The 143,398-nt window shown below is 48.2% G+C and overlaps 2 protein-coding genes and 1 pseudogene across 6 annotated transcripts; 2 read left to right on the top strand and 1 right to left on the bottom strand.

Annotated features, from left to right (window-relative positions):
- The first annotated feature begins 2,116 nt into the window (after nt 1–2,116).
- On the top strand, nt 2,117–3,013 carry LOC122229848 (annotated as a pseudogene).
- A 58,366-nt stretch (nt 3,014–61,379) lies between these two features.
- On the bottom strand, nt 61,380–68,764 carry JMJD4 (jumonji domain containing 4). 2 transcript variants are annotated; one of them, XM_042931830.1, is made up of 7 exons: nt 68,393–68,764; nt 68,126–68,291; nt 65,977–66,102; nt 65,500–65,767; nt 64,964–65,110; nt 64,215–64,542; nt 61,380–61,630 (listed from the first exon to the last, which is right to left on the bottom strand). In XM_042931830.1, the coding sequence occupies exons 1-6, from the start codon at nt 68,655–68,657 to the stop codon at nt 64,234–64,236; spliced, it is 1,281 nt and encodes a 426-aa protein (XP_042787764.1). In that variant the 5' UTR covers nt 68,658–68,764; the 3' UTR covers nt 61,380–61,630; nt 64,215–64,233. The 2 variants fall into 2 exon arrangements, with proteins under 2 accessions (XP_042787764.1, XP_042787758.1); XM_042931824.1 differs by lacking the exon at nt 61,380–61,630 and having other exon boundaries at nt 63,019–64,542.
- A 253-nt stretch (nt 68,765–69,017) lies between these two features.
- On the top strand, nt 69,018–119,975 carry SNAP47 (synaptosome associated protein 47). 4 transcript variants are annotated; one of them, XM_042931787.1, is made up of 5 exons: nt 69,018–69,122; nt 76,841–77,367; nt 97,707–98,197; nt 108,725–108,849; nt 119,805–119,975. In XM_042931787.1, exons 2-5 carry the CDS (start codon nt 76,883–76,885, stop codon nt 119,949–119,951), a joined length of 1,248 nt encoding a protein of 415 aa, XP_042787721.1. In that variant the 5' UTR covers nt 69,018–69,122; nt 76,841–76,882; the 3' UTR covers nt 119,952–119,975. The 4 variants fall into 4 exon arrangements, with proteins under 4 accessions (XP_042787721.1, XP_042787737.1, XP_042787745.1 ...); XM_042931803.1 differs by lacking the exon at nt 119,805–119,975 and adding an exon at nt 112,087–112,400; XM_042931794.1 differs by lacking the exon at nt 69,018–69,122 and adding an exon at nt 69,168–69,211.
- Nucleotides 119,976–143,398: the final 23,423 nt, after the last annotated feature.

The raw sequence follows: 143,398 nt of genomic DNA, 5'->3' as shown, positions 1-143,398 counted from the left end.
TCTACTCAGCAGAAATACACCTTTTCAGTATGTGATAGCCATTTACAGAAAGAAGGCATGACTTAGAGGTGGCCAGCCATACATTCCATAAGCTGGTAAAATATTAAAAGTTATATATACATAATTTTATTAAATATAATTTATTATCTCTTTTTGGGGAATACATGTCTTATATCTTTAAAATTCACATACATTAAGTAATTATACATATATACTAGTGGCCAACAGCCAAATGTTCCTTTACTGACACTGGACTATGATCCCTACAATTTGGATATCATTGTGCCTTTAAGGCAATATAGCCTAATAGATCAGGCCTAGTCTCTAGGGCCTAATATGACAGCATAACCCAATTGTTCTGTGGTATAGATATATATTTGTGGCAACTATTAGTTTTTTGTTTCTGACTTTGAAGATAAATTTGTCACATAATAAACATTTGGAAACAGCCATTTAATCGAATGCACAATTACTGCTTTATAAAATCCCATATATCATGTGATTATAGAAGAATTTTTTTTTACCTCAGCAATGACATTCTGAGTTTCACCCAAGAACACTCACTCTCAAAATATCTTCATTGAGAACAAGGGTGAGTACTCATTTCAATAGAAGAATAAATAGAATAAGTAGTACAGCTAAATATTTTAAGCCCTGTATCACATTATTTGGGTAAAACAATTATGCCTACATACAGGGCAAATACATAATAAATAATTGCAAAATTATTCAGTGACATTTTACAAAGTATTCTGATGCTGGAAATATCAGCATATTTTTTAATTGGGATTTTTTTTACATATGTTCATTTATTTATTTTGAGAGAGAGTGAGTGTGTGACAGTTGGTGAGGGGAGAGAGAGGGAGAGAGAGAATCCCAAGCACGCTCTGAGCTGTCAGTGCAGAGGCTTACACAGGAATCACTCACAACCCTGAGATCATGATCAGAGCTGAAATCAATCAAGAGTCAGACCGTTAACTGACTGAGCCACCCAGGCATTTTTGCCTGGAGGCTTTTTATTGGTGGATAAATAAATCCACCATATTGGAGGATTTTTAATGGTGTGGGAGGATATCCTCATATTAAATGAAATCCTCTGAAAATATCTCCATACAAACATTTTAAAACAACTTTGTGGACATCATAAACTGGATAATCATGTGTTTGTCTTCTTGTCCACTTGAAAATTGAGAAATGGTCTTCAGCAATTCCCTACTGATATAAAAAGAGATTACAAAATGAATAACTGTGATGAAAATAAAGGGGAATGTGGCAGGTTCAACTTGAATAAATTTTTTAATAAGATTTGGAATAAAGTAGTTATTCTTATCCTCTGGTATGTCTATATGCAAATCTCCATATCCCTGATATGAATACATTAGGTTGTATAGCAATGAGAATTAAGATTACTGATAAAAAGATGATTAATAATAATCTGATTTTAAGGTGAGATTATGCTGAATTATCAAGATAGACCAAATGTAATCATGATGATCTGTAAATGTGGAAGGAGGAAGAAGAAAAAGTGTCACAGAATGTGATGGAAGACTCGTCTGGGCATAATTTTTTCCCAATTGTTTGTTTGGTAATTCTTTCCCCATTAGCATAAAATTTATAACAGTTCAACTATATGAACACCTATGCATACTTTATATGGCTATTAGTATTCTTGGTGCTGAATATGAGACAGGGCAATGGAGGAAATGTAAGAACAACTTTCTAAAAAAGAAATGAATGTACTGTAGGAGTATGGGGAATGGGTACATCATCCTGGCATGAATATGGATATGGATATCCATATGAATATGGATAGATGATGCATATATTATAGAATATAGTTAGATGATGGATAGATAGATAGATAGATAGATAGAATGATAGATATAGGAAGATGACAGATAGGTAGGTATGTATATAATATACACATAGTAAAATTGGTGTACAAATAATGTTGAGACTGTATTTCTAAGATTTTATACAACATAGGTTTACTGATTAAATGAGTAAAATAAAAATTGTGGTGATGATTTTGACAAGAAAATGAATCACATTGATGATGTAAAGTGTAATTTTTTTCAGATACACAAACGGATCTATTTTTTTGGCCACTGTGATGATGACATATTCCATTTATATTACTATTAAGATAGGCCAAATTTTACACGTTAGTATTGTAATTTTTGCCAACACCTTCCTGCTTCTCTTCCACATCTTCATGCTCCTTCTGGATTACAGGCCTAAGCCTTCTGAAATAACCATCTATCCCTTGGCTCTTGTCCACATAATAAAACTCTTCCCTGCACTGTTTTTAATGTCTACAGACATATTTGAAGTACTGAACATTATAAGTGATTTCAAATTCAAGGCTTTATTCTGCATGATCAGGGTGACACGGGGTCTATCCTTGAGCACCACCTGCCGCCTCAGCATGTTCAAGGCCATCATCATCAGCCCTAGCACCTCCTGGTTGGCCAGCTTTAAACATACGTGCAAAAAGTACATCTTCCATTCTTCTATCATCTTTGTCTCTCATTAGTAACTGCATCTTGTATACTGCTGCTCCTTCTAAAGTGACCCAGAGCAGTCCACTGCGTGTCAGTAAATACTGCTCACTTTCTCACCTAAACTCCATCATCAGGGAACCGTTTTTCACTTTTTCAATATCCAGGGATGGTTGTTTGTTGGAGGCATGCTGCTCTCAAGTGCATACATTATGATTCTCTTGTGCAGGCATCAGGGGCAGTGCCAGCACCTCTCCTCAAGAGTCTCCCCCTAGAGAAGGGCCACCCAAACCATACTGCTGTTGGCGAGTTTCTTTGTGGTCATGTACTAGGTGGGCGTCATTATCTCCTTCTCCTCCACTCTGTTATGGGCACATGACACAGTCATTCTGGATGTCCAGAAGCTTGTGCCAATGTCTATGCCACTGTCAGTGCATTGGTGCTAACAAGTTTTTATAAAATAATAAAAAAATGTGTTTCAAAAGTGTGGGAAAATTACAATCAAGTTATAGGTACACATTCTGAAAATCGTTATCTATAACTGATTATTTTGATTTTATTCAAATTATGGAGTGTTTATATATAATATTTAAATGTAATTTTAATTTATATGTAATTGAAAGTTTTATTGTATCTAAATATTTTTCAAACCTCTGTTACCAAGTACCCTCGAGTTTCTTAGTATAGTATCAAGGAGGATTTGATATTCCCATGTGTTGACAATTCCTTTATCTTTCGTTTTATTTCTCAAACACCCTTAAGGAAAATTTTTCTGTATACAAGAGAAATACACTCTAAAACATGACTATTGTACTTTACTACAATGCTAGTAATTACCTATTGGTAATGCAACATTTGAAAATTCTATTTACTCTTTTTAGTTCAAGATATTTAGCTGTGCATTTAATTTTAATTAAGCAAGACTTTTCTAACACTATATTCATTTATCTGTGTTCTGGCATCTATTAAGGCTGCCGAGTGTACTCTCACCTCTGTAGGTTTTCTAATTTATTTTTCTCTGCTTTAAAACGCTGTGCTTTTTAATGTTTTTGTTGTAATTTCTTTTGTTTACACACTTTGATTAAGATTTCTGGTGAGTATCTTTATCTGCTTTTGTTGCAATGCATTTCTTATTTATGACATCATGCCTAGTTTTGAAATTAGAAATTTATGATCATAATTTCTTTAATTTTGCTTTATTATTTTGTATAGACTAGTGAAACAATTAAATGATTCTTATTTCTTCCCATTCTGATCTTCATATTTCATTGTGACAACTCTATTCTCCATAAATGTTCTCTATTTATGTCTTTAGCTTCAATATTTTTGTTCAATATCTAGTATATTATTTCTCTCATCAACTCAGACTAATATAATTAACTAATATATTGTGTACTAAATTGAATTATTTAATTTTCTTTTTTTGTATTTTTTAATATGAATTTTATTGTCAAATTGATTTCCATACAACACCCAGTGCTCATCCCAACAGGTGCCCTCCTCAATGCCCATAACTCACTTTCCCCTCCCTCCCACCCCCCATCAACCCTCAGTTTATTCTCAGTTTTAAAAAGTCACTTATGGTTTGGCTCCCTCCCTCTCTAACTTTTTTTTCCTTCCCCTCCCCCATGGTCTTCTGTTAAGTTTCTCAGGATCCACATAAGAGTGAAAACATATGGTATCTGTCTTTCTCTGCTTGGCTTATTTCACTTAGCATGACACTCTCCAGTTCCATCCACGTTGCTACAAAAGGCCATATTTCATTCTTTCTCATTGCCAAGTAGTATTACATTGTGTATATAAACCACAATTTCTTTATCCATTCATCATTTGATGGATATTTAGTCTCTTTCCATAACTTGGCTATTGTTGAAAGTGCTGCTATAAACATTGGGGTACAATGTCCCTATGTATCAGCATGCCTGTATCCCTTGGGTAAATTCCTAGCGGTGCTATTGCTGGGTCATAGGATAGACCCATTTTTAATTTTTTTGAGGAACCTCCACACTGTTTTCCAGAGCGGCTGCACTAGTTTGCATTCCTACCAGCAGTGCAAGAAGGCTCCCGTTTCTCCACATCCTCTCCAGCATCTATAGTCTCCTGATTTGTTCATTTAGCCACTCTGACTGGTGTGAGGGGGTATCTCAGTGTGGTTTTGGTTTGTATTTCCCTGAAGAGGAATGACATTGAGCATCTTTTTATGTGCCTGTTGGCCATCTGGATGTCTTCTTTTTTTTTTTTTTTTTTTTTTTTTTTTTTTTTTATTTATTTTGGGGACAGAGAGAGACACAGCTTGAGCGGGGGAGGGGCAGAGAGAGAGGGAGACACAGAATCGGAAACAGGCTCCAGGCTCCGAGCCATCAGCCCAGAGCCTGACGCGGGGCTCGAACTCACGGACTCACAGACCGCAAGATCGTGACCTGGCTGAAGTCGGACGCTTAACCGACTGCGCCACCCAGGCGCCCCCTGGATGTCTTCTTTAGAGAAGTGTCTATTCATGTTTTCTGCCCATTTCTTCACTGAATTACTTGTTTTTTGAGTGTGGAGTTTGGTAAGTTCTTTATAGATTTTGGATACTAGTCCTTTGTCTGATATGTCATTTGCAAATATCTTTTCCCTTTCTATCAGTTGCCTTTTAGTTTTGTTGATTGTTTCCTTTGCAATGCAGAAGCTTTTTATCTTCATGAGGTCCCAATAGTTCATTTTGCTTTTAATTCCCTTGCCTTTTGGGGATGTGTCAAGTAAGAAATTGCTGTGACTGAGGTCACAGAGGTTTTTTTCCTGCTTTCTCCTCTAGGGTTTTGATGGTTTCCTGTCTCACATTCAGGTCCTGTACCCATTTTGAGTCTATTTTTGTGCACGGTGTAAGAAAGTGGTCCAGGTTCATTCTTCTGCATGTTGCTTTCCAGTTCTCCTAGCACCATTTCTTAAAGACACTGTCTTTGTTGCATTGGATATTCTTTCCTGCTTTGTCAAAGATTAGTTGGCCATCCTTTTGTGGGTCCAATTCTGGAGTCTCTATTCTATTCCATTGGTCTATGTGTCTGTTTTTGTGCCAATACCATGCTGTCTTGATGATGACAGCTTTGTAGTAGAGGCTAAAGTCTGGGATTGTGATGCCTCCTGCTTTGGTCTTCTTCTTCAATATTACTTTGGCTATTCTGGGTCTTTTGTGGTTCATACAAATTTTAGGATTCTTTGTTCTAGCTTCGAGAAGAATGCTGGAGCAATTTTGATTGGGATTGCATTGAATGTGTAGAATGCTTTGGGTAGTATTGACATTTTAACAATATTTATTCTTCCAATCCATGAGCATGGAAGGTTTTTCCATTTCTTTATATCTTCTTCAATTTCCTTCATAAGCTTTCTATAGTTTTCAGCACACAGATCTTTTACATCTTTGGTTAGGGTTTATTCCTAGGCATTTTATGATTCTTGGTGCATTTGTGAATGGGATAAGTTTCTTTATTTGTCTTTCTCTTGATTCATTATTAGTGTATATGAATGAAACTTATTTATGTACATTGATTTTGTATCCTGCAATTTTGCTGAATTCATGTATTAGTTCTAGTAGACTTTGGTGTAGTCTATCGGGTTTTCCATGTATAATACCATGTCATCTGAAAAAGTGAAAGCTTGACTTCATCGTTGCCAATTTTGATGCCTTTGATTTCCTTTTGTTGTCTGATTGCTGATGCTAGAACTTCCAACAGTATGTTAAACAACAATGGTGAGAGTGGACATCCCTGTCATGTTCCGGATCTCAGGGGGAAAGCCCTCAGTTTTCCCCATTGAGGATGATGTTAGCTGTGGGCTTTTCATAAATGGCTTTTATGATGATTAAGTATGTTTCTTTTATCCTGACTTTCTTGAGGGTTTTTATTAAGAAAAGATGCTGATTTTTTTCAAGTGCTTTTTCTGCATCGTTTGACAAGATCATATAGTTCTTTTCTTTTCTTTTATTAATGTGATGTATCACATTGATTGAGTTGCCAATGTTGAACAAGTCTGCAGCCCAGTAATGAATCCACTTGATCATGGTGAATAATCCTTTTTATAAGCTGTTGAATTCGATTTGCTAGTATCTTACTGAGAATTTTTGCATCCATATCCATCAGGGATATTGGCCTGTAGTTCTCTTTTTTGGCTGGGTCTCTGTCTGGTTTAGGATTCAAAGTAATGCTGGCTTCATAGAATGAGTCTGGAAGTTTTCCTTCTCTTTCTATTTTTTGGAACAGCTTGAGAAGGATAGGTATTATCTCCTCTTTAAATGTCTGGTAGAATTCCCCAGGGAAGCCATCTGGTCCTGGACTCTTATTTGTTGGGGGATTTTTAAAAACATTTTTAATATTTATTTATTTTTTAGAGAGAGAGACATAGAGCATGAGCAGAGGAGGGACAGAGAGAGAGAGAGAGACACAGAATCAGAAGCAGGCTCCAGGCTCTGAGCTGTCAGCACAGAGCCTCACGTGGGGCTTCAACTCACAAACTGCAAGATCATGACCTGAGGACAGGTCACTTCCTCAGGTTGGACACTTAACCGACTGACACACCCAGGCGCCACAATTGGGAGATTTTTGATGAACTGATTAAATTTCTTCACTGGTTATGGGTCTGTTCAAGCTTTCTATTTCCTTCTGATTGAGTTTTGGAAGCGTGTGGGTGTTTAGGAATTTGTCCATTTCTTCCAGGTTGTCCAGTTTGTTGGCATATAGTTTTTCATAGTGTTCCCTGATAATTGCTTGTATTTCTGAGAGATTGGTTGTAATAATTCCATTTTCATTCATGATTTTATCTATTTGGGTCATTTCCCTTTTCTTTTTGAGAAGGGTGGTTAGAGGTTTATCAATTTTGTTTATTTTTTCAAAAAAACCAACTCTTGGTTTCATTGATCTGCTCTACAGATTTTTTAGATTCTATATTGTTTATTTATGCTCTGATCTTTATTATTTCTCTTCTTCTGCTGGGTTTAGGGTGTCTTTGCTGTTCTTCTTCTATTTCCTTTAGGTGTGTTGTTAGATTTTGTATTTGGGATTTTTCTTGTTTCTTGCAATGTATTTCCCTCTCAGCACTGACTTCGCTGCATCCCAAAGCATTTGGATTGTTGTATTTTCATTTTCATTTGTTTCCATATATGTTTTTAAATTTCTTCTCTAATTGCCTGGTTGACCCATTCATTCTTTAGTAGGGTGTACTTTAACCTCCATGCTTTTGGAGGTTTTCCAGACTTTTTCCTGTGGCTGATTTCAAGCTTCATAGCATTGAAGTGGTCTGAAAGTGTGCATGGTATGATCTCAATTCTTTCATACTTATGAAGGGCTGTTTTGTGACCCAGTATGTGATCTATCTTGGAGAATGTTCCATGTGCACTCGAGAAGAAAGTATATTCTGTTGCTTTGGGATGCAGAGTTCTAAATATATCTGTCAAGTCCATCTGATCCAATGCATCATTCAGAGCCCTTGTTTCTTTATTGATCCTGTGTCTAGATGACCTATCCATTGTTGTAAGTGGAGCATTAAAGTCCCCTGAAATTACCGCATTCTTATTAATAAGATTGCTTATGTTTGTGATTAATTATTTTATATATTTGGGGGCTCCCATATTTGGCGCATAGACATTTATAATTGTTAGCTCTTCCTGATGGATAGAGCCTGTAATTATTCTATAATGTCCTTCTTCATCTCTTGTTACAGCCTTTAATTTAAAGTCTAGTTTGTCTGATATAAGTATGGCTACTCCATCTTTCTTTTGACTTCCAGTAGCATGATAGATAGTTCTCCATCCCCTCACTTTCAATCTGAAGGTGTCCTCAGGTCTAAAATGAGTCTCTTGTAGACAGAAATATATGGGTCTTATTTTTTATCCATTCTGATACCCTATGTCTTTTTGTTGGAGCATTTAGTCCATTTACATTCAATGTTATTGAAAGATACAGGTTTAGAGTCATTGTGATGTCTGTAGGTTTCATGCTTGTAGTGATGTCTGTGGTACATTGTGGTCCTTGCAACATTTCCCTCACAGAATCCCCCTTAAGATCTTTTGTAGGGCTGGTTTAGTGTTGATGAATTCCTTCAGGTTTTGTTTGTTTGGGAAAACCTTTATCTCTCCTATTCTGAATGACAGACTTGCTGGATGAAGGATTCTCAGCATTCCTTTCAGGCCTGCCAAGTTTCAGTAGATAGGTCTGCCACTACTCTTATGGGTCTACCTTTGTAAGTTAGGACCTGTCTGTTTATCCCTAGCTGCTTTCAGATTTTTCTGTTTATCCTTGTATTTTGCCAGTTTCACTATGATATGTCGTGCAGAAGATCCATTCAGGTTACATCCGAAGGGAGTTCTCTGTGCCTCTTGGATTTCAATGCCTTTTTCCTTCCCAGATCAGGGAAGTTCTCAGCTATGATTTGTTCAAGTACACCTTCAGCCCCTTTCTCTTGCTTCTTCTTCTTCTGTAATTCCTATGATGCGGATATAGTTCCGTTTGATTGCATAACTTAGTTCTCTAATTCTCCCCTCATACTCCTGGATTTTTTTAGTCTGTCTTTTTCTCAGCTTCCTCTTTTTCCATAATTTTATCTTCTAATTCACCTATTCTCCTCTCTGCCTCTTCAATCCGTGCTATGGCTGCCTCCATTTTATTTTGCACCTCACTTATAGCATTTTTTAGCCCTTATGACTATTTCTTAGTCCCTTGATCTGTAACAATAGATTCTCTGCTCTCCTCTATGCTTTTTTCAAGCCCAGCAATCAATTTTATGATGATTATTCTAAATTCTTGTTCCATTGTATTGCTTAAATTGGTTTTGATCAATTCGTTAGTTGTTGCTACTTCCTGGAGTTTCTTTTGAGGAGAATTCTTCCATTTTGTCATTATGGATAATCCCTGCGGTGGCTCCAAACTGCAGGGCACTTCCCATATGCTGTCTGGAGTAACTTGTGTTGGTGGGCGGGGCCACAGTCAGATCCGATGTCTGCCCCCAGCCCACCGTTGGGGCCACAGTCAGACTGTTGTGTACCTTATCTTCCCCTCTCCCAGGGACAGGACTCACTGTGGAGTGGTGTGGCCCCTGTCTGGGCTACTTCCACACCACCAAGCTTGTGGTGCTGCTTCAATGGGATCTGGCTGGGATATTAGCTGGGGTGGATCCACAAGGTGCACAGGGGCGGGAGGGGCAGGCATAGCTCGCTTTGCCTTCCCTGTGGGAGGGGCCCTGCAGCACCAGGAGGGAGGCAGACCTGTTGGAGGGATGGGTCCACAGAGCACCACGTTGGGTGTTTGCATGGTGCAAGCAAGTTCGGTGACAGGAACTGGTTCCCTTTGGGATTTAGGCTGGGGGATGGGAGAGGCAGATGGTGCTGACCAGTGCCTTTGTTCCCCGCCTAGCTGAGCTCTGTTTTCCAGGGCTCAACAACTCTCCCTCCTGGTGTCCTCTCTCCCTCCTGCTCTCTGAGCAGAGTTGTTGACTTATAACATTCCAGTTGTTAAGTCCTGCTGGCTGTCAGAGCTCAGAGTCCAGCCCCTCCGCTTTTGCAAGCCAGACTTCGGGGGCTCTGCCTTGCCTGGCTGGTTGCCCCTCCACTGCCCTGGCTCCCTCCCACCAGTCTGTATAGTGCACACTGCCTCTCTGCCCTTCCTACCCTCTTCCATGGGCCTCTTGTCTATGCTTGGCTCTGGAGAGTCCATTATGCTAGTCTTCTGGCGGTTTTCTGGGTGATTTAGGCAGATGTGGGTGGAATCTAAGCAATCAGCCGGATGTGGTGAGCCCAGTGTCCTCCTATGCCGCCATCTTCCAAGCACCCCCCGCTTAATTTTATTTTATTCCCACAGTGAAGTTTATGCTCATAAAACAATACTAATGAATAATAAAGCCACCCAATCTTACTAGGCCATTTCTCTTGTGGGATACTTGAATGGGCCATATTTTCTAATTTTAAATTTCTCCTTATATGTAAGCAAAAGAAATCATGACAGGGGTGTCTGGGTATCTAAGTTGGTTAAGCATCTGACTTTGGCTCAGGTCATGATCTGGTGGTTTGAGTTTGAGCTCCACATCAAGCTCTGTGCTGACAGCTCAGATCCTGGAGCCTGCTTCAGATTCTGTGTTTCTCTCTCTTTCTGCCCCTTCCGTGCTTATGCTTTGTCTCTCTCTGTATGAAAAATAAACATTAAAACAAATTTTTTAAGAAATCATGGCATGCCTCTTTTGAAATCTCTTTACCACTTATTTCTTTAAATTTATTGAACTAATGAATGAAAAATGGAATATTCCTCCTGCAACATCATCCTGGATCTCACACAAGTCAAACTCGTTTAATATTTGATGAATGTTGAAGGGTAACTAACTCTGTCACCTACACAGTTCATGAAATAAGGTTATTCCAGCACCCCAATTTTCAGAACAGGAAAAAATGCCAAAATTATCTAGTAATAATCCTTCTGATTGTGATTTCCTAAGAGTGCATATTGTTTGCCAGTCACACTCAATTTCCTTCCATAATCATCATTTGTATTTCTATCCTTATTCTCCATTTTGGAAATTAAGATACTGAAATCTAGCACAGGTTCCTTTTTAAATGTCTTATTAAACACCAGGGACCAACTTCTAACTGTTACATAAAATGATCTTAAATAGTTCTTTCAATGCTCATAGCTATATTCAATTTTAAGGGGATACTAGCTTTCTGTGAGAGGTCCACCACCTCTTATTTGTTAATTTTAAAGTAAGAAAATGAAAGAGAGATTTCCTTTCTTTTTCACATTTTTATTTAATTTCTAGTTAGTTAACATAAAATTTAGCATTGGTTTCAGGAGTAAAATCCAGTGATTCATCACTTACATATAAACCCAGTGCACATCCCAACAAGTGCCTTCCTTAATACACATTACCCATCCCCTACCTACCTCCCCTCCAACAACTCTCAGTTTGTTTTCTATATTTAAGAGTCTCTTTCATTTTTGTTGTGTCCTTTGCTGTGCAGAAGTTTTTATCTTGATGAGGTCCCAACAGTTCATTTTTGCTTTTATTTCCCTTGCCTTTGGAGATGTGTCAAGAAGTCGCTGCAGCTGAGGTCAAAGAGGTTGTTGCCTATTTTCTCTTCCAGGATTTTGATGATTTACAGTCTCACATTTAGAACTTTCATTCATTTTGAATTTGAATTATTGAGTTAAAATTGAGTCATTTTGAATTATAAGAAAATGGTCCAAGTTCATTCTTCTGCATGTTGCTCTCCAGTTTGCCCAGCACCATTTGCTAAAGAGACTGTCACACCCCGCTGCCTTTCCACTCTCGTTCACCCTAAGTTTGTTCTCTGTATTTAAAAGTCTCTTATGGCTTGCCTCCATATATAATATATATATATATATATATATATATATATATATATATATATATAATATCCAACCATATCCAACTATATCCAAATAACTATATCTCCAGAATTTGTAGAAACCCCAGAACTAGACCCACAAACGTATGGCCAACTAATCTTTGACAAAGCAGGAAAGAACATCCAATGGAAAAAACACAGTCTTTTTAACAAATGGTGCTGGGAGAACTGGACAGCAACATGCAGAAGGTTGAAACTAGACCACTTTCTCACACCATTCACAAAAATGAGCTCAAAATGGGTAAAGGACCTGAATGTGAGACAGGAAACCATCAAAACCCTAGAGGAGAAAGCAGGAAAACACCTCTCTGACCTCAGCCGTAGCAATCTCTTACTCGATACATCCCCAAAGGCAAGGGAATTAAAAGCAAAAATGAATTACTGGGACCTTATGAAGATAAAAAGCTTGTGCACAGCAAAGGAAACAACCAACAAAACTAAAAGGCAACCAACAGAATGGGAAAAGATATTTACAAATGACATATCGGACAAAGGGCTAGTATCTATAATCTATAAAGAGCTCACCAAACTCCACACCCGAAAAACAAATAACCCAGTGAAGAAATGGGCAGAAAACACGAATAGACACTTCTCTAAAGAAGACATCCGGATGGCCAACAGGCACATGAAAAGATGCTCAACGTCGCTCCTTATCAGGGAAATACAAATCAAAACCACACTCAGATATCACCTCACGCCAGTCAGAGTGGCCAAAATGAACAAATCAGGAGACTATGGATGCTGGAGAGGATGTGGAGAAACGGGAACCCTCTTGCACTGTTGGTGGGAATGCAAATTGGTGCAGCCACTCTGGAAAGCAGTGTGGAGGTTCCTCAGAAAATTAAAAATAGACCTACCCTATGACCCAGCAATAGCACTGCTAGGAATTTACCCAAGGGATACAGGAGTACTGATACATAGGGGCACTTGTACCCCAATGTTTATAGCAGCACTCTCAACAATAGCCAAATTATGGAAAGAGCCTAAATGTCCATCAACTGATGAATGGATCAAGAAATTGTGGTTTATATACACAATGGAGTACTACATGGCAATGAGAAAGAACGAAATATGGCCCTTTGTAGCAACGTGGATGGAACTGGAGAGTGTGATGCTAAGTGAAATAAGCCATACAGAGAAAGACAGAGAAACTTAACAGAAACCTATGGGGGAGGGAAAGGAAAAAAAAAAGAGGTTAGAGTGGGAGAGAGCCAAAACATAAGAGACTCTTAAAAACTGAGAACAAACTGAGGGTTGATGGGGGGTGGGAGGGAGGGGAGGGTGGGTGATAGGTATTGAGGAGGGCACCTTTTGGGATGAGCACTGGGTGTTGTATGGAAACCAATTTCACAATAAATTTCATATATTGAAAAAAAATATCAAATAATTAATCAATGTAATGCACCATATTCAGAGTATAGAAGAAAAAATTATCATTTCAATACATACATGTTCGTTGTTATTTCTCCTCTATCCTTTGTGATTTTGTTAATTTGAATCGTATCTATCTCTATTTCTCTTTTTATGACTCTGGCTAGAGATTTATAAATTGCATTAATCTTCCTAGAAACAATCTTTTGGTTTCATTGATCTTTAGTTTCCATATCATTTAGTTTCCATATCATTGATTTCTGTTCTAATCTTTATTATTTCCTTTCTTCTGCTGGTTTGGGGTTTTGTTTGTTCTTTTTCTAGCTCCTTTACGTGTAAGGTTAGGTTATTTACTTGAGGATTTTCTTGCTTCTTGAATTAGCCTATATTGCCATAAACTTCCCTCTTAGAACTGCTGTTGCTGCATCCCAAAGGGTTTGGACCATTTGTTTTTATTTTCACTTGTTTACATACAATTTTTTATTTCTTTGATTTCTTGGATGACCCATCCATTATTTCATAGAATGTTATTTAACTGCCATGTATATGTGGTCTTTCCAGAATTATTATCGTGGTTGATTGCTAGTTTTACAGTGTTGTGGAAAGGAAATATGTATCATATGACGTTGATCTTTGTGAATTTTTGAGACTTGTTTTGTGACATATTATGCGATCTATTCTGGAGAGTGTTCCATGTGCACTTGAAAAGAATGTGTATTCTGCTGTTTTAAAATGGAATGTTCTGTATATATCTGTTAAATCCATCTGGTCCAATGTGTCCTTCAAAGCCACTGTCTCTATGTTGGTTTTCTATTCAGATTATCTGTTCCTCCAAATAAGTGGGGTATTAAAGTGCCTTACTATAATTTTATTACTATGGATTAGTTACTTTATGTTTCTTATTGACTGTTTTATGTATTATTTGCTCCCATGTGAAGAACATAAATATTTACAGTTGTCGCATCTTCTTGGTGAATTGTCCCCTTTATTATTATATAGCGCCCTCCTTTGTCTCTTGTTACAGTCCTTGATTTAAAGTGTATTTTTTCTGGGGCATCTGGGTGGCTCAGTTGGTTGAGCATCCAACTTCGGCTCAGGTGAGTTTGAGCCCGTGTTGGGTCTGTGCTGACAGCTCAGAGCCTGGAGTCTGCTTTAGATTCTGTGTCTCCCTCCCTCTCTGCCCCTCCCCCACTCATGCTCTGTCTCTCTCTGTCTCTTGAAAATAAATAAACATCAAAAGGAGAAATTTCTACAAAAAATAAAGTGTATTTTTTTTCTTATATTAATATTGCTACTCTGGCTTTCCTTTAGAGATCCATTTGCTTGATAAATGTTTCTCCATCCCATCACTTTCAGTCTGAAGGTGTCTAGGTCTGAAGTGAGTTACTTATGGAGACCATACAGGTTTTTACTTATGTTTTATTCACTCTATCACCTATGTCTTTTGATTGGACTATTTTGTCCACTTACATTCAAAGTAATTATTCATAGATATGTAGTCATTGCTATTTTGTTACTTGTTGTGTGGTTGTTTTATAGTTTTTCTCTAACTCTTGGATTTTGGTCTTTTTGTTTGTTTCTGTGTCTTTCATGGTTTTCTTTTTATTTTTTTTTTCAGTAATATATTTGTATACTTTTTCTTTTTCTTTGCGTATCTGCTATGGGTTTTCATTTGTGGTTAACATTTTGTTTGTTTATAACATATATTATAGCACTGTCTATCAAGTTGATGGCTGCTTACGTTTGAACCAGTTCATACTCCTCTCATTACCATGATTTACATATATGGCGTCATATTTTACATCCTTTATTTTGTGAATGCCAGGCTTCTTTTTACAGAAATACTTATTTTTACTGATTTTGTGTTTCCTATTTTTCAAATTCTTATTCATGGTCTTTTCTTTTCACCCCAAGTCCCCTTCAACAAGTCTTGCAGGACTGGTTAATGGTCATGAACTCCTTTAGTTTTTGTTTATCTGAGAAACTCTTTATCTCTCCTATGCTGAATGATATCCTTGACAAGTAGAACATTCTAAGTGACAGAGTTTTCTGTTTCAGCATTTTGAATATGTCATGCCAGTCCTTCCTTGTCTGCAAAGTTTCTGCTGAAAAATCTTTTGATAGCCCATGGATTTCCCTTGGATATTACTTTAGTCTTTCCTCTTGCTGCTATTTTTTTTCTTTATCACTACTGTTTTCTATTTTGATTACTCTGTGTGTTGGTGTGGACTTCCTTGGGTTAAATATGTTGGGGGTATCTCTGTGTCTCATAGATCTGGATATGTTTCTTTCCCCAAATTATGAATGATTTCCATTATTGTTTCTTCAAATATATTTTCTGCCCCCACTTTATTTCTTTTCTCTTTCTATAAGGTGAATGTTATTAGTCTTGATGGATTTGTTGAATTAAAGTCTATTCTAATTTTGTGAAATTTTCTTCTCTCATCTGCTTCCATTACTCTGTTTTCTAGATCATAAATTCATTTCTCTGCTTCCTCTAGTATGCCACTTATTATACCAATTTCATTTTTATTTATCATGTTCTTTATCTCCAATTGGTTCTCTTTTGTCTCTTCCTTTAGTGTCTCACTGAGGTCATACACTCTTTTCTCAAGTCCTGTCAGTATATTTACGATCATTATTTTAATTTCTCTATCAGGAACATTACTTACATTTGTTGCAGTTAGGTCTCCTGCTGATTAGTCCTGTTCTTTTATTTAGGACATATTCCTCTGTCTCATTTTGTTTAACTCTCTGTGTCTGTTTCTGTCTGTTAAGAAAGTCAGCTACGTCTCTTGCTCTGGAAGGTAATGTTCTCATTGAGAAAAGTTCCTGTAGTCCCTGCAGTACAGTGCCCCCTGTGCATTGTGACCTGGCACTTAAGGATTGTCTCTTGTGTGTGTACTCTGTGCCCTGTTGTGGGTTAATCACTTTTTTCCTTAAGTCCAGTTGTCTGCAGTGGCTCTCCTTGCCTGTGGTGGGGTGTTTTATTCCCAGCCTTAGGTGAAGTGCATTTTAACAATTGACATGCTGGTCTGCTTGTTAAATGAGGTCTGAAACCACTGCTTCTGGCACCTGAAAGACCTAAGTGTTTCTGGGAAGTGGGTATGGGGTATATGCAATTTTGCCAAGATGCACCTCAACTTGCATAGAAGCCACCTCTATGCCAGCACAGTCACAGCCTTCAGAAGTACCGAGCCCTTGCAAATCATGTGGGTAGGGATATGAGTTGGTGACATTTGCTTATTTTTTCTGCAGGAGGTTCACTGTAGGGCAGGAAATGAGGCAAGCGTCTGCTCCCTACCACATAACTGCCTTTCCTACCCTCTTTGCTATCACTTCCTCTCTATCTTTAGTTGTTAAGTTTGTTCTGCCAGTCTTTGGGTCCTTTTCTGGGTTATTTACACTGATGTGAGTATCTAGTTGTATCAATGGAATGAGACAAACTTAGGGTTCTCCTACTTTGCTGTTTTCCTAGCTTTTCTCCATAATTTTTCTTTTTTGTTTCTGTACACTCAAGCTATTGTCTGGAGCCACATACTGAATGCAATATGAGATTACTCACATTCAGCCATTTTTGCACATATTGGAAAATGTATATTTCTCTATTCATAGACTCAATAATTAAACAATATGAATTTTATCCAATTATATACAAAATGATTATATATAAACATAATTATACATTATGTAGAATTTTATAAAATTAAAAATACAATTACCACATGATCAAGTAATTCCAATACTGGATACTTACCCAAAGAATATTACATCAATAATTCAAAAAGATATATGCACCTCTCTCAACACACAAAAAACAAATAATTCAGTAAAGAAATGGGAAGAAGACATGAATAGACACTTTTTTCAATGAAGACATCCAGATGGCTAATAGACACATGAAATTATGTTCAACATCACTCACCATCAGGGTAACATAAGTCAGAACCACAATGAGATACCGCCTCACACCTGTCAGAATGGCTAAAATGAACAATTCAGGAAACAACACATGTTGGCAAGGATGTGGTGAAAGGGGAATCCTTTTGCACTGTTGGTAAGAAGGCAAACTGGTGCAGCCACTCTGGAAAACAGTATGGAGGTTCTTAAAAAATTAAAATAAGTGTTATCTTATGACCCAGCAATTGTACTACTAGCTAGGCATTTATCCAAAGGATAAAAAGTGTCAATTTGAAAAGGTACATGCACCCCATGTTTATAGCAGTGTTGTCAACAATAGCCAAATTATGGAAAGAGCCAAAAGTCCATCGACTGACAAATGATTAAAGAGGATGTGGTGTGTGTGTGTGTGTGTGTGTGTATGAGTGTGTGTGTGTGCATGTGTGTGTGTGTGTGTGTATAATGGAATATTAGTGATAAAAATGAAATCTTGCTATTTGAAATGATGTGGATGGAATTAGAGTGTATTATGCTAAGCGAAATAAGTAAGAGAAAGAGAAATATATTATCGCACTCATATGTGGAATTTAAGAACCAAAATAGATGAACATAGGGGAGGTATGGAAAAGTAAGATAAAAACAGAGAGAGAGAGAGGAAAATCATAAGAGATTCTTAAATACGGAGAAGAAGCAGGGTTGCTGGAGGGGAGTTGGGTGGGGAGGACAGACTAAATTGGTGATGGTCATTAAGGAGGGCAGCTTTTTGGGATGAGTACTGGGTATTTTATGTATGTGATGAATCACTGGTTTCCACTCCTGAAAAAAATAATACTACACTGTATGTTAACTAACTTGAATTAAAATAAATAAATAAATTTTTTAAAAAAGTATACTGTCTGTAATTATCAACTTTTAATATTCATCATATCTTTTCTAAAGTTAATGACTACCTTCATTAATGGGAGTTTGCAATATCCATCATGATTTCAAATACTATATTAAATCAATTAATTTTAATAATTTGTTTTTATATGGAATAAAAAATGTTCATTAGAGTAAATTTGTTTAGTTATGAGATAATAGTAATTTTCAAATTTGAAAGTGATAGTATCCCTTATTATCAAAACTATACTCTTAATTTCCTATCTCCTCATTCTCTGATAGTTTCCATTTGTAACTTTTATACAAAAATGTTTATTTACATATGTGACAAGTATATTTCAATTTAGATGTTGAAATTTAAATTTTACAAATTCTACTGTATGAATTCATTAGGAAGAGCGACTTTTTTTTAAATCATTTTTTATGTAAATTCCCATTAGTTAACATGCAGTGTAATATTAGTTTTAGGTGTAGAATTTACTGAATCAGCACTCACATACAACACCCAGTATTTATCACAAGTGCACTCCTTAATCCCTATCACCTATTTAACTCAACCCCTCCCCCACCTCCCTTTTACTAACAGTTTGTCTCTACAGTAAGAGTCTGTTTTTTTTTTCACTTGCCTCTCATTCTTCCCTCTATGTTCATTTGCTCTGTCTCTTAAATACCACATCTGAGGGAAATCATATCGTGTTTGTCTTTTTCTGACTTGCTTCATTTAGCATAATATTCTCTAGCTCCATGCACGTTGTTGCAAGTGGTAGATTTCATTCTTTTTATGACTGAGCAATATTCCATTGCATGTATATACCACATCTCTTTTATCTGTTCATCAGTCAATGGACACATGGGGTCTTTCCATAACTTGGCTATTGTTGACAATGATGCTATATCAGCATTCATGTTCCCTTTCCAATAAGTGTTTTGTATCCTTTGGGTAAATACCTAGTAGTGCCAGTTTGTAGGTTAGTTCTATTTTTAACTTTTTGAAGAACTTCCATACTGTTTTCCAGAGTGGCTGTACCAGTTTGAACCAAATTAACAATTTAAGTGGTTTCCCCTTTACATCCATTGATTCCTGCATTGTTAACTAGTTCTCAACACAGTGGCAGTGACGTTTAATGTCCAGATTTATTTAAATTAAGAATGTGAGAGAAATGAAATCAAGAGAGAATAAATATACAATGAGAAGAAAGGTTTTTTTCCATTTATGATATGTGAGGACATCAAGCCCTCAAAATTCCTATCATCAGTGAGCCTTTATATTTTGGAACAGTAGTACGTTTTTGCCTTAAAAACTCATATTAAAATTCTACATTCCATCCTTTAGGGAGAAAAATGTTAGGATAAAGCTCAACTGATCCTAGTCAACATACATAAAGAAGAGGGAACATATTCTTCAAAATTTTAATTTCCAAGAATTCTTCCAAATTCAATGTTTACACATTTGGTGTGACTCTCATTTTTTTTACTCTGATGCCTTGAGACAAGATTATAAAAGATCTGTCATACTTGTGGAAGAATATTGATATAATTTCCTGGTATCTTGTTTATGATAGAAAACTCACTACCAACAGGATTTTGGGATTTTCCCAAAACATAAAGAATGGATATATAAGATAAACCCCTCTAGTTTTTCCTGACTACCACATATGTAGTGATATTTTCTTCCAAATGGTATTGCTCAGGAGAATTAAGTGTGTTGAAATTATACATACACTTCAAGAACCATAAAATTCCTCAGTAAACCTGAACAAAGATGTAAAATGTCTGTATGTTGAAAAATATAGAAAACTCATGAAAGAAATTGAAGAAGACATGAAGAAATGGAAAAACATTCCATGCTCATGAATTGGAAGAATAAATATTGTTAAAATGTCAATACTACACAAAGCAGTCTACACATTCAATGCAATCCCAATCAAAATTGCACTGTAATTCTCAAAGCTAGGACAAACAATCCCAAAATTTATATGGAACCACAAAAGATCCTGTATAGCCAAAGTAATGTTGAAAAAGAAAGCCAAAGCGGGAAGCATCACAATCTGCACTGTAGCCTCTATTACCAAAGCTGTAATCATCAAGACAGTATCTTATTGGCACAAAAACAGACACCTAGACCAAAGGAATAGAATAGAGAACCCAGAATTGGACCCAATATCCAATGGAAAAAAGAAGTCCCTTTAGAAAATGGTTCTGGGAGACCTGGATAGCAAGATGCAGAAGAATGAAACTGGACCTCTTTCTTACACCATAATCAAAAATAAACTCAAAATGGATGAAAGACCTAAACATGAGACAGAAAACCATCAAAATCCAAAATGAGAACACAGGCAACAACTCTATTTGTTTTCGGAACTTCTTACTTGACATGTCTTAGGAGGCAAGAGAAACAAAAACAAAAATGAACTATTGGGACCTAATCAAGATAAAAGCTTCTGCACTCCAAAGGAAACAATCATCAAACTAAAAGGCAACCAACTGAATGGGAGAAGCTATTTGCAAATGACATATCAGATAAAGGGTTAGTATCCAAAATCTATAAAGAACTTACCAAACTCAACACCTAAAAAATAAGTAATACAGTGAGGAAATGGGCAGAAGACATAAATAGACACTTTTCCAAAGAAGACTTACCAGAAATCAGAATCCAACCTTACATTAAATGAATAATTCACCACGATCAAGTGGGATTTATTCCTGGGCTTCAAAGGTGGTTCAAATATTCACAAATCAATACATGATACACCAAAATAGTAAAAGAAAGTATAAAACCCATATGATCATTTCAATAGATGCAGAAAAAGGATTTGACAAAGTACATCATCTCTTCATGATTTAAAAAACCTCCACAAAGTAGGGATAGAGGAAACATACCTTAACATACACAGGCCATGTATATAAAACCCATACCTAATAATATTTTCAAAAGGGAAGAACTTGGAAATTTCCTCTATGGTCAGGTACCAGAGAGGGATGTCCTCTCATTCTCATCACTGTTATTTAACATAGTACTGGAAGTCTTAACCACAGCAGACAACACAAAAAATAAAAGGCTTCCAAATCAACAAGGAAGAAGTGAAACTTTCACTATTTTCAGCTGCTATGATCCATAATGTAGAAAACATGAAAGACTCCTCCCCCAAAATTGCTACAACTGGTATATAAATTCAGTAAATTTGTGTGATACAAAATCAATGTACAGATCTATTGTATGTCTGTACATCAATAATGAAGCACCAGAAAGAGAAATCAAGGAATCAATCCCATTGTTAAATATGCAAAACCATAAGATACCTAGGAATAAAACTAACCACATTGGTAAAATATCTGTATTCAGAAAATTATACAATACATATGAGAGAGATTTAAGATGACAAAAACAAATGGAAAAACATACCATGCTCATGGACTGCAAGACAAAATATTGTTAAAATGTCTAAATGTTACAAAGTTAAAATGCACCTCCCCCACTCAACTTCTCTCTCACTCTCTCAAAAATAAACATTTAAAAATTTTTAAATTAGAGAACACAGGAAGTAATCTTTTTTACATCAGCCATAGCAACTTTTACTAGACATGACTCCTGAGGTATGGGAAATAAAAGAAAAATAAACTACTGGGACTTCATCAAAAGAAAAACTTATGCAAAGTGAAGGAAACAAAGAAATTAAAAGGCAACCTATGAAACAGGAGAAATATTTGCAAATAACATATTTAGTAAAGGGTTATTATCCTAAACATATAAAGAACTTATTAAACTCAACACCCCAGAAAACAAATAATCCAGTTAAAAACTGGGCAGAAAAGGGGCGCCTGGGTGGCTCAGTTGATTAAGCGTCCAACTTCGGCTCAGGTTATGGTCCCGTAGTTCATGAGTTCAAGCCCCACGGCTGGCTCGGTGCTGACAGCTCAGAAACTGGAGCCTGCTTCGGATTCTGTGTCCCCCTCTCTCTCCACCCCACCCCTGCTTGTGCTCTGTCTCTCTCTGTCTTTCAAAAATGAATAAACATTTTAAAAAATTTTAATGGGCAGAAGACATGAATAGACATTCCTCTAAAGAAGTCGTCCAAATGGCTAAAAGACATATGAAAACATGCTGAACTCACTCATCATCAGGGAAATACAAATCAAAACTACAATAAGATGGTACCTTACAACAATCACAATAGCTAAAATTAACAACACTGGAAACAACAGGTATTGACAAGGATGTGGAAAAAGTGGAACCCGCTTACAGTGTTGGGAGGAATGCAAATGGGCACAAGCACTCAAGAACAAAGTGTGAAGCTTCCTCAAAAAGTCAAAAAAGGAGTTACCCTTTAATCCAGTGATTGCTATACTAGACATTTATCCAAAGGATACAACAATACTGATTTGATGGGAAACATTTACCAGATGTTTAAAGCACCATTATCAACAATAGCCCAATTGTGGAACGAGCCCAAATATCCTTTAACTGATGAATGGATAAAGAAGATGCTGTTTTATGCACAATGGAATATAACTCAGGCATCAAAAAGAATAAAACTTGTTATCTGCAATGATGTGGATGAAGCTAGAGAGCATATGCTAAGAGAAGTAAGTCAGTCAGAGAAAATAAAATACCATATGATTTCACTCATATGTGTTATTTAAGAAACAAAACAAAGGATCACAGGGAGAAAATAAAGGAGAGACAAACTAAAAAACAGTCTCGTTAACTATAGAGAACAAACTAATACTTACCCCAAGGGAGGTGGGGAAAGAGATTGGCTATATGTAAGTATTGAATCACTATGTTGTACCCTTGAGTATAATTTACCCTGTATGTTAAATAAATGAAACTTAAATAAAAACTTAAAATGTAGTTGGTATAGAAAAGGAACAATATTTAAAATTTATGCCAACACAATGGTACAAGAGCGGCTAGAAGGTGCTAATAATTGTAAAGCCTTAGTTGAAATGATGATTAATAACAAAATAATCACAGACTACTAACTACACATACTGGCTTCCTGCTCTAGGCTTTGGGAGGAACAAGACCAATAACATAAAGGAAACTGGGATGTGGCTAACAGATATTTATAGGAAACCTGTTAATCCCTGGGCACCATGATAGGCTTGAAGAGGTAAGTGGGAGGGACAGAGTGAGAGAAAGACAGTAAAGGAATAAAATATGGCCCCTGCCCCAAGGAGCTGTCATCTTATGAAGGAGGCAGATGCATGTTTATAATCACAACAACAGTCAGCAGACAAAGGTGATAACAAAAATGATAACATTGCCATTAATGGTGTGTTTGCTCAGTGGCATGCCAGGCATGTACCTGAGTATTTTGCAGTGTTAACTCCCTTAATCCTAAGAACAGGTGCTATGAGATATGTACTATTGCAGAGAATTTACGTCAATAAACTCTGCCCAAGGGAGTTGAGGGAAGATTTATGGGCAATGAAGGATATATAGGAGTCTATCACTGTCAAGAGTGAGAAAGGACATCCCAGGCAGCAGGAATAGCATGAACAACGGCAGATGGAGGGTAGGATGTGTGTGAGGACTGAAGGAAGGATCCATGTTGGGGGACACAGCATCACAGACAGTAGGAAACATAGTCCTGGGGGAAGGGTGGTGTGAGTTAGGTTGGGACCTAATTGTGGAGAATTTGTTAATTAAAGATGTTAGGGAAGAGAAATGAGGCCTTGAACAGCTTTGGGATTTATAACACTATTTCTGGACTTTTGTGGACCAGGGAGAATTTGGAAGCAGGAGACATAGGCCAAGGGTCTTAAAAGACACTAGAAACATTGTAGGAGAACACAAGTCATTCGGAATGTCATCTCAGCTTTACACGAGGAATACATGGGAAAGAGACATTAAAGACTATGGAATTACTTACATTGAGTCTTGCTAAGGCATATATATGAATATTCAAATGAGTCCTGTGCACTGTTCATGTAGAATCTACAAACAGGTTAAGAGAAGAGTCTACACAAGCCTCCCTGAGGGTTATGTAGAGAGAGGGGAGGGGTTGAGAGACTTCAGTGGTAGGACTCACAGGACCTGACAAGTGACTGGATATGAAGGTGGCAAGGCCACAGACTCAGGTAAGGATGGGTGAGAAGGAGAGGAGAAAAGACCTTGTATGATGTTGTAAGGATTAAAAGTGAGGCTCCTCTAGGAGGTGGTGGTGCTCCGCCAGGGATGAGGAACAAATTTCATGGGCTCCTGAGAAGGTGCTTGACTCAAGACTAATCTGCAAAGTGTGCATGAGGGCAAAGGGAGCAAAGAAATCTATTCATATTTTATGTGCAATCAAGCTCAAGAAAGAACCCTGTTTCCATCCCTCCCACTCTTTATTCTACCCAGTAACATGTCCATCAGTTTTATAAATCTCTGACCATTGTCTCTGGGAGATCTGGGCAGGTAGGCCTGTGTAGAAAACTCCGACGTTCAGCTGGTCTAAATCCATCCCCCTCCCCTTTCTCCCTTGCCTGCCTCCACCATGGAGGCCTAACATCTAAATCCTTGTATTACCAGAAAAGTCATGTGACTCACATATGAACTTCCAGGGTGTGGTTGGAGCAGAGCTGGAGGTCTCAAGGGCCAGGTTCCCTTTTGAGGGTCAGTTTAAGTGGGTTGACTGGATCTGGATCACCTCGCCAGGTTGTGGGTTCTTCCGAGTGGGCCTTCTTAACTCTGGTTGATGGACCCATGGGGTGATACCTGAAACTTTAAGGGCTGTAGGAGTTGTTAGAATAACAGTATGTGGCCCAGTCCACCGTGGTCTAAGGTTCCCTCTTCCAATCTTTGACCCACACAGAGTCTCCTGGCTGAAAGGGGTTAATGGGGGTCCCTAAGGAAATTGGGGCCCTCTCTATGGTGTATCTCTGTAACTTATTTAGGACTGTCCCCAAGGTCTGGAGCTGTTCTCTTATTCCCTTGTCTCCAATCTAGTGTAGGTCTCCTGGGAGTTTTCCTAAACATGGGGGGCGGGGGTTGCCCATATAATAACTCAAAAAGGGAGAAACCCAGTGCCCCAGGCATGCATTGGGCATGCAGGAGGGCCAACAGTAGTAAATCTGGCCATGGGAGATTAGTCTCTTGGAACTTAGCCAGGGTTTCCTTGAGGGTGCGATTCATCCGTTCTACTTTCCCTGAGCTCTGGGGTCGGTAAGCAGTGTGCAGTTTCCAGGTAATGTTGAGGGACGTTGTCAGGGTTTGTATAACATCTGCCACAAATGCAGTTCCATTATCACTGTGTATGGTTACGGGTAGACCAAACCGAGACACAATCTCCCATAGAAGGGCTTTAGCCACCTCATGACTTCATTCCGTTCTGGTTGGGAATGCTTCACCCCATCCCGAATGTGTGCAGATTATTACAAGAAGGTACCTGAACCCTTTATTTGGTTGTATGTCACTAAAGTCCACCTCTAAGTCTTCAAAAGGGGTGCTCCCCCATCCTTTGCGTGCCAGGCAGGGGCCATGGGGCAGACCAAGCATTGTTTTTGGCACACGTTACACATTGCTCACTGACAGCTTGGCATAATGCCGGCAGCTGGCTGATATAGTAGTCCTTTTTGAGGAGGAGGGCCTCCAGTGCAGTTTTCCCTAGGTGTGTGAGTTGGTGATATTCCTTCACTAGGTGTTTTCCCATAGATGTCGGGACAAAGATGTGCCCATTTGGCATGACCCCCCATTCCTCTTTGCTTACTGTGTCCCCTTCTGTTGAGGCCCAACTTCTTTCTTCATTGGGGCAGGGAGGCTTCCCTCTGGGGTGCAAGAGTCATAGGTAGGAGCTTCACCTGGGTCACCACAGGTGGCCGCTCTGCCTGTTTTGTCAGCCAGGCGATTTCCTTGAGTTATGGGGTTGTCTTCTTTCTGATGTCCCTTAAAGTGTAGGATAGCTACCTTGTCTGGCAACCATATGGCCTCAAGAAGCTTTAGTATTTCTTCCTTGTTTTTGATAGTTTTCCCTGCAGCAGTAAGGAGGCCTCTTTCTTTATAGATGGCCCCGTGTACATGCACAGTAGCGAAGGCATACCAGGAATCAATGTAGATGTTAACTTGTTTACCTTTGTTAAGGATGAGGGCTCGGTTTAAGGCGTACAGTTCAGCCCATAGTGCCAACCATCCTTCTGGCAAGGCCTTGGCTTCCAGAATTTCAGTGGTTACCGCATATCCTGCTCTTTGGCTGCCCTCTTGTAAATAGTTGCTCCCACTGCTGAACAGGGTGATCTCTGGGATTGTTATAGGCTGGTCTTGGAGGCCCAGGTGGCTGGTGTAGACGTCATCCACTACTTTGGAACTGTCATGGTCAGGTTCTCCCTCCTCTTTGGAAAGGAAGGTGGCCAGGTTTAGTGTTCTTACTGTTTCAAGAGTGACCCTTGGGTTTTCATAGAGAAGGCCTTGGTATTGTGTCAGCTGAGAATTGGAGAGGAAATGATATCCTGGGGTGCTTATTAGGGACATGACCGCTTGTGAGACCTTAACATTAAATGTTTGTACCAGTATGAGTTTGCCTCCTTGATGAGCAGGACTGTGGCTGCCAGTGCTCTGTGGCATGGTGGCCATCCTGCAGCCACAGGATCAAGTTTTTTGACAGGTAGGCCACTGTCCATTGCCAAGACCCCATGCTCTGAGTGAGCACTCCAAGGGCTATTTTGTCCTTTTCATGTACAAAGAGGTTAAAGGGCCTTTCTATGTCAGGCAAACCCAGGACTGGGGCTTGTCCCAGAGCTGACTTTATTTCTGTGAAAGCGGTCCTTGCCTCCTCAGTCCACGCAAGGGGCTCCTGGTCTTGCCCTCCCAACAGGTCATAGAGGGGCCTCACTATGGTTGAGAATCCAGGAATCCAAATGCGACAGAACCTTGTGACCCCTAAAAATTCATGAAAGCCTCATTTTGTTTGGGGTTGTGGCAGTGTGGTGATAACTTTCTTCTTTTCCGGTCCTAGTTCTCTTTTTCCTTTTGTGAGGAGGAAGCCTAAATATCGGACCTGCTGCTGACAAACCTGTGCCTTCTTCCAAGAGGTCCAGTACCCCGAATAGGACAGGAGCTGCAGGAGGACCTTGGTACCTTTCATACAGTCTTCTTGGGTGTCGCTGGCAAGGAAGAGGTCATTTACATATTGGAGGAGGACACACCCTGTTGTTTCCCTCGGAAAGTCGGTGAGGTCTGCAGCTAGTGCTTCCCCAAAAAGAGTGGGCAAGTTCTTGAAACCTTGGGGAAATCGTGTCCAGGTCAGCTTCATCTGGCACCCTGTAACGGGCTCAGTCCATTCAAAGGCACACAATGGTTGACTTTGAGGAACCAGGTGGAGGCAGAAGAAAGCATCCTTTAGGTCAAGGCATGTAAACCATCTGGCTGACCCCGGAATTTGCCTGAGGAGAGTATACAGTTTTGGAACCACCGGGTGTAAGGAAATAGTCACTTTGTTAATGTCCCTCAAATCCTGTACTGGTAGGTATTCTCCTCCTGACTTCTTGGCTGTCAAGAGTGGGGTATTCCAAGCCAATTGGCACTCAATTAGAATACCTGCTTCTCAGCTTGGTCAGGTGCTCTTGTATACCCATTGTAGCCTCGAGTGGAAGGGGGTACTGCCTTTGTCTCTGAGGTTGGGCTCCAGGGATCAGGTCAACAATGGTGGGGCCCCAACTCCAAGCTAGTCCAAGTGGGTTATCTTCAGCCCATACAGAGGGGAATGTAAGCCTGAATTCTGAGGGGCTACAGGGTAGGGCTTGGGCACAGAATAGTCTCCATTCTTCTTCCCTTGGCAGGGTAATCGCCAAGACCAGGGTTTATTTCTGCCTTGGGTATAATTGGAGGCTAGTGTGTCCAGTGGGATCAAAAGTTGTCTGGGCCCCAAGTTTAGAGATCAGATCCCAGCCCAGGAGAGGAATTGGGCAGTCAGGTAAGTAGAGGAACTCATGCTGGACCTTGTTCTCTTTTGAGAACATTGTCGAGCTTGACAGAAGGGCTGCTGCATCACCTGTGTCCCAGTAGCCCCAAGTATGGTTTTAGTCTTTTGGCTGAAGGGCGCCACTGGGGAAGTAACAATGGAGTATTCAGCCCCAGTGTCAACTATGAAAGTTATTGTTCGGCCCCCCTACCTTCATTTTGACCATGGGCTTGTGGAGGCCAAGAGAGAAAGAGCCCGGTCCCCCTCAGTCCGATTCTACCCCAGCCAGACCAACGAGGTTCTCGCCTCAAGGTTCCTCCTGAACCCTCCTGGCTGGGTTTTGAGGGCCCCTTCCAATTTGGACATTCATTCTTCCAGTGTCCTTTCTCTTTGCAGTATGCACATTGGTCCCTTGCTAAGGGGGCTCTGGGCTTCCCCCCATTTGATGGTTGGGGTCTTTCCATCTTCGCGGCATCTGTTTCTTTTAGTGCCGCTGTGAGAAGGATGGCTTTCTTTTTTAGTCTTCTCTCTGATTCTCTTTTGGCTGCAAATTCTCAGTTCATGATAACTGTTGGCGACCTCTATCAGCTGAGTGATATTCACCCCAGCAAAGCCCTCCAACTTTTGGAGTTTTCTTCTGATATCTGGGGCAGCCTGTGCCACAAAAGAGGTATTTACCATCTGTTGACTTTCTGGTGCCTCGGGGTCAAACGGGGTATATACACAGTATGCTTCACATAATCATTCATAGTAGTCTCTGAGAGACTCCCCAGGGTGCTGCATGACTGATGATATTTTAGTCATGTTCACAGGCTTTCTGGCTCCAGCTAGGACTCCCCAGAAGAGGGCTTCCTGCTATCATTTGATGTGGGCCTGTCCTTCTTCTGTTTTGAAATCCCATTTTGGGCATTCTACAGGTGTGGCAGCTTGAGCACAGACAGCAGGGTCATTAATCCCCAGAGGTGCGTGATCTTCTAGGTACTGTCGTGTTTCTCTCATTCTTCTTCTTCTTTCTTCTGTATTAAACAGAGTAGGGAGTAACTGTTGACAATCTTCCCAAGTCAGTTGGTGGGTCTGGAAGAGGGACTCCATCAAGTTGACCATTGCTTCTGGCTTTTCAGAGTATGATGAAGTGTTGTGTCTCCAATTGAGGAGGTCGGTTGTAGAGAAAGGTTGATAATGCATCATGGAACGGCTGGGCTGGACTGTTCTGTCCTCATTCTGTCTTTCAGGCTCTCTCATCTCCCTTACAGGCATTTGGAGAGCATTAGGTCTGGGTCTGGGGCACAGCCTGTCTGCTGGCCCTTGTGGGGGAGGGTTCTTCGGTCTGAGAGGGGTGGGAAGATGGGCGGGGGTGGCAGCAGTGGCGGCAGAGAGACAGATGGGGGAGGAGTTCCAAGCTCAGGAGAGTGGGGAGGGAGCTTGGCAAGTCATAAGGAGGGAGAAAGACAATATCTTCCTCCATGTCTCCTTTAAATATTAGAGGAGCAGTGAGTCGCTTCTTTGGCTCCCTGGGTGAGCCTCCGGATAAAGTGGCTAAAACCTTTGCCTGTCTCTGTTTGCTAATGATGAATTGCACCCAAGATGGAGGATTTCAGGCAATTTCAAGCCAAGAGTCGATGTATGGAAATTGGTCAGGGTGGCCTGGGTTCCCAGTGACTATTAGCTAGACCCACTGCACTATTTGAGCATCTAATGTCCCTTCTGGGGGGCATCATACATTGAATATGGGCCATTCTAGTTCACAAAAGTCCTTAACTTCCTGGGTGTCATTTTCACCCCATAATCACCTGAAAATCCCTTTTTAAAATTTTTGAGCATGACCTCTAAAATTGTAGGCTTACTCTGTTTTGATCCCATTATTAATTTCTTTCTCATGTTCGGTGTTGCAAAGAGACAAAGGGAGGGCAGATGAGAAGACTAATGAGATATTCGTCTGCTCGTGTTCCTGAGGGAAACTTTAGGTGAGGTTTGGCCATAGCGGACTCAGTTTTGTGACCTGTGATTGGAATCTGATCCAATGCTGCCCTAGACCTTATACGCTCACCACAACACAGGAAAGCCCATTCAGACTCCGTATACTTTTGGGGGCCTTAAGGGTGCCTGTCTGTTGATCCACAAACACGAACTCGACTGGCAAGCCGGGCTGAGCTGCACATTTTCACACACACACACACACACACACACGTCTATTACATTCCCTCCTGCAAAATTCTCTACCTGTGAGAACTGTTAAGGCCTCTGGGGATTGATCAGGTCCCCCTTCCACCCTTTTGGGTGGGCCTGACTTCTTTGGGGCCCTGGCCTTACTGGTTCCAACATTGGGCCCAGGTCTTCACCTACCAGGTTTCTTTGAGTCCGGTGGGAACAAAAGAGCGGGCCGGCCTGAGGCAACTGAGAAGGTGACTCCCAAAATTCAGGCAGGGCGTGCCTTCTCCCTTGCGATCCCTCGCTCTGTCACCACCTCGCTGTTCTCCCAAACTGGTGGCAACACTGGACCAGTGCGGTTGGGTTTCCCGGTCAGGGAACCAAGTACGTTACGGAACTAGGCTGGAATGCTGGCAGAAAAACCAGGCGGCACTCGGAGATCTTGGTGGATTGGAGATTTATTTAACACAGGTGGGCTCAGAGGAGACTGTTTCTCCAAAGGTCTGAGCCCAGAATGCAAGTGGGGAGGGTAATTTATAGCCAACAGCCTCCATATCTGTGGGGGTTTTCATAGGCACAGCAAACAAAGGAAGAAGAAACCAGAGGAAAGGTCTCTAAGATAGAGACCAGAGTCTGTTTTAGCCCTGTCAGCCATCTTTGGCATACTTTATTTACTTCTCCAAGAATCTCATGATTGGTGAGATTGGCCCTACATGGGCTCTGTGTAGACAGTGCCTATCTCTCAAAATAAATAAACATTTAAAAAAATAAAACATAGACACAAAGACCAATCCAGAAAAGAGAAAAATTGATAACATGGACTTTATAAAATAAAACTTCTACCCTTGATAAACCTTGTTCACAAAACCAAAGACAAGCCACAAGCTAGGAGAAAATATTTGCAAACCACATATCTGAATTCAGAATGTACCCTGATCCTAAACCCTAGCTCTCTCAGGGTCTTCTACCTCTAGGTTGGAACCCACAAATTCCAGTTAATCAGTCTAGTGCTGTCCCTAATGAGTCCTCTGGACAACCGGGTTCTCCTTGCATATTCCACTGCTCCAGCCTAAACACACTAACCATTATCTCCAAAGACTCAAGGCCCACCCTACTCCTATCCTCATTTCCTAAACCCTCATGCCCTAAACCATTACCACCTGATCTCTCTAATCTCTCAACTAATAAGCATTCATTCCCAAAACCTTCTAAACCCACAGCCAATACTGTCACCCCCTTACCACCTAAACAATTACCCTCTCAGACCTTCACTCACTCACCCTTAAACCATCGCTTCCAAATTCTGAACCCACTAGCTCCCCCACATACCACCCACTAAACCTCCTAAACCCTCCCCCCACAAACATCCACCAGCTTACCCCCTCATCCACTCACCCACAAGAAATATTTCATCTCAAACCAGATAACACTCTTCTTCCCACCTCCTCACATAAAACACCTAAATCATAAGGGCGTGTGACCAAAAAGCCATATGCCATCAACCCAAAACCATACACCATTAAATAATAGAATCCTAAAACCATAATCTATAAACCACACACCATGATCCACACATCATGAACCAGAACCGTAATCATAACTAAAGCCAACATAAATATTCATAGCAATACTATTCACAATTGGAAAATGGTACAAAATACGCAAACATGCCACAAAGGGTAAAAGAATATACAACATGGGGTAGATCCATAAACAGAAATGTTCTTCCAATATATCAACAAATGAAATAAATTTGAGCAGCTACTGAGGAAAACTGAGTGGGAGTTCCTCAAAATCTTAAGGGTAATAATCCAATCACAGAAAAGAATATTATAAGATTCTACTTGTTTGGGGTATCCATAATTATCAAATTCACCTACAAAAAGTAACATATGGTTGCCAGGCAGAGGAGAAAGGGGAATGGGGAGTTAATGTTTAATATACACAGATTTTCACTTGGTCAAAATTTAAACATTCTCAAGGTGGAAGGTGGTGATTTGTGCACAATGGTAATATATTTAGTGGCATACAACTGTAGACTTAAAATCTTTTAGGGATGCCTGAGTAGCTCAGTCAGTTAAGGGTCCAACTTCAGCTTGGGTCATGATCTCACAGTTTGTAGATTCGAGCCCTGTGTTGGGCTCTGCGCCGACAGCTCAAAGCCTGGAGCCTGCTTCAGATTCTCTCTCTCTCTCTCTCTCTCTCTCTCTCTCTCTCTCTCCCTCTCAAAAATATATAAACATTTTTTAAAAACTTTTTAAAAATCTTTTAAATGGTCACTATTATATTTTGTAAATTGAACCACAATTAAAATCATGACTAAAGTACTAAAACATATCACAACATGAACAAAGATTGAAAATACTAAATTACAGAAGCCACCCAGAAAAGGCTGCCCAGATTGGAGCCCTCTGTGATCTTTAAATCAATCATGGTTGTGAAGTGAGTGAAAGTCTCAAGAACAGAAAAGTGGGTCACAACAGGAGGAGTCATTGTCACAGAGTTCAGGCAGGTAATTACAGTTGAAGTGGCCTCTGGATTAGATTATCATGAGGAAACCATAATGATTTCCCTGTTTGGGAGTTCTATAACAATTCCTGGGGAAGGTGTCCTGTTTTGAGTAAAAAACAAAGAAGTATGTCATAAGAAGTGGCAACTGTGTAAAATGACAGCTGGTGAAGCTGAGTGCAGAGATAAAGAGTATTTCTACTGCTATTGAAGGCTTTCTATATGTTGGAAATTTATGGAAACTACATGACTTCTCAGAACAACTATATTAGTAACATACCAGAAAAGTGCAGAACACATCAAACCTTATGATGGAGGCCAAACCCTACCTGGACACAGTTCACAAGATGCAACATATTACTAAAGCACACTGTGGTAGAATTATATTAGTGGCCACTCTGCTGTGGATGTTGTGGATGACCTAGGATATGGTAGAAACATGCCATTTTGAGTTCCCATCTTTCACCACATCACTCCACACAAATACAAAAAAAAGTTAAAACAAATAAACAAACTCAGTGAAATTGTAGGATACAAATTCAAGATACAAAAATCATTACATTTGACAAGCTCATAATGAACCATCAAAAGAAGTTACGAAAACAATTAGAAAAAAATTTTACCACAGACATGAAAAACTTGTATCATGGAAATAAGACATTGATGAAGAAATGGAAAGATATTATGTGTTCCTGGATTATAAAAATGAATATTATGGAATTGTCATTTTACCCAAAGTGATGTACAGATGCAATGTAATCCCTCCTGATCAACATTCTAGTACCATTTTGCACAGAACTAGAAAAATCCTAAAACGTGTATGAAACCACAGAGGACCATGAATAGCCAAAGTGTCTGTATAAAGAACAAACCGGGAGGCATCACATTCCCTGATTTGAAACTATATTACAAAGCTACAGTAACCAACAGTATGCTATGGGCCAAGAGATAGAAAGACCAATGGAACAGAATGGAGAGCCCAGAAGCAAATCCACACATACGTGGACAATTAATTCGCAACAAAGGAGCCAATAATACACAATGGTGAAAAGACAGTCTCTTCAATTAATGGTGCTGGGAAAACTGGACAGCCCCAAGCATAACACCAGACCCCTATCTTACACACCACACAACAACTAACTAAAAACCCACAACAGCTAAGAGGAAGGAGGAGCACCAGTACGGAGGGCAGGGATGCCCTGAAGTTAATGAGGCCTGGTATCCTGATGGGATTAATTCCCAGTGGGGACATTGGTGGGACCTGCAGTGGTTCTGATTTCCTCCTAAGCTCTGCTTATTAAGTATCAGCAAAGACAACTCTGGGCTCAGCTGTCTCCTGGTGATGTTTCCAACTCTGAAACAATGGTTTTACAAAGGAACAAGACAATGTGCTTCAGAACTTTCCTCAATGAGGGAAGGAAGAGGGAAACTGAAAGGGATGAACCCTAAGAAGCTTTTCCTGCAAGGGATCCTGTGGGGAGAGGCAAGGACCATACAGTGGGGAAGTGATGGACAACAGCACACCAAATGCCTCCCTCGCACATGAGAAAGGCCCTGTTCTGAGGGCACGAGGACCAAGCACCCACTTCAATGTTGGGGGGCTCCTTCTCTCAGTCCCAACTGAGGATGATGTCCTGAAGAGGGGTGTTCCAAGTTTGCACATGCATCTCATGGTTTAGGGTCAGAATCCTGATTGGGAACCCTTTGCCCAAGTATGTGATCCAGGTGATACTTTGGTCATCAGACACATCAGAGGATACCTACAAGGGGGCCCTCCCATGAAAACTTCTGAGAGGTGGGGCAGAGAGGGATAAAATGCACTGGGAGGGAAGGTGCATGTCTTACCCACGAACACCATCTCTGGGCCCCTCCAAGTATCAGAGTCTTGGGGGATTCCAGCCATTGAATCCAATCTCTTCCCCTACTCATTCTGACCCCCCAACCCCAGCAACTGTCTCTTCAGCCTTCACACTGGGATCAGACAAGTTACTTAACATATCAGGGCTTCAAGTAATTCTTATTGACCACTGATGGGCACGGCTTTTGCCCAGGCACTGGTCCTCCAGATACGTCGTGCCAAGCAGGCATCAAGGGAGATACCAGAGCAGCGTGGGTAGGAGGGAGCAGCGTAGTGGGCTGGACTAGTTCTAATATTCTATTTTTAACATCTTCTAAGTGCCTACCTTGGCACCCCAGCCAGTCACTGGGGTTACAGAGACAGAAAAGCCCCACTCTGTGCAGGAAGGGCATTGCAGGGGGCCCACTGACCCCAAGCCCACCACTGACCACACAGCCCTGAGCATTGCCATGACCTCTGAACACATCTACAGCCGGCCCATCCCCAGAGCACCCAGGCCTGGGGTCTTAACCATGTGACATCTTTCCTCAAAAACATGGGCCTAGAATGCCCCCACCACCCACTATAGCCCTCAAGTTTCCAGAAATCCCACATATTCTGTTGGATATCTGCAGGCTGCACAAGGATAAGCCAAGAAAGTGACATCCCTATGGAGTCAATGCTGAGGAAACTGTCTTACTCAACCCTATGAGTCCTTCCCTCTGGACCCTTGGACCCCTGGACCTCAAGGCTGGTGAGCAGGGCTGGGCTGAGAGGCTCTCTTTGCATTGTTGCTGATCTTTCCTTCCTCATATGTGGCTTGGAACCTTGGAAATAAATGCTGAGATTGACTTTTTCAAGCGTTTTCCTGAAACAGTGGTTGAGGCCAAAGATGTTTTGATGCTGACATGGATAGGTGCACAGTGGGGAGCAGTCAGAGCTGGGGACAACTTGCTGCCCTCCACATCCCTGGGCTGATGTCCCTCACTGACCTGGTAATGGAATTTCTCAATATCTGCTGGTGGCAGGAGGAGGTGGGATCAGGATGTCCAGGGGTTGTTCCAAAACTGTGGACATCTCTTTACGCCAGCCCCGTGTACCTGGTGGCTCTGCTTTGCATACTGGATCCCCTTAGAAATTACATCTGGGATCAGATTCTGTTAGTTCCTGGCTCCAGCCTCCATGTCAGCTGTCCATCCACTTGTGCTGAGGCTGAGTACAATATCATGGACAGGAGGCCAACCCTGGGCCTGATCCCCACTTGGCAGCAGCAGGAAACCTGACACAAGCCATGGGAGGGGAGCTTACAGGAGGGTCTCATTTACAAGACAAATCTTTGAGTTGCTGCTCCATGAGTCAGGGCTCGTTTTCTGGAAAAACCTTCTTGGTCAAATGAGATTTTCAGAAGTAACTCATGGATTTGATGTCAATTAATATATTATGAAAGGACCTTATTTGATCTTCTTAACTTTCATGCAATTGAATTAACAAACATGGACCCTATTTACAAAATTCACCAGGTTGCCAATGAATAGACACCTTGAAGTCAGAAAGTACTGCATCAGGAATCCAGGTCCCCAGTGTCATCCCTTTGCAAACTGTGATGTTTGCAAACTTGTGAAGACATAGGATGTACTTTGTAAGGACCACTGATACCCTTGATCCTCAGAAGGTGAAAAGGATACAAGCTTGAGTTATGGCTGACAACCACATGGTAGACATACCTGTGTGATCCCAGGTCCCACTGGGGCTTTGGCACACATGTCTGCAAGACCAGGCCGTGGCTCATTGAACCATAAAGCAATGATGTTCCCAAGGAAGCAGCCCTGACATGCCTGCCCCATCTACTGGCTTTTTCATTTCTTGGATCTGCTGCTCACAGTTTCCACATCTCTTGCTCATGTCACTGCTGCCAGCATGCCTCTCCTGCAAGAGCAACCACCTCCTATCTTCCATGATCTATGTTCCAGGCATCCTGCAGCTTCACTTTTTAGAACACAGCAGAGAAGAGAGCAAGCAGTCAGGAGGTGGTGCCTGAGGGCTGCACCTGCATGCAAAGTCATGCCATCACGTGGACATCATGTGACTACTTAGGGCCTCCTGGATGTCTGGGTTGTCCACGCACATGTCACATGGTCGCATGCACATATGTGAGCAATTGACTGTGTCTAACTCTTGTTACCCAAAATGTTTGATCTTACAGAGGCTACAGCCCTACAACCCAGGTGATATTTAATCTCCTGAGGTTGATGACCCTGAGGAACAGTTGTTTCTGGGCCAGCCCAGACCTTGTGTCCGACTCACAGAAGGAGAACACAGGGTTTGTTTGCTGGAGCCAGTTGCCTCCATAATTGCACAGTCCCTCGAAGTCAGGCAGGAATTCTCCTTCCACCTCTGGAGCACTGGGAGGAGCTGCAGCTGAAGGAGGTGGTGAAGACACCACTTCATCCCCTCCAGGTGCATTCCTGGGCAACCTACTTCAGAGGTCATGGACCACACAGGCTCATCGACCACATCAGTATGCTGGATATGTTACGGAACCAGGCTGGAACGCTGGCGGAAAAACCAAGCGGCACTTGGAGATCTTGGTGGATTGCAGATTTATTTAACACTGATGGGCTTAGAGGAGACCATTTCTCCAAAGATCTGAGCACTTTATGCAAGAGGGAAGGGTAATTTATAGCCTTCAGCTTCCATATCTGTGGAGGTTTTTGCATGCACAGCAAACAAAGGAAGAAGAACCCAGAGGAGGGGTCTCAGCTAGAGACCAGAGTCTGTTTTAGCCCTGTCGGCCATCTTTGGCGTACTTTATTCACTTCTTCAACAGAATGACAAAGTTCTTTGAATAAATTTGAATGGCACAGTGAGAAGAAGAGGGGATGAGACAGAGGAGCACATTACCTGAATCCAGGGGTGCAAACATTAACATGCCCAGTCTCACTCTGTCACATTAGCCTTTCCTGATTGTGGGGTCCAGAGCTCAAGTCTAAGCAGGAGTCCCACACCTGGAAGGGCCCAGAGCAAATGACACACAGTGGCTCCACCAGACAGGCATGGGGATAAGCATGCCTTATCGCAGCATACCTGCACAGCCCTCAGTGTTCAGATGATCACCTGGCCTACACTGTACCTGAAATATATACCAGTGCAGCAGCTTGACTGCCAACAGAGAGGCTACGAGGAAGGTTGTGGCTTTAAAGACATGACTGCAGGGAACAGAGGACAGGGTCATCTGGGATTTCCAAAGGCAGTGTCTATGGAAGGTGGAGACCCCTTCAGGAGACAGCTGGCAATGAGGCTGGAGATGTAATACCTCTATGATCTGAATGGTCATGTGCCCCCCAAGCTCGTGTTAGAACCCCAGCACCCAAGATGATGGTGTTAGGAGGTGGGGCCTGTGAGAGGTGGTTAGTTCAGGAGGATGGATCCTCCATGGATGGGAGTGGGGCCCTTACAAAAGACCCCACAAAGCTCCCTCACCCCTCCACCAAGTGAGGACATGGCAAACAGGTGCTGTCTGTGAACCAGGAAACATGCTCTCACAAACACCTGATCTGTGGGCATCTTGATCTTGGGCTCACCACTCACTGAGGGCAGAGGGGGTGCACAAATAAATGCCTCCTGTCCCCATGGGGAGAAGATTGAGGGGTTCATGCAGCCCCTTGGGCAAGCTTTTGCATTGCCTGGAATCATGGTGAGGCCCCAGCCTAAGCCAGACCCTGCTCTCTACTGTCCTGGGATGTGTCACCCTGAGCCAGGATGCCCCCTACACCAACATCCCACAGAACATGCCAATGATGAGGCGGGGGAGGGGGGTGTCTCCAGGGCCCAGGCCAAATGGCATGGTGGTGCTGCTCCCCTCCCCAGCCTGGTCTTAGCATAATTCTCAAACTTCCTGGATGTGGACAGCATGCAGGGCTCAAGTATCAAGGGCAGCACAGCATGCGTGGAAGGGCAGGTGCCACTGCCTGAGGACTCTGAGCTTAGCAAGGTGATCCCACAGTGCAGTCCTGAGAGATTCTCCAGAGGCCTGGACACCCTTGAGAAACAGAGGAACAACAGACAGTGTGTGCCCTGTGCAGAAGTGGAAGGGGCTCTCCGTGGTGATGTTTCTTCCCAGTGGGCACAACGCTGAGTGAATGTTCATTCTCCCACTGTGAAGGCACAGGGAGGAGACTGAGGCTTTCAGAACTAGCTTCCCTCTCTCATGCTGCATGCCGTCGTCCCATGCTCTGCAAGAGCCCTGCCCCCTGCACAACAGCAGAGGGGAGGGAGGCCAGGAGGTTTCTCTGGACAGGCCCCACCAGCCCCTTCTGGACACAGTGCCACACTGCCCTGCCTCTGGTCCTGTGCATCCACGAGAGGCTCCTGGCGGTCTCCTCTGGGGGTCTGTAGCTTCACTGTGCACATGGCGTCCAGCACAGGCACACGGCTAGGCGGGGCTCCAGAGAAACAGCATTCTGCTTCAGGGAGGACAGATAATTATCTCACGTTGGCAGAACAGTCAGTGTTCTGGGTCTGAAGTTTACAAACAAAATCCCTGTCTTTGAGAAGGAAGATTAGCAATGGAATACCTTCCACATCACTATCTGTGTAAATGATTTGTCCTGAAGTCAATCTCTCTGTGTGCCAAACAGCATTCTGGGTGAGACTGTGAGGTGCTTCTGGGTGAGATTCACACCAAAACCTGCCCTCGTCAGTGAGGGTGGGCCTTGTCCAGTGCACTGAGGCCTGAATACAGCAGAAAGGGGAGTAACCCCCTCTCTGCCTGGCTGCTGAGCAGGACCTGGTCTTCTCTGCCCCCGGACCAGAATGTGCACCTGCTGTGCTTGTGCTCTCGGGCCTCCCGGCTCGGGCTTTGACCCCAACCACCAGCTCCCAGGTCTGCAACGGGTCTGGGTGTAGGTCAGGGTGTTCCCAGCCTCCATAACTATGTGAGCCAATTCCTTATAGTACACACACAGGTATACACACACACATACATACCACATACACACATGCACACCACACACATGCAGGTACACACACATACAGAATCATACCACACACACACACACACAAACACACACACACACCACGCACACACATACATACATGCACACCACACACATCACCAGCTCCCAGGTTCTCAGCAGGCCAGCCGCAGGTCAGGGGGCTCCCAGCCTCCATAACTTTGTGAGCCAATCCCTTGTAATAATGTTATGCTTCCCTGGAAAACCCACACTAAGACACTCATGTTCATTATAAAAGACAAGAACCAAAATTACATTTGCATCACTTTCCCAATTTTCACAATTTTATGTATATAAATACCTACATACACACACATGACACAGTTTGGGAAAAAACACAGCAAAATATCCTGAGGGTTAAAACTGAGTGGTGGGACTCTGAAGAAATACTGCTTCTTTATCCTTCATTCTAATTTCTATGTGTTGTACAAGCATAATTTACTTTTTTCAGAAAATAATAAACATCCATTTTTTTCTAAACTCATACTATCCACTGTTGAAGGCATTTATTTACAACCATCACAAACATGGAAACCACCCAGTGCCCATCCACTAGTAAATGAATAAACAGGAGTAGGACCGTGCATACACGAAACCACATGGACACGAGCAAATTGCTGGTGCATGTCCCCCCACATTGCAGTGAGGTTTAGATGTCCTGCAGATTCACTGGTTTGGTGGGTTTGGAGGCTTTTCTGCTAAATATTGTTTCTCATTTAATTTTATTCCTTCCAAAAATGATCTGTTATGTACCAATGTTGATAGGTTCTTAAACAATGCAAGGGTTAGGGCACCGACCCCCCATGCAGTCAAAAATCGATAAGTAACTTCTGACTTCCCCAAAACCTAACCACTAATAGCTACTGTTGAGCAGAAGCCTCACCAATCACATCAACAGTTGATTAGTACGCATTTTGCATGTTGTAAGTATCATATGCTGAATTCTTACAATAACGTAAGCCAGAGAAAAGAAAATGTCGTTGAGGAAATCCTAAGAGAAAGTATATTTACAGGACTGTACGGTATGATTTTAACGTTTATTTATTTTTCAGACAGAGAGAGACACAGCATGAACGGGGGAGGGGCAGAGAGAGAGGGAAACACAGAATCGGAAGCAGGCTCCAGGCTCTGAGCCATCAGCCGAGAGCCCGACGCGGGGCTCGAACCCGCAGACCGCGAGATCGTGACCTGAGCCGAAGTCGGACGCTTAACCGACTGAGCCACCCAGGCTTAAAACCACTTACACTCACATCCCCACTCGGCTCCTGCTGCTGGGTCCTGGACAGTGTGTGTGCTGTTGGCTGCTCCAGGTCTATCGTGCTGGGGCTGAACCCCGAGATGCTCCTGGCATTTCCCAAATGTATATGGTGACAGAAGATTTCACAATTCTGGTGGAGAAACATATCAGCCTGGGAGACCCTGCTGACAGGTGCAGCTGAGTCTTAGACACATCTGCACACAGGGTTCTGATCCAGATTAGCTGGAAGTCCCAAGTGCAGGCTGATCCCCATTTTGGGGAGCTCCCAGAGAAGCTGTCCTTGCAGCTGGCCCTGCCTGCATCCACCTGGCCTCATCTTACCCTCTGGAGAGGGTCTGCGAGGCCATTGATGCCTCAGCAGGATTCTGGTGGGGAGAGACTGGGCACGAACTCCTTGGATCACTTTTGTCTCAAAGAAAAAGTGTGGGATTCAGGAAACAAATGATGGGCTACTGTTGGCTTTGTTGCTCACGTTGTTCACCTTCCCCACCTAGCCACACTCTCATGGAAGACATTGCCCTCTTCCTACTCACCGGCTCCTCACTTCTTTACCCACCAGAAGAACCCAATTCTGTGTTTATGTAGCAGGCAGAGAGCCCTTGACTCAGAGAAAATGAGGTTCCCACATCCCTTTGGTCTAAACTAGTCACAGCAATAATGTCCCTTTCCTTTGCCACCGATTATTCCAGGGGGTGACTGGCACCTTGCAAGGCAAAAGAAAAAAAATCAGTGAGGTGCCTGGGTGACTCAGTGAGTTAAGCATCTGACTTCAGCTCAGGTCATGATTTCATGGCTCGTGGGTTCCAGCCCCACATCGGGCTCTGTGTTGACAGCTCAGAGCCTGGAGCCTACTTCACATTCTGTGTCTCCCTCTCTCTCTGCCCCTCCCCTGTTATCTCTCTCTCTCTCTCTCTCTCTCTCTCTCTCTCTTTCTCTCTCTCTCTCTATCTCTCTCCCTCTCTCTCTGATAAATAAACATTAAAAATTTTTTTTCAATCAGCTGGAGACTCCATCAGCTTCCCCCACCCACCCCGCCCTTCCTTCAAGTGTGGGATGTAGGTGTCAAGCCTGGAGCTCTGGTAGCTATTTTGTAACTAAGAGGCAGCCAGCATGAGGGTTATAAGTCCTCATGTTGGGAATGGAAACAGAAGATCAGGACATGCCTGGCTCAAGGGACATCATTCAGCTCTGGCCCCAGCTCTGACTATTTCTTTGGTAACCCCACCAAATGCCATTACTGTAATAGCCCCTCTGAGATGGGTTTTCTCATATTTGCAGCCCAAACTTCTTGTTAAGAAATAGCGTTACCAAATTTCAGCCCAAGTAGGTGTTACTTTACCCAAACATATTCATTTTTTTACAACCAGACTGAATTGCTGTGTTTTTCATCCTTTGTCCTGTAAACAGTGTTGGTCAGCAGACAGGGCAAGTGCAGTGGAGCTGGAGGGTGTCACCTTCAGATGAAAGAGAGGTAGGAAACTGCCTGTGCCCTGCAGATTGTGGAGGCCACCTGTAGGAGGGGTGGGGGGGGGGGAGGAACTGGCCAGGCAGCTGTCTCCTGGAGTGGGTATGGGGCTTTGGGACAGTCAGCCTCTTCCTGGGTCCCCCACAGATCCCCAGGTGGGCTCTGTGGCCCATAGGACTCCTGAGGCTCCCATCAAGCAGGCCATACAGCTGTGCCTGCTTCCCTTGGGACATCTGTGTGGGTAGTGTCCATGCAACAAGCTGGATTCTGAGGGCACCCAGCAGGGAGACCACATGTAGAGAAAGAGACAGAGACAGACTGAGAGAGAGATACACAGACAGGGCCTGACCTGTGTGCAGCAGGTTATTCAGAGGCCATTTTCCAGCCTCTTGCAGCCCACATCTTGGCCGCCGTGCCAAGGGGCCCTAGGCTGGATCGCTGTGGAGTAGGGTGGCTGCCCCTGCTGACTAGGGACATTGTGTTGTATCTCAGGGGGCTGCTGAGGCTGCTACAGAGAATCATTTCAGGCTGTTGGAGGTCCAGGGGCCCTAGTAGAGCAAAGAGAGCAGACCCATCACCGGGCCCTCCACCATCAGCCTGCCCTCCCAGCAACTAGAAGCTTCTCTGGGGAGGGCAGGGCTAGTGAGAGAGCCAGAGGGATGTATGCTGCCAAGGGCAGCTGAGCTCGAACCACCCAGTGGACTTTGCCGGAGTCACCCACCACGGCATGCAAACCACAGAAATGCCCTTATGGAAGCAACAGGCATGTATTGTTTTGCATGACTGTGTGCGTGGCAAGTAGGTCCCCACTGATTTCTTCTGGGCCCCGGCAGGCCTGAGTGGGGTGCCAGGGCCTCCACACATGTCAGGAAGTCCCCAGGCTCTCCCCATAAGGGGTCTCTAATTCCAAGCTTTCCCACACACAGGGGTCCAGGCAGGTTCCCCGGGGCCACCTCCCATCTGAGGAGGCCAGTGTAGAGACCAGCACAAGTGATGCACCTGCTGAGGCAGAATCTGAGGCACATCTGGTCCATATCTGGTCCACGGCAGGCGGATGTCCAGGACGGATGGGATGGGGGTGCACGCTCCCTCCTGTCACCCCAGCTCAACAGACAGAGGCTCACAGGTGGCTTCAGTCCTAGCAGGTGAGGGCCCTGCCCTTTCTGTTGACCCACCTGTATCCATCTACCTGGAGTCCCTGGAGGGTAGGCAATGTCACCATTGGTTTGGGATATTTTAGGTATCAAAGTGAGCACTGGAGACAGATTCTCGTAGGCCTGATGTTTGGACTTTGCACCTGTACCCCCAAAATCTCCACACAGGCTGGTTGTTTTATTTTACTTTAAACATTTTAGTAAGAACGGCATCTATTTAGGGTGTTCAGCACAGTGATGTGAGGCACACATACCAGTGACATGATGGCTGGAGCCAAGTTCTGGACCTGCCTTCTCCCCACTCAGTTACCCTCTATGTGTGATCACAGCACCTGAGGTCATGCACACTCAGTACAGGGCTGTCAGCTGGTCACTGTGCCGGGCACCAGGTCTCCAACTTCCTCCTGCATCACTGCCACCATGTGTCCTGGGATCAACATGCCCCCACCCCACGCCATTCTGTGCTCAGCTTCTGCCTGTTCTTCAGATTCCACATGTAAGTGAGACCACGCAGCCTTTTCTTGTGTGTCTGGTTTATTTCACTCAGCATAACATCCTCCAGATCTGCCCATTCTTTTTTACAGCTGAGCAATATTCCTTTGTATATGCATCACTCATTGGATGGACACTTGACCTGTTTCCATGACTGACCATTGTGAACAATGCTGCCACGAATGTAGATGTGCAGAGATCTCTTCCAGACAGTGATTTCCTTTCCTTTGTGTAAATCCCCAGGAGTGGAATTCCTGGATCATCAGGTGGTTCTATTTTTAACTTTTTGAGAAACCTCCATTCTGTTCTCCACAGTGGTAGCACCAGTTTGCATTCCCACCAGGAGGGTTCCTTTTTCTCCGCATCTTCACCAATACTTGTTATTTTAAAATAATGAAGGTTTAAACAGTGCCTTCATTGCCAGCAAAGAGCCAGGTTGCGCCCAGGGAGCTGGGAAGTCTTTTGGCCTTGGAAGTAATAGCAAGAATGTCCTGAAATTCAATGAGTATGGTGAGCCTCTCCCGGACATCCACTTTCCCTAGGGCTGAACGGCTGGCTTGTAGGAATACTTGGCAGGAAGTTAGGGACAGGGAACAGAAAGGCAGAGGGAAAGAGATGAGAGACACAAGACACAGGGAAGATGCTGGAGAGCAGGTGCTGTGTGGAGCAGGAAGGCCAAGCTGCAAACGGGTCCTTGCTGCCCAGGCTGCTTAGAGCAGGCAGGTCCAAGAGGTGCTGTCACCATCTGTCAAGTAGAAACAGTGACTTCCCAGCCACTGTGAACCTTTATGGGCAGTGGGGCCCCTAGACATGTTGGTGTGTCTTGGGAGCAACTGACATAGTCCCTGAAACTGCAGACACTGTGATTGTTAGTAATGATTCATGACACAACAGCCTTTTAGTGTCCATGGGCATTTCCTCTGACCATACTTACAGTAGCATCAGGTGTGATGGTCCCGAGCATGTCAAGGGATGAGGCCTCTTCCAAGTTTCACTGGCTCTTCCATTTCTCTGCTTGTTTCACGGACACCAGGAGAAGGGAGGATGGAAGCGAAGCAGGGACACCACCCCAGGGCAGCGCCCACCTGGGGCCCCATAGTCGCCCACACACGGGTAGAAGAATCATCTTGTCACACAGGCAGACTTTTCCTCCAGGAAGGACATTGTGGGACCACAAGGCAGAAGTTCCACTCATGGGTTTTCCCCTGAGATAAACCACCAGCAATGTAGGATCTTAATCAAGAAAGATCCCAAGGGAAACTCTCCCCTTCATGCTCCCCTAGAACTTTCCAGTTGCTATGGTGACAGGCAACCTAGTGGTGATACCTCAGATACCTGATAAGATGCTCAAGGTTGGTCCCACTTCAGCAGGTGTCTGTACTTGGTGCCTGGATGGTGGGGGAAGGAAGGATTCACAGCCCTGGTGCCAGCTTGACCTCTGATGGTGGTACCCCAGCAGCAGACTGGGGTTTCCACACACATAGCTGGCCAGCCAGGAACAGCAGCTTTGTTTCAACGAAAAAATCCCACAGCCAATGAGGGGAGGAAATTGGGGAACAGAGGACAGACCTTGCCCAGCGATTCCTAACTGCTGTCCCCACCTCATGTGCTTCTGCCTTTGGAACATTTATGGAATTGCTTACTGCACAGCTCTCTGAGTGAATCTCCCTTCTCCAATGGCTGCTGAAACTCAGCCTCCATGATCTGGCTTCCTTTCATTAAATGATTTCATTGAAATCATGCACTTTGCAACTACATGGAAGGAGCTAGAGAGTAATATTCTGAGTGCAAACTTCATTCTAAACCAAACCCTAAGCCTGGTACCAAACCCCTAGCCTCAGAGCCATAAACCTAACCATGACCCTAACCATAACCTTAGCCCTAAACTTATCTCTCTAGAGAGGTTACTGAACTACAGGATAATGGGCACATACCTTCACACTGGCCCTAACCCAAACCAGAACCAGAGCCTGAACCTGAGCTCAAACCCTAACCCGAACCCATTCCTGATCCTGAACCAGAACCCATATTGTAATCCTAACTCAAAACCTAACACTAACCCAAAACCAAACTCAAATCCAATCCCAAATTCAAACCCAATCCTCAAGGTGAACCTGAACCCTAATTTTAAAGCCACTCCTTAACCCAGATCTGAACCTTAAATTCCAAACCTTAATCCAAACACCAACCTGAACCTGGCCCAATCTGAACCTCAGTCCAAACACTAAAGCTAACCTGAACATGAACCCATACTCCAACCCAACCCCAAAACTGATCCTGAACCTGTGCCCAACCCGAAGCTGATCCCTAACCAGAATCCAAACCTGAACCCTAACCTGATCCTTAACCCGCACCAGAACCCCCAACCTTAACACAAACCCATACGTGAACCCGAACCCTAACCTGAACCCTAACACTAACCCTAAACCTTAACCCATTACCAAACTCAAACCCAAACCCTAACCTTGAACCCAAACACTGACCCTAACCTGAGCTCTAACTCTATACCAGACACTACCTGAACCCGACCCTTAAACCCAAACCTACCTCCAGACCTGAATCTTGAACCCCAAACCAAACCTGAGCCCTTAAACCTGAACCTGGAATCTAACTGGAGCTGAACCTGAACCCTATGCCCTCATCCATAGCCCCACCTACTGGCTATGGGGATGGCTGCTCCATGGGTATGTGACCTGTGTTGGTCAGTAATATTGTAACAGCCCTAGGTCTGTGTTGTCCTGCAGAGCACACCGTGTGGTGGACAGACAGGCTGGGGTGCTTTCTGCCACTATGGCACAAGTTATTAATGTGCTCGGTCGACACGCTGCCTCAACGTCCTGCACACGTGTGTACATGTTTCCACATTTGGTCAATTTCCAAATAATGTGTGCATTCTCCTTTTGGATTGTGATGGTGTCACTTTTCATTTGCGTCCAATTGTTATTTATAGGCAAATATCACCAATAATGAATCAGAGCCCTAGATGGATTATAAATGTCCTGATGTTAGAACATTCCTAAGAGAATATTCATCCAGAGTCAAGTGTGATTCACTGAATGCATAAATATTTCCATGTTGGAATTGAGAGGAGACTCATCGCTATGTCAACCAGAAGAAAATACAGTGGAATGGCAGTGTGGTAAGCTATGTGGCTTGAAGTTAGAAAGGATTAAAATTTTGCAGAGAGGGGCGCCTCAATGGCTCAGTGGGTTAAGCGTCTGACTTTGGCTCTGGTTTTGGCAGTGCGTGGGATGGAGCCCTGCGTCGGGCTCTGCACTGACAGCGCAGAGCCTGCTTGGGATTCTCTTTCTCTCCCTCTCTCTCTCTCTCTGCCCCCTGCCACCTGTGCTCTCACTCTCTCAAAAATAAATACATAAGCTTAAAAAAATAAAAAATAAAATAAAATGTTGCAAAGAAAGTTAACATGAATCAGCAGTGATATTATTTCTTTATTAATGCAGATGTCTAAAATGAAATAATTGACATATCAATGCTATGGTATGAATGTTTGTGCCTCCCCAAAGTTCACATATTCAATCCAAACCCCCAATGTGATGGTGCTAGAATGAAGGACCTCTAGGTGATTAGATCATTGGGGTGGCATTTTGGTGACTGGGATTACAGTGGACCCTTGAACAAGGGTCCTTAAAATGCATGGGTCCACTCATATGTGAATTTTTAAAAATAAATCCAGAACAGCACTGTAAATGTATTTTCTCTTCCTTATGATATTCTTAATAAAGTCTTATCTTTGCTAGGTTACTTTATTGTAAGGCTACTGTATATGAAACACATATAAAAATATATGTTAGTGAACTGTTTACATTATCAGTAATGCTTCTGCTCAACAGTAGGCTGTTAGTAGAGAAGTTTGTGGAACCTAAAGTTATACATGAATGTTTCACTGCATGGGGGGGTTGGTAGTCCTAACCCCCACATTGTTTCCCCTTATAAAAGAGCCCCTAGCGAGAACTGGACAGCAACATGCAGAAGGTTGAAACTAGACCACTTTCTCACACCATTCACAAAAATAAACTCAAAATGGATAAAGGACCTGAATGTGAGACAGGAAACCATCAAAACCTTAGAGGAGAAAGCAGGAAAAGACCTCTCTGACCTCAGCCGTAGCAATCTCTTACTCGGCACATCCCCAAAGGCAAGGGAATTAAAAGCAAAAGTGAATTACTGGGACCTTATGAAGATAAAAAGCTTCTGCACAGCAAAGGAAACAACCAACAAAACTAAAAGGCAACCAACGGAATGGGAAAAGATATTTGCAAATGACACATCGGACAAAGGGCTAGTATCCAAAATCTATAAAGAGCTCATCAAACTCCACACCCGAAAAACAAATAACCCAGTGAAGAAATGGGCAGAAAACATGAATAGACACTTCTCTAAAGAAGACATCCGGATGGCCAACAGGCACATGAAAAGATGTTCAACGTCGCTCCTTATCAGGGAAATACAAATCAAAACCACACTCAGATACCACCTCACGCCAGTCAGAGTGGCCAAAATGAAGAAATCAGGAGACTATAGATGCTGGAGAGGATGTGGAGAAACAGGAACCCTCTTGCACTGTTGGTGGGAATGCAAATTGGTGCAGCCGCTCTGGAAAGCAGTGTGGAGTTTCTTCAGAAAATTAAAAATAGACCTACCCTATGACCCAGCAATAGCACTGCTAGGAATTTATCCAAGGGATACAGGAGTACTGATGCATAGGGGCACCTGTACCCCAATGTTTATAGCGGCACTCTCAACAATAGCCAAATTATGGAAAGAGCCTAAATGTCCATCAACTGATGAATGGATAAAGAAATTGTGGTTTATATACACAATGGAATACTACGTGGCAATGAGAAAAAATGAAATATGGCCTTTTGTAGCAACATGGATGGAACTGGAGAGTGTGATGCTAAGTGAAATAAGCCATACAGAGAAAGACAGATACCATATGGTTTCACTCTTATGTGGATCCTGAGAAACATAACAGAAACCCATGGGGGAGGGGAAGGAAAAAAAAAAAAAAAAAAGAGGTTAGAGTGGGAGAGAGCCAAAGCATAAGAGACTGTTAAAAACTGAGAACAAACTGAGGGTTGATGGGGGGTGGGAGGGAGGGCAGGGTGGGAGGGAGGGCAGGGTGGGTGATGGGTATTGAGGAGGGCACCTTTTGGGATGAGCACTGGGTGTTGTATGGAAACCAATTTGACAGTAAATTTCATATATTAAAAAATAAAAAAAAATAAAATAAAATAAAAAAAAATAAAAGAGCCCCTAGCCCCTTCTCTTCATGTGAGGGCACAACAAGAAGTTTGTCACCAGAGAGTGAGCCCTCGCCCTATCATCCTGCCACCCTGGTCTCGGACTTTCAGCATACAAAAGTATGATAAATAAATGTCTACTGTTCTTTTTAAGTTTATTTGTTTATTTTGAGATAGAGAGAGAGAGAGAGGGAGGGAAGATAGAGGGAGAGAGAGAGAATCCCAAGCAGGCTCCATGCTGTCAGCACAGAGTCTGACTCAGGGGATCAATCCCATGAACCCTGAGATCATGACCTGCACCACAATCCAAAGTCAAATGCTTAACTGACCGAGCCACTCAGGCACCCCCAAATGTCTACTGTTTATAAGCCCCTGTCTGTGGTGTTCTGTTATAAAGGCCCAGATAGACTAAGACAATCAGCAATGATGTATAAAACAAATTGAAATTTGAAATGAAAACAAGCTACAGTACCAGGGCAAAAAGTTAAAGTTCATAATATAAATCTAACCAAGTATATATATAATATGCATTCAGAGAAAACTGAGACATGGATTGGGAGATAAATTGAAATATAAATAATGCAGAAATATTATTTGTTCAGGAGCAATACACTCAAAATTGTTGCCATGGCGATTCCTTCTACCTTGATCTACAGATTCCATGGCCCTCATCAAATTACCATCACAGATACTGACAAATGGTCCACACTGAGACTAGATGATGTAAGACTGAGGAACACAGTTGAAGAACCCACACATGTGGGTCCAAACACTTGTCATAAAGCTACAGCAGTGAGGAGAGTGTGATATTGGTGAAGGAATAAAGAAAACAGCAAAGCACAACATAGAGCCATGTGAATGTAGTCATTGATTTGTCAAAGGGACAAAGGTAAATCAATGCTGAGGAAAGTCTGTCCCACAAACGGTGATAAAACAATTGGGAGATGGGGGAAATATGAATGCACATGTAAGCATTCACTCAAAATAAACATAAGTAAACAAAATAGACATAAATTTTCAAATGCAAAACTATAAAGATTACACAGGCAAAATCTACATGACCTTGGGATGGTTGATTCATTTTTTAAATAAAACACCAAAAGCCAGTCCATTAAAAAAAATTTGCTGGTGTTTACCTTATTAAAATTTAAAATGCCTCTCTGTGAAGGTTTTGTTAAGAGAACAAAAAGATAAGCCAGATTGGGAGAAAATATTTGGAAAACACATCTGAAAGAGGACTTCTATGGAAAATGTACAAAGAAAAAAATACATACAAAGAAACCCCAAAAGAAATCGAGACAAACAATCCAAATAAAATTGGTAAATATGTGCAAACACAGTGAACCAGATGAGATATACCAATGACAAGCATACAAAATAATGGTCAACAGTTTGTCAGTAAGGAAAAGCAAATGAAAACAGCAACATAGCACTGTATGCCTACCACAATAGCTAGGATCTTAAAGGGAAAAAAATAGCAACAGGAAGTTTCATTCACTGTAGGTAAGATGCACAATGGCACAGCCACTTTGGAAGACAGTTGGGCAGCTTTTCCCAAAGGTAAATGATTGCATTCTTGGGTATTTGGACAACCGCTTTGAAATTCATGTCACGCAAAACCCTGTGTGCAATTATGCACATCATCTCTTCGTGATGGCCAAATACTTGTAAAAATCAGGGTATCCTGCAAAAGGTGTATCAACAGCCACGTGAGGTACATGTAAGCATCCATGAATGGAATACTGTTCAACAATATGAAAGAATGGTCTCAAGCCACGCAAAGAAATGGATGGATCTTAATGGATATCACGACACACACACACACAAAAAAAAAAAAAACTGACCCAAGTAGACTACACGCTGTGCGCTCCAGTTTCTATGACGTGAGGGGAAAGGAAACATTACAGAGGGTAAAGAGACAGGGGAGATTAAGAGAATAGGGCGATGGAAGGCACTGAGGGGCCGGGTTGGAGTGGACTCCCATGAAGCCCGTCAGGGAAATGCAAATCAAGACCACAGAGAGGTGCACTTCACATCCATTAGAACGGCTATTACAGAAACAGTGGACATGAACACGAGTTGGTGCAGACATGGAGAAATTGGCATCCTAGCACGTTATGAATGAGGATGTAAAATGTCTCAGCCACTGTGGAAAAGGGTCTGGCAGTTCTTCAAAAAAGCAGAACATACATTTAAGATGTGATCTTGCAATTCCATTCGGAATCTGAACTCTAAACAATAAACCCAAATTCAAACCTGAGCTCAAACCCAATCAGAAACCCCAGCCTTACTCCGACCCAGAAGCTAACTCCCTGATGGCCCGTGTTGTTGGCACTGGACACTCAGACACTCAGACACTCAGACACTCGACCTGCTCCCCTCACTCAGCCCCTCCCATGGGGCATGTTTTGGGAATAAGATCTTCCAGGGACATGAGGGACCCTGTCTACCACTACCCATGTAGGGTCTGTTCCTCTGCACACCCTCCAAGTCCCACCCCCCACAGGGACGTCCAGGTATGGAGCATGGATGGGGACCCAGAGGAGAAGCAGGCACTGGAGGTGGCAAGGGGAAAGAAGACTTGAAGAGGTTGAAGACAGCTCTGCCATGGGCCAGGACTGCCATGCATCCAGTCCCCTAGCAGCATGCCCAGGCCCAGAGAAAGAGGAGGGTACAGGTGCTGGGCTGATGGTTTGTGGGGCCCGCCTGGGTTGGGGCCACCGGTGAAACACCCTGGAGAGGACAGGGCTTGGGGTCCTGTGTCCACCATGGCAGACACCTGGAACTAGGATGAGCAGCCTTCCCTGGTGAGAGGACTACAGGAGAGAAGGCCTCAGTTTCTTCCCTTACAAGTCGGGTGTGTGAAGTGGGTGACCCAAAGGGTTCCACATGATCAGAGAAGCGTGGGTTGGACTTGGTCCTCTAGGGATGGCCCACTGTGTTTGGGAACCCTGGTGGTCCTTTTAGTAGGGTCGCGTGGGGACTCGGGGGCCAGGAGCTGGTGTGGTTCGGCACGTGCCGAGCACTGGATTCTGACTCCAGCAAGATTTAGAGAGGTGACCATCCTCACTAGAGCCTCGGGTCTTGGTTTGGCAGTGGGGATGTCGCCGCCTATTGAGGCGGCCTTGTGAGGGAACAGGGGAGCCTGCCGCCGGCTCCTCCGCCCACTGGACACTGGGGAGACCCCACCTGCTCACATGCACAGGCGGGTTTGGCTCCAGGTGTCCCGCCTGGGCTGCAGTTCCAGCGCCGTCCACCAGGGGGAGGGCCGCTCCCACCGCCAGAGCGGGCCAGACGATAATTCCGGGTCCCAAATGCGAGCTGCTCACGGGTGCGAGGGACTCCGCATCCCCTCACCTCCTCCTTCACCTACTGACTCCAAGCACTCGGCCCCGATGCCACAGTTCTGGGTGGCCCCTGCCCTCCAGGAGCTCACGGTCTGGAGGGTAGAGGGGCAAAAGCAAACGCATGTGCAAGGAGAAAGCCAGTACAGGGCGGAGGGGAGAGGAGGAAAGAAGAGGGAGTGAAAGAGATGAGATGAGGAGAGAGAAGAAGGGGAGGGGAGGATGGGGAGGAGGACCAGAAAGGAGGAGGAGGAGGTGGAGGAGGGGGGAAGGAGAAGAGAAGAGGGAGGAAGAAGAAGGGGGAGGGGGAGGAGGGAAGGGAGGAGGAGAGAGAGGAGAGGAGTGAGGAAGGAGAAGGGGAGGAGGAGGAATGTAGAGGAGGAGGAAGGAGGAAGACAGAGGGAGAAGAGAGGTGGGAGGAAGGTGGAGAGAGGGGAGGTGGTAGGGGGAGGGGGAGGGAGAAGAGAGGAGGGAGGAAGGAGAAGAAGGGGAGGGGGAGGAGAGAGCAGAGAGGAAGGAGGAAGGAGAAGGGGAGGGAAGAGAGTGGAGGAGAAGGAGCAAGGCAGTCATGGGGAGGCAGGCAGAGCCTGGCAGAGGGCATCAGCTACCTATCAATCTATCCATCTATCCATCTATGGCCTTCGGTCACCCTGCCCAAAGCTTCCTGGCTCACAGCCTGCAGTGCCTCACAGGCTTAGCGGGAGCCTTGGCCTCAGGGTCTCCCAGGAGGCTGGGCTGTGCTCTCCACTGAGGCTCAACCGGGGATGCCCCTCTACCAAGCCCCTCACTCCCGAGTCCTTGACAGAGGGTGCCAGGGCCCTCCTTCAGTTCGTTGCCACGTGGGGTTCTCCACAAGGCAGCACATAAAAAGGCAGCTTGTTCTCCCATAGCCAGGAGTCAGGAGGAGTCATTTAGATAGAGGGACAGAGACACAGAGAGGGAGAGAGGCACAGAGAGGGGCAGATGCAGATAGAGAAAAACACAGGAGGGAATACAGGAGACAATGAACAAGACAGAGCCTTGGGCTTCTCGCAGTGGCATCCGGCAGGTGACAGCCTCGCACTTTGCATCCTTCACAGTTAGACAGGAGTGACCAGGCTTCCCTGCTCAGGGCAGGGGCAGGGGGCGCATTACAGAAGGATGTGGGCTCCAGGAAGTGGGGGTTGCCAGGATGCCACCACATGGCCAAGACAAGGCACTCTGGTCTGATCCTAAACACAGCAACAGGCCATTGAACTTGTGATGCCAAAATGGAAAGCTATCTGCCTTTCTGCTATTTCAGGCCCCTCACAGTGCAGACTGGGGCATGAGAGCAGGAGGGGGAGGTCAGGGCACCGGCACCCAGGCCCCAGGCTACATCTCAGTGTCTGAGCTACATGGGACAGACACCACTTCTCTGCCTGGAAGGGGCATCTCACATGTACCTGATCACATCCCTGGGAAGTAAATGCTGGATAATTCCCACTGTGCAGTGGAGATGCCTGACAGGCAGTGATTCATCCAGGGTTACAGAACAGTCAGGTCTGTGTCCTCTGTGTCCTCAGAGCTGGGGTCCTGGCTGCACCCAGGCCATCTTGGGGGCCGTGTTGGTGTAACTGTGTATGGACATGGGTTGGGGCAGTAGGGTGAGCAGTCAGAAGCCCAGAGGGGCCTTTTGGGGGGTGATCCTATCTGAGGAGGGGCCCAGGGAAGGGGACCCTAGGAAGAGACCTCTGTTCCTTGGTGATAGGTCCCCAAGATACCTTGGGCACCCACATTCTAGAGACAGCCCTTCCCAGCTCACTTGGACAGAGATACTGCCCCGAGCAAAGTGTCCTCCTGATGTGTACTGACTTCCTGAGGCTCTGGGCTCAGAAAACCCAAATTACAGCCTTTTCTGTTGCTATAGACATTGGCTCAGCCCTCACCCCAGTGCCTGTGGCCATTTGGCAAGAGGGACCCAAGAATAACACAGGAGAGCCCAAGCCACCACTGTGACATCAGTTACCCTAACCCCCTGGCCACATCACTTCTTGCCTCCATGGTGTCCCATTGTTGGTGACAAGGAGAAAATTAGGGTGGAGCAGAGAAAGCAGGAGGTTGTCAGGATGAGGCCCTGTTTGTCTGGGGAGAGAGAGATGAGGGGTCATATGACCTGACATTAGGAGTGCAGGTCCAAGATGGCCAGCTGATGGCCAGCTGTACCTACTGAGGGCTCACCCAGGTCCCACCCTCATGACTGTTCTCACCACAATCGGGCCCTGGGAGCTGGGATGGCAGATGTTGGGGCCTGGTCCATGCTCTTGCCTAACTTTCCAGTGAGGGGTGTTTGAGAGATTCTCCTCTCAAAGGTCAGCCTTCCTGTTGCCACTGCCAGAAGCTGACAGTGTCCGAGGAGGTCCTCGGGGACCCTAACCCCTAAATGGAACAAGGGGAAAGGAGTAGGCTTCCGGAGAGGGAAGACCCTTCCAGCTGAGCTGATGGCCTTGGCCGAGGGAAGCTCCACTCCCTGGCAGATACTGGGGGTTAGCCCTTATCCAACTGGTAGATAGCAACCCTCTAGGCCCTACCTTGGCTGCTCCCTAAAGGTGAATTTCTAGGCAGAAGAGGGACAGTAGACATCTGTTTCAGTTCCCTGCTTCAGGAGGACTGTCCCCTCCTTGATGGAGGGGCTACACCTCCAAGTGTGGGCCTTTGGGGTTTGAAGTGTATGGGTACTGTTATGGGAGTGTCTTCCTGGGTGTCCTCTGACTCTGCTGTCTGCCTGCCTTCCTCCAGCACCTTCTCTCCAATCCTGGGTGCCTGGCTGGACCAGTCCCCAGAGGATCTCTGTCAGTTTCCATACCTTTCTCCCCAAAATGCTAGTGGACCAGCACAACTTAACGTGCCTGGTCTGGACCTGCTGCTCTGCCCAGATGTTCCTCACCCAGTGGAAGCCCACTGAGGCAGAGCCAGAGGGTCAAAAGAATTAGGGTGGCTGCTGTGATGATGGAAGAGGGGGCTGGGCCACAAACACAGGAGCAGAGAGTGGCCTCAGCCCACTCCTCTGGTGAACTCTAGTCTGGGAACCCTTCCTGGGACATGGCTCTTGGGTTGGCTTGGGTTTCTCTTAAAGGCAGTAGGGTGTTTTCTGTTTTTGGAAAGTCACATGGAAAGGTAATCATGTTGGTTGAACATTCCTCTGCCTGCAGTTCACGTCAGCTCTGAAGCCAGATCCAGAGCTAATGACAGCTGTGTTGCCAGCTTTAGCAACTGCTCTGTGAGCATGAGTCTACCATCTCCAGAGCTGAAGTCAACTCCAGAGATAGCTTGAGCATGAGTTCTGGCACAAGGTCCATTGCCAACTCCACCACAGCTCCAGAGCTAGCCCCAGCATCTGCAAAATTATTACAGTGAGAGCCATTTCTAGCACCAGCTCCAGTGGTAAAGTCAGCTCTGTTGCCAGCTCTGGAAGGAAGGAAGGAAGGAAGGAAGGAAGGAAGGAAGGAAGGAAGGAAGGAAGAGAGGGAGGGAGGGGGAGGGGAGGGGAAGGGAGGGGAGGGAGGGGAGGGGAGGGGAGGGAAGGAGGGAAAGGAAGGGAAGGAAGGAAGGAGGGAGGGAAGGAAGGAAGGAAGGAAGGAAGGAAGGAAGGAAGGAAGGGAGAAAGAAAAAGAAAAAATTCAAAGCCAGGTTCAGAACCAACTCTAGCACCATCTCTGGCACCAGATAGAGAGATGGGGTCAACTACAGCACGAGCTCTTACATCAGCTCCCAAGTTTGAGCCAGCTCTGGCACTGGCTCCAGTGCTAGTTCCAGAGTGAGGGTATTCACCATCCTCTGAGCTACAGTCAGCTCCATCATCACGTCTGGCACCAACCCCAGAGATAGAGACTATGTCACCCACTCCTATGCCAGTTCCAGCAATAGCTCTAGCATGAGCTCTGGATCCAAAACTAATCTCAGAGTTAGAAACAGCACCAAGTTCTGAGCAAGAGCTAGCTCCGCCACCAAGTCTAGAACTAGTTCCAGAGCCAGAGCCCACACCAGTGGCAGATTCTGCACCAGCATAAGGGCGAGAGCCAGCTCTGGCATGAGCTATGGCATCAGAGCTGGTGCCAGGTTTAGAGGAAGAGCAGCTATAGCACCAGATCCACAGCTAGAACCAGTACAGCAACAGCTCTAGCTCCATCAGAGTTAGAAAGAGCTCAAGTACCATCACTACCACCAGCTCCAGAGCTAGAGGCAGCTCAAACACCCACTTCCAGGCCAGCTGAAGTATAGGCTCTAGCTCCATCTCTGAGAGCAGATCCACACCTGCACCAGCTCCAGAGCAAGAGTCAGCTCTCCTCCAGTGCCAACTCCATAACCAGAGCCTGGCTTGCTCTCTTCCTTCCTATTTTTTCTTTTGTCGCTTTTTCTTTTTATACTTTACAATTAAGTGTTTTGTTATAACATTTATATAAAATAAAAATTTTCTTTTAAAGTATTTTAAATTGTACAATTCACCAGTATTAAGTACATTTGCAATGCTCTGAAACCACCACCACTGTCTAGTTTCAAAACATTTCATCACCTCAAACAGAAACCCTATCCCCCCTCATGAAGTGGTCCCTCTTCATTACCCCTGGACCCTGGAAACCAATCATCTCCTTTCTGTCTCTATAGTTTTACCTGTTTTGCACATTTAAGTGGAACCAATCTGTGGTTTTGTGCGTGGCTTCTGTCACCAAGCATAGTATTTTTGAAGTCCCATCCATGCTGTGTCATGTCCCAGTATATGATCCATATTGTGGCCAAATAATATTTCAGTGTACATGTAAAGAAATGACCTTTATTCATCCCATATCCATATCCACAAATTTACTTATCTGTTGCTGATGAACATTTGGGTTGTTTCCACTTTTTGGCTATTGCAAATAGCGTTACTATGAATGTTCGTGTACAGACATGTGTTTGAGTGTCTGTCTTCAACTGTGTGGGAAGAATTGCTGAGTCAAATGGCAAGTCTGTGTCTAACTTCTTCAAGAAACTGCCAGTGTTTTGCACAAAGGCTGCACCATTGTACATCTCCCACCCAGACTCCAGGGATGTATGAGGCCTCCAACCTCACCAACACTTGTTGTTCCTTGTTTTTTAAATTATAGTCACCTTTGCAGGTGTGAAATGGTATCACTGCAATGTCTGTGTTTTATCGATAAAAGACTTATCATATTTATTATTTGCAAGTATTTTCTACCATTATGTGGGTTGTTTCCTTACCTCTTGTGTCCTTTGACACACAAAATTTTTTATTTATTTTTGACAGAGAGAGTGCGAGCGTGAGCTAGGGAAGGGCAAAGAGAGAGGGAGACATAGAATCTGAAGCAGGCTCCAGACTCTGAGCAGTCACCACAGAGCTTGATGCGGGGCTCAAACTCACAAACCATGAGATTGTGACCTGGGCTGAAGTTGGACGCTTAACCGACTGAGCCACCCAGGCACCACTGACACACACGTTTTAAGTTTTGATGCTGTCCGATTTGTTTTATATTTTATTGCCTGTGCTTTTGGTGTCATATTTAAGAAACCAGTGTAAATCAAACGACATGAAGGTTAGCCCCTGTGTTTTTTGTCTAACAGTTTTAGAATTTTAGCTCTTAAATTTAGGTGTTGGATCTATTCTGAGTTAATCTTTATATATGGTGTGAGGTAAGGCTTCAGCTTTACTCTTTTGCATATGGATATTCACTTTCCCCAACACTACTGTTTGAAGTTTGTTTTCCTTCATTGGATGGTCTTGGTACCTTTGTTGAAAAATCCACTGACCACACATGTATGGGTTTAATTCTTGGGTCTCAATTCTATTCCATTTACCTTGTATCTTGCAGCCTGACTGAATTTATTAGTTCTAACAGGTGTGTGTGTGTGTGTTCTTTAGGATTTTCTACATACAAGATCTTGTCATCTGTTAATGGACAGTCTTACCTCCTATTTTCCAATTTGGATGTTTTAGTTTTTTTGCCTAATTGCTCCATCCAGACCTTCGGTGAAATGTTGAGTAGGGGTGGTGGGAGTGGGTGTCTTTGTTCCCGACCTTAGGGAGAAAGCGGTCAGTAAGCTGTGCATGATGGTACTTGTGGATTTTTCATACATGCCCTTATTACGTTGAGGACATTTCCCATTATTTCTCCTTTACTGAGTTCTCCTATTGTGAAAGCATGTTGGATTTTGTCAAATACTCCTTCTGCAGCAGTGGAGATGATTGTGTAAATTTTTTCTCCTCCATTCTAATATAATAGATTTTCATATATGGAACAACCTTTCAATCCCTGGGGTAAATCCATTGGCCATAATGTATAATCTTTTAATTTACTGCTGGATTCTGTTTGCTATGATTTATTGGGGCATTTTTGCACCTGTATCATAGAGGATATTGATCTATAGTTTTCCTGTGGGGTCTTTAGCTTTGTTTGTTATTAGGGTAATTTAGCCTTGTAGAAATCAGAAATGTTCCCTCCTCTTGGATTTGTCAGATGGGAAGAACTGGTATTAATTCTTCTTTAAATGTTTGGTAGGATTCACCAGTAGAATGTTTTGTAGTTCCTGTGCTTCTAGGAATTTTTACATTTCATCAAGATTATCCAATTTGTTGCTGTTCAATTGTTCGCAGTCTCTTTTAATAAACCCTTTTATTTCTGTAGGGTTGGCAGTGTTTTTCAAACTCTGTTTCTAATCCCCGTCTAGATTTCTCTTAGTCAACCTAGGTAAGGCTTGACAATTTTTGCATTTTTTTACCCAGAAAAAAAGTTTTGCTGATTTTCTCTACTGCTCTGTTCTTAATTACATTAATCTCTCCTCTAACATTTATTCTTTCAGTTTAGTTTGCTTTGTTTCTAGTTCATGAAGGGCATCTTCTAACTGACCACCTTCTCTAGGTTGTGGCTGACCCGGGCAGCCAGCACCACTTCCCTCCCAACATGTCAGCCCAGGCCACCACCAGACTCTGGTCTCATCACTGAATCTCTCCCATGGCTGGGCATGATGCCTGACAGTTGATAGGTCGACCTGGCCTTCTGTGGACCACCTGCTGCCTTCAGTACCTTCTGCTTTCCAGGAACCTGAGGACCAGCTGACCCTAAGGAGCACTGCCAATGAGCACAGTACAGGTCACTGCCACCTGTGCCCACAGGCACCATGAAGCACTCACTCGTGGTGAGTGAAGCACCTACTGGGTCTGATGACGGCAGTGATCTCTTCTTATCTACATCTCCCCAGGACCCTGCCAAGAGGCCTGGCTCTGCTTGCCAGTGCTCCAGCCTTTGTCGGATAGATGGACTCTCAGATTCCACCATCAAGGCCGACGGAGAGTGAGAGTCCTGCCAAGCCCCATCTCCACCCCACCCTCCCCCAGGAGGAAAGGCCCCTTCACATACTTTGCTCTTCACCAGGTGAGGAAAGGCAGATGAGTGCCACTGAAGGGCTCTGAGACCACAGGAGATGGGGTCAGTGGGAGGGGACCATTTCAGAGGAGGTGAGAGGGTAACTGAATTTTTGCACAACAGGTAAAAAAAACAACAAAAAAGGGCTTACTGATTTGGACAATACTGAACATAAATGTAGAAGCTACACATGAATACCATATTAAAATCCTCTTTCTACGACAGCTGGGAGTTGTGATTTCATCCTTTCATTTCCTGCGTTTAAATGAAACACTCACTCCTCATTCAATAAGAAGTCTTGCAGGGTTATCAGTTTATTTTAGGTGTGGGATGTGAGAAGGGCCAGCCACAACTCTCCAGCCACTGCGAGACACGCCCAGACACTCTTCCCTCGGAGGACATGGTCACATTAGTATTGTGACCCTGGACAGGAGCAGAGGCAACCCCTCAGAATTCCTGGCATTTAGCGGTCAGAGGTACGTTCTCAGGTATGGGAACAACCACTCAAATTTGGGAGTCTTTATACAGCCCTTGCCAGGACTGTTGCCTCTCCCAGGACAGTAGCTGTATTTCTACAATTTGGAGGAAGAGGGAAACTTCTGCTTCTCTTGCTGAGATTTCTTCTGACAAGGATTGAGAAATTAACAGTTTCCAAGGTCATACTCTGGAACTCCATCAGCCCATAGTGGGAAAAATCGTAAAAACAAAACAAAAGCCAGAAGCAAAGGAGAACACAGAACATGGAAAGGATGAGGCCAGAGAAAGGTTATTAGTAAATGTACTGAGAGCAGGCAGGACTTAGCCTCTGCAAGCCTCCCCAAGGACCTCCCATGGCCCACTCTTTACCTACACTTAACACCTCCTGGGAGGTGGTCTCTGACCTCAGAATTCCTTTTCCTGCTGGCTTCTTGTCCAGGGGAAAGGTTTGTGATGCAGAATTTAGAGCTACAGCTGGGCCTCATCCCATAAGCATCCCCACAATGCCTTGCACAATAGCTTACTCCAGAAATGCCCTAGACAGGGACACTATGGTCACTCTGGTCAAGGCCTGTGCCTTGCTTATGTGACAGGAGTGCCAACATTTCCCATGAGGAGGCTGAAAGATGTAGCCTGACAGGTGAGGGGTGTCACCAGAAATGACCATCCATGGGCACCACAGTCGCTGCCTTACCAATACCAGAATGCCTCCAATCCAGGTGGGAAACACACACTGCCCTGAGCTTACTGGAGTGCCCTCCCATATCCTTCCCCAGGACCAGAGGCTGAAGGGTTACACCACACATGCCAGAGAGCCTCCAAGGCCCTACATAACTTCCTGTGTGTCCCGTCACAGACTTCCAGTAGCATCCCAACAGACAGCCTACAGAAGCAAGAGCTAGGTGAATTAGGGGGCAATTCTGAATTATCCCCTCCTCCCCAGTGGCTGCAAGTGTCACCTACACACACAGCAGGGCTCACGTCTGCCAGGCCCAAGGAGTGTGCAGATTGTCCAACATAAGCCACCCAGGTGGCTCAGTTGGTTAAGCATCTGATTGTTTTTGGCTCAGGTCATAATCCCAAGGTTCATTAGACTGATCCCCATGTTGGGCTCTGTGCTGACAGTGTGGAGGCTGCTTGGGATTCTCTCTCCCTCTTTCACACTCTCAAAATAAATAAACTTTAAAAAAAGAACAACATGGAGCAAGAAGCTGCTCACATGTGGCATCTCTTGGTTTGGATGGTCCAGAATTGTCACATGTGGCACTTCTTGGTTTGGAAGATCCAGAATTACCACGCAAGGGACGATCACACATGCAGTGGTCATGGGTTTGCAGAGCGAGTATCTGATGGCACACCGTGGCTATGGAGGGAGCTGTAAAGAGAATGACGGTAAGTGGTGACCTGGCCTGGGACAGTCCAGGGGTCCCGAATGGGAAGTGTGCAACAAGACAGGGTCTGATAGCACCAAGTGGGTGTGCTAGGATCAAATGTTTGACAGCACAGGAGGAGCAAGTGGTAAGCACTGCAGAAGGATGTGCTGGGGTGAAAGCTGGAGAAAAAACACACAAGCATAGACTGTGGAGTTGTGCACAAGTGTGTAAAAGGCGACCAAAATGGCAAATAATGGCTGTGCAAAGAGCAAAGAAATGGCAGAGTGGGCATTCCCGTGGTGGAAGCTGATGGTATGGAACAAGGGTGCAAGGGGCAACTGTTCAGTAACCCAGTGAATGCACACTGGTTTAGTCAGCGTGCCAAAACGTGGCTGGAAAACACTCAGGGAAGCGTGCAAACATGACTGTCCAACAGCAGAGTCCAGGGGGGCCCGGTGCAAAGGAGTACACAGAGGGTGGCCATACGACTGCCCACAGCAGCTGGGCAAGGTGCTCAATGTCAGGGTGGGTGGTCAGAGGCAAGGGAACACTGGGGAGTGATTGGTGGTCAGGTCCACATCCTCTTGGCCAGGCCACAGCGCCCACCCATTTGGTCCAATGCCAGGCTGGATATCACTGTTAAGGCATCTCTCAGATATGATTAACTTTTAATTCTGCACACCTCAACAAAGCAGATGACACTCCACAGTGTGGGTGGGCCTCACCCAATCAGCTCAAGGCCTTATGAGCAAGGACTGAGGTTTCCCAAAGAAGCAATTCTGCTTCCAGGCTGCCACACACACCCTCCTGAGTTTCCAGGCTTTGGACCAAAGGGCACAGTGTCAACACATCTCACTCACCATCTCTCGCTCTAGGTAGATCCTGTGGGTTCCATTTCTCTGGAGAACCCTACCACCCTGTTAAGTGGCACACAGGTGTGCAAGGTGTGAAAACTGAATGGCACAGGTGAGCATGCAGTTCAAATAGACCACAGGGTGCAACGATGAACTTTTTTTGCCTGGCAGAGGTGCTGTGCAAGGTTTGGAGGCTCAACGGGGCAGACGTGCTCTGAACCACATACTGCTTGTTTGGTGGCTTAGGATGACAAAGACAAACATGAGTGAAGGGTGGAAGAGGGTCACAGGGGCCCCGGAGACCATGGGAAGTACTTATCCATAGTTACCTAAGTAGGAGAGTCCCGAACCTGCAAAATGCTAATACAGAAAATTTCCACTGATTTCACATTAACTTTACCAGTGCCATCTCTGCCTATACACCTCCTGGCTGGTGGGGCATAGACATTTTTGATGGTACACACATACACGTAGAGTTGCTCCAGAATCAAAGTGGGACTCATAATACAAGAAAGGTAGAAAAAAACATCTTTAGGTTCATGGTCTACTGTTTTATGTGCAGAGAGAGTGTGCTTATACTAAGGGGCACTGCTAAGTACCATCAGAGAGCTGCCAAAATGGCCAGTAGAAACATCTAGTTTTGCTGGTCCTCAGCTCCATTCAATTCTTTACACACCTTTCAGCATCTGCTAGGTACAAGATTCTACAAAGTTACTGTGGGGGATACAAGATGGTTAACACAAGCTCCTGACTCTTAGGAGCTTATAATCTGCTAGAGGAGATCAGTAATAAATATAGATACATGCAATGTGGAGTTAATAAAGTGCCAGGGAAATACTGAAGGGACACTTCTGATTGGGAAGGAGAGAGGTTCACTCAGGAGGTGGCATCTCATGGAAGTTACAAAAGAGGTAGAGTCTGAGTAGATGAAAACATGTAGCCCTCGCTGGGCTCCAGGTCTACCCCTGATGGGAAAAGGCAGGGCTGTCTCAAGCAGGAGAGAAATAAAACCCAGCAGACCCACAGACCCTGAGTGGTGCCCGAGTGCTGCACCACAGTGATTCTTGGGGGCATGCGTGAGGCCAAGGACGGGGCACAGGCCCACAGAGGGAAGGCAGGTTCTGTGTAAACAGTGGCTCTAGTGTGGGACAGAGACAGAAGCCCTGGCCTGGGGGCTGCCCTGGGCCCCAGTCCCCACCAACAAGAAGGGGCTTGCTCCAGGGGAAGATGCACATTCACACAGTGGTCCTGCTGCAGAGGGTACCCTGCCAGACACACCAGATGCCTCACGCTGCCGTGGACGGGAGGCCTGTGGGCTTGCAGGCTGGTCTTTGCTAAAAGGCCGGGGGCACCGAGAATCCCAGCCACCTTCTGCCCCCACCTGAGTCCCCAGCACACTCCAGGCTTATTGCTGCAGATCTTACTTACCAACACCTCCCACCCAGCACCTCACTGGATCCAGAATACTCAGCCCTGGCCGAACCTCAGGACCAGGAGCCTGGACCCTCTGCACAGGCATCAGGGCCCCGGGGAGGCCAGCGGACAGCCAGGATGCTATCACGCCCTTAAGAGCAGGAGCCATGCCTGGGACACTGGAGGTGACAAGGCTCAGTGGGAGGTGATGTGTCCCAGGCCACACAGAAGCGTGGAGATTTATTTCCGGAAGGCGCACCAGAGGAGGCCGCCTACCCTCCATGCTGGTGCCCCACAATCCTGTCACGTCATGGGGTACCTGATCCACGCAGCATGCATTAAAGAGTTGTGGTGGTGACCACGACCTCCTCTAGCTGCCTCAGAAGCTCCTCAGGCTGCGGCGAGAACGTGCTAGTGTCCACTTTCTGGAAGTCTGGGTGGGCCACCACGGACGCCAGCACCTCGGCAATCCGGCCGATGTCGAAAGCAGCCTGCTGGGGGCCCAGCATGGTGCCCTCGCCACCCTCACCCTCCACTTCATCAGGGCCCATTCCCTTTGCCAGCAGCAGAAGCCTCCTCTCAGCGATGATCTTGAGGAAGCGGTAAAATTCTTCAAAATTGATCCCAGAGCAAGCCCTCATGATGACCTGGCCAGAGAGGAGCAGCCAGTGAGCCACAGCTTGCTCGCAGCTCCAGGCAAGTATCTGCTGACTGTGGGCAGGGCCCAGACCACAAAGGATCCAGAAACTTGGCCCAGTTCTCGAGGATGGGGACAGAGATGACTGGGGGTCAGCCAGCGATGGGATGGGTCTGAGTCCTGCAAGCTGGAAACCCCAGTGACCTGCCCCAGGCCCAGAGGGCCCTTCACACAGGCAGACCTAGAGGCTACCACGCCCCCAAGACCATAGCTCTAGCCCCCTCTGAGAATGTAGGCTGCCCTGGGGGCTGCCCCACACCCTCCCCACACTGCAGGCCTGGCTCTGCAGAGCCCCTCCCCAGTCCCCACTGCAGCCCTGCGGAGCCCCTCCCAGTACTTCCCACACCCCCGTCCTGTCCAGGCTGGCCTACCTGGCAATGATGGTGCCAGTCAGGCATGGTGTCCCTCCACTCACTGACCTCCTGCTGCACGGCACAGAGCTCTTGCTGCAGGAAGTGCCACATGTTGGCCAGGTTACAGCCATTGACCCAGTTGTGGTTGATGGAGATGGTGTCCTCCTGGGAGGGGTGAGGCAGAGGTGTCCCCATGAGCCCAGGGCAGGTACTGCCCCTCCCCCAGCCTGGAGGTCCTTCCAGCCCTTCCCAGCCCTGAAAGGGCTGCTCTTGTGTCCCAGAGGTGCCAGCAGGGAGAGCGGGCTGGTGGAACCCGGCCTGCACACAGGCTCTCCTAGACAGGGTGGGGTCAGCAGAGGTGAGCCTAAACCCTCTCTGTGGAGAGGCATCTGAGAACGTGCCAGGGGTGAGGACTGGTGGGCCAGCCAAGGGGCAGTCACAGGGGGAGACGGACTCTCTGGGGCAGGAGCCACACCAGGAGGACCCCAGGACGTGTCTCCCTGGCCTGTCTGGGCCACGCTGCGGGCATGTGTGATGCGGTGTGCCCACCCTACCAGATTGTGGACTTGGTGGTGCCAGCCACTGGGCACGAACACCATCTCGCCCGCCTCCTGCGTGACCTCCAGCGGGGGGCTGCAGTGCTCACGAGTGGGGTACAGACGGCGGTCAAGGAGTGCAGGGGAGGTCACATCATAGGGCAGGCCACCATGGCAATCCCGCAGGGCTTCTTCCTGCCCTGGAGGAAAGAAGAACCACTTTTTCCTCCCACAAATGTTGACAGACCAGCTGAAGGAGCGGAAGATGTCGGCGTGAAATGGTGACCTGTGCAAAACATCCCCTTAGTGCCTCTTGGCTGGGTGCCATCTGGTTCTTTCCAGCGGGACGGCCACAGGCAGAGCCCCGGGAGGGGAGAAGTGGGTTAAGCTGGCAGCAAACAGGGGCTCTCATGGAGTGGATGGGCTTCAGGACCGCATGCAGGGAAGCGGAGGGGATGAGGTGCCAGCAGGAGGGAGGAAGTGGACAGACTGTACCAGGTGCCAGTGGGCCCCATGTAGACGAAGCGGTAGTCGTCCACATCCAGAGAGTCCCAGTACTCGTTCAGCCAGTCGGATGAGAAGTACACAGGCAAGGTGAAGACGTCCTCCGCCGATGAGTCCCTGGAGGGGGTGGCAGGGGGCTGTGGCAGGAGTGGCTAACAAGATGCTAGATCCTAAGCGTTCTGGAAGGATGAGCAACCCCGAGCTGCCTTCCAGAGCCAGTGCCAACTGACCACCCAGCGCCAGTCCAGCCACCAGATGACCACAGCCCCCATGGCTCAACCACAGTCACAGCAGGTAAAACGGCTTTCGGGGCGCATCGACCACACAGGCAGGGACCTGACTGCTCCAGAACTTCCCAGCACCACTTCTAGGATTTCAGCCTCTGGCTGGGCTACGGCTCCAGATGCCTCATCTGCATCACCCTGTCTTTCCAGAGTCTGGGGACCTCTGTGCTTTCACCCCACCAGTGACCTCCAGTCTGAGTGGATGCGACACCACAGGCCCATATATGCTGAGATCCTTCTCTCCTACCTCTCAACACTCGAAATCCCCCTGGTCCAAAAACCTGATCCCACAACCAAGCTGATGGGGCCCCAGGCACAAGAGCACACCAAAGCAGCCCAAGGGAGTGGGTAGCCCCCCCAACAACATGCTGGAACAAGCTTCTGGAGCCACTCACACATCTCTCATGGTCACAGGCCACGAGGGGGGGAACCCCAGGAGCCCTAAACCACCTGTAGTTACCCAGAACACCAGCCACTCCCTCTGCGGCCATGCCTTTGTGTGCCATCAGACTCCTGCTTATCCTTCAAAACCCTGCTCCAATGTCATGTCTCTGATGGCCACCTCTGCCTGCCTGACCCAAGTGTTGCTTGGTTCTTTGTTCTATGGTTTCCAGGGTTTCCATATGTGACACTCAGCCAAAATCAGCCACCATATAATCACTGAACAAGTTTCTCGAACAAGTTCTCGTGCAATACCTAGAACGCACACCAGAAAACTCACTTATTGTTTACTGGAAGCCTGAATCCACAGTGTGGGAGCATCTGGGTCTACAAGTCCATACGTGCTGCTGGAACAGGAGTCCCTGAGGGCCAGGACCTGTGTCTGGTCTGTGAGGAACAAGCAGCACTGGGGCAGAAAGCACCCAGGGCGTGCTGCTGCCAAGTGTACTTTTGGATTAGTCTCAGGAACCTCAAGGGAGTGAATCTAGTCTCAGTTTACCTTTCTGAACCTTACTTTCCACACCAGCAAAATGAGAATTCAGTCATTCACTCATCCATCCGACACTAACTTAACACCCACTCTGTGCCCTGTGCTGCTCGCTGGGGTCTGAGTACAATGGTCGATGCTTGTGAAAAACACACCCCTGAGCAGGGGAAAGGGACAAAAAACCCCAGGACGACCTCAGAGAGTGGGAACACAGCAGATGGGATGAGGCTGCCCATGCATGTCAGAGCTCCCAGGGAAAGAAACGAGTGCTAGGTGGGGAGACCACAACAGGCCTCCTTACAGACAGAGAGTTGCTGGTCAGTGATGGAGACTTGCTGGAGACTGGACACTCCCAGTCCAAGGTGGACAGGCACTGGCCTAACTTGGAAAAGCAGGGCTGGAAAGGGAAGGCCAGTCCTAGTGGCACCTGAGAGGAAGGGCGAAGGCTGAGTACTACCTGCCAGCTAGAGAGGGTGGAGTCCTTAAAGAGGGTTCTGGGCAAACGTGAAGCAGAAGAGGTGGCCGCGGGAGGCCACATTCCTCACAGTCACCCACCCTGTGATTGAAGAGGACGCCTCCAACCAGAAGAGAGCCAGGTCTATGCGCGCCGAAACACCCCTGGCTGGGGGCGGGGCGCCTGGCTGGCTCAATCCACTGAGCGTCCGGAGTCTTGATTTGTGCTCAGGTGGTGGGTGATTCCAGAACCGCGAGATCCAGCCCCGGTGTCGTGGTCTGCGCTGAGCGTGCAGCCCGCTTGGGATCCTTTCTCTCCCTACCCCTCCTCCCCTCCCCAGCTCTCTCTCTCTGCCCCTCCTACCCCCCTGAAACAAAATCCCTAACTGGGGAGAAGACGAGCTGCCCCGTGTGCAACCAGGGCTCGTTTAGGTCCAGGTAAAACAGCGCCCCTGCGCGCGCAGCGCCCCTTTACCTGCACAGGTGCCAGTCTTTGAGATAGAGGCAGCCCCGAGGAGAGAAATAGCCCCCCTGGATGTACTCTTGCCAGTAGCTGATGTAGTCTCTGAGCGGCATGTGTTCTTTGGGGTTCGAATTGTACTCCTGGACCCCGCAGTTGGCAACAGGCACGACGACATCTCCTGAAACAACAGGGTCCGGCACTGACTCCTCCGAGGCTCTCCGAAGACAACCACCCTCGGGTACGCGCTCCCACCGCCGGCTGCCGGCCCCCGGTCCTCACCGTACTTCCGAAGCAGGTGCTCGAAGTTGGGCTTCCCGCTGGACGTCACCCAGTGCCTGCGGCTGCCCCAGCCGGCGGTGAAGGAGCTGGAGAAGACGCACGGCATGTTGGGAAGCAGGTAGCCCTTGAAGAAGTCGGCGTAGGAAAACGAGTCCGGATTCTCGATGAAGTCCACGCAGCCTGGGGGCGGGCAGGCGCCGCCTGGGGGCCGCCCCTTCAGGCCTCGGAAATGATTTTCGGCGTATACGCGCGTCTCTCTGTCCATCCCGGCACAGGCTGGGCGTCCGCGCGGGGCGGGCGGCGCAAAGGCCGCCGCTGCCCGGTGAGGGGCGTACGCCCAGACTCTCGCCTCCCGTTGTCCGGCCCGAAGACTGAGAGTGATCGGAAGTACTTGCTGAAACTACTTCCGGAGCAGACGTTAGGGGCACCGGCTGCTCACGGCCTCCGTGCCGGCCGGAGCGAAAACCGCGACGCACAGGCTCTCAGAGCCCAAGGTCGGCCCGGCGCCGTGGAGCGGAATTAAAAGCATGCGGGCAGAGTTCCTGCCCGAGTACGAAACAGGGAGCGCCGGGCACTGGACGCATGCGCATAGCAGCCTGCGGGCCTCATTCTGCGCAGGCGCGGGGGTGTTCCTTAGCGCCTCTGAAGCATTTGGTCCCTCCCGCGTCTGAGATTGTCAAGCCGCGCCAGACCCGAGTCTCGCGGTCTGAGCGCCTCCCGGGTGACACAGGTAAGCGGCGCCCGCACTGTGCGGCTGGGCCTGTGCCGGAGCCCACCCACACCTCCCGCGGCACAGTCCCGCCTTCCACTACTGTCGCGGTGAGAACCCCTCCTCTTCCCAGCGCGCCACTGACCAGGGGAGATGGTGGGGCGTGCACTGGGCTGACGAAGGGACATGGGGGTCAGAGGTGGGGCCCTGGGGAACGCTGGGGGCCTAGGGAGTGATGGGGACCAGGAGGGGACGCTGGGCACCTGGAGGGGATGCTGGGGGTCTGAGGGTGATAGGGACCTGGAGGGGATGCTGGGAACCTGGAGGGGATGTTGGGGGGCCTGGAAGGGATTCTGGGGGACCTGGAAGGGATGCTGGGGGCCCAGAGGGTGAGGATCTGGAGGGGATGCTGGGAGCCCAGGGGGTTGATGGGCCCTGGATGGGATGCTGGGTACCTGGAAGGGATGCTGGGGGACCGGGAAGGCATGCTGGGTACCTAGAAGGGATGCAGGAGCCCAGGGAGTGATGGAGACCAGGAGGGGACGTTGGGGGCCCCGGGGGGATAATAGGGGCCTGAAGGGGATGCTGGGAACCTGGAGGGGGTGATGGGGACCTGGACAGGATTCTGGGGGCCCAGGGTGTAATGACCTGGAGGAGATGCAGGGCCTAGGGAGTGATGGGGACGTGTAGGGGATGCTGGGGGCCCAGGAAGTAATGGCCTGGCGAGGATGCGGGGCCCAGGGGTGATGGGGGCCTGGAGGGGATGCTGGGGCTCAGGGGGTGATGGGAACCTGGATAGGTTGTTGGGGGCCCAGGAGATAATGGCCTGGAGGGGATGTGGGGCCCAGGGGGTGATGGCCTGGAGGGGATGCTGGGGACCCAGGGGGGTAATGGCCTGGAGGAGGTGCTGGGGGCTCAGGGGGTGATGGGGACCTGGATAGGTTGCTGGGGGCCCAGGAGGTAATGGCCTGGTGAGGATGCAGGGTCCAACGGTGATGGGGGCCTGGAGGGGATGCTGGGGCTCAGGGGGTGATGGGGACCTGGATAGGTTGTTGGGGGCCCAGGAGGTAATGGCCTGGAGGGGATGTAGGGCCCAGGGGGTGATGGGGACCTGGGTGGGATGCTGGGGCCCAGGGGTGATGGGGGACTGGAGGGGATGCTGGGGCTCAGGGGGTAATGGGGACCTGGATAGAATGCTGGGGCCCAGGAGGCTAATGGCCTGGAGGGGATGTGGGGCCCAGGGGGTGATGGGGACCTGGGTGGGATGCTGGGGACCCAGACGGTGAGGACCTGGACGGGATGCTGGAGGCCCAAGGGGTGATGGAGGCCTGGATGGGATGCTGGGGGCCCAGGGGGTGATGGGGGCCTGGACGGGATGCTGCGGCCCAGGGGGTGATGGTGACCTGGATGGGATGCTGGGGGCCCAGAGAGTGAGGACCTAGATGGGATGCTGGAGGCCCAAGGGGTGATGGAGGCCTGGATGGGATACTGGGAGCCCAGGGGTTGATCAGGCCCAGGGGGTGATGGAGGCCTGGATGGGATGCTGGGGGTCCAGGGGGTGATGGAATCCTGGATGGGATGCTGGGGGCCCAGGGGGTAATGGCCTGGAGGGGATGCTGGGGGTCCAGGGGGTGATGGAATCCTGGATGGGATGCTGGGGGCCCAGGGGGTAATGGCCTGGAGGGGATGCTGGGAGCCCAGGGGGTGATGGAGTCCTGGATGGGATGCTGGGGGCCTAGGGAGTAATGACCTGGAGGGGATACCGGAGGCCCGGGGGGTGATGGGGGCCTGGACAGGATGCTGGGGGCCAGGAGGGAATCCTGGGACCCATTGGGATGGTGAGGGCCGGGAGGGCATGATGGGGGAATAAGGTGCCTGAAATGGAAGTGTGGGGGATCAAGAGTGAGGATTTGAGGCTGCACACACCAGTAGGTCTGAGATGGAGGAACCTCTGAGTGGGGACGTGGGAAAGGGTGACAAGTTAGGGCCTTAGCATATTGGAGAAAGAAATGTTCTGTGAACACAAACCTACCCACATCAACATGGAAAGAAAGATTGTAGGTTTGTTACTATGTGAAGTTGGCAGATTACATGTACATAGAGAGTCTGCAAGAGAGTATAGAGTTGGGCAGAATGTGTGTCACACACGGTAAAAGCAGAAGAAAGGACAATTAGAGCTCTCATCTCCTTGAGGGAAAAGCAGATGCACTTCCTTGGTCTTTTGAACCTGGTGAGAAGTTTCTGATTCTGTTCTGCAGGTGTGTGTTTACAGCTCTGAGTTGGCAGCTGGTGACTGCCTTGTAAAATCTGGACGCTGGGTTTGTCTCATTCCTGCAGGAAGGAGACACTCTGTGTAAGGAGGAGGGACAGGTGCCTCTCTTTTATTAAATAAGGAAGATGCCACCCTGCTTACCTTTACAGGTGGGATACGGAGCTTCTGGGGATGTTGGGACTCTGAGCTTTGGAGGAGGGCTTGAGGGGGATTCTTCCCAAGTGACATGAAGCTTACCCAGAAGGAGAACAGGGAGGACCAGAAGTGGGGAAAGGAAGAGGAGGGGGGGCAGGAGGAGAATGAGCTGGGGTGAGTCTGAGTTCCGGGTAGAAGTGGGATCCACGGTGGGAGCTGAGAACACCGAGGAGGTGGGGCAGGTGGTAGACAGTGTTTGTGGCGAGTAGAGCAGTGTGAAGAGCTGTGTGCTTCTGTGTGTGCGGTGCCGGCTTCCCACTCGGCTTCATTGTGCCCTGAGGTCAGCATGTGGCCATCAGCAAGGACACCTGGGACCGTTCATGTGGGGGGAAAGAATCACCCATGGGGCGCCTGGGCAGCTCAGTCGGTTGAGCATCTGAGTATTGCTTTCAGCTCACGTCATGATCTCAGAGTTTGTAGGCTTGAGCCTGGTGTTGGGCTCTGTGCTGACAGTGTGGAGCCTGCTTGGAATTCTCTCCCTCTCTCTCTGCCCCCCTGCCCTGGTTGTGTGCATTCTCTCTCTCAAAATAAGAAAAAAAAAAAATCACTCTGATCTCATCCAGATAAGACTTAAAAAACTTTTTGATATAGAGCTATCCTTGCAGGTATGCATTTGTTCTTTAATTCTTTCTTCCTCTCCTTGTATGCACACGCACACGCACACACACACACACATACACCCACGGTCTGTTTCATATGTATGAAAAGTTACATGTGTAAGCTTATGCTGTCATTACCCTTTTGCAAAAATTTGACTGTGTACTGTCAAAATCTTGCCATCTGTTGGCTCCGTGGTCCTTAATTACTGGATTTCACTTGTGGCTGCAGACTTGGGAGGCAGTTGGGGATAGTGTGGGAAACAGAGTGTTTGTGATTGTTTGAAGATTTAGGAAATACGGCTTTAAGTTTGCGGCTTGGGAGAAATAAGACATTCAGATTGGTATCACCTGGGAAGAACCCCAGGATTCCAGTGTCTGAAGCTGTGAGGTTGCAACTAAGTTCCTAAGAAAGAGGAGGCTTTGGGCTAGCAGGTCCACACACTCCCCAGGTCTGATTGCACAACTGAGCCTGTAAGTCAGGGTAGGATTTTTGTGCTATTACCTGTAGTCCATGTGGTGGCCCTCTGGTGTGGTCAGTGTTGCCACCGCTGCACCAATGGGGCTGTGGCAGCAGGCGTGAGAGCAGGGCTGGGGCCAAAACATGGGCTGTGCCCCTCAAAGGCCCCCAGATGGCAGGCCTGGCATCACTGGGGAACTGTGGGAAGAGCACATTCCTGGGCCTGGGGCAGGGCACTGCTCCCAGCCTGAACGCAGCCCAGTGATGTACTGTGCACAGCCAGAGAGGAGGGCTGCAGGGGGAGTTTAAAAGTTAGCACTTGGTGGGAAATGCCGTGGGAATGAGGACAAATCCTCATTCTCTGCCTTCAGCGTTAGAGGGATGGTACACGCCCTGTGAATAGACCACGTTGTTGCAGCGGGACACCCCCAAACAGCACATGTGAACCTCTGGGTTGAAAGCACGAGCCTCTAAGGAGCAGGAGGTAAAGGTAATGGAAAAGGCGGCTGCCGGCGCCCAGAGACACTGCTCCCACTGTTCTGACTCCAGACCTGCTTGTGCCCAAGAGTCCTTGGAACTTGTGTAAAATGTCGCTGGTCCTGTTACTTTGGAAACTAACTAAAAATAGGGTGTTTACTTGATACTGAGTGTCAGTCCAGGGCACAGGTCTGATGTAAGCCCTGGGAGTTATCCATGCACAATAGCGTGTCTCATAAAGTGCCGAGCGTCGCACGCTGCACCCACATGCCCACTCATCTCTCCCCACGAGCATCCCCAGTTCTGCTGCTTTCCCAGGTCAGCACAGGTCCCCATGGGTTCCAGACGCAATAAGGACTCCAGGAGCTTAGCACAGATCAGAGACCCAGGTCAGGACCTGGAAGGAAGAAAGTCATCCATGGTGGATGCGGTCAATGTTGCCACATGAGGTGATTTGTAGTTCGCTCAGCAGGCATTTACCAGGGGCCGAGGTGTGCCAGCATTGTGCCCAAGGCACCCTCCTTGTGATGTTTGCCTTCTGTGGTGGGTAGACTGAGCCTGTCAGCATTAAGGATCATTCACAAGCTCCTCAGAGCTGTGGGCAGTGCTCTGGTCGGAGCTGTGGGCAGTGCTCTGATTGGAGCTATGGGCAGTGCTATGGTCGGTGCTGTGGTCAGGGTGGGCCCACTATGGCCCACTGGCCAAGCTTGGCAGCCACCTATTTTGTCCACGAGGACAGCCATGCCACTCTGTTGCTGTGGTGTCCTGGCTGCTTCCATCGGCAGAGCGGGGTGCTTGTGACAGTGACCAGTGCCCACGGAGTCCAGGGTATTTACTGTCTGGCCTTTGGTCAGAAGGCAAGGAGGCTGGTGTTGCTGCATAGGGTTGGGATCAAGGGCAGGAGAGGGAGGCCTGGCCTCTCAAGGGCACTGCTTCACACAGACTAGTGAGGGCCAGTGTGGGAGTGCTGTTCTCACTTGGGTCCTCCACATCTTCCCTGTCCACTCCGTCTGCCGGGGAAGAACCACGGGAACGTGAGGAAGGAGGGGTGCCGGCTGCGGGTTTCTCCTTTTGCTTCGTCCTTGGAATCGTCCTCAGAATCATCCACCCTGAGTGCTGCTCCCAGTAGGCAGTGAGGTTTCTCCTCCTCTGGACTGTTCTTTCCTCTTCCCTTGCTCTTCCCTGAGTGAATTCTAGCATATCTGAGAGGTGTAGTTGTCCTGGGGTCTTCAGTTATTTTACTGGCAAATGAACGGGCCCAGCAGGAGCCATAAAGTTGGTAGAGCGAGCTCCTGATGATGCAGTACCGGCCTCAGTCACTGTTTACAGAAGGCGTGCGTGGGCTCACGCGGTGCTCGTGGAGTGACTCCTGGGCCAGCAGCTGTGGTCGGGATTTACAGTGGGGCTCATGCAGTGCTCGTGGGGTGTCTCCTGGGCCGGCAGCTATGGTCAGGGATTTCCAGCGGGGCTCACACAGTGTCTATGTATGGACAGGGACTCCCTGTGGGCTGCACACTGTGGGGACTAGGGGCCGATTTGGGGGGGCTCCTGGCTGCTGGAGGACTAGGGTCAGGCTGGTCCCAGGTGCTGACCAGTACAGTGACAGGCTCCATGGCAGGGCTGAGGTGCCTGGCCTCCAACCTTAGTCTTGGGCTCAAAATCCCAAAATTATGTTAGTCATCCCTGGTTCTGAGAGTAGAGGCTTGTCTGCCATCCATGTTCCAGATGACAGCAGGGGCCTCGTGGAGGAAGGGCACTAGCAGGTCACCTGCAGAGGATATCACAGGTGTGTGCACCTGACTTTCCTGTCCTGCCAGAGTTCCAGGCTACCACCAGCGCTCTGTAGTCTGTTTTGTGTTTGGGTCAGTGTCAGGGGAGTGCCCTCTTGGTGGGGACAGAAGTCTGGTGAAGAGATGCTTGTTTTCCAGTTCCCACTGTCCGGCTGTGTCTGCTGCAGATGGTGACCTTGCTCACCATCCCAGCATGGCTGCAGGGCTGCTGGGAACGCTCACAGGTCATGCCCCTCGGGAGCATGACTCAGTTGTCTGTGCAGACAGTTGGGACCGTGGATGCCTGGGTCCCTCGTACTATGAGGTTGGCGTTTGTCAGGTGCACCTGTAGTGCTGAGGCTCCCCTGGTCTGGCACTCACCATGTGGCCAAGGAGATGGGCCTCCCAGGGGGCTGTGAGCAGGCCTCCAAGGGGACAGTGTCCTGTAATCCTGGCCAGGGGGCAGCAGATGGTGTCTCAATCAGGAGGGACAACCCTGCACCACTATGAGAAGAAGCGCCTGGGACAAAAGCTGGCATGAGATGCAGAGAATTACGTCCTGGAAGTTCCTGCCCCTGGTTTCTGTACCATCTCAGCTTCGATGGACTTTCCTGAGTCCCCTATCCGACACACTGGTTAACTAGGCCAGGACCACATCTGCCATCTGTGTCTGACGGTGTTCAATGAAGGCTGCTACCCACAGAACTGTGAGCAGTGGGGTGAGCTGGACAGACACATTCAGCCCCAGAGTGTTCCCTAAGTTGGGTTAGGAGCACAATGCTGTCCTTGCCCCAAGAGCTGGCCGTCACAGGAACCGGTGGCTGTCCTGCCGTGCCATCCTCCGATAAGACTTCCTTCCCATATGTCACCACACCTTCACCCATGAGCTGTGGAGTTTAGTCTGCGTTAGCTCAGTTTGTATTTGGTGGAGCATTGCCAACTCTCTGCTCACTGTGTTTCTCTGTAAGTGGGCAGCTCCGTGCAGTACACGTGGCTTTGTTGTCTTGTCCAGCCGTTCTGCTCTAGTCCAGGTCTTTAAGGTACAACTCAGTGAAGATGTTCACAGGGGTCCAGTGGACTGAGCTCCACGGGCCCAGGCCGAAGCCAGTGTTGTTTCCTCAGGGCCTGTGGCCTGTGGCCGGGATGCAGGGACTCCCTGTGTGTTGTTAAGAGATGATATTAGTTATTTGTTCTCCTTATTTCACAGGGAAGGCCATGTTGTGACTGCGAGGGGTGAAGACAGAGGGTAGCAGTAGAAGCCCATGGTACGGGGGACCCTTTCCCAGAAGTGAGCTGGACGAGGCATTCCCAAGCCCAACTCTGGCCAAGTCAGCATCACGTGCTTGTGGCCTGAGCTTGCATAAGGTCCTCTTCCTGTCCCGGCTTCAGTGCCTTATCTGTTCAGTGAGGGGCGGACTGTGTGTCCTTCAGGGGTTGTTCACATCTGCTGTTTGTGACTTTCCGCCCTTCGTTAGCAAATGCAAACTGTAGGTGTGAACAGTGCGCCCCTGCTGCTTGTAACTGTATGAAACTGTACGTGTACGTTTGTATGCATAGCCTGTCGATTATGTGGAGCTTCGTGAAGTTAGCGGGCCTTACAAGAAGGGAAAAGTTTTTCTGTGGGATTTTTTCTTTTATGGTATTAAGTCAGTTTCTGCACATTTCCAATGGAGAATGTTAGTACAGGAACTTGTCAGGAATGGGGGGGGGGGGTCATCACAGCCAAAACAGTGTATGCATGAGGGATCCTGGGGTGGCCGTTTCCAGGGGTTTCTGCCCTTCAGTCAGGTCCAGCCATGGACCCTGCTTCTGGTGGGGCGGGCCTGCATCTTGCTCACTCCGGGTGGAGGAAGACGGCTCTGCTCAGAGCCTGGCCGCCCCCTCTCCACCCCTGCCGTAGTGTCTCTGGTCCAGGTGTGATGATGTGCTGTAGCCTGCCCCACCCACTGATTTATCCCTCTCCTGCACAGGCAGAGTGGCCGAGGCCGTGGAGCAGACCCACCAGGAGCCAGATGAGCGGAGAGGTCTGCGTGCACACCTGGCCGTGCTCCTACTACTTAGAGCTGGACAAGCGATGGGTCCCTGGAAAGCTTTCCTTAACCTCCTGCTCCCTGAAGTTTGCGGCTGATGAGGCCCAGGAGACGCTGGTGAGTTTCCCGCTGTCTGGCATCACTGCGATCAAGAAGGAGGCTTCTCACTTCGTCTTCAGCTCCATCACTGTCCTGGAGAAGGACAACCGCAAGCACTGGTTCGGCTCCCTGCAGCCCAGTCGCAATGCCGCATTCAGTGTCATCGAGCATTTCTGGAGAGAGCTGCTGCTCTCCCAGCCGGAAGCACCGCTTCCTGCGACCAAGGGGAAGGAGCTGACTGGCCTCATGGCCTGTTCCCAGAAGCGCCTGGAGGACACGGCCAGAGTCCTCCACCATCAGGGCGAGCAGCTGGACAGCATCACCAGGGGCCTGAACAAGATGGAATCCGACCTGGACGTGGCTGACAGGTACACAGAGCCACGTAGCCCTGCCCTGTGTGTCTTCCCCACCATTCCCTGTGCGGTACATATGGGTCACCCCGCCAGGTGGGCTACAGTGGCACATTTGTGGGGGGAGGGCTCTGTTTCCAGTGTCTCAGGAAGACCACCTTATTCAGGCGCCTGTGAGGGAACAGGCCATGTGGCCGGGTGACTCGTGGAGGTCACATGCGGTCCACCGGCACATCTGTTGTGCACAGCCACGTAGCAGCAAGCCTGGGGCCACACTGAGGCGCTCCAGCTGCTCCCAAGCCTTCCATCGCAGGACCCCCCTCTGTTTCACATCAAGGACCCCACGTGGGTCATATGTGCCAATATTAATCTGTTTTTTATGAACTAAGATTCAAAAAATCACTTGTTTGTTCAAAAAGTGCAGTAATAAACCCACGACCTGGTAACATAAACAGCTCTGTGAATGAAAAATAGTTTTTGTAAAGCAGACACGCTTAGTGAGAGGGTAGCCTTGTTTGGGGTTTTGCTCCTCTCTTTCCCGCACAGTCCTGCCGCCCGCCTGCTTCTGCAGTCGCCTGCAGGTCATACTGTGTCCCGGGGCCTCTGGGTGCCCCTCACACGTCCGTGAGCACAGAGCTGAGTGCTGCCAGGTGCTGCTGTGAACACACTGGCTCCAGAAGGTCTCAGAGACAATGTTCTGCACTGTGCTGATTCTAAGATGAGTGCAGGACGAAGGAGATTTTAGCGTCTGCTGGGAACAGCCTCTCCCTGTGTCCCTGATGGCTGTCGGGGAACTCATGACCAGATGGCCTAGTGCTGGGCCCTGAGTCCAGGCCTGCGTGGCTGCTGCTGGTAGGGACCCTTGACTTGAGTGACCCCACTCTGCAGGCACCACCTGTTGCTGTCCTGGGACACTCCTGACTGCCTGCATGGTGTGGGAGGCGTGTGCTCGAGCTGCAGGGAACAGAGCCCCAAATCTTACCTTCAGAGGAGTGCTTGTGGGGGCACCTAGGGGGCTCAGTGTGTTAAGCAACCAGCTCTTGGTTTTGGCTCAGGTCATGATCTCGTGGTTTGTGAGTTCTAGCCCCATGTCGGGCTCTGTGCTGACAGCACGGAGCCTGCTTAGGATTCTCTCCCTCCCTCTCTCTCTGCCCATCCCCAGCTCATGCTCTGTCTCTATTTCTCAAAATAAGTAAACTGGGGAAAAAAAAAAAAAACAACCAAGTTGCAAGTAGATGTGTACAGCAGAATACCGTTTATTAGTAGTGGAGGACAAAGTACAGAGAGCACCCGAGCAGGGCGGGGGGAGGGCACACTGGGCCCCTGGGAAGGGCAAAGCAACCGCCTGGCGCTCCTGGCCACAGTCCTTGATGCACATCCATCGGTGCTGTTGTGGGGAGTCCCCAGGGAGCTCTCTGGTTGGTCCATGAGGTCTGGTTCCCCCTCAGTTCTAAAGTGTGTTCCTTTCAGATTCCTGTTGTCTAGTTGTCTGGCCTCTGATCTCATTCTGTGTCTTATCTTTTTGTTTTACTTTCTGTTTCTTGAAGTGTGTCTTCCTCCTACCCTTCCATCTCTGTGATGTTTTTAATTTCTCCGAGTTATTTATTAATCTCCAAACGTTCCTTCTGAATAGCAGCCTGTTGCTTCATGGGCACGCTGACCTCTGTGTCTTGGGGTTTTCTGGAGAGCCATGTGCGGAAAGGACTTGGGTGTGTGTCCCAGCTCAGGAGAGGAGTTTGCTCCCCTCCCCTGCTCCCAGCTCACCTCCCGCCCTTCAGCTGAACCACATGCAAGCTGGCCAGGCTCCCTGTCGCCAGCTCCCTCCTGACACACGGCTTAGACCTCCTGCTTGTGGGGTGAGGTAAGGCCCAGCTTCACAAACACGCCTGTTGTCGAGGTCCCTGGTACCCTCTGTCTCCACGTGTAGGTTCTTCGCCACAGACTGGGTCGTGTCCCAGCTTTGCCACCACTGCCTTTTCCCTTACTTTCCTGGATTCACAAAGTCTGTCTGGTTTCTAGGTTCTAAAATGTGGTTGCTGCCGTGTCTTCTCGTTGTCCTTGGGGAAAATATGTGTATTCGATTTGTCATCTCTGGTAGTGTGATTTATAATAAATATGGACTCGGCCCTTGTAACTGTTCCTGGCTCAGAGCTCCTAAAGCCCTTGGGTTTCCCAACTGAAGACGGCAATGAAGGTGTCACGGTGTTCATAACAAGTCCAAGTTCATGTTGTTGCGGTGACTTTGGAAAGCCCCTAGGGATGGCGGCTGGTGGCCTGTGGACCCCACCGTGGGACCAGAGAGTTGGAGGCTTCAGTCCTGCCCCTGACCTCTGGGGAGGGGAGACGGAATCGATTACCAGTGGGCAATGGATTAATCGATCATGTCTATACAATGAAGCCCCAGTGAAAACTCAGAGGGACGGTCTTGGGGTTGGGGGGGGGGCTTCCAGGCTGGGGAGCACATGGAGACGTGGGTAGAGTGACGTGCCTAGAGAGGCATGGAAGCTTCCCGCCCCTTCCCCAGTGCCTCACCCTGGGCGTCTCTTCCATCGGGCTATCCCTGAGTCATATCCTTTTGTAATAAACCACTAACCTAGCAAGTGAAACATTTCCCTGAGTTCTCTGAGCCCCTCCAGCACATTCATCAGACCCGAGGAGTGGCCGTGGGAACTTGTGATCTGTCACCTGTGGGTCAGAGCACAGGTGATGTCTGGACTTGGGGTTGGTGTCTGAAGTGGCGGTGGTCTTGTGGGGCTGAGCCTGTGAGGTCTGATGCTGACTCCATGTGGACAGGGCCAGAGTGGAGTCCATGTGGACGGGACCAGAGCTGAGTGAATGGCTTGGTGTGGGGATAAAACCACACACACACTGTAATTGTCAGAATCTGATCATCCTCTGACAATTTTTCAAACAGACATATCCTTGAGCATCCTTTTTTAGTGCACCAACCTACAATTACTTACAATTCTGTAAGTATCTGGTGCGGAGGAAGGAGGAAGAGATGCAGGGGCCGGTGCGGAGAAAGGGATGCAAGGAGCTGTGGCAGGGAGCCGGTACATAGTCCGTTGGCTCCAGCCCTCATGAGGATGCCTGAGTTTTCTGCTCACAGCTGCTTGCTCCATCCTGGAGCAGGTGCTGTCTGTGCAAAGTTCAGGTTTTCCTACCATCTTTGGACATTGTCCCATTTACAGTCATAGGGTAAAACAGACATAGTGCAAGTGCTTACTTCTCCATCCGTGTGGTCTTCTCCTTTGATTTGCCATTTTGTTGCCAGTTTCTGCCTTTTTCTGTGTCTGGGTCCATATTTCAACAGGAAATTGGGAAGAGCTATCTAAAGTGTGCTTTCTTCTCTGCTGTGTCAACCCATGAGCTCCTGTTATTTGCTTTTGATTCCTGCTAGGAAATGAGGGTAACGATGGACTAACTCGAAATATCTGAGCTATTGCTCTGTTTTACATGTTGTGTTCCTCTTCCTGAAGACTCAGTGGATGAACCAGAGAAGGACTGAGTCACAGAAACAGACCCTTCCACTCCCAACCACTGTGCTGCTTCCATGGGGCACCAGGCATCCTGAGTCCCCAGAAAGACTGCCCCTGTGCCCATCCTTCACATCTCCCTGTGTCCCACTGTCTCTCCAGCAGCCCATCGCCGGGGCTGGCGGACTGCTGGCCCCCAACACACCATCAAGAGTTGGCACCTTCAGACATTGGTGTGAGCACCCCTGTGGGCCTGACTGCTTGCATTCTTATTTTTGTGCTTTGTGATTCATTGTCCCCTCAGAGGTCTTTCCCGTGGGTGGGCCAGGCCGGGTACACTGTGGGGTCCTTGATTCTGCTGGAGGTGCCCTGTCACGGTGCTTGGTCTCTGTCCCACCATGGTCCCAGGTGGAAATAGCTGTGGTGCCTCCAGGGGTCCTCAGAGATGGTGGTGCCTCTTTGTCCTGGCCTGTGTCCGCCTCTGCCCACGCTTCTTCTCTGTCTCCTTCTCTGCTTCTCTCTATATTTGTGTGTGTGTGTGTGTGTGTGTGTGTGTGTGTGTGTGTGTGTCCGTCCTACAGGTTCTGTCTCTCTGGAGAACCTGACAGATAGGGAATCTGGTACTAAGACTGAAGGGTGATTTCTGAATGTGTTCTACAGTTTTGGGGATTAATAATCTGATTAGATTTAAGTCTAATAACTCTCATTTCCACGCACTAGTGCATGGCATGTAGCACTAGAGATATACAAAATATCTCTGCAGGACACTCCTAGTCAAATACTTTAAGAGGCAAGGATCCGAGTGACCACGTATTTGATGCTAATAGCATTTTTGTCAAACTGAGATTTGCTGGCTGCTCCCAACTCCACTGGACAAAGTGCAGAAAGGAAAGAATGAGCTCAGGGTAACACAGAGTGGCCTGAATGCCCTGTCTCTGCCCTGAAAGATGCCCTGAGTGCCTGTGGTTGCAGGGCCGGGGTTTCTTACCTTATTATTATATAAATCCTAGTTAGGTAACTAAAGTGTAATAACGGTTTCAGGAGTAGAATTCAGTGAATCATCGCTCACATGCAACACTCAGTGCTCATCCCAACAAATGCCCTCCTTAATGCCCATCTGCCCTACCTCCCCTCCAGCAACCCTCAGTTTGTTCTCTACTGTTAGGAGTCTCTGTGGTCTGTTTCCCTCTCTTCTCTTCCCTCCTTCCCATATGTTCATGTTTTATTTATTAATTCACATATGAGTGAAATCATGTGGTATTTGTCTTTCTCTGATGGACTCATTTTGCTTAGCATAATACATTCTAGCTCCACCCATGTCATTGCAAATGGCAAGATTTCACTCTTTTTTTTTAATTTTTTTTTTTTTTTACATTTATTTACTTTTGAGAAACAGAGTGAGACAAAGCGTGAGCAGGGGAGGGGCAGAGAGAGAAGGAGACACAGAATCTGAAGCAGGCTCCAGGCTCTAAGCAAGAGGTCAGCACAGAGCCTGATGCAGGGCTTGAACCCACGGACTGTGAGATCGTGACCTGAGCCGAAGTTAGACGCTCAACCAACTGAGCCACCCAGGCGCCCCAAGATTTCATTCTTTTTGATGGCTGAGTAATATTCCACTATGTATACACGTATGAATACATGTATATACTACTTTTTTATCCATTCATCAGCTGATGGATATTTGTGCTATTTCCACCAGAGTTTGGCTGTTGTTGATAATGCTGCTATAAACATTGGGGTGCATGTACCCCTTCGAATCAGCACTTTTGTATCCTTTGGATAAATATCTACTAGTGCAATTGCTGCGTCACAGGGTTGTTCTATTTTTAGTTTTTTGAGGAACCTCCACACTGTTTTCCAGAGTGGCTGCACCAGTTTGCATTCCCACCAACAGTGCAAGGAGGGTTCTCCTTTCTCCACATCCTCATCAACATCTGTTGTTTCCTGAGTTGTTGGTTTTGGCCATTCTGACAGGTATGAGGTGGTATCTCATCCTGGTTTTGATTTATATTTCCTTGATGATGAGTGAGTGATGTTGGGCCTTTTTTCATATATCTGTTGGCCATCTGGATGTCTTCTTTGGAAAGTGTCTGGTCATGTCTTCTGCCCATTTCTTAACTGGATTATTTGTTTTTTGGATGTTGTGTTTGATAAGTTCTTTATATATTTTGGATACTAACCCTTTATCTAATATTTCATTTGCAAACACCTTCTCCCATTCCATCAGTTGCCTTTTAGTTTTGCTGATTGTTTCCTTCACGTCCAGAAGCGTTTTATCTTGATGAGGTCCCAGTAGTTCATTTTTGCTTTTGTTTCCCTTGCCTCTGGAGACATGTCTAGTAAGAAGTTGCCATGGCCGAAGTTGCCATGGCCGAGGTCAAAGAGGTTGCTGCCTATGTTCTCCTCTAGGATTTTGATGATATTCTGTCTCACATTTGGGTCTTTCATCTATATGTTGAATTTATTTTTGTGTATGGTGTAAGTACGTGGTCCAGCTTCATTCTTCTGAGTGTTGCTGTACAATTTTCCTGGCACCATTTGCTGAAGAGACTGCCTTTTTCCATTGAATATTCTTCCCTGCTTTGTCGAAGATGACAAAGATGTCGAAGATCATATAGTTGTGAGTTCATTTCTGGGTTTTCTATTCTGTTCCATTCATCTATGTGTCTATTTTGTGCCAGTACCACACTGCCTTGATGATTACAGCTTTGTAACATAGCTTGAAGTCCAGAATCTTGATGCCTCCAGTTTTGTTTTTCTTGTTCAGATTGCTTTGGCTACTCGGGGTCTCTTGTGGATCCATACAAATTTTAGGATTGTTTGTTGTAGCTCTGTGAAGAATGCTGGTGTTATTTTGATTGGGATTGAATTGAACGCGTAGATTGCTTTGTGTAGTATGGACATTTTAACAATATTTGTTCTTCCAATCCATGAGCATGGAATGTCTTTCCATTTCTTTGTGTCTCTTCAATTTCTTTCATGAGTTTTCTATAGTTTTCAACATACAGATCTTTTACCTCTTTAGTTAGGTTTATTACTACTTATCTTATTGTTTTGGTGCAGGTGTAAATGGCATTGACTCTTGGTTTTCTTTTTCTGCTTCTTCATTATTGGTGTGTAGAAATGCAACCAATTTCTGTATGTTGATTTTATATCCTGTGACTTTGCTGAATTCATATAGTAGTTCTAGAAATTTTTTGGTGGAGTCTTTTGGGTTTTCTACATAGAATATCATGTCATCTGCAAATAGTGAAAGTTTGACTTCATCCTTACAGATTTGGATGCACTTTATTTCTTTTTGTTGTCTTATTGCTGAGGCTAAGACTTCCAGCACTATGTTAAGTAGTAATGGTGAAAGTGGACATTCCTGTCTTGTTCCTGATCATAGGGGAAAAGCTCTCAGTTTTCCCCATTGAGGATGATATTTATTAGCAGTGGTCTTTTGTATGTAGTCTTTATGAGATTGAGGTGTGTTCCCTCTGTCCCTACTTTGTTGAAGGTTTTTGTCAAGAATGGATGCTGTATTCTGTCAGATTCTTTTTCTGCATCTATTGAGAGGATCATATGGTTCTTATCCTTTCTTGTATTGATGTGTGTCACATTGATTGACTTGCAAATATTGAACCAGCAGGTCTGGGATTTCTAAAGACCAGATCTGAGTGTCGTCTGCGAGCACATTAATCACAGCACAAATTGAAACCCCAGCTTTGTGTGCTGTCTTCTGTTAAGCCTAGGATACTGATGAAGAAGAAACTGGATCCTGAAAAGTGGAAAGTGGACATATGGGAAAGTCCTGATTAAACTGGGGGCATTGAACCCCTCCATTCGAGTGAGTCTTTGTCGTCAGACACGTCCCTTCCACCGTCATCCTGCTTTGTTGGAAGAGTCTGTAACGGCCCCCCTGAGGTAACTGCCTTGCAGGTCTCCTGAAGAGACCCACCCCACCACCCTCCTTTGCTCCTAGATGAATTGTAGGCTCGGGTCACAGCAGATCCCAAAAGGTGAGGCACAAAGCGTGACCCTGAGGAAGATGTGACCCTGTGGAAGAGTTGCGTGAAGGTTCCAGTGTCCACAGACAGAAGGAAGTCCACAGGACATGCATGGGAATGGGTATCAAGGGTGGGGGACAGTGGTGGAAAGGACATCATTTACAGCAGAGGGCCTACAAAACAAGGGACTGGATTCAGTACTGTTGCTACCCGGGTTGGAGAGGGCTCCACCGATCCACTGGCGGGCGAGGCATTATGGAAGGTGACCTATGCTGGGTGAGGTTTGGAACGGTCGTATGGACTTACCATGTGAGACCCGCTCCCCACCCAGCCTGGCCCAGAGGGACACACTTGCCCCAGGACCATGAGAACCCTGTTTATGAGGAGGCCCCATATCCTTGAGGAGCTGTGTAACCACTCTTCTGTGTAGGCCAGAAAGGATGGTGGGCACTGCTGCCCCTGAGCTGGGACCCTCCCCGTGGCAGGGGTGATAGACTCCAGAGTGTCGGGCCGGGACCCTCCCTGTGGCAGGGGTGGTGGACTCCGGGGTGCTGGGCCGGGACCCTCCCCATGGCGGGGGTGATGGACTCCAGGGTTCCAGGGCCAGTTGGTGGCCTGCAGTCACTGAAGATACGTGGGATGGTCACCACAAGGGACAGCAGAGCAGAAGCAGCAGTCAGAGTGGTGTGAGTCCTAGAGACCTGTGGTGTTGGTTGGTTGGTCACGTGCCCCCAGGGAAGTAACAGATGGGCAGGCAGGGCCTTTGGTCCTTACCAGGGCTGTGTACACAGAAGGGCCCTGGGTCAAGTGAGTGAGCCTCTAACTTGAATTAGAAAGCAGTCATGGCCCCTGAATCATCTTCCAGACTTGAACCAGTTTCCAGATCCGAAACCCTTTGAAGGATGGGGACACGTCCCCCTTGAGGAGAAACCCTGGGATGCCACTATCTGTTGACACTATCATTTCTTGTGCCAGCCTTCCCCCCAGGGCCCTGTGGTGTCTAACCAGGGCGACTGAGCACTGGAGGCAGGAAGTCATCAGACTTTTAGGGACTAGGGGACACTGGATCTGACGCTGATGCTAGCAGACCCAAAACGGCCCTGTGGCCCACCAGTCAGAGGAGGGGCTTATTGGGCTCAGGGGATCCATGGAGTCTCAGATCAGGTCCGCCTCACAGTCACACAGTAGGCCTCTGAACCCAGCACATGGCTATTTTTCCCAGGCCTGGAGCATATAATCAGAATACACGCTCTCACTAGCTAGAGAACCCCACACCAGTTCCCTGACCTACATAGTGAGAGCTATTCTGGGGAAGCCACTGGAACTACCTAGAAGAGTGAACCATTCTTGCAGGGATTGCAGAGGTGCGTGTCCCCATCAAGGACCTGCAGGGTGCGCGGGCAGTGAGCCATGCACCATCTCCGCTCAGCGCACTCACTGGGCTGTGCAGGGAAAAGTTGGAGAAGAACAGTGGATTGTCCCAACTGTGACCAGGTCGTTCTCTTATGGCACTCGCTGTACCAGACACTTGAGCAAGTTAGCACATCATGTGGGACCTGGGGCGCAGCGTGTACTCTGGCAGACACTCTTTGTTCATGCTGTTAGGAGGGGCCACCAGAGCAGTTTGCTCCCCAGCAAACTGTGCAACGCTGTCCCGCCTCATGGCAACACCAGCTCTCCAGCCCCATGCCCGTTTCCGTCACAGGGACCTGGACTGTGTTTCCCTCCACAGGGTAGCACCCTGGTCTGTTACCTGGGTGATACCATGCCAACTGCATCGAGGGCGTAAAATTAGCAACTACTCAGGACACACTGCGAAGGCATGTCAGAGGGTGGGAAAGTAAATCTCCCAGAGAATCAGGGGTTTTCCACCTCAGTGAAATTTCTAGGGATCCAGTGGTGTGGGGCTCACCGAAGTGTCTTCTACCGTGAAGGACAGGTTTTTGCTTCTGGCTCTTTCTACAACCAAAAAGAAGACACTGCCTGGTGGTGAGCATTTTGGAAGCAACGTCCTCATTTGTGGTGCTACTCTGGCCCTTTTACCAAGTGACATGAAAAACTATTGGTCTTGAGTGGAACCCAAAGCAAGAAAGCTCTGCAGCAAGTCCAGGCTGCCATGTGGGCCACACGATTGAGCAGATCCAGTGGCACTTAAAGTGTCCGTGGTAGACAGGGGTGCTCTCCAGAGCCTGTGGGAGACCTCTGTAGGGAGTCACAGTGTATGCTGTTAGGATTTTGGAGCAAAGCCCTGCCATCCTGTGCAGATAACTTCTTTCTTTTTGAGAAACAGCTCTTGGCCTGCTACTGGGCCTTTGTAGAGACTGAACACTGGACCGTGGACCACCATGTTATCACACAATCTGAGCTGTTCTTCATGAAATGGGTGTTATTTGACCCAGCAAGCCATGACGTGGGCACGCATGGTGACCCTCCCCCCAGCCCCCGCATCCAACGATGGTGTGATGCAGGAGATCAGGGGCAAGCGGGCCCTGACAGCACGGGTTAGGCTGTATGAGGAATTAGCTCTCGTGCTACGGTGCCTGCTCCTACACCCCTGCCTTCTGCCCCCAGCCTGCACCTACGGCACAACCCATACCTGCTATCAGTTGACTGAGAATGAAAGCAGCAGGGCCTGGTTTACACTTACAGATGGTTCTGTACCATGTGCAGGCATCACCCAGAAATGGACAGAGGTGGAGGGAGATCCTTCCAGTGGCAGAACTTCAAGCCATGCACCTGGAGGTTCACCATGTTGGGAAGGCAGTCTCGTGCAGTCTTCTGACCCACTGTCAGCCCTGTTAGAATGGATCTGAGGGCTGGAGCACACAGCCTATGCCAGGCTTATCACCTAGTAGGAAAATAGCTTTCCCTGTTATAAGCTCAACTGGTACTCATTTGTTCTACTGAAGCACTCTGCCAGCTGTCAGAGTTCATATATCAGAGTCCACGGAGAGGGGGCAGTCCTTGAACTACAGCATTCAAAGGATGTGCATAAGCCTGTTGTCCTGCATCAGCTGCCAGGGGACCAGCGGCCACTACCAGAGCTGGTTCTGTTCTGCTCTTCTCTGCACTAGGAAAGCTGAGTATGGCATTGCTCTGTCCAGTGCTGGACTGTGTTGTGCTCCATGGTAACTCCGATACCAGGATGCTGTGGGCAAAAGTGTTTGAGTCCTCCCCTGAGATTGGTGACCAGTGTGTGGCACTCTGCTCAACAGGGTTCTTGGAAGGAGGAATGGCCAGATGCTCAGTTGCATGCTGATTGGCTGCAGCCAGTGGTTTGGCTGATGTTTAGGACTGGAAGAAACAAGAAACAGGACTGGAAACTTCATGACCAGGAGATCCAGGGCAGAAGTGTTGGATAGACTTCTCTGGTTGGGAAAAAAGGCAAAGATGTGCCTCACGTGAATGCTCACTGAAGGGTGTCTTCAGCAGAGGAGGATTGTAATAATCCAGTGGATAGGATGACCTGTGCCCTAGATACCCGTCGGTCTGTTTCCCCAGCACCTCCTGAAGTTACCCACTGAGCCCATGAACAAGGTGACAGGGATGGAAGCTATGATTGGGTCCAGCAGCACAGACTTCAGCTCACCAAGGCCAGCCTGACCACAGCCACCAACACCAAGTCTCCAATATGCCTCTAGTCTCCAGGGTATTCAGCCTGCTACTTGGTGGCTGGCTGATTATGTTGGACCATCTCTTACTGTGAATCCTTTGAACGTGGCTCCTCATTTCAAAATTCTGTTTTTCTCTTTGGGTTTCAACAGTTTGACTATAATGTATCTTGATGTGGCTCTTTTTAAGTTTATCCCCCTTGGAGTTTGTTGAGCTTCTTGAATGTGTACATTCATGTCTTTCATCAGATTTGGGAAGTTTTCAACCAATGTTTCCTCAAATTCATTTTCTGTCCCTTTCTCTCTCTTGTCCATCTGGGATTCCCATAATACATTTATGGATATGTTTGATGGTGTCCTTTGGGCTCTGATCATTTTTCTTCCTTTATTTTCCTTCCTTTCTGCTCCTCAGACTGGGTAATTTCAAAGGTATTACTTTCAAATTCACCCATTCTCTGTTCTCCCCTGTCAAATCTGCTGTTGAATCCCTCCGGCAAGTTTTTCATTTCAGTGATTGCACTTTTCAGCTCTAGAATTTGTTTCCTTCTCATAATTTCTTTTTACTAATATTCTTGTTTTGTTCAGACATTTTTTTTCTTATTTCTTTCAGTTATTTGTCCATAGTTTCCTTTAGCTCATTGAACATATTTAAGATTTTGGTGTAACATCTTTGATAAAATATTAGGACTTCCTCAGAGATGAGTATGGGCCTTATGAATCAGCCATACTTTCTTCTTTCTTTGTATGTTTTATCATTTTTTCTTGAGAAGTGCACATTCTGTTGTGGTAAATCTGTTATGGACTAAATGTTTGTGTCCCTGAAATTCACCTGAAGTCCCTGAGGTCACCACCACCCCCAACCCCCACCCCAGTGTGATAGTGTTAGGAGGCAGGGCCTTTGGGAGGTGATTAGGTTTAGATGAGGTCATGAGAGTAGAGCCCCCATGATGGGATAAGAGGAAGAGGCTAAATCTCTGTCTCTCTCTTCTTCCTCCTCCTCCTCCTCTTCCTCCTCCTCCTCTTCCTCGTCGTCTTCTTCTTCTTCTTCTTCTTCTTCTTCTTCTTCTTCTTCTCCTCCTCCTCCTCCTCCTCCTCCTCCTCCTCTCTCCCCCCCTTCCTCTCTCTCTCTGTCTCTCCCCCTCTCCCTCTTCCTCTTTCTCCTCTCTCTCTCTGCTGTGCGAAGACACAACAAGAAGGTAGCTGTCTCCAAGCCAGGGAGAGAGCTCTTCCCCAAAACCAAATCTGTTGGCACCCTAATCTTGAACTTCCTAGCCTCCATAACTGAGAAATAAATGTCTGTTGTTCAAGCCATGCAGTTTGTGGTATTTGTTACAGTAACCCGAACTGACTGATACACTCTGGAAACCTAATTCTACTCCTTGGGGATTAGTGGTCTTTGCTTGTTGAGGGTTATGGCTGGAATTGGAATCTTTTCCCAACTATTTTTGCAAAGTGTGTCTCTCTTGTTATATGTGGTCATTGAAGTTTCTCTTTCATTGCGTCTCTGTTCAGCTAGTGAACCGACAAAGATGTTCTTAGGAATTGGGTCTTGTCTCTTTGAATTCCCTCTGGCTGGGAAGCCACTTGGGCTTATCGTGGCTGAAACCTCTATGCCAGCCTCTCTGCAGTCAAAAGCAGCATAGAACTTCTAGAAAACAAAATATTAAAATTCTGTGTTATGCACTTCCTACTTTTTGGCATTCCATGTCTCTCTTTAAATGAAATGAAGACAAGTTGGTAACCCAGTTTTGATTTCAGGAGTTTGGTAGAAGCTACTTGCTGAGGTAATTGGTCTGGTTGTGTTTTCATTGGCATCTGTGAGTAACTGGTATTGCCTCTGTTCAGAGGTTGGAAAATGGCACTCTGGAATGACAGTTTGGCTCTTCACAGTTGAGCCAAGTGTAGCTCAGCACTTTGAGGACATTTCCCATTGTGTTCCTAGTGTATATGATTGCTAAGTTGGGTAGGATTGTGCCTACATTTTTTCCTCCCTATCCTAGATATTCTGACTGTTTTATTCTGATGTGTCTCTGATATGTAGATTTTTTAGAACAGGCTTTTAAATTACATACCATAAAATTTACTCACTGTATGTAAACAATTCAATGATTTTTAGTAAACTTACAGAGTTGTACAGACAAGACTGTAGTCCAAATTTTAGGACATTTCTATCCCCCCCAAAAGTCACCTCAAGCCCTTTGGCAGTCACTCTGTTCTTGCCCTGCCCAGGTCACCACTGATCTAGTCTTTCTGTGTAGACTTGTCTTTTTAGAGAGTTAACATATGTCTGGCTTCTTGCACCGTGTCATGTTTTTGAGATTCATCTCCATTGTAGGATAGATCAGTACTTTGTTACTTTATATTTCTGTTCTTCTTTTCTCTTTTCTTTTCTTTTCTTTTCTTTTCTTTTCTTTTCTTTCCTTCCTTCCTTCCATCCTTCTTTCTGGCTCCATACCTACTTTAAATGGGCTTGGACTCACAACCCTGAGATCAAGAGTCTACTGACTAAGCCGGCCAGGCACCCCATTAGTTTGTATTTCTGACCAATACTCTGTTATATGATCTATCACATCTTGTTTGTCCATTGACCAATTTTGATGGACATTTTGTTGTTTCTGTTTTGTGGCCATTATGAATAGTGCTGCTATAGACATTTGTGTACAAGTGTTTGCATGAACATTTGTTTTCATTTCCCTTGGGTAGGAAATTGCTGGGTCTCTCTTTAACATTTTGAGAACTTGACCAATTGTTTTCCAAAGTGGCTGTGCCATGTTTCACCTCCCCACCAATAATGTATGGGGGCTCCAGTTTCTCCACAACATCACTAACACTTGTTATTGTCTGCTTTATTATTATAACTATCATAGTGGGTGTGAAGTGACGTCTCATTACACAATCATTTTCCTAATGATAATAAGCATCTTTTCATACGCTTTTTTCCCATAGGTCTATTTTATTTTTAAATTCTTTGACCATTTTTTATGTGGTTGTCTTTTTATTATGGACTTTGTAGGAGTTTTATATATTCTGGGTAGAAATCCCTTTATCAGATAAATGATTTGAAAATATTTTCTCTCTTTCTGTGGATTGTCTTTCTTGAAGGTGGTTTTGAATCACAGAGGATTTTAATTTTTTTTCTCCAATGAATCAAGCACAATTTATTTTAGAACTAAAAGGACAGACTGAGCAAAAGAAAGTTTTATCCTAAACTTTCCCAATAGACATTTTCTCCCCAGACTGCATGTTATCAATTTTTTAAAAAAAAATTTTTTTTAACATTTATTTTATTTTTGAGACAGAGAGAGACAGAGCATGAATGGGGGAGGGTCAGAGAGAGGGAGACACAGAATCTGAAACAGGCTCCAGGCTCTGGGCTGTCAGCACAGAGCCCGACGCGGGGCTTGAACTCACGGACCGCGAGATCATGACCTGAGCCGAAGTCGGCCGCCCAACCGACTGAGCCACCCAGGCGCCCCTGCATGTTATCAATTTTAAGTCCCATCAGTGGTCTTCATATTATTCATAGAGGATGTACAGATTGTGTCGTTTCCTTAAAGAGTCAAGTTTGAAAATAATATTTCTACTTTTTGTGCTTTAGAATTATTTGTAAGTAATCTCTGTGCCCAACCTGGGGTTTGAACTCACAACCCCAAGATCAAGAGTTGCATGCTCTACCTACTAAGCCAGCCAGATGCCCCACTTTTTGTGCTTTAGAACAACTCTCAAAACATACTATTATGCTCCCAGCTCATAACTGTTCAATTCATTCTTTCTTCTTGAAATAACTTAGAGCAAGAGAATCATTTACTTTGTACATTTTCAAAAACAGAACGTGTCCATTTTCTCTCCAGTGTTCATGGAGGGAAAAACTAGTCTAACCCAACAGATGAGCAAAAAGTCTTTTTCCTATTTTGGCTTCTCTGGTTTAAGTGACCAGAGAAAATCATTAGCTGTTTTTATTTTGGTTTCAACATAATAGCATCTATAGCCTTTTCTTCCTCCGAAGCCAACACTGGTCTTTCACATTCACAACATGAGTATTTCAGAGCTTTGCAGTTTTGCTCCTTCAGATACTGCCCAGCCAACTCAAGGGGAGCACACCTCGGAAGACAGAAGACCCTCCCAGGTCCTCATTCTCCTTCTCTGCTGCTCCCTCCCCTCACCCTCGGGGCACCATGAAACGCAGGCCTGATTGCTTGTGCCTTGCGCACAGATGGGGCCCAGACCTGGCTGGACACAAGGCCAAAGGATTTTAAGTTTGATGAAGACCAATGTACCTGTTTTTTTTGTTTTTTGTTTTTTGTTTTTGTCACTTGCCTTTGGTGTCATATCCAGTTCATTGCCTAATCCAGAGTCACAGAGGTTTATTCTTTTGCTTTGTTCCAAGAGTCATAGTTTTAGCTCTTCTGTTTAGGTCCCTGAACCACTTGGGGTTCATTTTTGTGAATGATGTGAGAAATGAATCAAATTTCTTTTTTCTTTTCTTTTTTATTTTATTTATTTATTTGTTTGTTTATTTATTTATTTATTTATTTATTTATTTATTTATTTTGGTATGACGCTATTCAGTGATCTCAGCAATATTTGTTGAAAGATGGATGTTTCCCCACTGAATTGTCTTGTCATCCTTGTCGAAAACCAGTTGACCATAAGGATAAAGGTTTGTTTCTGGACTCTGAGTTCCATCTCATTAATCCACGCTGTAACCTTTCACCAGTACCACACCATCATCATCGTTATGACCGTGTAGTAAGTTTGCACTCAGCAAGAGTCCACCAACTTGTTTCTTTTTCAGGATTGTTTTTGTCTATTCTGGGTCTTTTGTGTTTCCATGTGAATTTTGGGATAAACTAAGGGCTTAACAGTGCCCTAACTGGGAGAATTAGGGAGGTGTTGTTACCACCCCCCTAGAGGTGCACCCCCCTGCACCCGTAAGGTTTCCGTTGTTGCTACTGGCTCTTCATGTGGCCTCCTGTACCGTAATCCCATGCTTGGGGAAGGATCCTAGTGCAGCAGGTAAGGGTGGATGTCCACGCCCCCCCCCCCTTTTTAAATTGAAGTATAGTTGGTACACAAGGTTACATTAATTTTCAGTGGATAGCATATCGGATAAGTTGATACATGATGCTGTGCTCACTACCAGTGTCCAAGACTATTATAGTATCGTTGATCATACTCCTTGTGCTGTATCTTAATTTACCCCTATGATTTATTCGTTCCTTAACTGGAAGCCTCTATCCCCCACTCCCCTTCACCCATTCTGCTCCTCTACCCAACCCCCCTACCCTCTGGCAACCATCAGTTCTATGTATTTATGGGTCTGTTTCTGCCTTTTCTTTTTCTGTTTATTTGTTGAGTTTTTTAGATTCTGCATATAAGTGAAATCATGTAGTGTTTGTCTTTCTCTGTCTTATTTTATTTAGCATAATACTCTCGAGGTCCATCCATGTTATTGCAAATGGCAAGATTTCATTCTTTTTTGTGGCTGAGTGATATTCCTCTGTGTGTGTGTGTGTGTGTGTGTGTGTGTGTGTGTATCACGTTTTCGTTATCCATTCTTCTATGGGTAGACCCTTGGGTTACTTTCATAGTTTGGCCATTGTAAATAATGCCTCAGTAAGCATAGGGGTGCATATATCTTTACCACTTGTGTTTTCATTTGCTTTGGGTAAATACCCAGTAGTGAAATTATTGGGTCATATGGTAATTCTATTTTTAATTTTTTTTTTTTTTAATTTTTTTTTTTTTCAATGTTTATTTATTTTTGGGACAGAGAGAGACAGAGCATGAACGGGGGAGGGACAGAGAGAGGGAGACACAGAATCGGAAACAGGCTCCAGGCTCTGAGCCATCAGCCCAGAGCCTGACGCGGGGCTCGAACTCACGGACCGTGAGATCGTGACCTGGCTGAAGTCGGACGCTTAACCGACTGCGCCACCCAGGCGCCCCTCTATTTTTAATTTTTGACACACCTCCATACTGTTTTCTAGAGTGGCTGCACAAGTTTGCACTTCCAGCCAACAGTACAAAGGGGTCCCCCTTTCTCTGCATCCTCACCAACACCTGTTGTTTCCTGAGTTAATTTTAGCCATTCTGACAGGTGTGAGGTGGTATCTCATTGTAGTTTTGATTTGTATTTCCCTTATGATGAGTGATGTTGAACATCTTCTTATGCTTATGTGTCTGTTAGCCATCTGGATGTCTTCTTTGGGGAAGTGCCTAATCAGATCCTCTGCCCATTTTTTAATTGGGTTGTTTGTTAGTTTGTTTTGGTGATGAGTTGTATAAGTTCTTTATGTATTTTAGATATTAACTGCTTATCAGATGTATTATTTGCAAATATCTTTTTTCCATTCAGTAGGTTATCTGTTTGTATTATCAGTGATTTCCTTTGGTGTGCAGAAGCTTTTTATTTTATGAAAATAAAAAATGAAACAGTTTGTTTTTCACTTTTGTTTCCGTTGCTTAAAGAGACATATCCACAAATATGTTACTAAAGCCAATGTCTAGGTGATTACTGTGTGTGTTTTCTTTCAGGAGTTTTATGCATTCATGTCTCACATCTAATCCATTAATCCATTTTGAGCTTATTTTTGTGTAAAGTGTAAGAAAGGGTCCTATTTTATTCTTTTGCATGAGGCTGTCCAATTTTCCCAACACCATTTGTTGAAGATACTGTCTTTTCCCCATTGCATATTCTTGTGTCCTTCATCGTAGATTAATTGACCTATAAGTGTGGGTATATTTCTGGGCTCTCTATTCTGTTCCTTTGATTTGTGTGTCTGTTTTAGTGCCAATACCATACTGTTGTGATCACTGTCACTTTGTAGTATATCCTGAAATCTGGGATTGTGATAACTCCAGCTTGGGTCTTATTTCTCTAGATCACTTTGGCTATTTGAGGTCTTTTGTTGTTCCATACAAATTTTAGCATTATTTGTTCTAATTCTGTGAAAAATGCTCTTGGTGTTTTGATAGAGATTGTATTAAATTTGTAAATTGCTTTGGGTAGTATGGATGTTTTAACAATATTAATTCTTCCAGTCCGTGAGCATGGTATATATTTCCATTTCTTTGTGTCATCTTTAATTTCTTTCATCAATGTCTTAATAGTTTTCAGAGTACAAGTCTTCCACCTCTTTGGTTAAATTTATTCCTAAGGTATTTTATTATTTTTGGTACATCTGTAAATGAGATTCTTTTTTTCTCAATTTCTCTTTCTGCTACTTCGTTATGGCTATTCATACTCTTGAACTACTTCTTGCTTCAGTTTTGGAAGGTTGTGGTTTTTGAGTGTTTTGTCTGTTTCATAAAAGTCCAATTTATTGGTGTGAAGTTGGGTATGGTATCCCCTAGGAGCCTTTCCAGGGCTAAAGGCTCTATGGTGATGCCTCCATCACTCCTGATGTTGGTGATATGCATTTTCTTTGTTTTATTTTGGATCATTTTTTGTAAGGGTTTTCTTTTTTTTTTTTTTTTTTTTAATTATTTCAAAGAACCAACTTTTGGCTTTTTTAATATTTTCTTTTTTTCTGTTTTCAATTTCATTGATTTCTGCTTTTCCTTTATTCTACTTACTTTGGGTTCAATTTATAACTTTTTGAGACAGAAGCTTAAATCGCTGATTTTAAATCCTTCTAAGAAGTTTTCCAACATCCACTGAAAGCTATAAATTTTCCTCATGACTGTTCCACTTGCACCCTGCCATTTTTTGCATATTGGTTTGTTTCACTCACTTCAGATTTTTTTGATTCCCTTTATTTAGAATCGTATTTAATTTCCAGATATTTGAGGATTTTCTATTAGCCTTTTGTCATTAATTTCAAATGTCATTTGTTTGAGGACAGAAGATATGTTCTGTATGATTTCAATACTTGAAATTTATTGAGATGTGTTACATTTTTTTAATGTTCTGAATACACTTTAAAGAGTGTATTCAGACAGATGTTGGTTCCATAAATATCAATCAAGTTGAGTTGTTTAAATAGTGTTTATATTCTTACTAATTGTTTTTGTCTTCTTGCTATATTATGGAGATAAATTTGTTAAAACCTACAACTGTGGTTGTCTATTTCTTCTTTTAGAGTTGTCAGTTTTTGCTTAATGAATTTTGAAATTTTGTCAGATATACTTGTTTAGTATTCAGTCTTTTTGTTGGATTGGTGGATTGTTGATGGATTATTATGCATTGTCTGTCTTTATCCTTGGTAACATCCTTGTCTTAAGGTTTACTACTGGCACGATGCATCTTTTTACCAATACCTTTGCTTTTGACGTGTCTGTGCCCTTATATTTCACAGTCTCTTGTAAACAAGATATAGCTGTGTCTTGTTTTTGTTTTTGAATCCAGGCTGACAATCTGCCTTTAAATTAGAGGATTTGGTCTATTTACATTTAATATAATTACTAATATGACTATATTTAAGTCTGCCACCTTGATTATTTTCTATTTTTTCCATTTGATCTTTGTTCCTTTGCTTTTCCTTTCCTGCTTCTATTTTTTTTTTTTCATCACAAGATAGATCTTGTGGTGTTATCAGTGGTTATTTTACAGCTGTACCGTCTGATATGGTAGGCACTAGCCACATGTAATTAAGTTTAAAATTCAGTCCTGCATTAGGAGCCACACTGTAGATGCCCAGTAACCACATGTGCCTATTACCATATTGGACAGACAGATTACTGCAGAAATTTCCATCCGATGGCTCTCTATAGATTCAGATCAGGATTTATTTGGAGTCAGAATCACCCAGGGTCAAACGTGAAAAGAGCAACATTTTTCAGAAGACGTGTGTTTCTTTTCCTTTTTATTTTTATTTTAAAAAATTGTTTTTAAGTTTATTTATTTATTTGTAGAGAGAGACAGAGAGTGCCAGCAGGGGTGAATCAGAGAGGGAGAGAGAGAATCCCAAGCAGACTCTGCGCCGTCAGCACTGAGCTTGACTGGGGCTCAAACTCACAAACTGCGAGATCATGATCTGAACCAAAATCAGGAGTCAGACACTTAGCTGACTGAGCCACCCAGGCACCCCAAAAGACATGTGTTTCTATTGTGGGCTTATTACTGATAGCTTTGTGTCTGTAGACAGAAGAGATATGCTCTTGGCCTCGGTTTTCTTTTCTAAAGCACGGGGTAGTAATTCCTGCTCTTCTGCTTTATGGAGTGCTTGGGTAAAATGTAGCCCTGTAAAATGGCTAAGTGCTGTGTGAAGGCTAAAGCAGTCTTCAAGAAAACGCACTGAAACCCCGTTGACTGTTCTGTGTTTTGTTTGGTCTTTTAGGTTGCTGACAGAGCTGGAGTCACCTTCCTGGTGGCCCTTTAGCTCCAAGCTTTGGAAAATGCCATCAGAAACAAAGCTTAAGGGAGACGCTTCAACGGCTAGTCCCAAAACTCTTGGGAAGGAAGGGGTAGTGGTCAGAATTCCTGCTGTTGTCTCCCAGAGAACAGCATCCCATGTCAAACCAGGGAGTCTCACCGTCCTAGTGTCTGGACTGGAAATCCATGATTCGAGTTCTGCGCTCATGCACAGGTTCGAAAGAGAAGACGTGGATGACATTAAGGTTCACACGCCCTATGAGATCAGCATCCGCCAGCGGTTCATTGGGAAGCCTGACATAGCCTATCACTTGATATCTGCCAGGATGCCAGAGGCCATCCCCGTTTTGGAGGTGCAGTTCAGCAAAAAGATGGAGGTGTTAGGAGACGCCCTGACACCCAGCAGCACCAAAACCTCCTCCCCAGCAGAGAAGGGCTGCTCCATGTGGCACACAGGTGAGTGACTGCTGGTGCAGGCCCTGCACAAGTCTCCAGAATCATGGTCAAATGCAGCATGCCTGTGGCACATCCATAATTTGAGGCATCGCTTGGAGCAGCTGCTGGTTTCCAGGCACCAGCAACTGTGCATTTGTTAGCAGGTGAGAACAACTTCGGGCCTCTTTCCTTAGTTCCTGCCACCTCGAAGTGGGCAAGTCCCAGACTCAGGTATACCACACACTCAAATGGGAGCCAGGCAGGTTTCTCCAGAGTCTGCTTTCTATCCAGAACAGAGGAGGGCTCCAGGGTAGGTGTTTTCACCTCTTTCCTCTGTGGGACTAAATTGACACTAGCATGCCGGCTCTGCACCCCCGACCTGGGCCCATTCCAGGAATGTGTCTGGGAATCAGAATCCTGGACAACCATGCAGATACATTTTGTGGGTTTGTAGGCCTTGGCAAGGGCCCATGGAGTCCTCCCGCGTGTCTCCATGGAGAGCGTGGGGCTGGATGTATGCCTTTGGACAGCCTGGGACCACCGGACTCCTCAGGCTCACCTTCCTGATGGGTGTCAGTAACATCTCGGTCACGTCTTTAGTCTTTTTTTTCTTTTTAAAAAATTTTTTTACGTTTATTTATTTTCTTTCTCTTTTTTTTTTCAATATGAAATTTATTGTCAAATTGGTTTCTATACAACACCCAGTGCTCATCCCAACAGGTGCCCTCCTCAATGCCCATCACCCACTTTCCCCACCCTCCCACTCCCATCAACCCTTAGTTTATTCTCAGTTTTTAAGAGTCTCTTATGGTTTGGCTCCCTCCCTCTCTAACTTTTTTTTTTCCTTCCCCTTCCCCATGGTCTTCTGTTAAGTTTCTCAGGATCCACATAAGAGTGAAAACATATGGTATCAGTCTTTTTCTCTATGACTTATTTCACTTAGCATAACACTCTCCAGTTCCATTCACATTGCTACAAAAGGCCATATTTCATTCTTCCTCATTGCCAAGTAGTATTCCATTGTGTATATACCACAATTTCTTTATGCATTCATCAGTTGATGGACATTTAGGCTCTTTCCATAATTTGGCTGTTGAAAATGCTGCTATAAACATTGGGGTACCAGTGCCCCTATGCATCAGCACTCCTGTATCCCTTGGGTAAATTCCTAGCAGTGCTATTGCTGGATCATTGGGTAGATCTATTTTTAATTTTTTTTTTCAGTATGTGAAGTTTATTGTCAAATTGGTTTCCATACAACACCCAGTACTCATCCCAAAAGGTGCCCTCCTCAATACCCATCACCCACTCTCCCCTCCCTCCCACCCCCCATCAACCCTCAGTTTGTTCTCAGTTTTTAAGAGTCTCTTATGCTTTGGCTGTCTTCCACTATAACCTCTTTTTTTTTTTCTTCCCCTCTCCCATGGGTTTCTGTTAAGTTTCTCAGGATCCACATAAGAATGAAACCATATGGTATCTGTCTTTGTCTGTGTGGCTTATTTCACTTAGCATAACACTCTCCAGTTCCATCCATGTTGCTACAAAGGGCCATATTTCATTCTTTCTCATTGCCACGTAGTACTCCATTATGTATATAAACCACAATTTCTTTATCCATTACTCATCAGTATTTTTAATTTTTTGAGGAACCTCCATACTGTTTTCCAGAGTGGCTGCACCAGTTTATATTCCCACCAACAGTGCAAGAGGGTTCCCGTTTCTCCACATCCCCTCCAGCATCTATAACTCCTGATTTGTTCATTTTAGCCACTCTGACTGGCGTGAGGTGGTATCTCAGTGTGGTTTTGATTTGTATTTCCCTGATGAGAAGTGACATTGAGCATTTTTTCATGTGTCTTTTGGTCATCTTGATGGCTTTTTTGGAAAAGTGTCAATTCATGTCTTCTGCCCGTTTCTTCACTGGATTATTTGTTTTGCAGGTGTGGAGTTTGGTGAGTTCTTTATAGATTTTGGATACTAGCCCTTTGTCTGATATGTGATTTGCAACTATCTTTTCCCATTCCGTAGGTTGCCTTTTAATTTTGTTGATTGTTTCCTTTGCAGTGCAGAAGCTATTTATCTGGATGTGGTCCCAATAGTTCATTTTTGCTTTTAATTCCGTTGCCTTTGGAGATGTGTCAAGTAAGAAATTGCTGCGGCTGAAGTCAGAGAGGTTTTATCCTGCTTTCTCCTCTAGGGCTTTGATGGTTTCCTGTCTCACATTCAGGTCCTGTATCCATTTTGAGTTTATTTTTGTGAATGGTGTAAGAAAGTGGTCTAGTTTCATCCTTCTGCATGTTGCTGTCCAGTTCTCCCAGCACCATTTCTTAAAGACACTGTCTTTGTTGCATTGGATATTCTTTCCTGTTTTGCCAAAGATTAGTTGGCCATCCTTTTGTGGGTCCAATTCTGGAGTCTCTATTCTATTCCATTGGTTATGTGTCTGTTTTTGTACCAATACCATGCTGTCTTGATGATGACAGCTTTGTAGTAGAAACTGAAGTCTGGGATTGTGATGCCTCCTGCTTTGGTCTTCTTCTTCAGTATTACTTAGGCTATTCGGGATCTTTTGTGGTCCCATACAAATTTTAGGATTGCTTGTTCTAGCTTCTAGAAGAATGCTGGTGCAATTTTGATTGGGATTGCATTGAATGTGTGGATTGCTTTGGTAGTGTTGCCATTTTAACAATATTTATTCTTCCAATCCATGATCATGGAAGGTTTTTCCATTTCTTTGTATCTTCTTCAATTTCCTTCATAAGCTTTCTATAGTTTTCAGCATACAGATTTTTAACATCTTTGGTTAGGGTTTATTCCTAGGTATTTTGTGATTCTTGGTGCAATTGTGAATGGGATTAGTTTCTTTATTTGTCTTTCTGTTGCTTCATTATTAGTGGATAAGAATGCAACTGATTTCTGTACATTACTTTTGTATCCTGCGACTTTGCTGAATTCATGTTATCAGTTCTAGCAGCCTTTTGGTGGAGTCTGTTGGGTTTTCCATGTACAGTATCATGTCATCTGCAAAAAGTGAAAGCTTAACTTCATCGTTGCCAATTTTGATGCCTTTGATTTCCTTTTGTTGTCTGATTGCTGATGCTAGAACTTCCAACACTGTGTTAAACAACAGCGGTGACAGTGGACATCCCTGTCGTGTTCCTGATCTCAGGGGGAAAGCTCTCAGTTTTCCCCATTGAGGATGATATTAGCTGTGGGCTTTTCATAAATGGCTTTTATGATGTTTAAATATGTTCCTTCTATCCTGACTTTCTCGAGGGTTTTTATTAAGAAAGGATGCTGAATTTTGTCAAATGCTTTTTCTGCATTAATTGACAGGATCATATGGTTCTTATCTTTTCTTTTATTAATGTGATGTATCACATTGATTGATTTGCAAATGTTGAACCAGCCCTGCAGCCCATTAATCACAAACATAAGCAACCTTATTGAGAATGTGGTAATTGCAGGGGACTTTAATACCCCACTTACAGCAATGGATAAATCATCTAGACACAGGATCAATAAAGAAACAAGGGCCCTGATTGATACATTGGATCAGATGAACTTCACAGATATATTTAGAACTCTGCATCCCAAAGGATCAGAATATACTTTCTTCTCAAGTGCACATGGAACATTCTCCAAGATAGATCACATACTGGGTCACAAAACAGCCCTTCATAAGTATAAAAGAATTGAGATCACACCATGCACACTTTCAGACCACAATGCTATGAAACTTGAAATCAACCACAGGAAAAAGTCTAGAAAACCTCCAAAAGCATGGAGGTTAAAAACACCCTACTAAAGAATGAATGGGTCAACCAGGCAATTAGAGAAGAAATTTAAAAATATATGGAAACAAATGAAAATGAAAATACAACAATCCAAACACTTTGGGAAACAGTGAAGGCAGTCTTGAAAGGAAAATACATTGCAATGCAGGCCTATCCCAAACGCTTTGGGAAACAGTGAAGGCAGTCTTGAGAGGAAAATACATTGCAATGCAGGCCTATCTCAAGCAAGAAGAAAAATCCCAAATACAAAATCTAACAGCACACCTAAAGGAAATAGAAGCAGAGCAGCAAATACACCCCAAACCCAGAAGAAGAAGAGAAATAATAAAGATCAGAGCAGAAATAAACAATATAGAATCTAAAAAAACCTGTAGAGCAGATCAATGAAACCAAGAGTTGGTTTTTTTGAAAAAATAAACAAAATTGATAAACCTCTAGCCAGGCTTCTCAAAAAGAAAAGGGAGAGGACCCAAACAGATAAAATCATGGGGGAGCCTGGGTGGCTCAGTCGGTTAAGCGGCTGACTTTGGCTCAGGTCATGATCTCACAGTCCGTGAGTTCGAGCCCTGTGTTGGGACCTGTGCTGACAGCTCAGAGCCTGGAGCCTGTTTCAGATTTTATGTCTCCCTCTCTCTCTGCCCCTCCCCTCTTCATGCTGTGTCTCCGTCTCAAAAATAAATAAACGTTAAAAAAAATTGGATAAAATCATGAATGAAAATGGAATTATTAACCAATCCCTCAGAAATACAAGCAATTATCGGGGAATACTATGAAAATTATATGCCAACATACTGGACAACCTGGAAGAAATAGACAAATTCCTAAGCACCCACACACTTCCAAAACTCAAACAGGAAGAAATAGAAAACTTTAACAGACCCATAACCAGCGAAGAAATTGAATCAGTTATCAAAAATCTTCCAACAAGTAAGAATCCAGGACCAGATGGTTTCCCTGTGGAATTCTACCAGACTTTTAAAGCAGAGATAATACCTATCCTTCTCAAGCTGTTCAAAAAAATAGAAAGGAAGGAAAACTTCCAGACTCATTCTATGAAGCCAGCATTACTTTGATTTCCAAACCAGAGACCCAGCAAAAAAAGAACTAAAGGCCAATATCCCTGATGAATATGGATGCAAAAATTCTCAACAAGATACTAGCAAATTGAATTCAACAGCATATAAAAAGAATTACTCACCATGATCAAGTGGGATACATTTATTTATTTTTGAGAGACAGAGCGTGAGCAGGGGCGGGGCAGAGAGAGGGAGACACAAAATCAGAAGCAGGCTCCAGACTCTGAGCTGTCAACACAGAGCTGGACGCGGGGCTTGAACTCACAAATCGTGAGATCATGACCCTAGCTGAAGTTGGATGCTTAACCAACTAAGCCACCCAGTCGCCCCATGTCTTTAGTCTGTATTTTTGTCTCTGTGAATGATTGTGAGAAGGCGTGTCTCACACCTTTTATTTGTTTTGTGGCCTCACAGGTTTGTCTCTGTGGACTGCCTATCCGGTTTGTTTTTCTACCGTGCTGTTTCTTCATTTGATCTGTAGTAGCACCTTATTTTTTGTAGATATGTATCCCTTGTTGACTTCAGGGGCTACCAGTACCTCTCCCAGATGGTCATTCTCCACCACAGAAATGTTTAATGTTGCTGTGGTCACATCCACCATGTTTCCCCTTCAGTTTGTTTTTGAGTCCAGCTTAAGAAATCCCAGAGTCATAAAGTATCGTATTTTCTAATACTGGTGTTATATGTGATCTTACTTCTGTATTATAGCAATTTTTCTGACAGGCCAGTAGTCCTTCCTTATTAACTTTGATTGCCAGGTGTCTGTTAAAGTGAGAGACATGTTTTTACTGTCCTGGTTTCTTTTTTCTCTGAAGTGATTGATTTCAGTGCTAATGTATAACCAATTTCCCTAACACATGAATATTGTGATGTTATTCTAGATGGAAGTTTCAAGAAGAAATGTGCTTAAAAATAGACCTGGTCCCATAAATACCAAGACATTGGGAATGTTAATGTAAAAACTTAATTTAAAAAACGTATTTTTTTGGTGCGCCTAGGTGGCTCGGTTGGTTGAGCATCCAACTTCAGCTCAGGTCGTGATCCTGTGGCTCATGGGTTCGAGTCCCATGTCAGACTTTCTGCTGGCAGAGCCTGGATCCTATTTCAGATTCTGTGTCTCCCTCTCTCTCTGCTCCTCCCTTGCTCGCATGTGTGCACTCTCTCTCTCTCAAATAATAAAACATTTAAAAAAAAAACAACATATTTTCTTGGTGCTCCCAGATTTTTCTTTGGCCCCTCTCTCAAGGCCAGACTTAGAAGCCCATGACAGGGCCAAGGAGGGTAAGCAGTACAAGCCAGCATAAGACCCTGACCCAAGGGGCCTGGGCAGTGAGGGGAGACCAAGGACATGGTGCTGGGCACCCACAACCCTTGTCCTCATGGGGCTCCACCACATTCGTGGTTCGTGGGCTTTCTGTTAGAGCTGGCATCTTCAGAGACAGGACATGGCACAGGGGCCAGAGCCCTGCGGCCAGGGTTTGGATCAGGAAGGGCACCAGCCAGGGCTGCTGACCACGGGCCAGACGTCTTCCTCCTCAGGGAAGCCACAGTCACCTACCGTCAGCCATGTCCGCACACACCTCCTGAGCAAGGTCCAGATTCGGGTTGGATTGAGTGATGGGGCCTGTGTTCGTGGAGTGAGTGGAGCCATATCAGGATGACACATGAGTTTTCACCTCAGGACTAACATCAGCCTGTGCAGATCAAGACGTGGAGTCCTCCCTTGGGGAGGCCACCCTGCCTGCCTGTGAGCTTCTGCAGGTGGTGAGGAGGGAGCTGGGGAAGGAGCTACAGGCCCCGGTTGTGAGCAGAGTGGTGTGTCTGACTTGCTGTGTGTCTCTGTTGTTGGCTGCCGCACCTGAGGTGGAGACCATGGCTGGACATCTCCAGCTGCTGTTGTGATAGAGCCTGTGGCCAGAAGGTGGCAGTGTAGTCACAGGACCCAGAGGAACTTCCCGGAGACCTCTGCAATCCTGTGCAGTGTAGGTGGCCCAGCCAGCGGCCCAGCTGGCCCAAGGTGTCTCCAGGGGCTTCGGGAGCCCGGACGACACAGGTGGGCAGTGTCCACCTTGGGGGAAAGCAGCGGAAAAACTGCTGTGTTTGCCTAGCTTCCAGCTTGGGGACAAGCTGCAAGGAGGGTACAGAGTCCCCGTGTCTCAGACACTGATTCCCCTGACGAAACGATGCTCACACACTGTCGCTCTCCCAAGTCCGCGTTTTGTCCACATTCCCTCATGCCTGCTGTCCCCAACCGTGTGTGGTGTCCCATGGGATGTGTCTGTGTGGAGGTTGGCACGTTGTCTTATGTTGTCTCATGATCTTGGGCTGACAGGTTTCAGGAGGACTTCAGAGCAAGGCCCATGCATAGTGTTTTACAGAGTTTTGGGTACTTACTTTCATCTTTGCCAACTGGTCACCTTCTCTGACTGCCTATTTAAGAGGCCCTGGTCACCTGCTCACTCACCAAATGGAGATCTTACCCAGCGCCTGCCCTCAGTGCCCCCTGGTTGGCTGTCCTGCTTCCACACTGGGACATGTACTCCGGACCAGACCTTAATGACCGCATCTCCAGCACCCAGGATGGGCCCGGGTGTCTAGCAGTACACACATCTGTGTGACAGTAATGTCCCTGTGCAGGATCGCTGATTTAAGACTCTGGCTCCAGGTGGTAGAGTCCTGATCCCAGGGCGCAGGGACCACAGTGACCACAGACAGACCCTCACCCGTGTGGTCTCTAGGCCACGGGAACCATGCTACCACATATACCCTCCCTGTGTGGTCACTAGGACACAGGTACTCCCTGACCCCAGTGGACCCCCTGGAAGCTGTGTGGCTCTGACCCACTTGATCCCCTCCAAGGACCCATGGGTCCAAGCTGTGTGCTCTATAGTTTTGCACGTTTGCAGAGTACGGTGTTGTGGTTGTAGTTAGTGGAGACTGCTGTTTCCCTCGTTTCCACTCTCTGTCCTGTGCTTCCTGCGTAAGCAGGGGAGGGAGCATCCTCTGATGTTCTCTGGGCCCATCCCTCAGCCATCGTTGAGGTGTTGGGGTCCCAGGGACAAGGAGAATGACCTCTGGAGGCTCTGCTCTGCTCCCAGGTGCAGCTGCTGGGCCTTGCTCTGGGCACACAGTGAGGCTAGGTGTGCGTCCACAGCTGCCCCTCCCAGCCCAGTCGTTGTTCCTAGAAAGTGAAATCATCCGTACATTCCCTTGTACCTTGAACGATTTGTGCTGATTCTGTTTAACTGAGATAATTAATGACTTCAGAGACAGAAACTATTTTGTACTGAAATTGATTTTTCTTCGGAGATATTTCAGAGCGTTGAAGTCACTGAGTCAGTGACTCAGGTCTCAGTACAGAGCATGGGGGTGCTAAGCTCTGTGTGGATCCTGCTGACCCATAGCTCTTCATGAAAAATAGCCCTGACTTAGTATATTCCAGGAAGAAAAATTCTGTTTCGGCTTTCTGGTTAAGTAAAAACCCCTTTTGTTACACATTCAGAAGAGGTCAGCAAGCCCTCCAGAATACAGCTGCAGGTGTGTGAGCAGCAGTGGAGGCACACAGTGTTGGGCCCCGTGGGCTGCAGTCTTGGACACGCCGGCTGGAGAGGCCCAGCTGCAGAGTGCAGGGGCGGCACGGGACTGCCGGTGTGCAGGTGGAGTGATGCCGGGACAGGTGACGAGGGAAGGTGGTTGCTGCTGGCGTGGCCAAGGGGGGGGACACGTCGGTGTGATGTGGGACGGGAGCCCCGGGGGACCGGGGAGTGGACACCGAGGAAGAAATTTGCCATAGAACTGCACTCACTGTGTTCCACTGATAACTCTTGTGACATCACGTGTGTCAGCTGGCTTTCTTTTAGGCCAATAACAGCTGTAGACCAGGTTTTCTGTTTTGGCCTCCATTCTTCCAGCCGGGCTCTGATGCTGCTTTTCTGTGGCCCACTTCAGAAAAGTGCTTTTCGTTATGTAACATTGTAGGTGGTGACATCTTTGATCACGTTAAGGCCAAACAGCACTGAATTGCGGCCTATGGAAAGTTCCTTGCTAATTAAAAGCCCTGAGGAAGTTGGAGGAGGATGGGGCTTTGGAGATTTTAGAACACAGGTTGTGAAAGCAATTTCATTGGTTGCAGTCAGCATTTATTTTATTAAAAATGTTTATTTATTTTGAGAGAGAGAGAGAGAGAGAATCCCAGGTAGGCTCCACACTGTCAGCGCAGAGCCTGACATGGGGCTCAAACTCACAAACCACAAGATCATGACCTGAACTGAAATCAAGAGTTGGATGTTCAACCGACTGAGCCACCCAGGTGCCCCTGGCTTTTTTTTTTTTTTTTTTTTTAAAGAATGGAGTAGAAAACCTGATGTGTATGCATGGTTTTGTCTGGGAGGACATTTGGACCCCCTGGATGAGGGTGTGGTGTTCTCCATGGACCCACTACTCATGGGACACACACACAGTGTGCACACACCTGCACAGGGTCTCCTCCAGCAGAGGCCAGCCAAGACCCAGGGTCTTGCCTCCACGCAGCCCCCGCTCTGCCCACACATTCCTGAGTGCTCTCTGTGTGGCCTGGGCCCCTTTCCTCTGCGGGACCCTGAGAAACCTGTGTCTTATCCTCACCCAGCCTGCACTTGTCCTGGACGAGGCCGTGCTTCCTTTGCTCCTCAGGGAGGATGACTGTGTAAGAGTTATGTGGAGAAACTCAAGTAGCAGGGGAGTCTGTGTATGTGTGGAGCTCGCCCCAGACCAGCATCCTTCTCCTTCCTTTCCTGACTGTGCGTTCATCCGGCTGCTATGATGACTGCTCACCACCTCTGGGGTGGCCCTTCTGTGCCTCCTGTCCCACAGAAGCCAGAGATGCTGGCATCCAAACAGCTGACTCTCGTCCTGTGCACTTTCTGCTCTGCAGCTCCCTAACATAAACGTGGCTATGCCACGTACCTGGATGCTTTGCATGATGGAGAAGGGCAGACCACAGACCCTGACCGATGCCCCAGGGCCGCAGATGGAGGTTGGTTGCACCCCACAGGAGGGCCTGTCTGCCCTTCCGCTCCTCAGGAGTTCACCGGGCGCAGGTGTCGGGGGACGGGAGACACCCCTGAGCAGTGCCGGGCCACATGTAGCGCTCTGACTCACCCCCAGCTCGGCGCGGCTGCACACTCAGCTTTGCTTGGCCCAAGCTGCTGGCCATTTCCTGTGCTCTGGAGAACCACAGCGTTGTGTGGGGTAAGACTCGGTGCTGCAGTTTCCAGCAGGGGATTTCCTGGGCGTTTCACCAGGGGTCAGCACATGGTACATCTGATACTCCAAACGTATGGTCTTTTCCCCCAGACAAGGATAACGACCACTTGTGGATACAGGGCCTTTCTTCAGATGTTAGCCACAGAACCAGACCTTGACTCTCCAGTCAGAGCAAGGCTAAGGGAGCAGCGTGGACCTGGGGTGGGAGTGAGGCTCGGGCAGCCCCCACCCAGCCCAGCGTAGCAGAGCTCAGGGACAGGGCCCTGCCACACCCACCTCCCCAGCAGGCACAGAGGCTGTGGACCAGTGCGTGTGTGAGAGAGCCCTGACGGCCCTCGAGCCCTCAACATCAGTCCGTGTAAAGTTCTGAATGTTCTTGGGTCATTCGCACCTCCAGGAAGATGTCACGGCTGTTTGACTTTCCTTTCCAGCGTCTGGGCTGATGGACCGGGCCGTGCACCACGAGCCCTGCCCAGGCAGCCAGGACGGCCAGCCACTCCAGCTGCAGACGACCCAGCCGTTCATTTCCGAGGGGGACGCCCAGGAACTGAGACAGGTAATGTGCGCTCCCGGTGCCATGGCGCCTGCAGACATCTCCCTGCTGGTGTACATGGGCCACCGTGCATCTTGCTCTCTGCAGATGCAGAGAGCAGAGAAAGAGCGGTGCTTGTTCTGGGTCCTTGCACTTGGTGATGTGCAGACATGCCAGTGGGCCTGTACACACACGGTCTGCCTATGGCCGCTCCTGCCTGTTGTACATGTGCAGATATGTGCATACATGTGTACTGTGTTTGTGTGCACTGTGTGTGTGTGCTCTGCATGTGTCTGTATATGTGCATGTGCTTTGCGTGTGTCTGTGTGTGCCTGTACTGCGTGTGTGGTGTGTATGCATGTGTCTGTGTATGTCCGTGTGTGGGCTGTGTGTGCATATGCTGTGTGTGTGTCTGTGTATGTCCATGTGTGTGCTCTGTGTGAATGTGCTGTGTGTCTGTAGGTCCATGTGTGTCTGTGTGTGCATGTGCTGTGTGTGTGCTGTGTGTGTATGTGTATGTCCACATGTGTGTGCATGTGTCTATGTATGTCCATGTGTGGGCTGTATGTGTGCATGTGCTGTGCATACGTCTGTGTGCATGTGCTGTATCTGTGTATGTCCACGTGTGTGTGCATGTGCTATCCATGCATCTGTGTGTATGGTGTATGTGCATGTGTCTGTGTATAGGCTGTGTGTGCATGTGCTGTGCATACGTCTGTGTATGTGTGTGTGTGCATGTGCTGTGCATGTGTTTGTATGTCCATGTGTGTGCTCTGCGTGAGAGTGCTGTGTGTCTGTGTGTGCATGTGCTTTGTGTGTGTGTGTGTATGCATGTGTGTGTGTGCTATGCGTGTGTATGTGTGTGTGTGTTCTGTGTGTGCATGTGCTGTGCATGTGTCTGTGTGTATGCTGTGTGGGTGTCTGTGTATGTCTACGTGTGTTCTGTGTGTGCATGTGCTGTGTATGCGTCTGTGTGTGTGGTATGTGTGCATGTGTCTATGTATGTCTGTGTGTGGGCTGTGTGTATGCATGTACTCTGTGTATGTCTGTGTGCATGTGCTGTGCATGTGGTGTGTATGCATGTGCCGTGCCTATGTGTATATCTGTGTGTGCTATGTGTGCATGTGCTGTGCATGTGTATGTGTATGTCTGCATGTGTGTGCATGTGCTCTGCGTGTGTCTGTGTGTTCATGTGCTGTGTGTCTGTGTATGTCCATGTGTGTTCTGTATGTGCATGTACTGTGCATGCGTCTATGTGTGTGCTATGTGTACATGTGCTGTGTGTGTCCGTGTGTTTGCTGTGTGTGTGTATGTCTGTGTGTCCATGTATGTGTGCATGTACTCTGCATGTGTGTATGTCTGTGTGCATGTGCTGTGCATGTGTCTGTGTATGTCTGCATATGTGTGCATGCGCTGTGCCGTGTGTATATGTCCGTGTGTGTGCTGTGTGTGCATGTGCTGTGTGTGTGTATGTCTGTGTATGTGTGCATGTACTCTGTGTGTATCTGCGTATGTCTGGGTGCATGTGCTTTGCATGTGGTGTGTGTACATTTGCTGTACATGTGTCTGTGTATGTCTGCATGTGTGTGCATGTGCTGTGCACGTGTATATGTCTGTGTGTGTGTTGTGTGTTCATGTGCTGTGCATGTGTATGTGTACATCTGCTGTGCATGTATCTGTGTGTGTGCTGTGTGTGCATGTGCTGTGTGCATGTCTGTATGTCCGTGTGTGTATGTATGTGTGTGTGCAGGTGCCCCACAGGGGTGTATACAACTGAGCATGCTCACTCACCCACATTTCTCTCAAGGGCTTGACACTGGATTCTTGCCTCTTTTTGTCCAGAAGTAGAACTTTAAACAATATTAGACGGAAATATTTTAATTTGTCTTCCTATGCTATTGCTGGACAATAGTGATTTAACTTTTTCCTTTTTAAGTAATTTTGAAGCAAATGCCTAGACACCATGCATGTGCACATCGTAGACATGTCAGCACATGTCTGTAGAACGTAAGAACTGGTAGAAACCCCCACACCCTGCCACGCTCACCTGGGTTCACCAGACATCAGTCCTCGTGTTCAGGGAGGTGTGTGTGTGTTTGTGCCGCTCAGGACCCGCACGCGGCCCCACGCAGGACACTCAGCAAAGTGCCTGCGTGTGTACAGCTTCTCTCTGCCCTTCTCATTCGCTTCATGGTATATTTGTAGAGAAAACTTGGATTCCCTGGTTCATAGCTAGACACTTTGTCAGACTCAGGCTCTGCTTTGGAGAGGCTATTCCGTCAGTGGCACCTCACTCTTCCACCAGGGCACACAGGAAGACTGTTCGTCTTTTAAACCTGTTTTTAAAGAAGTCCTATTGATGCGTCTGCAGAGGCACGGTCTCCTTTAAGCTGGGCCATTTCCTCCTTGGAAAAAAGGCATTCATCTTTGCTGTGGGATATTTTAAATATGCATGAGCTGTCACTCTTTCCCCTGGTCTAACTTAGTCACTTTCAGTAATGACACATAGGAACGCTGCTTTCTAGCTGCAACCACAAATTCTGCAGGTTACTGACTGCTCCTTGTGACCCGCGTATTGACTGCAGAACATGGCTTCAGGCCTTGAGAAACCCTCATCCTATAACAGACAAGTCCCCGTTCTCCTGAGAGAGGATGAGAGCACACAGGCCTCAGGCTGGGGTGATCGGGGACCCTCTCCCACCCTCCTATGAAGGCATCCCACTGTGTTGTGTTGAGGCCGAGGCAGGAGCGTGACTTTTTGATAGGAAGTGTAGGGATTTCATCTGTTGGTTCTGGTGGCGTCCATGTGGTTTGAAAGGCCCCTTCCAATTTCAAACCAGCAGTCTGTTCCCTAGGTGGTAGAGGTCAGGATGTGAGTAGGATGGGCTCCCGTGCCCTCCTTCCCCATGAGACACTGCGTCCCTGGGGTTAGTCCTGACCGTTGTCCACAGGTGACCAAGCCGTGAGTCAGGACACCAGTTGCAGGGCGGGGAAGCAATGACCCCTGGGTGGTGGGGCTGGGGAGCACTGCAGGAGAGCAGGGCTCTGCACCAGCCAGCTGCCTCCCCCCCTGCAGGGAGGGCCCAGCTCCACAGGACCTCGTCCTCTAGAGGTGAAACACATGTTTCATATTTAGACAAGAATTCTTAGCTGTAGTTGAAGCTCAAGCGAAAGTAGGAATGAGGTAAATTTCTGGGGAAAACAGAAATGCAAGACCCACCCCCCCAGCCCCCTCCCGTTCAGCTGTGGTTTCTGTGGCAGATGCCGTTACAGTTGTTACGTGGAAAGCAGTTCGGATGCTGACAGAGACGACCGGCTGTGGTTTCCCCGGGGCCAGCGTGCTCAGCGCAGCGGGCCAGCTCTCACCACGGCGGCCACTGTCCACGGGGACTGGAAGAGGCACCGGATTCCCTGGACGGGTTTGGCAGAGCGCCGTGAACCATGTCTCGCGTCTGATGCGCTGGCCTTTCCTGCCTTGGGACTGCGGCCTGTTTGTCAGGACAGCAGTGTCCGCTGCCTGCTGGATGCAGTTCTCCTCTCGCTGGGAGTTTTCTCCATCATGTCTTAACCCCCACTGCCCTGTCTGCTCCTGATCTAGCTTTCCCCGCTGACCGTGGTACAGGGACCGCAGCCTGACGTGTAGCCACAGACGTGGCAAAGGAGGGTTCACCAGATGCTCCTGCCCTTCCTATAACGGGGTGCAGGGTGAGGACCTGGCCTGTGAGCTCACGGTCCCCATTCTGGGGGCGGGGGTGAGGACCCGGGCTGTGAGGTCACGGTCCCCGTACTGGTACTGCGGGGTGATGAGGACCCGGGCTATGAGGTCATAGTCCCCTTTCTGAGGGTGCAGGGGGAGGACCCAGGCTGTGAGCTCACGGTCCCCGTTCTGTGGGTGCAGGGTGAAGACCTGGGCTGTGAGGTCACGGTCCCCGTACTGGGAGTGTGGGGTGATGAGGACCCGGGCTGTGAGCACACGGTCCCCTTTCTGGGGGTACAGGGTGAGGACCCGGGCTGTGAGCTCATGGTCCCCATTCTGAGGGTGTGGGGTGAGGACCCAGGCTGTAAGGTCTCGGTCCCCATTCTGGGGGTGCGGGGTGAGGACCCGGGCTGTGAGGTCACGGTCCCCATACTGGGGGTGAGGGGTGAGAACCCAGGCTGTGAGGTCACGGTCCCCATACTGGGGGTGAGGGGTGAGGACCCGGGCTGTGAGGTCACAGTCCCCATACTGGGGATGCGGGGTGAGGACCCAGACTGTGAGGTCACGGCCCCTGTTCTAGGGGTGTGGGGTGAGGACCCGGGCTGTGAGGTCACGGTTCCCGTTCTCAAGGTGCAGGGTGAGGACCCGGGCTGTGAGGTCATGGTCCCCGTACTGGGGGTGCAGGGTGAGGACCTGGGCTGTGAGCTCATGGTCCCCTTTCTGGGGGCGTGGGGTGAGGACCCAGGCTGTGAGGTCTTGGTCCCCATTCTGGGGGTACAGGGTGAGGACTCGGGATATGAGATCCCGGTGAGATCATGGAGGGGCATTGGCGCAGGCAGGCAGGCACCTTGCTGGACTGGGCTCTTCTCGGGGACGGGAACTGCTGGTGTCCTTCTTGCTGGCCAGGAGGCTGGATTCAGTGCCCTGAGCTGTTTGGAGTGACTGCTGATGTTTGAGCAGTGGGTGCTGAACTCATTTCAGGTTTCTACCCTTCCCCCCTGCCCATTCTCTTACTGTCCTGTATCTTCCCCTGAACCTTCCAAGTCATTTTCATCACTTATGGGAAAAGCAGTGCTGCTTTGTGGGGTACGGGAAGTTACGATGCCACTCGTATTTATGGTTTTGATGCCAGTCCAGATACTACTGGTGAGTTAGGCCCCTCTTTTCAGTATCTGTTACTTTGTAAGTTATTAAAAATGCCCCGACATCATGTCCTGTGTCACTTGTGTGAAACCTAAGAAGAGCCTTGGAAACCTCTGACATCCCTGACTGTCGACATCTCAGTGAGAAGACAGGTGTCCTGGGATGGGCGCTGCACTGGGAACTAGGGTCCTAGCTCTGGCCCGCCTGCTGCGGCTTCATGCCCTCCCTCCTATGCTGCCCCCTGAAATCGCTGGCCATGGTGATCGGCCCCAGGGCATCGCCAGGACACAGCTGGGCTTTGAGGAGGGGCAGCTCCCTTGCAGTCTGGGTGGTTGGGAACACATTGTGCCCCTTCCACTGCCCCAGAGACGTGGATGGGGAGGCAGTGCCGCAGACAGATTCTAGAATGTGCCAGCCCCAACTAGAGCAGCTGCTGGGCTGCTTGGAGGGAGGAGTGCTAGAGACAGGAGCTCAGGGAGGGAGGAGCATGGTTGTGGGGGTGGGGGGAAAGGGGAGTAGCATGGGAGAGAGGAGCTTGAGGAAGGAGCTCAGGGGCAGGAGCAGAGGTGAGGGGGCGGAGCGCAGGACAGGGGACGGCAGGAGTGGGTAGGGTCAGGAGCAGGTATTGGGGAACAGGAGCAGGGGCTATAGAGCCTGGGTTGAGGGCAGGAGCAGGAGTGAGGGGGGCAGGAGCTGTCGGGGAGCAGGGTGGAGTGTGGAGTGGGGTGGGGTGGGGAGGACAGGAGGTGGGGGGAGCAGGGTGGAGCGTGGGGTGGGGTTGGGAGGGCAGGAGCAATTACGAGGGAGGGTAGGAGCTGGAGGGGCAGGGTGGAGCGGGGGCTGGGGTGGGGTGGGCAGGGCAGGAGCAGGGGGAGCCGGGCAGGAGTGTATGCTTTCCTCTTGCCTCAACTCCAAGGGAACCCCACACCTTAAAGTGCAGACATTTCAGGATGGCGCGCCTTGGCACTTTACCCCGTGTGTGCTGTTGTAGTGAACACTCATCATGTAAGTGTGCGGTTGTGTCCAAGTCCCGTACAGCGTCAGCTCCCGGCCGTGGCCCTCCTGTGCTGCTCCTTGAGGTCACCTGCTCTGGGAACCTCCTTCGGGTGCAGTCACCTGTGTGTCCATCCACGCTAGGCTTTCCTCGCTGCGCACCGAGCTTTCCAGCTGATGGTCTTGAAGCACCTGCACTTTCCTTTCTGCAGCCAAGTACACGGTGTGTGGATGGCCCACGTGTGTGCATTCACTGTGTCTGTATGTCTGGGCCCCACTGCCACTCCCAGGTCCCAGGGTCACTCCCCCTGTAGTATTTTCCACACACTCCTCCCCACGCTGGTGTGGGGAGCTGTGAGTCCTCCTGCCTCAGTCTCCTTCTCTAGGGTTGCTTTGGCCCTGAAGGGCTCGTTGCAATTCCAGACAGATTGGAGGAGGGATTGGAGATTCCTCCTCCTTCTGGGGAGGAAGAAAGGCTTCTGGAAATTTGACACAGATTGTGGTGAATGTGTAGGTCACTTTGGGACGCACCGCCATCTTGCAGCCCAGGAACACGGACACACTTCCCTAGTTAGGTCTTGAACATGTCTCTGTGTGGGATGCAGGTCTTAGGCCTTTACCTCTATTTTCTTGCATTCTGGGGTGAGTCCTACTTGGATCCCATGGTGACCTGATGGTGGGCTGGTGCCCAGAGCCCCCCCTAGTCCTGGGCAGCGTTCCGTGTGCCTGCCCTGCCTGGACCCTGAGTTGGACAGGCCGGTCGGCCCACTTTGAGGACTGAGGGATCCCTGAACGCAGCTGCCCGTGTCTCACTGTTGGGATAGGATCCTAGTGAGTCCACTTCTCCACCCGCTGCACAGGGAGGCGGTCTTGAGGAGGGGCCTCCCTAGAAGAGAACCCTGTGCTGCTGTCCACAGACAGCCCTCAGGGCCTCGAGGAACGCAGCAGAACGGACGAGGTGGGACATGGGGGTGGTCTATGAGTGCTGAATGTGACAGATCGTAGCCTAGAATGTTCTTTACAGCCTCCAGAGCTTTGGCTGTGCTGGAGGCCAGTGTTTTCCTCTTTACCTTCTCTATAGCATATTAATGGCCCCAACTGGAAGAACTATTTGGACTTGCAGACAGCTTGATTTATCCCAGCTCTGTTCTTAAATGGTTACTAATTTCTCACTGCAAGAAAATTCACAGTTTTTCAGTGAGTCAGCTTAATAACAAGATCAGGGCAGACAGTCTCACTAATACTAAACTCACTTTAGGTACTTAATATTGATGTAGTGGTACTCTGAATCCTGGGGTTTTATCATGAGGCAGAACAAGGCATTTTCTTCTTCAGACGGTGAGTTAGCACATTGCAGATGTTGTGCACACGTGAAGGTCCATCCTTCTGTGCTCTGTGTCCCTCCCCTGCCACAGTGACGTGGTCGGAGCCGGAGGCTGGACAACCAGGGCCCTGGAGGCTCACAGCGGAGCTGGGCCTCTGCCTCCTCCCTCTGATTCTCACACATTGACAGCTTGTGGTAAGGAGCTTACATTGAAACACACATGTTTATAAGTGGACCTTCCTTGCTGGATGAGCTGCTTTTCCATCATTTATTATAAACAGAATGAAAGTGTCATCTGTGCCACTATCTGTGCGGTCTGTGGTGTCGGGAGGTACAGGCCATCCTGGCATATGGCCAGTACAGAGAGAGCACAGTAACTTCTCTGCCCTGGGGACCACGTGGCGCCACCCGCTGCTGGCCCGAGCCATCCAGGCATCTCTCCTGGTTGTTGAAGCTGCCGAGTGGGCCCAGTGCCCTGCCAGAGGGGACCGAGCTTTCCCGGCAGTGCCTGTTTGTGTCTGTCTGTGCCTCGCCTGTGCTGTGTGCACCGTGTGTTTCTCTGTAGTTTACGAAAGTTGCTTCCTCCCAAAACTCAGTGTGCTTTTACTCAGGTCATTTCTGTGTAGGTTCACATGTGTCCAGGAAGATGGCTTGTCACTGGGGCAGGGACCTGAGGACGAGCCGTGGAGCCGGGTTGAGGCAGTGCCCAGGGATGGCTCCTCTGAACGGCCTGCTGATCCTTCAGAGACTGGCAGCATGAGACATTGCTGACGAGACGGCTTGTCATCCTGGGCCACAGCAGTAACAACTGTTCAGGTTTGGCCAGACTTGCTACTCCCCATTCTTTCCACCCTGTGTTCTGTGGAATGCACATGGTGCCGCTTAGTGTCTCCAGCCCCTTTCTTAAAGGGAAAGAACACCACACCAGCATGCGAGGCACACTCTTAGCCTGACAGTGTCCTCAGTAATTTTATTGGCAGACATGGTGGCTGTGAAGGGCACTCGTATTTCTGCAGTATCAGTTAATTTCAAGCACAGTTTTGGCGGGCCGGCCAGGGTCTCCTCACGGGCTGCACAGAAGGCGTCTCAGAGAGACATTTTCAGAGTCCAGCAAGTCAACAGGAACGTGCCGTGTTTGGACTGCACACTCAACAGAATGCTCCGCGTTTGCGGGCGAGTCAGCCGGTCCTGGATCCCGGCAAGAGGCATGCGCTGGGCCACAAAGGGGCGCGGCTCTGTTGGGAAAGCTGTCACGTGGTGGGGTGGTCTTGTGCTCCCTGGCACGATGGCCATGGGCCACATGTAGCCACTGAGCACTGGAAGTGTGGCTTATCCAGCTTGAGGTGTGCTGGGAGTACACCATTCGGCAATTGATGAAAGCATGTGTCTCGTTAGCATTGTTCGCGTTGACCTCACACTGAAGTGAGAATATCTTGGTTTGATGGGGTAAAATAGGGTGCACTGTTGACAGTCATAATACTTACCGTTTTTACTGTTGAAAATGTGCACATTAGAAAATTTCAAGTCCCAGCTGTGGCTCTCCATAGGCAGGACATCTGCCATAGCTGCTCAGGGCTACGAGAGCAGGCCTGGGTCCTAACCCCCTCGCATGGCTGTGTGAGTGCTATGACCTGGGTCATCACACCATGATCCCTGTGGGCTCATCACATCAGGGCTGCACTGACTGGCCCTGAGCTTAGGGTCTTGAGCAAGCTCCTGGGCCTGGTTTGAGACACAGCTAGTTTGAAGGCTCTTAGAGACCAGTTGGGGTACGTGGCAGGGGACCCACAGTCCTTACCCAGATCTGGGCTGACCGGGATGAGGTCGTGGGTGTGTGCTTCGGCCCCCAGAGTCACACGTCTGTGTGAGCGTGCGGGCACGGGGTGGAAGGAGGCCGGATGCTCAAGTGCCACAGCGTTACTAGCAGTGCTTGTCTGACAGCACCAGCTGGGTTTGGGTTCAGGACAACATACTTCCTTTTCTAGTTCTGTGTCCTGTGTGCTTGCCCAGTGAGATCTGGCCAGTAGCTGCCTTACTAAAAGCCCATGTCATCAGCACAGGTGCACCTGTGCCTGCTCACAGTGCAGATCCTGCTGGTCCTGGAAGATGCTTGGTGGGGTTGACAGGGACATAGATGGCTCAGCACAGGGTGTCCCCTCATGGGTGTGGAATTGGGTGCACATGGGTAGTACAGGCCGGCCCGCCGGGGACGTGGTGTGTGCATACCTCCTGGAGCGCCGCATTGGTGCACTCAAGGTGGAGGCCTGCTGGGAGGGGTGGTTGGTGGGAGAGGGACCTGCCTCACACGGTGCTGAGCGGTGACTGTTTATTGTGCTGTTTGGGCCTCAGCCATGTGAGGTCATAGGAACGCGATGGAAAAGACCTCCTGTATTAGGTCATCCAGCCCGTCCCTCAGAGCCGACTGACCCCACAGTATACTTTCCAGAGCTCCGTCCAGTTTTTCCAGTGACTCAGCGGCTCCCAGAGGGCGCGCAAGGCTGGTGTCTGAGCCTGCTACCTAGGGTCAGGATTTGTTGTTCTGTGCCTGGACGGGGCTCCCGGGGGTGATGCTGGGCTCGCAGAGAGGTAAGGGGCCCAGCCTGCCTCTGTCACAGCGACCTCCGCGCTCCTCACCGCCAGCCCCTCCACGAAGCGGGCTGTCGCGGTGCTCCTGCAGCTGAGCCTCCAGGACTTGGCGGGCGCGCCTCACATGGCGCTTTATAGTTTTGACAGCTTGCTCCCATTTGTGAGCTCATTCCGGCCTCACCGCTCCTGAGGAAGGAGCTGATCTGCTCATCCTCCCGGCCACCTCCCTGCCTCCATTCTCTTCCTCGTGTGGCAGCCAGCAGTGCAGGGTGGCTTCTTGAGACACCTCCCAAGACGTCACCTGGGGACTGGTGTGCTGTCCTGAGGTGTGGCCAGTCCTAGGCTGTGGTGTCACCTGGTGGTGCCAGTGGGGGTGATATCAGTGCGCGGTATGGCGCCCTGTGGGGTCCCCGCTGTATCCCCTGGGCCAGTCACTGCTGACACTCGTCCCTGCATGACCAAGGACTTAGAAGTCATCTGTGGGCCATGGACCCGCTGGGAGAGGGCAGACAGGCACCCTGTGCTCCTCAACGATTCACATTCTGCAGGCCCTTTGTCCTGACCCGACTTTCCCTGAAACTGGCATTAACATTTATTGCAGGTAGTTGGTCATTAAGATTTCTCTTAAAATCATTCCTTTTTGTTGTCAGCTTGAGGATATTAAAGTTTTAAAGCCAGGCTCAGCACGCACGTAGTTAAAGTACCTTTCACAATGCAAGTAGTCTCGGTAGAATTGCAGTAAAACGCCTGCTCTTACAGCGTGTGAGACTTTGGACGTGTGACTGAGCCACAGAAATGGGGCGAGGGGCCACCATCCAGCCTGTCAGCGTCCCTCCTCCCCTCTCAGCCCGCAGGATTGTGCTCCACGATCTCACCTCCCTTGGGTGCTTTGTATGTGAAATGTTTCAAACACAAAGGAGAAAGTGGTTGGCTTTTCTTTGTAAATCCTGTGTTTCCAGCTAGTCTGGGTTCGGTCCTTGGGTGCAGACAGGTACTGAAGACAGTGACTGTACAGACCCCAGGCTGCATTGTCAACTCCAGCCTGCTGCCCGCCCTGGGGGTCAATGCTGCTGAGTGGCCCAGCTGAGACCCAGACCCAGGACTGGAGGGCAAAGTGTTCATCACCCCTACTGACTCACAACATTTCCTAAGCACTATAAACGTGACGGGAAGATACACTGTTTTTGAGAGTTTGAAGAAAGGCATCCCCCTCTGCCACATGTGCCTCTCTTGCAGATCCTGAGGAAACTCAAAGGTCTTGCCCTGGACACCGAGGCAGAGCTGGAGAGGCAGGACGAGGCCCTGGATGACATCACCGCCGCCGTGGACCGGACCACCCTAACCATCGACAAGCACAATCGGAGGGCAAAGAAACTGACTTAGAGGGACAAGAAAGCATGACAGTCACTTCCCTGAGTGCTTTGTTCTCAACACCTGCACGCTTCCTTGACCAGAAAGCCCGGGAAGTTGGGTCCAGGACTAGGCGGTACCTGGAGGCCTTGCCCTGGGAGGTGCAGGCCTGCCTGGGCTGTAGGGGCCTGGCTCCCTGTGCACTGTGATGCTGACCATGGCCCCCAGGGGGGAGGAGAAGCTCCAGGAGGCCTGCACCCCCATGGTGGCCCCAGCTCCTCTTGCTCCCACCTGTCCTGGGCCCTGATTCCCTGCTCCCTACCCTTACTCCCCTCACTCCTCCCCCCCACTCTCCCCCTTCTCCCCCCTCTCTCCTCCCCCCACTCCCCCCACTCTCCCCACTGCCCCCTGCTCCCCCCCACCCCACTCCCTGCCCTCCCTCCCCATTCCTCCTCCCTGCAGGGCTCCCCCCTACCCACTCCCCCCTCCTTGCAGGCCACTCCCCTTTCATACTTGAGCCCCTTGGAGCCTGGAGAGCAGCTGGAAGCTGACCCCAGTGCTCAAGGCTGCTTTGCATGGCCAGCAGCACAGCTAGCGGAGTCTTCATTGTTTCTCTGTCCTTGCTTGGTGCAAAAGGGCAATTTAAGTCTCTGGTAAAGAAGTCTGCTGATTTTTGACTCTGCCCCCCTAACTCTGTGTGCTATGTGAGCAGAGCCCCTTCTGCAGGACCACATTCAGGCCCGAGACTACCCCCCGCCCCCCCCCCCGGGCCACTGTGCGTGGGCCCCAGTGCCCTCAGTCTGTCCTTCTCTGGGGACAGGCCAGTTCCTTCCTGGTTGTGCTGTGATTTTCTACCCGAAGTCTAGTACATCTGGAGGTCATCCTATAAACACCTGAAATGTTCCCCTGCCCAGTTTTTAGCCAAGTGTGAAAATAATACATATTGCACCTATTTTAAAAAGTGTCGATTTTTTCTTTAGGTGCCCCATTTCTGCCCAGAAATAGAAGAGATACCATAGTTTTAGAATGTATTTTGAAGATACATGTTGATGCTGCTTTCTGCTTGGGATCCCAGTGGGAGGGCCCCTCAGGAAAGGATGGGGGCAGAGTGTGGAAGTGGGTGAGCCCTTCTCTCACAGGCTGGGCCACCTGCAGACTGCTTTGGAATAGGCTCTCCTGTGGCTGTCCTCTGACTGTGCAGGTATAGTGCTAATTTTCTGGGGCTGCTAATGAAGTACAAGTGGGGGGCCTAGGACAGCAGGCTTTGTTCTCTCCCAGGTCTGGAGGCCAGGAGACTGAGGTCAAGGTGTCACAGGGCCATGCTTCCTCTGAAGGCTCCAGGAGGATCTCTCCTGCCTCTCCTGACTGCCAGAGCCTCAGGTGTTCTGGGCTCATGGCCGTGTCTCCCCAGTCTCTGCCTCCATCACCAAATGGCTGACTGAAATTCCCCCTCCCTTGTCTCATAAGGACACCTGTCACTGACTCAGGGCCTGCCCTGATCCAGGGCTAGCTTTTGCATAATGTGGCCATTTCTGCTAATGTCGCATTCCAGTTCAGTGTGGATGTGAATTTGGGGTCACCTAGGAGTGCGCAAATTTCTGGAAGCTTGCTTGTTCAAGAAGACACAGGAAGTAGCACGTCTAGAAAATAACCTTCATGGGTATCTTCTGGTTCTTGTTACTTTGGTGAGATATAGTCCTCATCTCTGTCTACTTTATTTGACCTGTCCCTACCAACCTCCAGAATGACAAGTGGGCCTGTGCTTTCAGGGCCGCCAGTCTGATGCTGGCGTGTGAGTGAGTGCCCCAGCACTTTTCTGGCACTGTGAGATTGGAGTTCTCAGCCCCAGAAGCTCCTTCTTCTCAGGCTCAGTGCTGGGGAGGACAAGGAGGGCACAGCAGATGTGTACGTGTGTCAACAGGACAGTTATTGAGAGCTTCTGCTGTGCCCAGATGCAGTGGCGGGATCGTGTCCTGTGGAGCTTGGAGTGAGGCGGGAGGATGCAGTTCGTGCCCTGGGCCCTGGGCATGTGCAGGTAGGCAGGCTGCCCTAACTCCAGAAGCTTCAGTTCCTGCAACAGCCCATGAGGAATGAGGTTCCTAGAGGTGGAGCATGTGGTTCTCTGTGACAGCTGAACTCCAGACTCACACCAGGGACTCAGAGTGCACACACGTGTGCATACACACATGGACTTGCATGTGCACACACACACATGCTGACCCCAGGCTCCTCAAAACTCCGTGGGTATCTGTGCATCTCACATCAGCAGTCAGAGGAAGAGCCACAGGCCAGGTGACTTCTGCCATCAAGAGCCCTGAAGTCGGAAGGAAAGCAAACCTGTCCCACCCTTAGCCTGCTAGGGCGGTCCTGCCAGCATCCGCTCATGCTGGAGACAACCACTGCCCTTCATCTCCTGGCAGCTGGGCTGCACAGACTTCTGCAACTGGCAGTACTCAAAGCAGGGCCAGGACTCCCGGTGAGTTCTCCAGAACTAGCCTCTCCTTTTCCAGCACCTGGGGATGCTTGAGACCCCAAGCACCAGCAAGGCATGTGGCACTGAAGACACTGGAGCGTTAGGGCATTATCTCTGGGCCATTCTCTCCCGTGAATACATAAATTGATGGAGACAACAGTTCTCTGCAGAATTAGACTGTTAAAAAAAAAAAGGTACATCAGGATCATTTTATGCTACTTATTAAGCTTGATCCCAGAGTTAACTTTTTCATCTTACACACTTCCACTAGCAAAACTCCATTGCCAAATCAGGCTGGAACCTAAGCACAGACACCTACCTGTTTAACCACTGGACTCCAAGGCACAGGCCAACCCTAACTATGAAGGGCAACCTAAAAGGCCAGCCCTTTTCAAAAATCCCTATGAAACCAGGCAGTAATTCCAACACCAGTTACTCCTAATCCCAGGTGCTCTAACTCCACCCCCACTGCTCCCACCCCAGGTGCCCTGACTCTACTCCCCACCTCTCCCCTCCCTTGGTGTCCTAACTCCACCCCTACTGCTCCCCTCCCCAGGTGCTCTGACTCTAATCCCAACCTCTCCCCTCCCCAGGTGCTCTAACTCCACCCCCACAGGTCCCACCCCAGATGCCCTGACTCTACTCCCCACCTCTCCCCTCCCCTGGTGCCCTGACTCCACCCCCACAGCTCCCCTCCCCAGGTGCTCTGACTCTAATCCCAACTTCTCCCCTCCCCAGGTGCTCTAACTCCACCCCCACTGCTCCCACCCCAGATGCCCTGACTCTACTCCCCATCTCTCCCCTCCCCTGGTCCTCTGACTCCACCCCCACCACGCCCCTCCCCAGGTGCTCTGACTCCACCCCCACTGCTCCCATCCCCTGGTGCCCTAACTCCAGCCCCCACTGCTCCCTAGTCTGGATGGACTGGCCATGCCCCACTTTTTGGACTCAGAGGACATAACTGGGACTGGACACTGAGTTGCTTCTGGAAGCTGGACCAGGGGAAGCAGGTGAATAGTCAGGTGGTGATCTCTCTGGCCATCTTCAGGCAGCCCAGGTGTTGGTGTGATGGCTGGAGCCTAGTTCTTTGCATCAGGTGAGGAGATGCTCTGGAGGGTGTCATGAGGACCCCACTGATGCTTAGCAGTGGCAGCGGGCTGTTGGCAATGGGGCCTGTGGTGTCCACCCTGTTTTCTGCTTTCCTGATGTGGGCCTTGACCCCTGACACTGACGTTCAGTCCATTTGTGGGGTTGAGGTCACCCATGTGCTTTATTTCTGCACCAAAATATTAGTGTTTGCCCTTTAACTGACGATTGGGGCTGGACTATATTGGTTTGTTGTCACCCTGGGAGGTGTTTGCACTTCCTAAAACACAAAATGCTCTGAGTCCAGTTTTACTCCATATAAAGGTGGGCAAAACGCAAGACCCTTGCAGCTATGGCACCAACTTCACGCTGACATGAAACTGCTTTCACATCTCATCAAAAACAATTGACTCTGGAACAAAACAACCCTGAGTTAATTGGTCTGTTTCAGGCACAGGTGGGTTTTGTATAAAAGGCCCAGAAGTAACTACTTCATCTTGAGCCATGTGACGCATATCACAATGTCCGGGCTGTGCTACTTACAAGAGAGCGTCCAGGACTTGTGAGCAAATGGGCTTGATGTGTTCAGATAAAACTGTGACATTACAGTGTCATTTATTTCATGTGTCAGGATTTGTTATTCTTGCTTTGATTTCATTCTTTCAACTCTCTGAATTTTAAACACGCCCTGGGCATGCAGGCTGCAGGTGCGTCACCCACCAAGGTGTGTGGGTCCCTCAGGAGGTAACTCGCTGGCCTCCTCAGCCCTGGACTTCAGTGTGGCCGCAGCCGGGGGACCCCCCCACTCCATTCCCAGGCCATGCCCAGCGGTCCACAGCTTCAGAGGCTGCACGGATGGGAGTCCGTGGTCCTGGTCCTTTAGAAGGCAGAGCTTGGAATGGGAGGAGTAAAGTGAGGAGCAACTGATGTGGATTCCACAAGTGATTTTCCCTGCAGGCCCCAAATGAGCACACACAGAGATTTTAGCCGAGGAAAAGACGAACATCCTGGAGACATTTTCAAACACACAGACACACACACACACAAGGAATGCGACTGTATGCAGTCAGTTAGGGTGGGGGCTTTGGTTTGGTTTGGACTTTGATGAAATGCCTTCTCAGAGGCAGGGCGTCAGCCCTGGCATGAGACCACCAGCCTCACCTGTGAGGAGCCCCCTCCCTCCTTACTGCTGCCAGTTTAATTATTAGCCATAGGTTTGAGTAAAACTTGAAAGACACACAAATTGTAGTCAGTTTTCACATTTGCAACTGATTTCCACATCCACATAATATTTCAAACTTCTGGCATCCATCTGGAAACTTGGAACAGCAGTGGGCCTGTTGAGGAGGTAATTTTCCCTGATTCATTTTGAAAGTGAAAAGCCGCAGGGCGGGAGGCAAGGGTGGTCCTGCTTCCCAAAACGGCTGGTCAGTCTCGCTCCTAGGCTTCCTCAGCACAAGAAGGCAGGAGCAGTGGGAAGGTATCGCTTTGCAGCCCCAGGAGCTCCTGCCAGCCCAAGAGAGCCACGCACAGCCAGGCTGTGCTGCCAGGTAAGGACCCCCGGGCTGCAGAGGTGGAGAGCTATGAGCAGGACCAGAGACTGTGCCCCGTGGACCAGACTCCCACAGGCGTGGACAAGCATGTCCTCAGAGTGTGGCTGGTGTGCCATCATGGGCAGCTGCTCTCCCAGTGGGCAGCTTGGGCACCGGCACCACCCTGTCTCTCTGGCACATTTTCCCCCACCAGGTGCCCCAGGGTCCTTCAGACTCTACTCGACATCTCCTGTCCCCACCTCTGCCATTTCCTCTCACCCTCAGGATGGGGGACTGGTGACTCACTTTCCCCAGCTGACCCTTCTGCTTGGAGCATCTTTCCCGGAATGAGCAAAGGGCTTGTGTCCATCAGCTGGTTGCTGGGTGCAGAAACCCAGCTGGACGTGGAGGAGGCTGTGCCCACCCACAGTGGCCTTTTCTTCCCATGCCCAGCCATACAGCAGGTGCCCAGAGGGCTGACCCTTGTTGGGAGACTCGGGGGCAGATGTTCTGGGAGGCGTGGGGGCAGCAATGGCACTAATCCCACACTGTGTAAGGTGAGCGTGTGAAATTAAAGAGAAGCCCCACTAACGTGGACTCCGACACTAGCCAGGGATGCCGGAAAGGGGAGCCTGCCCCTTGGGGACCCCAACCAAAGCATCCACAACTGGAAAGAATCACCAGCTACAGGCCCCCCGAAGGAAGAGGTGTGGGTTGCATCTCCTACAAGAAGACCACCTCTGTAACCCAGCCAATGAGAAACCGTTAGAATGTCCTAAACTGCAACTCTCTGTTATCCCTGAATAAACCCATTTTTGCTGATAAAATACCTATTTATTTTTGAGGTGAACAAGGACAGTCAGGCAATGCACAGCCTCCTGCCATCCCTTGGCTGTTGCTGTGGGACCTCAGGCCACAATGTCCAGTGAACTGAGGCTCTGGTTCTGAATGTGGCCAAGGCGCTAAGATCACAGCTGGGGAAGATGATACAGACGGGTCAGAGGACAAGCCCAGGAGCCACCCCCAAGTGCTGAGGAAGCACTTCACCTATGATTCGGACACTCAGGTCTGCCCCGCGTGCTGTCTTGCCCCGAGGGCTCACAGAGGCACCCCAGAACAGCGCTGAGGCCTCTGGAGCATGAGATCCCTCCCAGCTGACCAGTGGGACCGAAGACTCAGGGAGGACAGTGTGGAGAGAAGGGAAGGGGTCTCAGCCCTCAGGGCAGGATCCAGACCAGCAGGCTGCTCAGCGTGCAGATCCAAACCCACCATTTATGCCCCATCTCAGAAAATGAGCTTCCTTCTGTAGTCGGTGGCTTCCTGCTAAACCCACAGACCACCTTTCTTCCCAGTTGGCTTGGCCACACAGGACCTGGCCCTGACACAGGGTGTCACAGAGAGGGGCTGGAGCATTAGCTGGGGAAGAAGAGCAAGACGCCCTGGGTAGCAACAGTGATCCCTCGAGACTAACCCAAATAAGGAGGTGCCTGAACCTGCAGCCTCACTGGCTTTCTGGGCTTGCAGGGGTGTTCAGGTCCTAAAAAAAAGATCATGGCATCTTGTCCAAGCTCACTCTGAGCTCTGGGTCTGGGGAAGTAGGTACCCTGCCGTCCTGTAGTCAAACCCTGACCCTAGGAGGCCCCACAGTCCAATTCCTGCTGCCGGTAACACTGTCAGGCCTCCCCCTTCTTACACTGCCTAGTGGGGTGGGGGGGCAGACCTCACAGCCTGGGCAGGATCCAGGATCCCCCCCTCACCCACCCCTCACTGTGCACAGACCTCACAGCCTGGGGAGGGTCTCCCAAAACCCACCCCTCACTGTGCACAGACCTCACAGCCTGGGGAAGGGTCTCCCCCTCACCCACCCCTCACTATGCACAGACCTCACAGCCTGGGGCAGGGCCTCCCCCTCACCCACCCACCCCTCACTGCGCACAGAACGCACAGCCTGGGGCGGAGTCTCCCCAACACCCACCCTTCACTGTGCACAGACCTCATAGCCTGGGGAGGGTCTACCCAACACCCACCCCTCACTGTGCACAGACCTCACAGCCTGGGAAGGATCTCCCCCTCACCCACGCCTCACTGTGCACAGACCTCACAGCCTGGGGTGGGGTCTCCCCAAAACCCACCCCTCACTGTGCACAGACCTCACAGCCTGGGGCAGGGTCTCCCCAACACCCACGCTTCACTGTGTGCAAACCTCACAGACTGAGGAGAGTCCCTACCCACCCACCCCTCACTGTGCACAGACCTCACAGCCTGGGGTGGGGTCTCCTCCTGTCATGTGGCCTGACTGCAAACTGAACAAAAAGCAAATAGAGGTGTGTGATTTTCCTGGGGCTTCCGTAAGGAACTACTACAAATAGGTCGGGGGAAACCATAGAGCTTATGCTCACGTAGGTGTGGAGGCCTGAATCTGAAGCCAAGGTGAGGTCAGGGTACTGCTCCCCCCAAAGGTCCCAGAGGAGACTGCTTCCGGCCTGTGCACCTCACGGTGGCCTGAAGCTGCATGTGCCCATCCCTCCAACATTGTGGCATCGCTGTCTCATCCACTGTGTGTCTGTCAACACTTGTCAGTGGATTTAGTGCCCAGCAAATGACCCCACGTGATCTCAACATCCTTAACATAACTGCATCTGCGGAGACATTTTTTTCCAAGTAAGGTCACATTTGCAGGTTCCTGGAATCAGGACTGGGACATATCTTTTTGAGAGCAATAAGTCAGACCATTATAGGCTGCCCTCTGTTCCTCCTGAACTCACACTCGGCCCACCTACAAAATATATTCACTCCATCCCAACATCCTCAAAAGTCTCATCTTTTTACCCATCATCTTTGTTCAAAGTGTCATCTAAATATCATTGGCTCGTTATGTGAATCTCCTCAATCTGGTGGGGGAGAGACTCAGTATGGTCCCCCCTGGGGCAAAATTCCTCTCCATCATCTCCAAACTACTTGGTGGGACAGGCATAGGGCAAGAGTAGCAGACTGTCCCTAGCCCAAGAGAAAAACACAGAAGTTAGAAAGGTTGCCAGAGTTCCTGTTCTGATCTCATACTCATGGAGCTGGGAAGTTGCTACCCCATCCTCACATCCAGACAAAAGCTGAACAAGCTGAAAACACAACTCTCCTTTAGTCCCTCAGAGAAATGAGGTCACAGGGTAAACCACTGCCCCCAAATCTGGAGGCAGGTGAGCCCAGGGAATCACAACCTACTAAACCAGAAACCCCCTTGGGAACCAGTGCCCACGCGTGAAAAACCACACTGTACGGGACAGGTTGCTGGAGGCTCAGCATGGACAAGTCTGAGAGTGAGGACTCCAGCAGGCTATCACAGTGAAGACTGGAGGAGATGTCCCCTCATGCTCCTGACAGGGAGGGGAAAGTAGTCACCACGAAACACCAGAGCACCGGCCCATCTTCCGGAGAAATGAGTCTACCAGAGCCTGACCTGCTCACCACACCACCAAAGTCCTGTTTACAGTGGTTTCTTTCACCTGGTACATCATGTCTGTCACCATCAAGAAAAAAACACAAGGCACACTGAAAGATAAGAAACACAATTTGAGGACACAGAGCAGCATCAGAACCAGACAAGGCAGTCATGTTGGAATTATCAGAGCAGGAATTTAAAACAGCTGTGATTAATATGCTAAGGACTCTACTGGATAAAGTAGAGAGTACGCAAGAACAGGTAGGTAATGTATACTGAGGGATAGAAATGCTAAGAAAGAATAAAAAAGAAATGCTAGAGGTCAAAAACACTATAATGGAAATGAGGAATGCTTTTGGCAGGCTCATCCGTAGAGGGGACACAGCCGAAGAATCTGTGAGCCTGGGGATGTGTCAACAAAAATTTCCAAGATGAAAGCGAAGATAAACAAGGCTGCAAAACAGAGAACCCAGATTATCCAAGGACTATGGGGCAACAAAAGGCAAAGTGTACATATTGGCGGGGGGGGGGGGGGGGGGGGTTGGGGGAAAGACCAGACAGAGAACCAAGAGGAAGAGGGACAGAAGAAACATTTGAAGCAACACTGAGTGAGAATTTCCCTCCAAATTCATGCCAGGCACCAAACCACAGATTCAGGAAGTTCAGAGTATACCAAACAGGATTAATGCAAAAACAAAATAACAACAAAAAACCCTAAAACTAGGCATATCATAATCAAACTTTAGAAAATCAAAGATAAAGAAAAAATCTTGAAAAAAGCCAAAGGGAGAAAATCACCTTACCTGTAGAGAAGCAGATCCCATGAACATTAAAATGATACTAAAGAAATATTATGAACAACTGTGGCCACAAATTTAATAAGCTAGATGAAATGGACCAATTCCTTGAAGGAAAAATCTGCCAAATGCCCATTAAAAAAGATAAACAATTTGAATAGACCCGTTTCTATTAGAGAAAATGAATCAGTGATTTCATAACTTCCCCAAACAGAAAGCTCCAGGCCCCAGTGGGTTCACTGGTGAATTCTACTAAATATATAAGGAGAAATTTACCTTATTATCTACAGTCTCTTTGCAGAGGATAGAAGCAGAGAGAATACTTCCTAACTCATTCTATGAGGCAGCATTACCCTAACACAAATCTAACAAAAACATTACAAGGAAACTACAGACAAATATCTCTCATGACAATCGATGCAAAAATCCTTGACAAAATATTAGCAAACCAAATCCAACAATGCATAAAATAATTATACACCATGACCAAGTGGTATGCAAGGCTGGTTCACCATTCAAAAATCAATTAATAGATTCATCACATCAACATACTACAGAAAAACCACATGATCATATCAATAGATGTAGGAAAGCATTTGACAAAATCGAACACCCATTCATGATTAAAAAAAAAAACACTTCCAGTAAACTAGGTACAGAGGGAAACTTCATCAACTTCATACAGAACAGCTACCAAAAAATCTATGTTCTATGGCTAACATCATAGTTAATGGTGAGAAACTAGAAATTTTCCTGTTCAGGTCATGAACAAGGCAAGGTGTTCCCTCTCGCCATTCCTTTTCAACGTCGCACTGGAAGTCCTAGCTAATGCAATAAGATAAGAAAAGTATACTGATTGGAAAGGAGGGAAAACTGTCTTTGTCTGCATGTAAAATTCAATACTGTCAAGATGTCAGTATTTCCAAACTTGATTTATAGATTCAGTGCAATCCCAATTAAAATCCCAGATGTCAACAAACTGATTCTGAAGTGTCTTTTCAGAGGTGAAAGACTCAGAAAAGGCAACTCAGTATTGAAAGAGAACAGAGGACTGACACTACCTGACTTCATGACTCACTACAAAGCGAATGCAATCAAGACAGTGTCCTGTTGGTGGAAGAATAGACAAGTGGGTCACTGGAACAGAACAGAGCGCCCAGACATAGACCCAGAAACATGCAGCCAAAAGATTCTGAACGAAAAAGCAAAGGCAATACAATGGAACAGAGATAATCTTTTCAAGAAGTGGTGCTGGGCATCTACATGCCAAGAAAAAAAAAATCTAGGCAGAGTCCTTATATCCTACACAAAAATTAACTCAAAAATGGATCATGGGCCCAAATATAAAACATGCAACCATGAAACTCCTAGAGGATAACATGGGGAAAACCCAAAAGGCTTTGGGTGTGGTGAGGCCTTTAAAACCCAACAATGAAGGCACAGTCCATGAAAGAGAATGGATAAGCTGGAGTTCATTACCATTAAAATTTTCTGTTCTGTGGAAAACACTGTCAAGAGAGTGAGAAAACAAGCCACCACCTGGGAGAAAATGTAAAAGGCACACCTGATAAAGGACTGTTATCCAAAGGATGGAATGGATATGTGAATAGTGGTCCATCCAGACAACCCGACATCACTCAGTGCTAAAGAGAAACACACCACCCAGCCGTTAAAGGACATGGGGAACCTTAACCACGTATCACTAAGTGAAAGGAGCCAATCCAGTGGCTGCGGGGATTGGGGGGGGGGGGCCAGGGATGACTCAGGGTGCAGGAGGGCTGGGCTGTCAAGGCGGTGACGTCACACACTGTGTGAGATACGGCTGCAGTGGTGGATACACTTGTCACACAGAATGCGCAGCAGCAAGACTGAACCCTACTGGAAACGGTGCACTTTGGGTGACAATGATGTGTCAGCATGGGCTCCTTTATGAATAAAGGCACGTCTCTGGTGTGGGGTCAGGGCATGTCTGGGAAATCTCTGTACCTTCCACTCAATTTTGCTATGAACCTACAACTGCTCTAAAAAAGAAAGTCTACTTAGAAAGGCAGTGAGTCGGGGGTGGGGGTTGGAAAAGAGTCCCAAGAAACATCAGAATCCAGCAGGGTGAGCTCCAGTGGGTTTCAAGGCATGAGAGCAATCCTCTGTGAATCAAGGCTGTGCTCTGTGCTCTTGGAGTCATTCAGCCTTTCCCTGAAGGGCAGCGCGGGTCCACAGCGTGTTTTCCTCCTGTGCGACTCTGGAAATGCAACAGCCCATTTCCCTTGGTCCCTTCCAGTCTAAGCACACAGTATTTCTGCTGATACTACATTCTCTGAGACCCGGTGGGCCACACCATCAGAACGCGGTCCTGGCTGGACTGCCTCTGCTCCTGGCCTGTGCAGAGAGGCCTGGACACCTGTGAGCCACATGGAGGGTCTCTCAGGGACATGCGTTCGCACCCCCGAGTGGGTGCCACCTGGACCGGCTGAGGACGTCCCAAAGCTTCAGGAGCTGCCGTCTTCCCCCATCTCTCTCCACCTCACTACAAACCAGATGCACCTTTCTCCCCTGACCCAGGAATCTCCCAGGGTCACAGCTCTCAAGTTCTGCCCTGCGTCCAACAGGAGGACACAGTTCAGCCGGACACAGTTCAGGAGGACACAGTTCACTCTGCTGCTGTGACAAGTGCCCCTCCCCCCATCTCAGAGTGCCCACTGGCGCTCTGACAGCACATTTCCACCAACAGTCTGTTCACGGCAGCCTGGGATTTTCTCTTATGTGTCTCAAGAATCTCAAGCTGCTGCCCAATGCCCAAGCCACTTCCACGTTTTTAGGTGTTATGACAGTGGTGCCCCATGTCCTGGTAAGAGGATCTGTGTCAGTTTCCTGTGGCTGCCATAGCAAAGTGCTTAAACTGGGTGGGTGGACACAAGAGGAATGTGCTGTCTCCTGGGTCTAGAGGCCAGAAGTCTGCAAGCAGGCTGTTGGCCGAGCTGCGTCATCTGGGCTCCTTCGAGCAGAATCAAGCTCCTTGCAGCAATGGCACTGAGGCCCCCCTTTCCTCTCTGGTTGTCGGCTGGGCCGCTCTGAGCTCCTAGAGGTCACATGCATTCCTCGCCCCATGACCCCCTCCATCGTCATGCCAGCATCCTTTTCATGCTGGGAATCTCAGACTCCCCTTCTGTGACCAGCAGTTGAAAAGTCTGCTTATAAAGGACCTCATGTGATGAGGGCAGGCCCACCTGGACAGTGCCCTGATCTGGGACCTTGATTCCATCTGCAGAATCTCGTCACAGCATCGTCTCATTAGTGTTGGACCGAGTTACTGGGAATAGCTGTGTGTGCACCAGAGCAGGGATACTGGGGGAATCTTGGGATCTGCCCTTCTGTTTCCAGGAGAGCTGTGGTCCAGCCCTCACTCCTCATGTACCCACAGGGAGTGGACACCTCCACCTTCAGTGACCCTTCTCACTGTTGGGGAAAGTCACTTCCCGCCTCTGCATCTACAATATGCAGACCCTACAGAACCCACGTCTCAACCAGCAGAGCCCCTGGCCCAGGTCACCACTGCCTCTCTGCTCCTTGTCCTGTTCCAGGACCCTTAGAGCTACAGCCCTGAAGAAGCCCCCTTCTTTCCCCGACATGGCCGAAGAGACAGCAAGAGCACAATGGAGCCCACTGTGGGGGCAGCGGCCTGGCGGGTGAGGGGTCCCGGTGCCTCCATCAGCTCAGCAGGAACTCCCTCCTGTCACTCCGGGCAGGCTGACCACAGGCTGACAGGCAGACCAGGACCTGCAGCAGTCCGGGGAGGTGCGGCTGGGGGCTCACGGCGATGGGCCGGTGGACACTGGTCCCATCCATGGAAACCTGCCAATGTGTTCCACGTGTCTGGCACGTTTTCAATGGGGTGGTTTCTGTTGTGGTGCATGGTGTTTATAGCAATGAAGCCCGGACAGATGGGAAGTCATGGTGGGCCCAGGAGTGAGTGGGGTCCAAGAGGGGACATCACTGTTTGTGGGCACAACAGTGCAGTGGGGAGTGGGGGTGGGAAGAGACAGAGGCCTGAGGGTCCAGGCCTCTCTGGAGCTTGCTCTGCGTCACAGGGTCCCTCAGCCCTGTAGACGCATGGGCGAGAGAGGCAGGCACCCGCTACTGCAGGCCGCAGTGTCTGATGGAGACCAAGTCCTGAGCACCCCAGCCTCTGGGCTTGCCCACTGCCTGGGTTCTCTGTGGGCAAGAACAGGCAGGAGATAGGGGCGCCTGGGTGGCTCAGTCGGTTGAGCATCTGACTTCAGCTCAGGTCACGATCTAGCAGTTCGTGAGTTCAAGCCCTGCGTCGGCTCTGTGCTGACAGCTCTGAGCCTGGAACCTGCTTCAGATTCTGTGTCTCCCTCTCTCTCTCTGCCCCTCCCCTGCTCATGCTCTGTCTCTCAAAAATGAATAAATGTTTTTAAAAAAATTTTAAAAAGAGCAGGTGGGAGACAGCGAGGCAGGACAGGTGGCTATAGCACATCAGTGTCTGGGGCGAGGCCCAGGCAGGCCCACAGGGGACACTGGAAGTCCCGATTAGTGTGTGAGTACATCAGGAAAACCCACTGCAGCTGGATTCCTCTGCCACCCTACAGGGAACTGCCCAGGTTAAAGTGGGCGGCACACAGTTAGTGCCAAACCCTGCTTAGGGCTGTGGCTGCATGAGGCCTGGCTCCTGAGGGCTGTGCCTCTGGAGAAGCTGCTTTTTACTGCCCTAAATCTTTTTTTTTTTTAATGTTTGTTTGTTTGTTTGTTTGTTTGTTTGTTTGTTTGTTTTTGAGAGAGAGGGAGACAGAGAGTGAGCAGGGGTGGGAAAGGGGCAGAGAGAAGGAGACACAGAATCCAAAGCAGGTTCCAGGCTCTGAGCTGTCAGCACAGAGCCAGACGCGGGGTTCAAACCCACGAACTCTGAGATCACTACCTGAGCCCAAGTCTGACACTTAACTGACTGAGCCCCCCAGGTGCACCTTTACTGTCCTAACCCTTGAAACCCCAGTTTGCATGCACCTCCAAGCCCAGGAGTGTCTCCTGGGGTGGGGGCAGGAGGCAGAAAGTCAGAAGGTTAGAGGGGGATCTGGGGGGAGGAGGGGTGGGTGTGCCTGCATCCCCCTCCTGTAGAGAAGAGGACTGTGAGGAGACAAGCACAGTCCCCGGTCTCCATGGAAGGGCTCCACCCTGGGCGCCCACCCCCGACCAGCCTCCTGTTTTAGAAAGGCGGCTGGCTCTCGCGAGGCTGACATTGCTGCATGCCAGGCACCACCGAAGTCACACACTCTCACCAAAAGCAGACGTCTATCTCCAGATGCCATCCCAGAGAGCGTGCGGCCTGAATAAACAAATCACTCTGGATTCAGAGGAGAGCGTGCCTGTCAGCACTGGCTTTCCGTGATTTTCAAAGGAGAAGTTTCCAAAACAAAAATCTTTGCTTAGCTTTGGAAATGATACCTCCTTCAAAGCTTGATTCTTTCCTTATGTTCTGAGTCCGATAAAAGTGAGAGGCAGAATGAGGCCCATGCTGACACAGCCCTGCTTGCTGTCTGCATGGGGCTGAAAGGGTCAGGATAAGTTCTGTGCTGGAGGAAGTGATTCGCTTGTTCATTTGTGGAGCACAGACCTCTGTGAGTGGCACACCTGGACCCTGCCCTCCAGAGCCCTGGGAAGGTGCAGAACTGAGCCAATAGCAGAAGGGGCATTGTGGCGAGGCCCCGAGAAGTGGGCAGACAGCAGGGATTTGGACCTGGGTGGACAGAGGGCATCCAGGAGGACAGACAGGGGATGGAGTGGGGGAGTCTCCTGGCAGCTGGAACACTGCACGTGTGGAAGGTGGGAAATGGGTGGGTGCTGAACTGTCTTCAGGAGGGAGATCTTCCCTACACCCTCCAGGCTGCAAGCCTCAGCAGGAAGACAGGGTCAAGTCCCAAGTGGTGATCTGGACACAGAAACGGAGGTGAAAAATGTGCACCAACACTGTGGAGCCCTCCACACAAGCACATCTGCACACAGGCTGTGCCCAGGTGGGCACCAGCTCACCGCTGCCGGCTTCCAGCTCCTCACAGAGGGTCCCACCTTCTAACCAGACCTATGGCCTCCTTTGTCCCTAACCTCTGCTCCTTGGGCCGTGGTCACCAGTGTTTGCACAGGAGACATACCAGGAGCCCTGCCCAGGACTGGCCTCTTTCCCTCCTGACTCCAGAGCTGGGTTTGGTCAGGGGACACATGCTTGGTGCTGTGTGGGTGCAGTGGGACAGCAGCATGGGTGGGAAGGGGAGGGCGAACCTGACTCAGGGACTGTGGGAGAGGGTACTGCCCTGTAGCTCACCAGGCTCTCTCAGTGCATTGCTGGCAGTGTTCCTGGTCCTGGGTAGAGACACCTCACAGGGCACGTGGTGTGTGTGCATCGCATGTGTGTGTGTGTGTGTGTGTGTGTGTGTGTGTGTGTATGTTTGTATATGTGTGTGTGCATGAATTTGGGCACATGAATAAGTGAGTATGGGTGTGTATGCATGGGTTTGGGTCTGTGAGAGTGTGTGTTTTCATGTGTGCGTGTGTGGGTTTGGGTGTGTATGTGTGTGTGCACAGTTGTATATGAGAGCTTGGGTGTGTGTGTGTACATGTACATGGATTTATGACTCCATGTGTAGATTTGGGTGTCTGTAGGTTTGGATGTGTGTGACTTCGGGCGTGTGGGGGTATGTGAGTGTGAGTTTGTGCACGTGTGTGTGAAGGTTTGGGGTATGGGGCATGTGTGTGGGTATGCACGGGTGTGGGAGGGGCTGAGGGTGTGGGGTGTATATATATGTGTGCACAAGTATGTGAAGGTTTGGGGGTGTGGGTGTGTATGTGAGTGCATGGGTGTGTGAGGAATTGAGGGTGTGGGGTATGTATGTGGATGAGTGTGTACACAGGTATGTGAAGGTTTAGGGTGTGGAGGTGTATGTGAGTGTGTGCATGGGTGTGTGAAGGCTTGGAGGTGTGCATCAGAGTATATACATGTGTGGGTGTGTCTGGGTGGTGTGCCCCAGCAGGCTCGGGGGTGTGCATCAGAGTATATACATGTGTGGGCGTGTCTGGGTGGTGTGCCCTACCCATGGAGTACACTGGTGTCAGTTCGGGAGATAGAAGTTGGCAGGACTTCAGTTTTGTCACCCCCCATGCTTCCCTGGAGCCAGGCCTGGCATGTGGTGTAGATGCTCATTGGCTCTGGTTCCTCCTGTGGGCAAGCAGCTGGTCTGGCCCCTGGTGGCACCCTGGCCGTCCTCTGAGCACCCTTATGCCTGAATCTGCGGGTGGCATTGCACCCTCCAGACCACTCACCAGTGTGAGTCACAGGCCAGGTGGCCAGTGCCGGTGGCAGGCCAGCAATCTGTGCCCCATCCAATGCCCAACTCTTGGACCCAAGGACATCTAGTGGAAGCAGGGTCCCAATGCATCAGCCAAAGTGCCTTCCCAGTGGCTGGATCCTCACCCGGATTGTCAAACAAGGGTGCACGTGTCCTTGGTAGCAAGACCCGCACTAGCTTCCTGTGTTCTCCCTCCACAGTACAGGGACTTTGTACTCACTAGGCCACTCCCAGGTTCAGCCCAGGGCCCGCACGTGACCGTCACCCAGGTAAGCTCTGGAAAGGTGGAGAGGGCGGGGGACACCAGGCCAGACATGTGACACGTCCCTCTGACTTGTCTAGGTACCCAACGGCCCCAAGGAACCCCCCCAGAGAATCCCTTCTGGAAGGACAGGAGCTGCAGCCCCTCACTCTCTGTGGCCGGCGGGAGTCCATCATGGCCAGCATTGCCTCCCAGGATTTCTCTGTGAACCCACGAGGGCAGCATGTCACTCCGGTGGCCAGGCCTGGACATCCTGCTGAGGATGGGAGGAAGATGGAGAATGTGGCAGCCACAGCAGTCCTCCAGATGGGGGGCCCTCTCCTCAGCCCTGCTCTGGGGGGTGCAGGACCCGCATGGCCTCCGGTCTCAGCCCCATCCTCCCCGAGTGCTGCTGGTTCTTCCCCAAAGCAGGAAACACGGTGCTCTGTCACAGCCACAGGCAGGCTCAGGACCAGCTTCCCTCTGAGGACAGGGGGGCTGATGTCTGCACAGAGCTGAAGGAGAGAAGGGCTACAGAAGTTTTAGAAAGATGAGAGACCCCTGGTTCAATCCCCATCCCCTGACAGAAGGGAGGGAAGCTGAGGCCAGAGGGAGAGTCACCTGCTGAGGCCACCCAGGACTGCAGGGTGAGAGCCAAAACACAGAGTGACACGGAGGGGCAGGCCCTGTGCACAGAGCCATCTGCCCAGGGGGCGGGCACTTCTCCCCGACTCCACTCCTGTTTCTAGGTCTTCACTGAAAGGGGCCAAGCAAGTTGCCAGACATTGAAGGAAATCTGAATAAAAAAGCAGAAAAATTAACAAATACAGAGTCTGCAAATAATGAGGATCCCAGGTAATAAATGAATGTGCCAACCAGCTAATTAACAGTATACCTGTCTTAAAATAAAAGCATGTGTACCAAACACTGAAAACTGGAATAAAGGTCAGGGAACCTAAATGGTGTTTTGGAGGCAGAGCAGGCCAGGAACTGGGGCAAAAGAACCTTGGGAGGCTGAGGCGTGACTCCAAACAGGCGTGGAAATGTGCACCTGTCCCATCTCTGGAGGGATGTGAATAAGCTGAAGAGTTGGTGGGAGAAACAGACTTTTACACATGGGGCTGTTTGAGTCCCTCTTTGAGGTGGGGACAGGGCAGGTGGCACTGCGGGCTGCTGTCCTGGCACCGGCCTGGTACTTCTGTGACCCACACGTGTTGGAGCCCAGTGTCTGGGTAGATTAGAGGTGGCTCCGGGGTGCCTGCCTGTACTGGATTCTCCCAGCTGGCTTGTAGCATCTGTAATTAACAATGAGAGCAGCTGTGCAGAGCTTTGCAACACAAGCTTCCTGTCCTCTGGAGCTTCTGGATGAGTTTAATTAAAATGTGTCTTGATATTGCAAGGGAAGTTTAAGAGCCAAAATACTTAATTCGCTGTGACCAATGAGGAACATTGTAGCGGGACTTGCTGGTGAATCAGCCTTTTCTCCACATCTGGGTAAAGGTTACAGTTTAAACACAGTAGTAAGTGTCTCATTACACAGACTGACTTGAAACCCAGATCTCTCTGGGGTTGTTCATTTTTATTGTATTGATGTGTGGACAATTCAATTGCAGTGATTTCTTCAAGGGATAACTGAAGAGCCACTTTAGCAGTTCCTGTGCAGACACGTTCTGCCCGGGGGCCCTGAGGGTGGGGTGACATTCCCAAGACTACGACAGGCGACATTCCTTGTGAGAAGGAGGAAGGGGGAATTCATGTTGGAAAGTAGTTTTCTTCTCTAGTTGCTCTTTCACCTACATCAGGAAAGGGAGGTTGTTTTCAGGCAAAACTGTGGCTTGCAGACATGGCAAGTGTGAATCTAGATATCCACATGCCAGGAGCCATGCATGCCCTGGGCTACCAATGCCTGCCATGGGTTGCAGGCCACTGTTCTGTCTTACTATGATGTTAGGTGCATTTGTAATGTGCGATGTGTCTGTGTATTCGGCATTTTGCCACACAGACCCCTGCCCATGGAGCTGGGCCGGAGAAAGTGTTGTGTCCCAATGTCCTCTGGTGGCCACTCCATGCAAGCATGGCCTTCCGTCACATGGGCTCCTGGGACACGGGCCAACCCACTAAAACCAATGTGAGAGAGTTGCCTGGGACTTCTCCATCTCCCACCGACCCAGATGTACTTATGAAGTTATTTATTCATGTGTGTGCGCGTGCACACAGAGGCCTGTGGATCCCACGGAAAGGTGCGGACACCTGGAAACACACAGACGTGAGGCGGCCTGCAGACGGTGCAGAAACACGCATACGCACAGAAACATGCAGACAGGCATGAACACACAGCACTCAGTGCACCTTGTCCCAAGTTTTTCAAACAGCCTGTAAAGAATGCGTGAGATATCTCTGAAAATTAACTATAAGACAGAAAATCGGAGAAAAGGAGAGCAACATCAGACAGCAGGAAGAAAGGCTGAGAGAAAACCAATGACGATAATATAAACAACAGCAGTGCTCCTAAGTCCCTCACTATGTGCCTGGACCGAAGGATGTGTGGTCACCCCTCATTTCCGAGGTGGGCAGGTGCTAGGCTCCCGTCTGGCATCTTTTCACAGCATCACCATGTGAAGGACAGAAGCCACCAGTAGGACCCCCTCTGAGCCACATTTATGAGTGGCACAGGGCAAGCCCTGTCCCACAGAGGTGCTCTGGGTGACAGAACGGGCTTCCCTCCTGAGGCCTCTATGGCTCACACAGCCTGTGCCTGGTGTCTCTCATGCCCCAGGTGGATGCTGTGACTTTGGCATTTACAAGGGCCATCACTAGGCCAGTGGGAGCTGTTGTCTGGGGGGCCAAATATGGCTGGGAGATCAAAGAGCATATGTTGAGAAGGGGTGGGGGGCTCATGTTTGGACACCCCCTTGTGTCTCCATCTCGTCCCTTTGCTGGGATGGAAGAAGGGTTGGCAGCCCAGACACTGTCACAGCTGTGTGGACATGTGATCACAGGCATTTCCTGGCCTCTCCGGGTGCTTTCCAGCTTGGCCATCTGTTCAGTGAGGGGAAGCTCTTGTTGAGTGGGTGTGTTGTTCTGGTCAGGCCGGCCCCTGCACTCACACTGCAGGAGGGCAACCACAGCTGGGGCCTCAGACCAGGGCAAGTACAAGTGCCTGACCCACAGATGCCACCGGCAGCCAGGAGAAGCTGAAGAGGAAGAGAGGCACCGACTGGGGTGAGAACCCCACCCGGTGACCAGGATGCTCCTGGGGCAGGTTCCTGTCATCATGCGATCAGGATCCTCCCAGAGTCTTTACGGAACTCACATCATCTGTTTGTCTACATCCTGTCTTCCCCACCCAACAAATGGAATGCAAACCCGTATGCTCCAGGACTTTATGCAAAAGTATTTAATGAGTGAAGCTGGACAGTCTGCCTCAGGTTCACGTAGGTCCACGCTGGCTGCCTGGGGAGGGGGTGTACCTGGGGAGGTGGAGCACCTGGGGAGGGAGGTGAAGCACCTGGGGAGGGAGGTGGAGCAGCCTCAGGTGGAGCACCCAGGGAGAGAGGTGGAGCACCTGGGGAGGGAGATGAAGCACCTGGGGAGGGAGGTGGAGCACCTGGGGAGGGAGGTGGAGCAGCCTCAGGTGGAGCACCCAGGGAGAGAGGTGGAGCACCTGGGGAGGGAGATGAAGCACCTGGGGAGGGAGGTGGAGCACCCAGGGAGGGAGGTGGGGCACCCGGAGAGGGAGGTGGAGCACTCGGGGAGGGAGGTGGAGCAGCCTCAGGTGGAGCACCCGGGGAAGGAGGTGGAGGACCTGGGGAGGGAGGTGGAGCACCCAGGGAGGGAGGTGGGGCACCTGGGGAGGGAGGTTGGGCATCCGGGGAGGGAGGTGGAGCAGCCTCAGGAGGTGGATCACCTGGGGAGGCAGGTGCAGCACCTGGGGAAGGAGGTGGAGCATCAGGGGAGGGAAGTGGAGCACCTGGGAATGGAGGTGGAGCACCTAGGGTGGCAGGTGGAGGATCTGGGGAGGGAGGTGAAGCACCTGGGGAGGGAGGTGGAGCACCTGGGTTGGCAGGTGGAGGACCTGAGGAGGGAGGTGGAGCACTTTGGGAGGGAGGTGGAGCACCTGGGAAGGGAGTTGGAGCAGCCTCAGGAGGTCGAGCATCTGGGGAGGTGGTCTCCTCAAGCCCTTCTCGGGGGTAATTCCGTCTTAGCATCCAGAGTGTGGGCTTCCTGAGGGCAGGTTCCTAGTGCTCTTCTCCCAGCCCAGCCCAGTCCAGCTCAGGAAGGAGGAAAGAGACCCCCCAGAAGCGTGTGGATATCTGTGTGTACAGGTGTGTGTCTCTGTGTGTGCATGGATGTGTGTGTGTAGACTTACTTACATGTGCATGCCTGTCTACCTATGTGTGCATGGGCATATGTACGTCTCTGTACATGCATCTACATGCATCTCTCTGTGTGCATGGACCCACATATGCAGTGCTTTCGGATCCACGTGTACAAGCCTGTGTCTGCATCTGAATGTGTTTCCCATCCCACTTGCAAAGCTCCTTGGATGTCAGAGGTACATCATATCCCAGCAGGACTTGACAGGTCAGACCCTGCCCCACAGTGAGGGGACCTACAACTTTTCCCAGGACCTGCCAGGATGCTTGAGACCCTCAAAGGTATATAATGGCCTCTGAATACAGAAAGTAAGTGGAAAGTACTGATTTAAAAGCAAACAGAGACAACTCCTTTTGCAAAAGATTTTCCCAGCAAACACCTGTGCCCCGAGGGCTCCCCACAGAGGGTCTGCCTGGTCCAGGAGGGCTCCCGTATGTGTCTCCGGATGAGGGATGGTCCTCTGGGCACCCTCCATTCAAGAGCCTCATCTGCGCCAGCAGGTCAGCAGGGGGCGTGGGGGTGCAGAGGGAGGGGGTCCCCCCAGACCAAAGTAACACCCCCAACTCTGAGGGCTCCTGCCTCACCTGGGCTGTGAGGTACAGACACAGATTCCTGGGCCCCAGAGCAGTCTGCGACCAGAACCCCAGCCACCCCAGAGCTCCACATTTTAGGCTGCTGACCCTGAAACCTGTGCACATGTGAGTCCTTCTCCAGAAGAGCACGTGGCTACTGAGACCCAACCCCCCCATTCCGAAAACAGAGTTCTCCTTGCTCCATGTGACCCACAGCCAGGGAGTGGCTTCCTGTCACAGCTCTGTGCCTAGGACTCTCCTATGGGTCTGGAGGGCACAGTGAGGGACAGGGGTATGGGGGAGGGGTCAAGGAAGACAAAAGAGAATACCGCATTGTGTACGGGCCTGGGACTGGAGGGGGCTTCATGTGCTGAGGCTTGAGGGGTGGCCAGAGGCACTGAGATGGCATCATTGACCTTACATGGGCCTGGAGTGGGGGTGGGGCACACCTGGGTGGGGAATGGGGCACCCCTGGGGTGGGGGGTGGGGCACACCTAGGCTGATGGATGGGGCACCTCTGGGGTGGGGGTGGGCACACCCAGGCTGATGGATGGGGCACACCTGGGGTGGGGGTGGGGCACACCTAGGCTGATGGATGGAGCACCTCTGGGGTGGGGGTGGGGCACACCCAGGCTGATGGATGGGGCACACCTGGGGTGGGGGATGGGGCTGGGCAGGCCAGGGGTGGCCTAGGACACTGACCTGCACACAGGTCCTGCCAAGTCCTGGGCCCCACCATCAGGCAGCAGCCTGGCATGCATCAGGGGAAGCCAACAGCCCAGGGTGACTCCAATGGCCGTCTGCCTCGGCCCTGTCTGTCTCTTCTCCAGCTCCTAGACTGACTTTGGGGTCAGCATGAAGTCCAACGGGGGTATTTTTCTTGTATGGCTTGTGATTTTGGTGTCATATCCAAGAATCCATGACAGATTCCAGGTCATAAAGATTTGCCCCTGCGTTTTACTCTAAGAGCTTCATGGTTTTGTGTCTGATTCGTTCTGGTGTGTTTAGGGAGTTAAATTGAGGAAAGGGTCTATGCAGTCATCCCTGCATTGTTTGTTGGTGAGACTGTACCCTCCCCCCAAAGGTCCACCTGCCTGGGTGTGTCCCTGGGCTCCAGCTCCACCCAGCTGGTCCTGCCCATGCATTTCAACCACCCCTGGTGGCTTGGCCTCACCTCCACTCCTATTCCCCACCAAGGGGCCTTGCTCAGGTTTACTTCTCATTTACCATCCCTGCTCAGGCCTCAGTCCCCCATGTGCAGGATGTGTGCGTCCTGGGTGGTGTCCCCACTAACGCAGAGTGCTGGACCCTCCTCCTCCTGACCTCCACCCAGCTCCTTGCAGCCAGTCCTTTCCTGAGAGGCTGGACCTGGGCTCCTGCTCCACACCCTCATCCGTGGGCCACCCAATCAGGAGTATCTGGGGCCATGAGGCAGTCCTAACTCCAGAGATGCAGCACTTGATGGTGAACTTGTGTGCACGCAAGTGTGAAGGCCCAGCTTTGACACCCACTCCCTTGGGCTCAGATCCCATCTCAACTGCTTCTGTGGTGTGACCTGGGCTGGTTGCCCTCAAAGGGATGAGCCCTACCTTTCCTGCTTCTTGACCCCAGGCC

This window comes from Panthera leo, chromosome A1 (genome assembly GCF_018350215.1).
Source record: "Panthera leo isolate Ple1 chromosome A1, P.leo_Ple1_pat1.1, whole genome shotgun sequence".
NCBI classification, from domain to species: Eukaryota; Metazoa; Chordata; class Mammalia; order Carnivora; family Felidae; genus Panthera; species Panthera leo.
This window is presented reverse-complemented; position numbering and strand designations above follow the sequence as displayed.

Bases quoted from the DNA above. Each gene is read 5' to 3' on its own strand.
- SNAP47 (XM_042931787.1), top strand. From the start codon at position 76,883: ATGAGCGGAGAGGTCTGCGTGCACACCTGGCCGTGCTCCTACTACTTA. The intron at 77,368-97,706 runs GTACACAGAGCC...TTGGTCTTTTAG, and splicing joins GACCTGGACGTGGCTGACAG to GTTGCTGACAGAGCTGGAGT. The intron at 108,850-119,804 runs GTAATGTGCGCT...CCTCTCTTGCAG, and splicing joins ACGCCCAGGAACTGAGACAG to ATCCTGAGGAAACTCAAAGG.
- JMJD4 (XM_042931830.1), bottom strand. From the start codon at position 68,657: ATGGACAGAGAGACGCGCGTATACGCCGAAAATCATTTCCGAGGCCTG. The intron at 65,768-65,976 runs GTACAGTCTGTC...TGTTTTGCACAG, and splicing joins ATGGGGCCCACTGGCACCTG to GTCACCATTTCACGCCGACA. The intron at 64,543-64,963 runs GTAGGCCAGCCT...CTCTCTGGCCAG, and splicing joins ACTGGCACCATCATTGCCAG to GTCATCATGAGGGCTTGCTC.